Source organism: Erythrolamprus reginae, chromosome 1 (genome assembly GCF_031021105.1).
Source record: "Erythrolamprus reginae isolate rEryReg1 chromosome 1, rEryReg1.hap1, whole genome shotgun sequence".
Classification (NCBI taxonomy): domain Eukaryota; kingdom Metazoa; phylum Chordata; class Lepidosauria; order Squamata; family Dipsadidae; genus Erythrolamprus; species Erythrolamprus reginae.
The window spans coordinates 329937687-330081865 of record NC_091950.1 but is presented as its reverse complement, the minus strand read 5'-3'; the positions used below and the strand labels follow the sequence as shown (position 1 = coordinate 330081865).

The 144179-nt window shown below is 39.7% G+C and overlaps 1 protein-coding gene across 1 annotated transcript; it reads left to right on the top strand.

Moving 5' to 3' along the window:
• The first annotated feature begins 51137 nt into the window (after nt 1-51137).
• On the top strand, nt 51138-136991 carry LOC139152992 (uncharacterized). Its single transcript, XM_070726521.1, is given in 10 exon segments — nt 51138-51307; nt 57979-58010; nt 59892-60074; nt 62549-62801; nt 89398-90163; nt 90166-90795; nt 114942-115070; nt 116118-116218; nt 135666-135780; nt 136794-136991. Coding segments are annotated over 10 exon segments (2577 nt in total).
• The last annotated feature ends 7188 nt before the right edge of the window (nt 136992-144179 follow it).

Genomic DNA, 144179 nt, shown 5'->3' with positions numbered 1-144179 from the left:
TCCATCCAAAAATCTGAAAAAAAGATGTTGGTGCCCACAGATTGGCAATGACTGAACCGGATCCATCCTGACATTACCAGCGGGTTGCTAGCAGTTCAGGCAATCTGGTCCAAAACGGGAGGAGCCCACCCCTGCTATAGAGAGGACTCTTCAGGCATTTGGCGATTGTAAAAGTGGATGGGAATTGAGGATGCACGTTCCAGAATCAGCAAATGCAATTTAAACTTTCCATATCAATGAGGTGAAAAAAAATATTACAATGGCATTTCCCAGAACATAAATGCCATTGACTACTGAGATCTTTTCTACTGGTATTGGAATAAAAGGGTTGTTATTGTCATGCGATGAAAGCTTCATATAACCAAGCAAAGTTCTCATATATAGAGCTACACTGAAACTGCACAATCTTCTGATTAAAGTTATGTATTGGACAACAAACAAAGAAATCCTGAAATGATATGATAAGGGAAGGATTTAAATGTTGACATTTTCTACCCTTGTAAATAACTGTTATCATATTCTCTGCAATCCTAATTTCACAATTGATTTAAATTACAGAAAATGTCATTTGGCTACTTTAATCAGAAAGAAAAAACAAAATTCATCCTAGCAACTCCCCCCCTCCAAAAACCCCCACCTCCACCCGCTATTGTGGCCTTTTCATAAATAGACAAAAAAGAAAAAAAAAAGGAAACACATTTCATTTTTAAGGCCTAATATGTTCATAGAGAAAAGACACAGAAAGTCACGTAAACATCTTTCTTTTAATGACCCTGTAATCAGTGAAGGGCTACCAAACTTTTTACTACCACACTGTGGGCATGGCTTATGCAGGATGTCCTGCATTTTCTTTCATCTTTCACTGCAAATTGGGTGCTCTGGGGTGAAACTCCATTTTTGCTACCCCATTGCATTCCACCCTGCCTGGGCAGCAGCCCACCCCTGCCTGTAATCCTTTACATAGTGGTGGAGTCACCAAATGGAGCTGAACATTTACTGGCCAGAAAAAGTAATAATACATTTATACCTGTCAAATAATAGATACAAGTCACCTGTGAGTGACAGATTCACCAATATGAACTGAATAAGCAGAATATCCAAGGAACATAACACAATACTATACAGGAGAAATTGTAAAGTTGATACAAAAAGTAGCAAAGAAAAGATCCTTCCTTCCTTCCTTCCCTCCCTCCCTCCCTCCCTCCCTCCCTCCCTCCCTCCCTCTATTTTTCTCTCTCTCATCTAACTCTATCTATCTATCTATCTATCTATCTATCTATCTATCTATCTATCTATCTATCTATCTATCTATCTATCTATCTGTGAAAACGGGTGCCTGAGTGGTTGTAAATTTGATTACCATATTCAATTATGTGGTGGAAATATTTCCCATCAGTTCTGTGGAGGGAAATAAAAGCACTCCTGTAGTCATCTTACCAATGGAGGCAAAGGCAGTTTTGTAAAATGGGATAGGGACGTGTAAAGAAGAGAGGAAAGTGATCAAAGCAATTGATGGAGTAACAGAAGACTCTCTATCTATCTATCTATCTATCTATCTATCTATCTATCTATCTATCTATCTATCTATCTATCTATCTCTATCCATCCATCCATCCATCCATCTTTTCTTTCTCTCATTTATATTGTATCCATAAAATCTACGTCTGTCTGTCTGTCTGTCTGTCTGTCTGTCTGTCTGTCTGTCTGTCTGTCTGTCTGTCTCTCTCTCTCTCTCTCTCTCTCTCTATCTATCTATCTATCTATCTATCTATCTATCTATCTATCTCATCTAATCTATCTGTGTAAGCAAGACCAAATGAATTCAATTCAGATTAACAAAATAGAAAAGCAATAATGTACATTATGAGCAAAAGTTTGGCAATGACATGAAAAGTTCCCTGTTGCCCAGTGCTATATACGAGACCATGTAACTCCCTTCCAAAGATAAAAGGTGTTACATTACCCAAGATGCACCAGCAATTTAAAAGGTAATACTGTAACTCATATAAGTGCTATAAAAAGGCATTTAAAGCCTAATGATATAATCCATAATAGTAGCACTTAGATCTGAAAGGTGGGAGATTTAAATCAAACAAAAGGAAGCACTTCCCCCCATCCCACAGAGCACATAATTAAGCCATGACCTCAAGACAAAATGATGGCAACCAACTGTGATAGCTTTAAAGGGAAATTAGACTAATTCAGGGGAGAAAGTGCTATTGATGAGTGCTAGTCATGACATCTATATATTACCTCTTTTGGCAGATGCAGCATATTGGGGAAGGCAAATTGGAAGGTGTGACTGTCTTTATATCCTGCATATGGATTTTTGTCTGCTTCTGATGAGTCCCAATAAACCAGCATAATGGACAAGATCGTATTTTGCCTTTATATAGAAGCTTCTTCTTATGTTCCTATTCTCCTACAAACAGTACTGACAATTTATTTTCTATGAAATCAAATACAGAAAAGCAAAGGTATAATAGGAAAGATAACTGCTATCTGGTCTGGAAAAAAGGAATCCCAGTGTTCCCAAAGAATTCTTGACCCATTCAGCCAATTTCAAAATAATTTTTTTAAAGCAAAAATGTGCAGAACTCTTATGTTAACCCCCCCCCCCAAAAAAACCCCCCCAGCAACATTGGAAGTGAACTCTGATGCATAGCCCTACCATCAAAAACAAACGGCACCATGAAGAAAGAGGAAGAAAAATCCTAATTCATCCAATGTTACCTTTCAGAATTAAATATATGAACACGGGTATATGAATAATTATTGCATCTTGAATAGGAATAAAATACATCTTACCCGGGCAGCATTGCACATCTGCTCTCTAGGTATCAACTGTGATAGACATTTGCAGAGATCTTAATGGTGCATCTTCAATCTGGAGTTAGCCAATCTTCCAAAAGTGGACAACCTTGATTAAAGTGGATCATTCTGGTTGCAGTGTTTGATAGGACTAATAGAGACCCTTGGAATCTTGAAGCAGCCACATGTTTTGAAAGCTCAATATAGCCACTGAAATCCTTTCCTGGTCTTACGAGCATGTGTGAACCTCCATCCGAATCTCTTCACTGGGCAATCTTAGTATCTGATCTTCCCAAACACAGAGTTTTCTTCTATAGAAATTTATCATTATGAAAGAAAGATCTGTATTACGGCATTTCTCTATTGCCAGTTTCCCCACTGTTATTACATACCGAGTTAAACCTACCGTTATTATCTGCATACTTGTTATATTGACAGATGAATTCTGCAGGACATGGTTTAGACTACTATAAGGTTGAAGAAGTGGCTCTGAATATAGAGTTTGATGTTAATGGCCTTTTGCAATGTAACAGTAAACCCAATTTCCTTTCCGCGTATCAGGAGGCCCAAAGACTTCTGATTATATTAGAAATTTCTCATTTTGGGCTCTTCCCGGAGTTATAATAATAGCTCGTGACATCTAATAGGTCGCTTCATTGAAATACTTGCCAGTCGCACATTTACCCTAAGTGTATTCCTGCTCCATTTTCACTTCAGTGGAGGCCCATGCTGGAGAGAGAGTCTGTGCTTCCCATTGTAAAATGTCACTGTAGCTGTTTGCTTTTCATTTACTACCATCAGCAGAGACTAGCCAGGCAGGTTTTCAAATCCCCTCTAAAACAAGAGCCTCTTTCCTAAATCATGGCGGGAAATTACATTTGCTGTGTTTGTTTCCTAGGTGTCAGGAAAAGATGGCAATTTCCCATGTAGTTCTCTTTATACTCTTCCGATTAAGTAAATTCATTCTTCATTACTGGGAGGGTAAATAGATTTGCGTCACCTAATTGTACAGGAGAGCATCGTGCGCCAGGAAGGGCAGAGCAGCTCATAAACAGACTTTGCTGTTTCCAATAAATACTGGAATTTATGCTGAAGCAAAAGGGGCATAATTCACCCTGACAACTGAGACAAGTAATCTAGTATGTGCACTTATTGACAAAACTGACTGCTTAAAAAAAAAAATCAACAAAAATTGAGTTTCCATGGCAACTGCCACACTATATAAGCCTAACGCAATGGCAAACCGGGGAAATGTGCTTCATCTGGAAGGAATCATTTGAAGGAGTGTGTTCAGTTGGGTCAGTTTTGTTTTAAAGTTAGAGCATGTAGACACGCATGTGTTGGTGTAAAAATATGATCCAATAGACCCTGTGTGATACTCGAGATGGACTCCTAATTTTGCTCTTGGAGAATTGTTTGGTTCCTTTGATTTGTAGGAAATTAGGGGCAGCTCGACAGCAGGAAGCAGGAAAGCCAAAGTATCTGGGATAATAATGCAGGAGATCAGAGTTGAAGTTGGTGATGGCAAGACTAGCAACGTGATAGAAGCTTCCAAAAAAAATCATCCAGTGGAAAACACTGTGTGTGTATTTGTGCAGTTGCGAGTATCTTCATTGCATCCTACTTTGAAGGGCAGTATTTATTTATTTATTCATTAATTGATTCATTCATTCAATTTTTATGCCGCCCTTAGACTCAGGGCGGCTTACAACATGTTAGCAATAGCACTTTTTTAACAGAGCCAGCCTATTACCCCCACAATCTGGGTCCTCATTTTACCCACCTCGGAAGGATGGAAGGCTGAGTCAAACTTGAGCCGGTGATGAGATTTGAACTGTTGACCTTCAGATCTATAGTCAGCTTCAGTTGCCTGCAGTTCAGCATTCTACCTGCTGCGCCACCCCGGCTCGTATGTTGGTCATGTGTCTCAAATATGTGTAAAACAACCTTCTGGAGGTTGAGATATAGTCAATACATTCTCAGCTGCATTTATAAAACTGTGGATAGCAGAGAACAAGATTAACCGAATTGCCGTCATCCTCACAATAGTTCTAACGAGAGAGACAAGGAGAAGGCAGAGAGGGAAAAAGAATTCTGGGAGAAAACATTGACAATGATATCACTATTGACATGCTATTTACCAATTTAGGAGCCAAATAAAAAGAGCCTACTTTTAAAACAATAATGAAATGCAGTATACCCTGTAAAGTTATCAGGAAGAAGAAGAAGAAGAAGAAGAAGAAGAAGAAGAAGAAGAAGAAGAAGAAGAAGAAGAAGAAGAAGAAGAAGAAGAAGTAGTAGTAGTAGTAGTAGTAGTAGTAGTAGTAGTAGTAGTAGTAATGGCAGACTAATCTCATTGATTTCTTTGACTATGTCACAAAGGTATTGGATGAAGGTGGTGCCACAGATATTGCCTATCTGGACTTCAGCAAAGCCTTTGATATGGTTCCACATAAAGAGCTGATAGATAAATTTGTGAAGATTGGATTTAATCCCTGGATAGTTCAGTGAATTTGCAGCTGGCTGAAGCATAGACATCAGAGAGTTATTGTTAATGGCGAGTATTCTGAGCAGAGACAGGTTACAAGCGGTGTGCCACAAGGGTCTGTTCTGGGTCCTATTCTTTTTAATATGTTTGTGAGTGACATAGGGGAAGGTTTGGTAGGGAAGGTTTGCCTATTGGCCAATGACTCTAAAGTGTGCAATAGGGTTGATATTCCTGGAGGCATCTGTAATATGGTAAATGATTTAGCTTTACTAGATAAATGGTCAAAGCAATGGAAACAGCAGTATAATGTTTCCAAATGTAAAATAATGCACTTGGGGAAAAGGAAGCCTGAATCTGAGTATTGTATTGACAGTTCTGTGTCAGCAAAAACTTCAGAAGAGAAGGATGTAGGGGTAGTGATTTCTGACAGTCTCAAAATGGGTGAGCAGTGTGGTATAGGAAAAGTAAGTAGGATACTTGGCTGCATAGCTAGAGGTATAACAAGCAGGAAGAGGGAGATTGTGATCCCCCTATGTAGAGTGCTGGTGAGACCATATTTGGAATACTGTGTTCAGTTCTGGAGACCTCACCTACAAAAAGATATTGACAAAATTGAACGGGTCCAAAGACGAGCTACAAGAATGGTGGAAGGTCTTAAGCATAAAATGTATCAGGAAAGACTGAATGAACTCAATCTGTATAGTCTGGAGGACAGAAGGAAAAGGGGGACATGATCGAAACATTTAAATATGTTAAAGGTTAAATAAGGTTTAGGAGGGAAGTGTTTTTAATAGGAAAGTGAACACAAGAACAAGGGGACACAATCTGAAGTTAGTTGGGGGAAAGATCAAAAGCAACATGAGAAAATATTATTTTACTGAAAGAGTAGTAGATCCTTGGAACAAACTTCCAGCAGACGTGGTTGGTAAATCCACAGTAACTGAATTTAAACATGCCTGGGATAAACATATCCATCATAAGATAAAATACAGAAAATAGTATAAGGGCAGACTAGATGGAGATTTTTCTGCCATCAGTCTTCTATGTTAAGAAGAAGAAGAAGAAGAAGAAGAAGAAGAAGAAGAGGAGGAGGAGGAGGAGGAGGAAGAGGAGGAGGAAGAGGAGGAGGAAGAGGAGGAGGAAGAGGAGGAGGAAGAGGAAGCAGCAAAACCGGTTTTCTCTTTTCCTAAATATTCAGTGTGAGATTTATGCTAGCATAGCACATAGTGAGCAATGTACTACAGCAGCAATAACAGAAACAGGAAGGTTTGAGGAGAGGGGCATGGTCAGATGCCGCGGTGACATGGAGCTCTCCTGCGCTCCATGGATGATCCTTGAATCCTCGTTACCCAGGGATCCTGGATCCTCTGACAGATTTAATATAGCACAACCTTTTTCTGAATTGCTGCCACTGTAGCTACTAGAATCCAGGTCCAGATATCAGGTATACCACTGGCTGTCACACTTATTGGTATATACACTTAGTGATATATAAGTCTAAATGCTATTGCTATCTCAATTCTTGGACATTATTTCTGAAGCTGAGAATTCCTCACCATTTACAGGGTAGAACAATGCAGTATTGTAGCTATTGTTTAAATGAAATAGTAAGCATTTCCTAGCAGCAGAACATAACTCTGCTGATGCCCTTGGCTTTTATAACAGGATCTACCAAAAGAGTTAATGTATGTTTGCAAGGGATTAGCCCCCTCGAATGATTCATTACATCAGAAAAGATCTCAAATTATTTAACCTAACCCTCCATTTCAGGCAGGGGATACTGATACACTTCAGACAGATAGCAGTCCTTTAAACATATTTTTAATGTCCTTTTTTAGAATGAGAATCCCGGTAAGTAGCAGTTTAAGGAAATGGGTATGTTTATTTGGCAGAAGAAAAGACTGAAGGAATTATGATAGGCATCTCCTCATGTCTAAAGGGTTGCCGTATAACATGCATTGCTTCCTGTTGCATCATAGAACAGCTCAGTGGTAGGAAATTCAGGTTAGAAATTAAGGAAGAATTTCATGATAATGAAAGCTGCCAGTGGAACTGTGGTCTCATGTTCCTGTTCATGGAATGTTATTCTGTTTTGAATGCTAAAGCTGTTGTTATGAAATAAACTTAAAAATAAAAACTCTACAAATTCTAAACAATAGGAATTTTGATAATTTCCTAAGAATGTTTGGAGAAATTAGAGAGCAATCCTAAAATGAATAGATGGAGGAATTAGTGGATGGAAAGAGGAAGGAAGGAAGGAAGGAATGTAGATATGTAAAATCTGACAAAATACATGAACTGAGGGTATCGTTTTCTTCATACATTTAAAAGGCCCTTAGGTTCTGAAATAAGGTGCTGCTCGTCTGTTGAAGATTGTGCTCCTTTTAATATATTAAATTATGTATGCATCACTGTAGTTCCAGTTTTCATATTAAAGAAGTTCCCCTAGGCCAAAACCTCTCCAAGTTCCTAAAGCTGTCTAAGTTTTCTTTCCTACTTTTGAAAAAAAAAAGAGAAGAGTTTTGAAATTTTCAGTATTGGCCTGCTACTTTCAAAACTTAAGCAGATCAAAACATTTTCTAGTACAGTATTTAGCATAGAGAAATACACTGTTATATTTAAATATAAAATATTAAATAATATTGGGTTGATAGAGAAAATCAGAATTTCAGCTTTTGTAAAAATTTTGAATAAAGCTGCAATATATATTTATAACCACTTCTGAGCTTGAAGTAATATCTTATGGTCTGGTTGAAGAAGGTATATTAAGTATGCTCACTGCCTTGAATTATTTATAAAAGTAATAATGGCAGGAAAAAAAATTATGATTTTGAGGGGATTTATAGTATTTTCCATGCTTTTGGATAAACTATAAAAGGAAAACTGCTTGAGACAAAGTGTTTATTGATAAAAAGTAAATTCTGCGTAGGCAAGATATTGAAAACTATTGGATCCATATGAAATTCTGGTAAAAAGAAATGACGTTTTATTTCAAAAGCTTAGATAAAAGGGAGACTTGAAAAGGTACCTATTGAAGATCCAATGAGAAGTATTATCTCTGTAAATCATATACAAATAACTTTTCATTGATTGCAAGGTAGCAAACCGTATAATCACCCAAAGAGGATGCAATTCTTATCTGTTCTTCAGAATATATTAATTGTCACTAGTGAAAAGTGTATGTGAGTGTCTTGTGTATTATTTTTCAATCATCTCTCTGGTGATTTACACTATCTCACATTTGTTACAGAATCCCAAGAGCTGACCAAGAACCTCTACCAAGGTGCTTTTTCAAAAGGGGTGAGGGAGGGGAACAACAAATGATTGATTGCTTGCTTGCTTGATTGATTGATTGAAAGAGATTCACTTTAAGGGCTGTTTTATAAAATACAAGAATAAGAAGGTGGCTCACAACAATAAGAAAATAAAGGAAACCAAGAGAAGCGAGCTACTTAATCTGCCATCTCCAGCCCATCAATCCATACAATCCTTTGATCCCAATTTTACCATATTTCAACACATGACATAGTTGAGGGGAAAGCCAGTCCTGTATTGGCTTTCTGAAAAGCCCAATGGATGGGGCCCTACCAAATCCCATGAAGAAATATGTTTCATAGGAAGAAGCTGCTTTCCTTTCCTGCTTTCCTTTCCTTTCCTTTCCTTTCCTTTCCTTTCCTTTCCTTTCCTTTCCTTTCCTTTCCTTTCCTTTCCATTCCATTCCATTCCATTCCATTCCATTCCATTCCATTCCATTCCATTCCATTCCATTTATTTATTTATTTATTTATTTATTTATTTATTATTTTATTTATTGGATTTGTATGCCGCCGCTCTCCACAGACTCAGGGCGGCTAACAACAACAATAAAAACAATATATAACAAAATCCAATACTAAAAACAGTTAAAAGCCCATTATATAAAAACCAATCATACATGCAGACATACCATGCATAAAATTGTAAAGGCCTAGGGGGAAAGTATATCTCAGGTCTCCCATGCCTGGGGGCAGAGGTGGGTGTTAAGCAACTTTCGAAAGGCAAGGATGGTGGGGGCAATTCTAATCTCTAGGGGGAGTTGGTTCCAGAGGGCCGGGGCCGCCACAGAGAAGGCTCTTCCTCTGGGTCCCGCCAAGCGACATTGTTTGGTTGACAGGACCCGGAGAAGACCCACTCTGTGGGACCTGACTGGTCGCTGGGATTTGTGCAGCAGAAGGCGGTCCCTGAGGTAATCCTTTCCTTTCCTTCTCTTTCCTTTCCTTTCCTTTCCTCTCCTATCCTCTCCTCCCTTCCCCTCCCTCTCTTCCACTCCCCTCCCCTCTCTTTTCCTTTTTTCCCTTCCCTTTCCTTCTTTTGCTTTCCTTTCCTTTCCTTCTTTCCCTTCTTTTTCTTTTCCTGCACCTGGTGGAGGAAGCTGAGTAGTCCTACCACAACTACCACAACTCCGGAATATGGGACTAGCCCATGGTGGGGCTGGAAATTGCTAAAGGAAGTAGCACGTGCAATGTGCAACTTTGGAGATGGTGAAACATGCAAATAGGTGTGCAACCCTCACTGGCAGGAATGAAATAATGAAATAATGGTGCTATTGTGAACCCCAGCAGGGTTTGATGTCAGTGGGCCCCTGCTGCCCTGACAGCAATCTCCCGACTGCCTTGGTCCCCGCCCCCCCAGCAACAGATGGTTAATTGCGCTGGAAGACACCCGCGGGCCGGATAAATGGCCTCAGTGGGCCGCATCCATCCCACGGGCCGTAGTTTGGGGACCGCTGTTCTAGATAGTCCCCAGGGGCTGCCCCTTGTAAAGTGATCCACATTAGTCCAACCAGGAAATGACCAAAGTGTGAGTGACTGTGAATTGGTGCAATTGGCATACAAGATCCATTTGGGCAAAAGACCCTAAGCCATGATTGCCAGTTGCTCCTAGAACAGGAGCTGTGAGTCCAGGAGAACTGCCAAGTTGTGTACCAGCTCGATCTGGAGAAGTGTTATAATTTCAAGAGTGAAGGAAATTTGCACACCCTATTACTTTAAAACAACAGCATTCAAAAGTAACCTTAAAAGTGTGGGGTGGAGAAGTAAACAGAAGCCTATTTCTAAGCCAAACAAAACAGCAAGAAAACTCAAGTAGCTGAGTTGAAAATGAAAGTAACTTTGTGAGAAAAAAAGTGTAGAATAAAATAGAAAATAGTAAGAAGAAAACATTGTTTTAGAAATATTTTATGTAAGTTGACATAGTTATGGTCATTGAGAAATCTTGGAAAATATAAAAGGAATCTTTTTGCAAAGTAATTTGATATTTGCTAAACTTTCTTCTAAAGGTTTTTTAGAAGAACAAATTCTGAAAACAAAAATTCAGTAAAACTGGCTTAACTTTCTGAATAGTAGAAAGTCTAGAAAATACATGAACCTTGCAACATCTCTTTGCTAAGTCAGCATAATTTATGCCAGTCAATTAACAGCATCTTGCTTAAGCATTTCCTTGCCGTGAAACCAGCTGTGTGAGAAGATACCAAATATCACCACTGAAGCAACAATAGATCAATTTTATGTTTCTTTGGTTTAAATATCTTTGGCAGCTAAAGGGCCTGGCATGGCTCACTAGCTCGCAGTTTAAATAATTATATGGTCTTAATAAGTATTAGCTACTCAATTTTTTTTATTATCTAAAATCATCATGTCTTTTCTCTCTGTCCCCAAATGGAGTAACAAAACTCCTATATTTGAAAATGCTGAATTTAACTGTGTTATTCCCAAACTAAGAATCCTTTGGTATTTGAGAGAAATGAGCTGTCCCTTTCTCTATGGAGGTGGCTATGAGCAGGATTTATAGTGAAAATCTCCCAAGAACAGATAACCAAAAAAGGTGACATAGTGGATGACATAGTGGATGTGGATTAAGAAGACTTTGGATTCGTAGACATCTTGTTGATGTCATAGTGCTATTTGATGCAAGGAGCAGGTCCACAAACCTGCACTGAATCCCTTTGTTGGGGGGCCCCACAAGGGGCTAAAGTCATGCTTTAAAGGTGATGAAGAGTGAAAGTGGGCTGCAGGTCATGGAGTGTGGCGGCTCTCCTGCTTGATCTAGAGTTATTTCCCTCTCATCTGATGACAAATGCCCGATCGGCGGCTTAAACCGCTGGCCGAAATTGCCCCCGGAGCCGGGGGACACTGCCTCGAGCTCTACGGAGCTCCGAACTTCCGGTTTCCGGAAAAACCATAAGTTCAGCTTTTGGCAGCATACCAAGGTGGCGTGCTGCATGCAGGGCCTGGGGGGAGGTACTGGATTGCCCTATTTAAGAGCAGTCCGAGCAGGACCTCCTCCTTGCCCTGCTGGATTCCGAAGCGAACACCCGCCCGCCCTCCACTATCAACAGTGTGTCTGAATGAGGTCACTTCAGGGCCGAATAGGAATTTTTTGCAGCTTCCCCTTTAGAGGCGGCCGTTTTTTCACCTATTCCACGCTACGGATGGAATGGTTAGGGGGTGCGGCGCTATATAGATATCTGTAATTAGGTTTCCCTCTGGTCACTGGGGTTGGCAGGTTAGGGGCGGAAATGGGCAGTAGGAGCAACTGCGCATGCTCCTTTGGGCGTCTTTTAAAAGGATGATGGACCACCTCTCTCCATGAACTACAGGTTGTTACAATTTCGGGGATTGGAGAGAGGATGCCCATGGGACTCACCAGATCCAATTTCCCTTGGGGATTGGAGGGTGAGCTCCTCCCACAGGCCGGGCATGGCTCGGATCCAGGTGAAGGTGGCTACCTTCACCTAGTTCAGCAAGGAGTTATACCCAATGTTGCCCAGGAAGGTTCTGGCAGGAATTTCCGCCCCATTAGTTTTTGGCCTCTGCAGGTCCTTTGTTTATAGTTGAATTTGAATATTTAAATTTACGTATTTAAAGTTACGTTATTTAAATTTATGCTAATTTAATAAAGTGACCCTATATTTAACCCATACACTGTCTCAGCATCTTTACTCCGCTTCCGGGACAAATGAGATAGGTAGTCATAATGACTGCCATGAAGCTAGGGTGGTTGAAGAAACAAAGAATGTGCTGGAGCAGTGTGGATGAACATTGACTAGAATTGGGTGAGGTGATTCTTTTTTTAAAAAAGCCTAAAACTTACCCTAAATAAAATAAATTCTTAAAAAGAGAACTCTTTGAAAAGCTTGTGAACTATTACAGAAAGAAAAATCACACATCCTGAAAGAAAAGATTCCAAAAGGAGAGTGTAAAACCTTTAAAAACAAAGAAAGATTAGATTTCTAATTTTTTTTGGCAAGAAAGTATTTTAAAATACTGGAATTACTTGTCTGAATTTTGATTGTTTGAATCAATAGCAACAGAACCTGTCAGAGTTTGTGCAACATTAAAAGCTAAGGTGAAGGTGCCACCTATTGGTGAATGGAATAGACATTATACTCCTATAACCCTGGGAAAGATACTGATAAGACAGAAGGGAAAGTGGAAATAAATAACACCTGAAGGACTGCTGTGCTATTTGCTGCTCTATACTTATCTGTTTCTTAATTACTGGAGCTGTAATGGTAAGAACATGGAAGACATCTAAATAAAGTACAGGAGTTATGAATAAACTTATAGAGTGGACTTAAGGAGACGTTGGAAATCTTCCTGAATTACCTAAAAAGAACTAATTGACTAACTGTGGAACATAAAGAATTATAATTACTGTATTTCCTGAGGAGCAATGTCAGGTTTCCAGATCAACTTTCTGAGGTCAAAGATAATTGAGACTCTGGAGCAGTGATAGACTATTGACAGACAATGGAGCAATATTTGGACTTATCAAAAGAAGACAAGATGTTTCAACAAGGGAAAATAAGTGGGTTGCAAAAAGAAATGATGTTGATGTTTCAAAGCATTTATGATATTATGATAAGGAATCACATGGAGATAAAGGATCTAGTGAATAACATAGATTGGGAGGGATAATGAACAGTGATAAAAAAAGCCCAGGAAATAGAGAAGATAATAAAAAGGTCAGGGGAAAAGTAGAAGAGACAAATGGATAAATAAAATAATAAGATAAACTCTTTTTAGGTAATTCAGGAAGATTTCTAAATGTCTCCTTAAGGAGAAGGCAATAAAGACTTACAAACCATTCAGGGAAAATATACTTCTCAAAAAATAAAGGGAACACTTAAATAACAGAATATAACTCCAAGTAAATCAAACTTCTCTGAAATCAAACTGTCTACTTAGGAAGCAACACTGATTCACAATCAATTTCATTTTGTTGTCAGCACATTCAACTTTGTATAGTATTTAAGTATTTAATGAGACTATTTCATTCATTCAGATCTAGGATTTGTTATTTGAGGGTTCCCTTTATTTTTTGAGCAGTGTACATACTAAAAGACCAAAAAATGGTACTGGATAAACAGAAAGATCTTCTTGAAAATAAATTAGAGACTTGGGCAGACTCTGAAAGCTTGGCAGCAAAAGATAATAGAGATGAAAAAAAAATACTTAGGTTGAACAGGAAAGATGTAGATAGAGATAAAGACCCAAGGAAGGAGTTTTTGAGGCAAGGAAAAATGAGTAAGAATTGAAATATTATAACAAGAGATGATGGATGTTTTGTAACCCAAAATTAGTTTTACTAAGAGCTAGAACAGAGGCTGAAAAAAGAAATAGGGGGTATATTATTATACATATTTTATATAATATACTAAAAGTAATAGCTATATGTAAGGATTAATGTTGAAAGATTGTGATAATATGTATCTTTTAATGATATAGTTATCATCACTAGAAGGATGGACAAAATGCTCTAATGTTCTAACTGTCAGGAAATTTCTCCCTACTTTTAGGTTGGTTCTCTCCTTAATTTGTTTCCATCCACTGTTTCTTGTCTTGCCTTCTGGTGCTTTGGAAATTAGGTCGACCCACCTCCTTCCTTGTGGCAGCCCCTTAAATATTTGAATCTACAACTTCTTACTAAGAATTGAGTTTGTTTTAATATTTATTAATCAGATTTATATGCCGCCCGTCTCCGAGGACTTGTGGCAGCTATTGTTGTTTCCTGTGTTAATTATTTTAATACAGATTCATTTTACATTGTACAGAGCACTGCACACCAAGACAACTAGACACAAGAACAGCTTTTTTCCAAACGCCATCACTCTACTAAACAAATAATTCCCTCAACACTGTCAGACTTTCTACTAAATCTGCACTTCTATTCTTCTAGTTTTTCTCATCATTCCTATCACCCATTTCCTCCCATGTTGACTGTATGACTGTAACTTGTTGCTTATATCCTAAGATTTTTATTAATATTGTTTCTTCATTGCTTATTTGACCCCTCTGACAATCATTAAGTGTCGTACCACATGATTCTTGACAAATGTATATTTTATTTTATGTACGCTGAGAGCATATGCACCAAGACAAATTCCTTGTGTGTCCAATCACACTTGGCCAATAAAATTCTATTCTATTCTATTCTATTCAAATGGATCATAAAGAACTTTGGGTACTTTAGTAAGATCTCTATTTCACAACTTCTGACACTGACAAAGCAGTCATCCTCACAAAAATCCATAAGAACATATAACTTTCTGTGAACATTTGTACTTTGGTGTGCACTCCTTCTTAGGTTCATGTATTTTGCCAACAAAATTGTACTGAATTCTTGGTGCAAAACAGATATGTGCTGACCACACAATTTCTGCTGCAACATATGTGGAACAACACATACAATCTAGCCGCAAAAGCCATGTTTATAGTAGGAGAGATCTTTGACTTGATCTATATAGAGATATAGAAAGAGATTACAAATATTGGTATTCTGATGCTTCTCTTCATTGCAGCAGTGTGAATAAATCATAATTTCTTTACAATCAGCAGGTACTAATTAACATTAATTCTATATTAGAATAGGATTCTAATGTAGTAATATACATCATGAGCAGATAAATGCCACAAGGACTCCTATGATGATGAAAAAGCTAAAAATTGCAAGAAAATAATAATGGCTTGTCATGGTTGTATAAAAAAACACGTCAAGAATCAGTGGAGTTCTATTTATTAGCTTTCTATATTTCTTTTTCTTAACAGTTGCAATTTCCTAGTTCAGCTAGATCTTAGTGAATCAGCCATTTATCAGCAGGCATTCACACAATACATAATAATATACTGCGTTGAAACAACCTGAATAGTGTGGATGAAGATTCTTCTGTATAGATCTGCTTCTGATGTACTAACCGAAACATTTAGTTTCAGAAATTGGAGCTAAAATGTTTTTTCCTGTTTTGGGGAAACATGCTTGGGAAAAAAACATTTCCCATCTCCCGCATCCATACTATTTTGTTTATATACCAAATAATACATTTTGTGGTGGGATAATCATAGCTAATTGTTGAATAAACACAATTGCTTCTCTTTTTACCTGCACCTCACGTACCTGCTTTGCAGACATTTAAAGGAAGTCAGTGATGAATGTGAGTAAAAGATATGGAAAGTTTCATTATTTTTTTTGTGCCTGCTTCTATCAAAGAAAACAAGCCACCGCAAAAACCAAACAAGATATTTTATCTTTGGATTGAAAAAGCAATACCTCAGGAGGATTAGTCAATTGCCATCCAAGTGACTTCTTGTGCAGTGATTAAAAAAGCAGCCATTTATCTTTTCAAACAGTGATCTCATTTACTTCTGTGTGGAGTTGCTCAAAACCTTGCAGAAAAGCACAGGATTCTCAACAGTTAAATCAGTCACTTGTCCCAAAGAGAAACTTGGAAACCCTAACAAAAGACCACCAAGAAACAAGGTTGGTAAATCCACAGTAACTGAATTTAAACATGCCTGGGATAAACATCCATCCATCCTAAGATAAAATACAAGAAATAGTATAAGGGCAGAACATGAGGTCTTTTTCTGCCATCAATCTTCTATGTTTCTAAGAAACAACAACACCAACACTGAGCTATCAGTGTTATCAACGACCTAGATGAGGGAATAGAAGGAGAATTAATTAAATTCGCAGATGACACCAAACTGGCAGGAGTGGCCAACACCCCAGAGGATAGACACAGAATTCAGAAAGATCTAGACAGACTTGTACAGTGGACCGAAATGAACAAAATGAAGTTCAATGTAGAGAAGAGTAAAATCCTGCACCTAGGCAAAAAACCCTCAAAACATGCATTCAAATTAGGCGAAACCACACTCACCATGAGTGACTGTGAAAGGGATCTTGGAGTCTTAGTGGATAACCAGCTAAACATGGGCCAGCAATGTGCAGCAGCGGCTAAAAAAGCCAACACAATCCTAAGCTGCATGAACAGGGGGATACACTCCAAGACCAGAGAGGTAATAATACCACTCTATAAGGCCCTGGTCAGACCGCACTTGGAGTATTGCATCCAGTTCTGGTCATCACACTTCAAAAAAGATATAGAGACTCTAGAGAGGGTGCAGAAAAGAGCAACTAAAATGATAAGGGGACTAGAGACCAGGTCATATGAGGAAAGGTTGCTGGAACTGGGCATGTATAGTCTAGTAAAAAGAAGGGCTAGGGGGGACATGATAGCTGTATACAGGTACTTAAGGGGTTGCCACGGAGAGGAGGGGGACACAATGTTTTCCAGGGCACCAGAGGGCCGGACGAGGAACAACGGTTAGAAACTGACCAAGGAAAGATTCAACCTGGAGATAAGAAAGAATTTCCTGATGGTGAGAGCGATCAACCAGTGGAACGGCCTGCCAGCGGAGGTTGTGGACTCCCCAACTTTAGACATTTTCAAGAGGAGATTGGACTGCCATTTGGCTGGGGTGCTGTAGGATTTCCTGCTCAGGCAGGGGGTTGAACTTGATGACCTGTAAGGTCCCTTTCAAGTCTAATAATAAATAAAGGAGAACATAGTACACTTAGAAAGCTTCATAAGATTCTAGACCAGCATGGCTGCCTGAGGAATTCTGGGAATTGAAGTTCACAGGCTTAAGTTGTCCAAGATTGGACAGTTCTGGTCTAGACAATTTCCTATTCATATTCTGAACAAAGTAGAGAGAGTGGAGCAGCACAATGTTGATCAAAGAACTCCAAATTCCTGTCTTAATGTGAGAGAGATATCCATTAGATAGACTCTCAATAATTTAGAAGTACAGTGCAAAATACAGGCAGGAATAAATGGGAAATAGTGTGTATTTATTTTAGTTTCAAAAAAGTTTAAAGTTCAAACTTTAAATAGGTTGGGTGCTAGATTACTGTATTTTTTTTCTCATAATGAAAGGAATGGAGGAGCCATTTGAAAGTAGTAAGAATGGTAGCAGTCCAAGTTTGGGATTTATTATTTTATTTAATTCAAATAAATAAATAATTTATTTGCCCCCCATTTCATTATTATTCCTCCAACCCTAGAAGAGATGACACTGAGAAATGAAGAATGGCCCAAGAAGTCACTCAGCTAAAAGATTCCCCACCCCCAGATTGTGTATTTGCTATGGGGGTAGTTACAGTGGTACCCCAAATCAATTGTGTTTTGTTTCCATGATATTGACTTAATTTGCATTTACTGGTACTTGTTTTAAACAATGAAGATCGGCTTCAGCACAGTGGAATAATAATTAAAGGAGGAAGAAATAATATTTTTAATAATATTTCCCGCCATAATCTACCACATTCTGGACCAGTGATTTTTTTTAGGGTTAGCCCCAATATAGAGTAATTTTGTTTGTTTGTTTGATTGATTTATATACTGCCATCTTACTATCCAAAGCTTTATAGCAATCAAGTTATTAATTTATTTGATTTCCATAACTGCCCATCTCAACAACTGACTCTGGACAGCATACATCATAAAACATAAAAACTATTGTTAACTATTAAAGCAATAGAGCCGTGGTGGTGCAGTGGCTAGAATGCCGTACCCTAGGTTGACTTTGCTCACTATCAGGAGTTCAATCCTTACAGGCTCATTGTTGACTCAGCTGTCCATCCTTTTGAGACTGGTAAAAAAAGAACCCAGATTATTGAGGACAATATACTGACTCTATAAATCTGCTTTGAGAGGGTTATAAAGCACTATGGGGTGGTATATAAATCTAAACAGCTGTTGTTCCTAATTAAAATAGTATAAAATGTATAGCAATAGCATTTAGACTTTAGATTTATATACTGCTTCATAGTGCTTTTACAGCCCTCTCTAAGTGGTTTACAGAATCAGCATATTGCCCCAAACTATCTGGTTCCTCATTTTACCCACTTTGGAAGGATGGAAGGCTGAGTCAACTTTGAGCCAATGATGAGATTTGAACTGCTGAACTATATCCAACAGTTAGCTGAAATAGCTTGCAGTGCTACACTCTAACCACTGTGCCACACGATAAAAGGAAAACCCAAAAGTTTTTATAAACAGAAAAACAGAAGCAGCTCCCTTTTTAAATGTCAAAGGGATTTTCTGATACACACAAGGCACAGGTTAAACGCAGTCCAATTGCTCACCCAATAACTGGGAAATTGAGTCCAATTCTAAAGTCCAGAGAGTCCACACACACAATCCTGAACAGCAAAAACCACGATCTTGACGAAACAATGAATCAGATAAACTGCCATGAGGCTAAAACATCAGGCTGCACTTTTATCTGTTGCACTAATTACAACAGCCCCACCCAACCACAGGTGGGCTCATTTTCTCTTGTAATAATCCTTCAGTTGTTGTCTCCTATGCATCACTCTACGCATGTGTGCATGTGTCATTAATTCTTGTTCAGAATCCAGGGATGATACAGATGATTGATCTCCTCCTGGGCTGTCTGCCAAACTCCCCTATTCCCTGTCACTCACACTTCCTTGGTCAGAGGAGACTTCGTTGGCAGATTCTACTGGGAGCAAAACAGGCCTGTGGTATGTGGATGTCTCCCCCACCTCCACCTCCAGATTCCTTGGGGCAGGAGCTGGGCCAGAGCTAACCACAACACCAACACTTTGAATTGCACCCCAAATCCATTAGCTATCAATACAATTCATGAAAAGGTCATGTGTCAAATAGCTGACTCCAGGGGTGGGTTCTAACTTACCTCATTGCTGGCTTGTGTGGTCAATGTGTGCATGCGCAGTGCTGAAAACCAAGCTTCTGGGCCTGGGCAGAAGCAAGAAAAATCAGTTTCTGCACATGCACCAAAGCCAAAAATAAGTAGTCACTAGAGCCAGTTCAGAGGCGTGGCCAACCAGCAATCGCTCTCAGTTCAGCGGGTGGGGGAAAATTCCCGCTACCAGTTCTGAAGAACCAGTCTGAACCAGGAGCAACCCACTTCTGCCTGACACCCTTTACCCCCTGTAAAACTACATTCTGCACTGGTTGAAGCTTCTGAATGGTTTTCAGGGGCAGCTCCATGTAGAGCAGATTGCAAGAGTTGATGAAAAATCATGAGAGCATGAGTGACTGAGCAAAGGCTCCCAATCTCAGGATTGTCTTGAAGTGATTAGGGCATATGTGAATATCTTGAAGGACAATCTGATCAAGGAAGGAGTGTCCTTTGTCACTGATGCAACTTGATCTTTGAGTAAGATCTATAAGACTAAGAGGGTCTCTTAGCCTTAATTTCTGTTCTTCTTCTTCTGGAGCCATATCCATCATTGGATGTTGGCCATTATGTTGGCAATCCTATTTTTATAAATAGCCACATGAAAACATGCTGTTGAGTTTTGTCCAAACCAGTCTTTTAAATTTTGAAGCCATGATGTTCTTCTTCTGCAAGGACCTTGTTTGCCTTTCCTTGGAGGATTAAATGAAGTATGCCATATTTTATCTTATTTGGCTGGTCTGGAGACAAAAACCTATCTCCCTATTTCCACCACCCCTTCAATATAGTTCCACTCTCATATGTGTTTGTGTGTGTGTGTGTGTAAAATTTCTGTTTTTAGCATATAATATTCTGTTATGTTTATGAAGCAGTTTTTCCAGTATGGTGTAACAGAATTTAGCTTCCTTTTGCCATCTGCTTGTTAAAGATAGGGTTCTTCATTCATGTTAATTCAGCAGTTTTATAAAACAATTGTGATACTTCTGTAATGACATCAAATTACCAATTTTAATACAAGTGGGAAAATTATTTTCAGTAACACTGAGTAGATTATATACCAGTATCAGGGATATAGAAAATCATAATGTAGTGTAAAATGAACCAAATTCTGTTATATGGTAAAGAATTACTTAGTACTTTTTTTAGTATAAAGATTATCCTGTGTATTTAATAAGGAAAAATGCCCAAAGATTGTGGGCCATTTTAGTGACTTTTATAAGACAAATTCCTGCCACATATGCACAGTTCTTGTAATAATAATTATTCACTTGGATAACATGTAAACATTATAGCATATTTAATTTTAGTAATAGCACTGTGATAAAAGCATGGAGCAGTTACTGCAGATAGTAGCCTAATAAAAAAGCCATCTTGAGGTTGTAGGGTCATGCAGTATGGAATCTGAGATAACAAATTGCAAATTTCTCTTCTCTTCTCTTCTATTCTATTCTCTTTTCTTCTCTCTTTCTCACTCACATATGTTAAACATTGCAGGTCTCAGAATGATTTCAGGCTAAGTTGTTCTGAACCCATCCTGCAACATATGTCAGATGGTTTGGCTAGAATGTCCATATGATTGTCTTCCAACGTGGGCAACACTGTCAAGCCCTTCAAATAATCATGAGGGTTCCCAGCTTGAACACACTTTGGCCAGCGCTGGCAGAAAAAGATAAGGGAAGTCTTCTCCCATTGTAGAATCTGGAAGCAACTGAAGCCACATGAATTGTTTCATAAAGGCAAAGCAGATGGCCTTTTCCAATCAATGAATCATGCTGCCTCCATTGCCCAAACCACAATGCAAAAGCAAATCTACCTTTTTACAGACCTCCTAAAACATCCTTGTAGAAATGGAGAGTGATTTTGTTCAGTTTGAATTTATATATGAGATCACAAATGTAGTGTATAGCACTATCCATACTTTTCTGAATGTCATAATATTTTTTTTAACAAAACAAACTCTCCAAGTTTAGTTCATCAGAAGACTCACAAATATTTCCATGAACTTTTATTTCCAAAGATGTAGAAGTGATTTTAGCATGATGTCCTTCAATTATCCAGAATAGCTTGCAGCTCTGAGATTCTTAGTGGTGTGCCATTCAAATGCTAACTTGATTGGCCAAGGACTGCTAGATTCTGCCATTTTCTATAACACTGACAAAAATATGGCTCAAAATATGTGTGAACGAAAATTGTTTGTACAACTAGTAGAAGTTTCCACTGACTACCTTCCAAAAGAGATTTTCAGACTTTCTAATTTCAGATCAATGTTTTGCCATAGAGCTACTGAAAGAAGTGGAATGTGAACAAAAAAGAGTAGCTAAAGTCCTGGCTTAAATTAAACCCTTATTTGTCAACAAGTTATGATGGCTTAATTTAAAGGTGTTTGAAATGTGCCAGATGGCAGTAGTGGCACCTTGGCAGTAGAAGCATTTGGAACAATGAACATGGACATTTACTGAGATACCAAAGCTTACATCTGCCTTTCTCTCTTCATACAGTCATAAAATTATAGTATCAACATTTTGAAAGTGTTGGACTTTTGAAGCAGAACAAATTGAATTGTGCAGGTGATAAATTCAGAATTAGAGGTCCTGCTTGGACTCATATACAGTGTGAATCTGTGTGTAAGAGGAATTCTGTCCTTTGATATCATATTAACAAATGTTGATTATGCTTACATAATTTATTGTGCTGAATCATTCCCATAATACAGATAGCAGAAAGTCCATCACTCTGTAATACATTATGTTGATTGGTTTTCTTGGCAGATGTGAGGGAACATCATTGCTCATTACAGAGTGGGTTTAATAGCTTTCCTCTGAATTACATAGACTATATTCTCTTAATCTGTACACACAGAGGGTACTTAAATTCAAAATCTCTGAATTATTGTTTAATTGTTAACATTTTTCATGCCACTGTTTGCTCTGACATTGAATTATGAGCCCCTTAAAAATCCTTCAAGAGAAATACTGTAACAGACATAAAGGTCATAGCAAGTACAGTCAATGCAATCAGAATCTTTCTTTTGACATCTAATCTAGAGCCAACTACAAAAGCTATTTGTGATTATACACTTTCATGGTACAATAACTTTCTAAGTATTTAAGTTGTAGGAGGAGGTTATTTCATATATATGTACATACAGAGAGACATAGACACAGAGGTACTTCCACACACACCATGAGTTCTTAGGTTTGTTTAAAAACCAATCTCTTTAGTGAAATCTTTCTGTGTCGAATCGATTGATTGAATGGGATCCAGGTATGGCAGCCCAGAAAAGATAGTCCACCATTCACTGAGCCACTTATACCATGATGTGCGTATTATCATGTGTTCTGTTGGGCTCTCTGATAGGAGCCTCCCGAAAATTCGAGAATACAAATTTCAGACACATACACGTTTGAAAATTCAAACAATGTTCTTTATCATAAAAGTCAAAATAAACTAAGCACTCTTTTTGTATTGCAAAGAGCACTCTTCCCAAAACAACCAGGTAGTCTGTACAATTTCCCTTAAGCAGTCATTAAGTACTTAGCCCACAGCTGGGGAGAAACTTCACACCCCTTCTTCTTCCAACGAAGGGAGACACACACACATGCTGCTCTGCTTTGATTTCAAAGGCGTGAAAAAGCAACAAAGTCCAGCACACAAGATTCCTGATGAAACTGCAATAGATATTCTTCCACAATGGCCAAATCCACATGCTGCTATTTATAGCAGCAGCCCTAATTACTGGAGCCCCACCCAAACACAGGTGGCCTCCCTTATTTCCTGTAATATGTTCTTACTTGGTCTCTTCTATGTATAATTCTGTGCTTGCGTGGATCCAAAATGTCATCATCTGAAGCTATAGAAGATAAGGAAGATTGACTGCCTTGGCTGTGTGCCAAGCCCTCCTCTGCTGAGTCACTCCCACCTTCTTCTTCGTCCGAGGAAACTAAACTCTGATCTGATTTGGTCGGCAATAACACAGGCCTGTGACATGTTGAATTTTCGCCTGCATCCACCTCCCCATTCCCTGGGGCAGAAGCTGGGGCAGAGCCAACCACAACACCATGTGGGGAAACCAAACAGTGAAACTACTTTCATAGCTCCAATACGTGTTTGGATTTTTAATTTGATGGGGGATGTCTAATCAAGTTCTCACTATATAATGGAATGTTGAAAACACCACATTTGTGTGCTGCTACTCTAAAACTATACATATACAATAATTGTCTGGTAAATGGTTTATTTTCTTCCCTCTCATTGATAGGAGACATATATTTAGGATGAGTGTTTTGTTCTTCTTTGGGGGTAATGTGCCCACAAAAAGATGCAATCTTCTGTGCACAGAGTACTTCCTCAAGCCGCAAGTAATAATAATAAAAAAAGCAACTGTACAAAGGTTATGTATTGCAAATTGCAAAGAGTGAAGCAATCATATGTAACAGCCAAGACCCATAAGAAAACAAGAGTAAGAGAAAGCAATAGGTGGTTATTTCAATCTTAAGCTTGCATTCTCAAAAAAGATGTTTTCTTTTATTTCATGAGAGAACATAGCAAGCAGTATGGCGGGTGGGTGGGGGTGGAGAGCATTGACTCTTAACCTTATAATTACAGTGAATGCAAGAGTAGTTAGAGAATGTGCGGCATAATAGCCAGCCAGTTTGGAGTATCCATAGGTTAACACTGCAAAACAAAATGCATAAAGTACTATACATAGACAAATGAAATTCCTACAGAATCTGTACTGTACATTAAAGATTTACCTAGAACAAATAGAGTGGATAGAAAGTTGCTGTAACTGAAACCAGAACTTTTCTTCTTAGGAGTGATGGTTAAACAATGGGGGAAGGGGAGAGGGATGCTTTTTTGTTTTTATATATGATAACCTCAGTGCCATTATTGTATGCGTAAAAAGGGAAAGATTTACATCAGAGGAATTGGTGGCGGTAAAATTTCCTGAAATCACAAAATTAACCTGTTTGATAAGTGAAGAGACAATATTTATGTTTATTGATGACTAGAAATACCTTATGGAATTTGTTTGTATAAGTATTTATCATATTGATATAGCCAATTATTTAGCAAGCACATAGATGTGCTAAGGGGCCTAGGGGAAGAGCCTTCTCTGTGGGGGCTCCATGTCAGGAATTAAAAAGCCCGAGGTAATCTCTTAATGCAGAAAGTAGGCTTCAGTTAAGAATGCTGAGTCATTCTGAGGCAGTTGAGTGTGCAGGAACCTAGTAATTATGTGAAAAGTATTTAACTAGGCAAGAGCTCTTTGCTCTCTCTTTCTGTCTGTTCGCTGTTAGCTGTGTGCTGTTGCTGTTCATGAATAGTGTGCTCTGAAGAAGCTGTATTACTGTATAAGTTGGTTCCTGTGAGGTATTGAACTAAGGTAGTTGTAGCAAGGTACTAGTAAGATACTAGTTTATTGTATGTATAGTATAGACAGTGGTAGTACTAGTAGTATAATGAAGTAAATATATTTTTCCACAGCTTCCTGCTGCTGCTGTGTTTCATTGAAGACTTCAACTCCATTTCTACTGGTCTGTGTCTGGCTGGTTGGGTTGGTGGGCTGGCTGGACTGGTTTGCTGCTTGGGCACAAATTGGCTAATTTCCGCAAATGCAGCTCTGACACTCCGGCCCTCTGGAATCAACTCCCCCCAGAGATTCGCACCACCCCCATCCTCCTCGCCTTCTGCAAGAATCTTAAGATTCATCTATGCTGCCATGCTTGGGACTATTAGAGCTCAGCCCACTGGCCGATTAATGAAATGTATGTTTTTTGTGTGAATGGTAATGATTGATTTTAATATTATTGGGGTTTTTAGAGTAACTAGTTTTAATTTAATTGGATTAGGAGGCTCACATTGTTTCTTTTATATGTTGTAAGCTGCCCCAAGCCCTCAGAAAGGGGCAGCATATAAATCCAATAAAGAAATAATAAATAAAACAGAAAAAATGAATTTATGATCTATTGTTTTGACAGGAAAGAGGAAAATTGTGGTGTCAATTTAGGAAAAGTGGCAAATGTACAATTGCACTTTAGAAAGTTAGCACCCACTCCTCTTCCCGAAGAATGAAATACCATATTTTTCAGACTATAAGATGCACTGGTGTATAAGATACATCAAGATTTCAAACAGGTAAGTAAGAGTTTTTGTCCACCCTGGTCCCCAGGAGCACTCTGCAAGCCTACAAACCTCTCTGTGCACCCCCCCTTTCCCCCCCAAAAAATGGGCACTAGTTTTTCACCTGCTTTTGTGTAAAATGGGGCATATAGAGGATTTGAGAAGCCTATGACTTCCTTTTTCTTTTTTCCTTCTTGTTTTATTTTGGTTTCTGGCAATTTTTACTTTTGTTTTTAAAACTGTAAACAAAATTATATTGAAAAAATTAAAATTGAAATAAAATCTATATAAAAATCTAAATTAAAAGGTACTTTTGATAGGTTGTTGAGAAAAAAGAAAATAAAATTCTTTTTTCAAAGAGCTATATTTTCCCTGGCAGGAAGACAGAAACTTCTTTTATTTTTGAAATGCTATTTTTCTTGCTTTGTCCTCTACACTTTACATTAACTGCTGTTGCCCTATTTCAGTTCACAAAGAAAACAGAACTCACACACACACAAAATCTATCACTCTGAAAATCTGCCAACTTCTAGAAGTAGTTGCAAAGTCTTTATTTTCTCTCTTCACTCTAGTTACCTTGGAAAGGGAGGACCTATTCTTATAACCTATATTTAATTCCCAAGTATACTCAAAAATATTTGGTGAAAGGCTTTGTCAAAAACCTTTTGAAGAGTTGAAATACACAATGCTAGCTAGATTAGATCTACTACTATGACTGTAACTTGTTGCTTATATCCTAAGATTTTTATTAATATTGCTTCTTCATTGCTTATTTGACCCCTATGACAATCATTAAGTGTCGCACCACATGATTCTTGACAAATGTATATTTTATTTTATGTACGCTGAGAGCATATGCACCAAGACTAATTCCTTGTGTGTCCAATCACACTTGGCCAATAAAAATTCTATTCTATTCTATTCTACCCCATCTGTCCCCACTTTCAAGAGACAACCGTTTGTCTTCCATTTTTCTCACCTTTTCCAGACGAAGCAGGTAACAAACTCGAGGGGTGAAGATTGGAGTCACTATCAGCAGCCACCCCTGAATCTATGGAGGGCCAGAGTAACAAGCTTCTCAATCCCACTTGCAACCCCTCTTAACAGGTAGGAGGAAATCATATGGCCTGGGCAATAAAGCAGTATCACATTTGGTTAGATTTATCAGCCATAGACCCAGTGATGGACTCCTACGGGTACAGTCAGGTACGCAGAACTGGTAGAAAAAGTGTGGTCGGGTACACAGAACCAAAAGAAAAATTTAGATTTTTTTTTCTTTTCCCCCCTTCTGGGCTCTGGATATGTTTTTCCTATTGCAGTAAATGAGGTTGAATGTGTATAATTTCAGAAGAGCTGTGCATGCGTGTTTCTGTGTGTGTATACACACACATACAGTTTATATAGTAAATTATGTATATTTTTGTGTTCCTGTGGGTAATATGTATGTACACATATGGCATATATACATAGAATTAATGTATGTTCAGTAATAGCAAATTGATAGGGAAATTGTATCTCTTTGAGGCGAAGAAAGGACAGGCACCCTAACCGAAACCCTTGACGTGAATGATGTCAAATTGGTCACATGACCTTTAAGCCACCTCCAGTCATATGATTGTCAAGCCACTCCTACCTGGTCACATGGCCAGCAAGCCACTCCTGCAAAACAAGCCACACCCATAGTGTAGTAGTAAAATTTTTTGCAGCCCTTCACTGCATAGGGTCTATGGTTCCTGCTGGTTAGTCCTACAAAACCCACCAGTATGCCTCTCCTATGTTTTACAGTGAAGCTAGTGGTGACTTGCTCTTCCTTTCCTCAGTTTTTGCTGCAGCTATTGTTATCAACTGCATTGTTTTTCTCTTCCTTCATTGGCTGAATGCTCCTATGCATTCAGACTTCCAGTGAAAGAAGTAGGGACTGGACCAGCCATAGCAAGTGGAGCAGACACAAAACAGTGATAGAAACAGTAGACTTGGTGGCTCAGTGGCTAAGATCATAAAGGTTAGCAAGTTCGGCGGTTCGAATCCCTAGTACAGGTCTCCTGCGTGAGCAGGGGTTGGAGTAGATGATCTCCAAGGTCCCTGACAACTCTGTTACTGTTACCTATTACCATGTTTGGAAGAGCATAGGGGGGAGGAACAGGTAGGGGAGAGCAATGTTTAGGGGAACTTCGCATTTTTGCAACCTCTTTGTAAGGCTTGTTTGACTTTGATTTCATTGGAATTGCTTTTTATTTTTATTTATTTATTATTATTATTATTATTATTATTATTATTATTATTATTATTAATTAGACTTGTATGCCACCCATCTCCGAAAACTCAGGGCAACTCACAGGATAAATATGACATTTTTTTTATCATGACATGTGACTGTTTGCTCTTATTATTATTTGCCATATTTCGTGCAGGTCTCTTTTGCAAGCCTGCTTCATTCCATGTATCAGAATGACCCTTGTTCTGGTAATGCAATGACTTTTTGCAAGTCATTCGGTTGTTTTATTATTTTGCAAATGGAATTTAAATAAACTTGCAAGTTCAGGTGAACGATATATTCTGCTTGGTTGGCAGTTGGGTTCATGCACTAATCCACAGTTTCTAATTTTCAGGCTCTATTAGCTCATGCAATCCATACCGTAATATATTCAAAACAGATTAACTGAAAAGGAATAAGAAGCACACACACCAAATAGATTGAAATGACTCATGAAATCAAATGATCCTGGCAAGAATGAGTTTATTGGAAGAGCATATCGGTAGAAATAAGTAAGGGGCTTAAGTTAGGCATTATCGTTATATTATACCAGTGTATTATCATTTTGCATTGACACCCCCCCCCAATGTATTTCTGATTCCAATATCACATTTTATTAGCCTATAAAAGCAGATCACAGTTTGATACAGGGGCGGATTTCTACTACTGCTGCTACCAGTGTGTTGTGCGCACATTTTCGGTTGTGTTGCATGTGTGTGTGCGCTATGTGCTATACACGTGCTCTCCAGCATGTTTTTGCTTCTGCGCATGTGAAGGAAGCGAAAACGCACTGAAATCTTGTGAGGGAACATGCATGTGTGTGAGATTTCAGTTATTGTTTGCTTCTGCGCATGTGCAGAAACAAAAAACTGGCAAAATCTCGTGCATGCGTCCCTTCACAAGATTTTGTTTCTGTGCATGTGTATGATGCAAAAAATATGAAAAAATATGGCGGTGCCCATAGGATGCCATTAGAGGGGTCGCACACAAATTGCGCAATCTGCCGCGACTGGTGCGCAGTCTGCTACCGTACTGGTAACAACCCACAATTTGATACTATAATATCTGAAGAAACACTTCTTCCCATTTACAGTGGTACCTCATGATACGAACCCCTCGCCATACGAACAACCCGAGATACGAACCCAGGGTTTGGAAATTTTTTGCCTCTTCTTACGAACTTTTTCTGTCTTACGAACCTGCCACCACCACCGAGAAGCCCCGCTGCCCGGCTGTTGCTTTTTGAAACAGCCAGGGGGCTTCTCAGTGTCCTCCTGAACCCGAACGCCAAACCTGAACTTCTGGGTTTGGCGTTCGGGAGGCCGCCGAGAAGCCCCCTGGCTGTTTCAAAAGGTGACAGCCGGGCGGCGGGGCATCTCGGCGGCCACCTGAACCCGAACTTTTGCCGAACTTCTGGGTTCAGCATTGGGAGAACGCTGAGAAGCGCCCGGCTGTTTCAAAAGATGACAGCCGGGCGGCGGCTTTTGTGTGTTTTTTTTTCATTGCATGCATTAATTGATTTTACATTGTTTTCTATGGGAAACAATGTTTCGTCTTACGAACTTTTCGCCTTACGAACCTCCCCCGGGAACCAATTAGGTTCATAAGACGAGGTATTACTGTATTTCCAAATCCCAAAGTAATCTGTTAGGACCTCTCACTGGTGATCTCAATGTTCACCTCTAAGTCCAGAATGGTCTCTCTGAATCATGACTAGTCTTCCATTCTTCTTCCCCTTCCTCTCCCCTCCCCCTTTTTTTTCTCCAGATCAATCTTAGAGGAATAAGGTTATTCTAATACAGAATCTAATTACTCTTCAGATTCTAGTCTATAAGCATGCCCCCCCCCCAAAAAAAATCTTATAGGATTGTCAATATAATATAATAACAAAAAGATGGGTTCCTCAGTTGGACAGTTTATCGCTCCCTTTTTCTCTCTCTGGGTAATAATAAAATAGTTTTCTCAAATTAATGCTTCAATGAACCACTGCTAAATACAATGAGATTTCTATAATGTTTAATCAAAATGCCAAACATTTTTGTGTGCATGTGGAACTACCATAAGAGTCCATTCTTTCAAATTAGAGCCATTGCTTTGAATATGCCTTCTCAGTCATGGAAGAATAGAATAGAATAGAATGATTGGACACATAAAGAATTTGTTTTTGGTGCATATGCTCTCAGTGTACATAAAATAAAATATGCATTTGTCAGGAATCATGAAGTAGAACACACAAGGATTGTCATAGGGTTCAAATAAGCAGTCAGGATCAATCAATATTAATCTAAATAATAAAGATACAAGTTACAGTCATACAGTCATAAGTGGGAGGAGATGGGTGATAGGAATGATGAGAAAAACTAGTAGTAATAGTAATGCAGCCTCAGTGAATAGTTTGACAGTGGTGAGAGAATTATTTGTTTAGCAGAGTGATGGCGTTTGGGAATAAACTGTTCTTGTGTCTAGTTGTCTTGGTGCACAGTGCTCTATTGTGAGGTTTTGAGGTTAGTAGTTGAAACAATTTATGTTCAGGATGGAAGGGATCCATAAATATTTTCACAACCCCCATGTTATGACTCGTGCAGTATACAGGTCCTCAATGGAAGGCAGGTTGGCAGCAATTGTTTTTTCTGCAGTTCTGATTATCCTCTGAAGTTTTGTCTATCTTGTTGGGTTGCAGAACCAAACCAGACAGTTATAGAGGTGCAGATGACATACTCAATTATTCCTTTGTGGAACTGTATCAGCAGCTCCGTGGGCAGTTTTAGCTTCCTGAATTGACACAGAAAGAACATTCTTTATTGTGCTTTTTTGATGACATTTTTTATGTTAGGTGACCATTTTAGGTCTTGAGATATGATAGAACCTAGAAAGTTGAAGGTGTGGATGGGCCTGACCCCATTGACTTTCAAGAGAGCAATGTAGGTTTTACTCTTAGGCACACTGGGGCCAGCCTGTTGATGGTGTCATTAACAGATGCATACAGGTTTTATACAGGTCTCAATGTATTTGCTTCTTGTGTTAAATGATTTTTTAAAATTGTAGTATTATTTTTATTCTTGTATGCCACCCCAAACTCCTTCCAGTGGCCAGATATGATGGTTTAAAAGCAAAGATTATCTTCTGGACATGAAACAACCTACCCATATCTCCATATAGACATTTTGTCTGAAGATATGCAGAAATTTTTCAGCTCTTAAGGAGCCTATATCATAACCTTTAGCAAAGAGTTTTCAATTTTTTTAAACATATTTTGGAGAAACAAAGGATAGCTTTATCTGTAATATGGGAGAAGGCCTCTTCATGATCTGAATCTATACAATCTAAGAATTGCGACTTTTCTCTTTAATTAAATTTATTAGATTGTTATGGCTGCCCATGCGAGAAGAATAACAGAATAGCAGAGTTGATTGTGACCTTGGAGGCCTTCTAATCCTTCCGAGGTCAGTAAAATGAGGACCTAGATTGTTGGGGGCAATATACTTACTCTCTGTAAACCATTTAGAGAGGGCTGTAAAGCACTATGAAGAGGTATATAAGTCTAAATGCTATTACTATTGCTAATTCTGGCAGGAAACCTTGGAGCACAGGTCACCAACCTATGGTCAGTGGATCACTGGTGGTTTGCAAGTAAATTTTGATGGTCCATGGAGAAATTGTGGCCCCTGGTCCAGATATGGCCAAGAGCAATTAATCCAGTCCAGGAAGAAGAAAGGAAAGGAAAGAAAAATGAAGGGAAAGTAAAGGAAAAGAAAGGAGGGAGGAAAGGAAAAGAACTATAGCTGCAGCTCTGGAATATGGGACTGACTTTCCAAATAACATCAGCAAGCCATAGTCAAATAAGTTTCAATTATTTTATAATAATTACATTACTTTTAATAATTTTGTTACAATTAAACAACCTTTAAAGATTTTGTTATGATTAAATAAGCACTTATCATTTTGTTCTGTTAAATAGGTACATTTCATATTTATAAAATGAAAGTCCTCTGATTTTTATTTTATAAATGTATTTATATTAGTAGTCTGTGGGACTTAAAATTAGAAATTTGGTGGTCCGTGGGACTTAAAAGCATGAACTTGGTGGTCCCTCCCTTAGGTCCAAAAGGTGGGGACCACTGTCCTAGAGTATTTCAGACAAATAGCTGTTCAATCTCTTCTTTAAAATCTTCCAGCGCCGACAACTTCTGAAGGCAAGCCGAATTAATTCCATAGATTAATTGTTCTCACTGTCGGGTAATTTCTCCTTATTTCTAGGTTGGATCTCTCCTTGATAAGTTTCCATCTGTTACTTCTTGCTTTCTTCAGCTGCTTTGGAGAGTCGCCCATATTGCAACACTGCTATTATGTTACCCTTAGTCCTTCTCTTTATTAGATTAAACATATCCAATTCCTGCAACCAGTCTTCATCCGTTTTAGCCTTTGATCTCCTAATCATCTTTGTTGCTCTTCTCTGCACTCTTTCTAGAATCTCAACATTTTCTTCATATTGTATCATTCAAAGCTGAATGCAATATTCTCCAACACTCTGGGAAACCTTATATAGTACAGGATGGTGACCTGTATAGGGCAACATTTAGACCTATTATAAGTCTGACTATAACAATGACAGAGTGGGGATTACATAAGCCTTGCAAAGAAAAATAAAAAAGGACTTTGTAAACACCTTCTCCAAGGGACACTTATGTTAGGGTGCAAAATCTCAATGGTATCAAATTGTCTTAGAAGCTCTAGCAATCTGTAGGTGAGTTGTAAACAAATGGAAGCCATTTCCTCTGAGATGTCAAAATTCAAAATCCTGTTTTCAGTTTTTGAATGGCTATACAACAACTTTTTATCACTAACTGGAGACAGTTCTGTCAGCTAAGAGAGGGTATTTTTACTATATATTTTGGGATAAATCAGTGGGTAATAGAGTTCAAAACAGAAGTCAAGCAGCGCACATAATATTTCTCACCATGTCCTTTTCAGAATCCTGGATAGGGGCACTATGATTTCAGTGAATGGCAAATGGGGAATAAAGTATCAGTTTAGGTTGACGGGCATTAATACCCTGGAATTATTTGAAATAGCCATGGTAACAAGCTCCGCAGGAGTGTTCAGTTTCTCATATTTCCATAGAAACAGAATTTTAAAAATGTAAATTACCTTTAATTTAGTTCTGTTACTTTTCAACGACAATAACACAATGACATTTTTCTCAGCTAAATACACCATATTATATCATGGCTTCAGAACTGTCTAAAACTTATTCAGAAATATTGAGTGTTAAGTTGGGAGAATTACGACTCAGAAGACAGACTTCACAACAACTGTTTTTGGGCAACTCTCTGTACAACCAGCAAGTTGCAGGCTGACATCTAGCCCTTTTATAGGGAGCTGTCAGATGCTTTAACCAATACCGTTTGAGCATTCTCCCATTCAAATGCTGGACCCGGGTGAAACCATATTCAATTGTCAATACATAACATTGAGCATGCTTCCATGATGCCGACTGTGCTATTATTTTTAAGGATAAGTTGAATAAATAGCCTAAAGGATTTATTTATTTATTTATTTATTTATTTATTTATTTATTTATTTATTTATTTATTTATTTATTTATTTATTTATTTATTTATTGATTGATTGATTGATTGATTGATTGATTGATTGATTGATTGATTGATTGAATTTGTATGCCGCCCCTCTCCGTAGACTCAGGACGGCTAACAACAGTAATAAAAACAGCATATAAAAATCCAATATTAAAACAGTTAAAACCCTTATTATAAAACCATACATACATACAGACATACCATGCATAAAATTGTAAAGGCCTAGGGGGAAAGAGTATCTCAGTTCCCCCATGCCTGGCGGCAGAGGTGGGTTTTAAGAAGGTTACGAAAGGCAAGGAGGGTGGGGGCAATTCTACTCTCTGGGGGGAGTTGGTTCCAGAGGGCTGGGGCTGCCACAGAGAAGGCTCTTCCCCTGGGTCCCGCCAAGCGACATTGTTTAGTTGACGGGACCCGGAGAAGACCCAGTCTGTGGGACCTAACAGGTCACTGGGATTCGTGCAGCAGAAGGATGATAATAGGATGATAATAGATATGACCAGCAAATAGGAAAATGATTTCTTTTGTTTTGTTTTTATATTGCAAACATTTCAGAACTGGCAATTATTTTCCTTTCAAACTTTCTTTGTAATAAGAGGTGGGATTGGGAAAGTGAAGACAATTGTGACGAGAAGATTCCCCAGGTCTCAGTGTAATAAGTAGTAAGACTGTGCGAATGTTTGAAAGAACAATTCATTTTTGATAAGGTTCGTCTTTGGTTTGCAAAACTACACAATAGATTAGGTTAGATTACTAGAGTTGAAAGGGACCTTGTAGGTCATCTAGTCTAACCTCCCACTCAAGCAGGAGTCCTGCACCATTTCAGACAACAGGACACAAGGTTTGTGCTATCCTACTGAGTTCAGAAAGTAGATGCTAATTTACTTCAAACCATCATAAACAGAGAAGTCTTAAGAGAGAAAAAATTGATCATAGGGTTTAAATGCTGATTCTAAGTTTAGATGCTATTGTCTGTTTCCAAAAGATCTTAAAACTGTTTTTCAATAAAATTATCAAGGGAAATTTGAAAAAAAATTGGAAATCTATCAAACATAAAATAGAAATGAAAGAACAGCAAGCCAGAAAAAAAAATCTTGCAAACAGAAAAAGAATAAATATAAAGAATCCAGCAAGGCATTCAGACTTAAATAGCCATGTCAATTTCCATGCCGAAATTGCCAATTAAATATTTGCACTTGGTGCCAAAATGATCATATGATTAAAGCCAAGTAATTCTCCTTGAGAAGAACATTTTATTCAGAGGATGTTATAATAATCAAGGCTGATTGTAATTCAGTGATTGCATTTGGGGCTAAGTGAAATTTTTGATAAATCTTCAAATGGGAAGAACAAATCTGCAGTAGCTTAAGTTAGACATTAATAGTGCAAGGATAAAGTAGTACTTGCATTTGTGTCTTTTCTTTAGCAAACATTCATGCTGGTGTTCCCGTATGTGCTTACATTGTGTTTAACTGCAAGGATGGTTAACTTTCCTAACAACTTGATTACAGTACTAGAAATGGAATAGGAGGAAAGTCTGCACCAACAGATATTTAAGATAACTTTAAATAATAATAAATTGATCCATGGAGGGTAGTTAAAACAATCCAGGTGAGACAACTATGTGATAAGTCACTGCTCACCTCTTGCTTACCTGTGCCTTGTGGAGTGTAGAACATCTGGCTTTATGTGTTGATGCCTGCAAGCTTTCCTTTTAGATGAAGGTTGTGTGCATAGGACAGCAGTACACTGTGCTATTGTGCTCATGAGAGTCATTACTGGAATGCAGCACTTCGAACCCATGGATATTCCTGATCAGATGCTATTTTCTTCATACATTAGCATCAGCATGTGCAAGGTGGCTGAGGACCTTTTGACATGGTTTAATATAGTAAAGCAAGCCTTTGTCTCAATGACATAGCCACCCAAGTCCATGTTAAAACACAGAATTTTATTCTGTCCAATTATTTGAACCATGTTCCGTTATTAAGCAAATGACTGAATATAACACGGTGGGTTTTTTAAAAAAAATTCGCCACATTGTTGAATTTTTGAATAAGAATCCCAGCTAAATATTTCTGCAAAGCACTGGGATAATATATCTGACCTATGTCCATCTTGATTCATGCTTGGCAAAAGAGTTATGTTCTGGATAAATTCCTTCAGCATTTTAGGGTCTAGTTATATACAGTAGCAATGCAACACAATAATAATAAGAATATAACATGTACATATTTCATTGTAAAGGAAACAAATGAAGCCAAGTTTGGAGAAGTATGTATTTAATCATGAAATGTGCAACATTTGGCTGTAGTGAATTAGTCATTTGTCTTCTTAATGCAGCGTCTCCAGAGATGGGGAAAACAGTAGACACATTTACTGCTTTGTGTCCACAGGTCCTCAAGAGACCTTTGGATAAATTCAGAAGGGGGAAGACAAAGCCCAGCTTCATGGATCTTGGCATGCATCTTTGTCAGTCTGCTCTTGATGGAAACAATTGCCATGTCTGTGTGGAATGACATACCTTTGGGTTTGCCAGGCAAAAGAATGAAGCACAGAAAGCATGATTTGTCGTATGGCTTCAACAGATAAGTAATCTGTTGTAATTCTCATCCAATTTAAAGCCATTATCATACAAGCTGTAGCTTCTCCTCTGTGCACTTGACAGGGTGTGCCATGCCAGAGTAGCTCATATGCCAGGTAAGAACGAGGAAATAATTGCCAGATTTCAATAGCTAAATGTTTCTAAAGAAGCTTGAATTAAATCAAAGTGAATCATTTAATGAACTCTTTTCTCTTATTAACAAAAACCTGTATCAATCAAAGCAGGCCATTGCTAAAAATATCATTAATATTTGAAGCTCTTTAGATAAGAAGTCATCAGCCATATAAATCTTTTTCATCTGTCGAGCACAAAGTTGGATTATCTCTATTATATTTTATTCTATTCTCTGCCAGAGTATAATTAAATTACTTTCATTCATCACGACATTACCAACTAATTCTGGCTTAAATTAAGCAAATATAGCCTCACATTTCTTGGGGATCTTTTGTAGTTAGGATTGGCAACGAACTGCAATTTTGTTTCAATTTTCTGACATTTTATTATTAGATAAACCCTTGGATCAAATGATCTTTGCTTACTTATGCTTGCAGGTTCATTATTTAGCATACTGAAAAAGCACATTAACTATGAGAATTTTCTTACATTTATATCATTTTTTTCTTTTTGAATACAATAGGTGACTTATAAATTTAATACTAGTTAAATACTCCCTTCTCTAACGTGTTTGCTTTTCTTCCTGTCCATCAAATGACAACTCTCATCTTGAATCTGTATACTCTGCATATTGCAGCATCCTTCCCTGTTAGTACTGCAAGCTGCTTCTGCTGACTGCTTGCTGTAGTTCACCAGTTCAAATCTTACCAGGCTCAAGGTTGACTCAGCCTTCCATCCTTCCAAGGTGGGTAAAATGAGGACCCAGATTGTTGGGGGCAATATGCTGACTCTGTAAACCGCTTAGAGAGGGCTGTAAAGCACTGTGAAGCGGTATATAAATCTAAGTGCTAAGTGCTAAGTGCTAAGGTTATGATGACATATTGAGAAGCTGTAGAGCTAACATCATGGTCCTGCCTGAGATGGACCCAGCATCAGATATGAGGGTGTATTTAGACAGGTATGCTGGAAAAGGTAATTTGATTTGTATTAAGCAAGCTGAACTGATTTGCTCTTTCTGAGCTATTAGACAAATAGCCACTGCAGTGTGTGTGCTTGCTTTTTGCCATTCAGTTCTTGCTTGAAGTACTTGCACAGAATGTGCACACATTAGCAAGGGCTCCCTACAATGATATGACCAGTAAGGAAAAGAGGTGTACAAAACATGTACGTTAAGGTTAATTGTGTGTAAATATTATTTTTTCTTGCATAGTTTTAAATTCAAAGACTGAAATAGCAATTTAATACAAATGACTTGTGACGGTGTACAATATATACAGAACAAAAATGGACCAAATGTAGACAGATTAGCAATTACATCATAGCAGTGGGACCACCAGAATTGGGCTGCAGTGATTCAGATTATGACTGGTTGGTGGGAAATTTTTAATTCAGAAAATGTTAACCCTTTGCTGCCATGAAGTGACTGTCCCCATTTGTTCCATTCATATTTATCTATCTATTTATTTATTTGTATTTAGTATTGGAGTTGGAAGGGACCTTGTAGGTCATCTAGTCCAACCCCTTGCTCAAACAGGAGACCTTACACAACCCCAGACAAATGGTAGTCTAATCTCCTCTTGAAAGTCTCAAGTGTTGGAGCGTTCCCAGGCAAGCCATTCCACTGGTGGATTGCTCTCACTATTAGAAAGTTCCTCCTTATTTCCAGGTTGAATCTCTCTTTGGTCAGCTTCCATCCTTGTCTGGCTTTATTTAGATGTGCATAGATTTCTTTATTCCTATTTATTCCAGTTTGCTTACATTTACCTATTATAATATGCCTGTGTTTAAAAACAATAATGTGACTTAATAAATGAAATGCATCAGTATTACTTTCCTATCTACAACCCAAAGCACTGCATTTATAAAAGATTTATAAAAGATACTATATGTGAATAATGCTGTCCATTTCTCCCACCAGCCAGATGTTCAGATTCTTGGCAAGAAAGAAAAAAGCTGGTCTTCTTATTACTATTAATATCAAGAAACCGTGCAATGTAATCTCTACTAAGTACCAAATTAATTCACTGGCATAGACCAAAACCCTGATTTTGCCCTGCTAAAAACACAGGTCAACCTAGAGGTCTCACTAGAGGTAAAATGAGGTTGAAGATTTCCCCTGTCCAGTGGCGATTGACTCAAGGGGCAGTGCTCATCTCCCATTCTCAGGTTGCATTGTTTGAGAGACATTTCCATCATCATGTAGCCAACATGAAACTACAGAATGCAGTTACCTTCTTACTGAAGTGATACCTATTTGCATGCTTTCAAATTGTTAGATTGGCAAGAGATGGGGCGAGTAACAGGTGCAATTTCACTTCTGCACATGCTCAGAAAGTGGAATCAGCCCGAAATATAGCTGAGGAACCAATCAGCTGTGCTTTGGATGAAAAAATAAAGGTCAGTATTAATCTGGGGGCAGGTGGGAGGGATTTTTTTCAAAGCAGAGAACAAGGAGAAGCCATCCAAACACAGGAAAAATCAGAAAAATTTCAGAAAAAAAGATGGTGGCACACATAAACAACCAGATCCATGACACCAACATTACATCACCAGTGGGTTGCTAATGGTTCAGGTGATCTGGTCTGAACTGGGAGGAACACCCCCCCCCCCCCCGATATGTACAGGAATAAATGGTTTCATACTAGCCTGATCGCTGGCAACCTGTTCAGTACTTGATTGCCCACCCTTGCTGTAAATTAGTGGCCTTGGCTGGGGATGGGTTCTAACTTACCTCACTGGTAGTTCGTTTCCTTCCAGGCCAGTTTCTGAGAAACCCACCTTTGGTCCTGGCTATAATATTCTGAACAAGAGAGTGAAGAAATCAGTAATTTCATAAAGAAGCTTTCTTGAGAGAATAAAATAGCTTAGATAAAATATTAAAAGAAAAGATTAACGATACCAAAGCACAAGCTAGTAATATATACAGAATGTTATCGCAAGCGGAAGAGGGAGTAATAAAAGGCTTGACAAGATGCTGGCAAAATGATTTACAAATAGACGAAAGTGAAATGAAAGAAATAGTAGAAAATATATATAAGATTAAGAATACAAGAGTTAAAGAGATGAGAAGAAAATTTTTACATAAATGGTATTATACACCGGCACAACTTGCACAGGGGAAAGGGAAAGGTAATTATTGACATGGTTGCCAAAGGAAACGAATTTTCATGCATATGGTCTGGGAATGTGTTGAAGTTCAGAAATTTTGGAAGGAAGTGCAGAGCGAAATAAATAAAATGTTAAACATTAATTGGATAATTACAAAAGAAATAGCGATATTAATTAAACAAAGAGAACTAAGAGATTTTAAAGAAATAAAAACTGCAGCATTGGAAAGCGCTCAAGCGGTAGTGGTATTGGGTTGGAAAGAGTCTATAAAATGGACATTACAGAACTGGTATTGGTACATGGTTGATCACATTCATTTTGAAATCATGGAAATAAGATTAAACAAGTTTGATGAAAATAAATTGGAGAAGCTGATGGTACGATGAAATAAAGTGAAAGATTATATGTTGAGTAGAATTTGTGACGAAAATGTGAAAAATAAACTCCAATCACTCTTTGAATAGTAAACAAATGCAAATTAGAGCTAAGGGGGAAAAAAAGAACATAATCTAATAAATATTTGAACCCCCCGCAATTGGTGGTTGTGGTGATGGTTATTGTCAGTCGGGTGATGGGCACATGCACTTTTCACTGTTTTATGTTTGTTTTATGTAACCTTATGTGCAAAACCAATAAAATATATTGTTTTTAAAAAGAAATCAGTAATTTCATTGCAATTCTGGTGATGCATTATTTCAGTAAACACAAAAGAACAAATAGTACCTCCATTTAGTAAGTTCTTTTTAAAAATATCTTATCTGTTCTATTTTTTTTTTCAAAAGTTTGCTGCTTTTCTTACTTGTTACTGACTTGTCTGGGTGAAATCCATAAATGAACAAGGCTCTGTTAAATAAAAGTTATTGAACTGTAAAGAAGAAACGACAAAACTTTTCAATATTGCTACTCTGAATTTGAAAAGCAAGCAGCACGGTGATGTTGAATGCCAGCAGCGACAGCAAAAGCTATTTCTTATTCCACATTTTACTCAAGGGATCACATTAGCAATCACTTCCAAAGCATTAAAGTAATTTTAGTTAAAATGAATTTTGCCCATCTGATTAGGTAACTTTAATAATATTGGGAACATGTTCCCAAATGAGAATTATTGAATTAAGGATAGCACGGGATGCAAACTACTTTTTAAAAACTGAAACAGAAGAACAATTAAATTAATAATTTAAACAATACTACTCCAAATGGAACCTGTTTTCTATTATGTTTTTAGAGCATTGAAACAAATTGTCAGCAATTATATGCTAGACATTAGAAAAGGGAACACAAGCTAATTCTCTATTTACCAATTCTGCTTTGACCACTCAGCATCTTTAATTGGCAGCAGGGGATATTGTTGGAATTAAGGGCATGCTATTAATATTCATGGGATAAATGGAAATGGCATGAATGACACAGTTGGTCCACCTGACGCTAGAGAGGCAGGAGGGGAGGGGGCACCTATCTCTGGGGTGGCAGAAGGTCAGAACATTCTGGTGCTGCTGGGGAGGGGCAGATATGGCGGAAGCCACAGAGCTATCCATTCCAGGGGAAGGAGGGATCGCTGCTTAATAGCGATTCCTTGTTCCGGTTCCGTGAGCTCAACCCAGGGTGCTGGTGATGAGTGTAATTCTGGCCCTGGGCTCAGGCTGCTGCTACTCAATGCCAGGTCGGTGGTAAATAAAGCTCTCCTCATCTGGGATTTGATCCTGGATGAGGAGGCTAACCTGGCATGTGTGACTGAGACCTGGCTGGGCCCAGAGGGAGGAGTTCCTCTCTCTGAAATTTGCCCAGCTGGGTTTCAGGTATGGCATCAGCCTTGACCCCAGGGAAGTGGGGGGAGGAGTGGCTATTATAGCCAGGGAGAGCCTTTGCCTGTGTAGGCTCATTGCTCCAGAGATTGCGGGCTGTGAGTCCCTCCTAGTGAAGTTGGACTTAGGGGTTCAGGTGGGCTTGTTACTCATGTACCTGCCTCCCAGCTGCATGTCAACAGCCCTGCCTGTGCTGCTCAAGGAGGTAGCTGGGCTGGTGGTAGGATTCCCCAGACTTATTGTTTTGGGGGACTTTAACCTGCCATCACTCGGCGAAACCTCTGGGTTAGCACAGGAGTTCATGGCCACCATGACAGCCATGGACCTGACTCAAGTAGTACAGGGTCCGACTCATGAGGGGGGGCACGCACCCGACATGGTATTCCTCTCTGGGCAATTGAGTAATGGTCTGAGACTAAGGGGCTTAGAAGTGTTGCCTTTGTCATGGTCAGACCATTTTCTATTGCGGCTTGACTTTCTGGCTCCAATCCTATTGAAAATGTCCTTGTGTCCATTATTTCATGTCGGTCCTTTTCAGTTAAATGCAAGAAGAATCAAGGTTGTGGCATTAATGGTAACAATTTGACAGCCTGCTTAAAACAACTGTGACCAAATAAACAATTCATCACTTTAAGACGAAATTCCCTTCTGATAACTGTGTGGTTTCTGAGATGTTTCGGAAATGGTTGTCATTCATTATTTGTTCTTCAACGTTTTCCCATTTCAAACTGAACATGATTTACCAGTTAAGCAAATTTGTTGGTGGTGCCCAGGCAGTAATGTAAAGAGTCATTCTTTTGATCATGATAGAAGACCCGGAAGTGATTACTCAAATGAGGAAAACAAGAAACCATCCAGTTGCCTAGAGGGTCAAGGCTAGCGGTTGACATTCATTTATTTGTCCTTCAAGATTTTCCCATTTCAACCTCAGCTTCAAGTTGAACATGATTCAATCCTGCTTTTTTTATCTCATAAGTAAAAATTCCAGGGAAAGCAACTTCAATTGAAGAATGATGTATGGCCAAGAAGCAATTTGCTATGAAGTAATATTTTTCCTATTTTGTAGGCAGTTAACTGAACAATGTACAGTGGTACCTCAAGATACGAACCCCTCGTCTTACGAACAACCTGAGATACGAACCTGGGTTTCAGAAAATTTTTGCCTCTTCTTATGAACTTTTTTCGTCTTACGAACGCCAAACCCGAACTTCCGGGTTCGGCATTCGGGAGGCTGCTGGGAAGCTCCCCGGCTGTTTTAAAAGGTGAGAGCCAGGCTGCGGGGCTTCCCAGCAGCCTCCCGAACCCAGAACCCGGAAGTTTGGCAACTTTTCTTTTTAGCGCTAGGGAGGAGCAGAAGAGCTGGCTTGCCTCCCCAGTGCTAAAAAGAAAAGTTGACAGCCAGCGCTGCGACTGACGGAATGCTGAGCCTTCCATTCTCTCCCTCTTCTCACCCCTTTGCCTCCCTGTGTTCCTAGGAAAAGTGCTGGTGAGGAGCAGAAGGGCTGTCTTGCCTCAATCCCCAGCACTTCCCCTGGGAACACAGGGAGGCGAAGGGGCAAGGGGGGGGAGAGAGAACGGGAGGCTCAGCATTCCGTCAGTCGCAGCGCTGGCTGGCAACTTTTCTTTTTAGCGCTGGGGAGGACCAGAAGAGCTGGCTTGCCTCCCCAGTGCTAAAAAGAAAAGTTGCCAGCCAGCGCTGCGACTGACGGAGTCCTGAGCCTCCCGTTCTCTCCCTCTCCTCACCCCTTCGCCTCCCTGTCTTCCTAAGAGAAGTGCTGGGGATTGAGGCAAGACAGCCCTTCTGCTCCTCACCAGCACTTCTCCTAGGAACCCAGGGAGGCGAAGGGGCGAGGAGAGGGAGAGAACGGGAGGCTCAGGACTCCATCAGTCGCAGCGCTGGCTGGCAACTTTTCTTTTTAGCACTGGGAAGCCCCGCCGCCCGGCTGTCACCATTTAAAACAGCGGGAGGGCTTCTCAGAGGCCTCCCAAACACCGAACCCGGAAGTTTGTGTTTGGCGTTCGGGTTCAGGCGGACGCTGGGAAGCTCCCCGGCTGTTTTAAAAGGTGACAGCCGGGCGGTGGCGTTTTTTTGCGCCTTTTTCCCCCGTTGCACAGATTAATGGATTTTACATTGTTTCCTATGGGAAACATTGTTTCATCTTACGAACTTTTCGTCTTACGAACCTCCTCCTGGAACCAATTAGGTTCGTAAGACGAGGTATGACTGTATTTCTCTAGGAGACATATTGCATGTAGTATTACAATTGGACAAAATGAACAGAGGAGTTTATTGGACAGTTCCCCTTTTTTGTTCTAAAGTCATTGAGAAAAAAACTTTCTTAGAGTAAATTTACTACAAAATAAGTACAACTCTTCGCTCGAGAGAAATAAATATTTCTGTGCCATAATTCCCACTTTTCTTTTATTCTCTTTTTCCCCAGCATTCAGATAGTGCCATTGATATCCCACTCAATTTAATATTTCATGTCTAATATTTATGCGTTTTCAGAATGAATACTGTCGATTATGGTTCTAAAGATATTCTGTTTTTAAAATTATACCTTCCTTTTTAAACATTCAGTCTAATTTCTTCTATTAATTCTAGGAAAGGACAACATATGATAAAAATGTGTCAGGACAGGTTGAAATTCAAAACGTTTCCCTACTAGTTCCTTGGCCATTGCTTAATGGATGTGGCAGGGGAAAGATACTGCAAAATCTCCATTTTCTCCCCACTCCTGGGGGAAGGATGTTACAAATCTCCATTCCTAACCCAATTCCTAATACCTGGTGGTATTTGCCAGTTCTCCGAACTACTTAAAATCTTTAATTGGCAGCAGGAGATTTCTGCAACTGGTTCTCCAGAACCTGTAAGAACTGTACTACTGTATTTCACCCCTCATCAGGACCACTCTGTTACTTTTGTCAACTCTCTTTCCACCATAAGCTCCAAGTGTTGAGTGCATTTCCAAAAGAAGAAGAGACTGGCTAAGTTCATGGTAGTAACCTGTGATTGGAAGGTCATGTAGGGCTCCTGAATATCTGGCAGTTCCTACATACGTATTCCTATTGCAAGTTTAACTAGGATAGGGGTCAGCAACCCAGAGGGATGAAAGAGCATGTGGCTCTTTCATCCCTCTGCTGTGGCTCCCTGTCTCTGGTTGGCTCCATGATTGATAGGACTTTCAGTTAGGACAGGTAAAAAGAATGCTGCACTAGGAGGAGACACTATGGTGGGGGAACCAACTTCCCATCAGCAGAACAAAAAGGATAATGTGCTAGCAGGAGACTCTCTGGTGGAGAACTGGACATCCAATCAACAGAGGAAAAAGGATGCTGCACTAGAAGGAAACTATGATGGGGAAACTAGACTTCCGGTCGATTCCAGAATTGAATGGGAGGCTTCTGGAGCTTTGTGGCTCTTTGGGTGTTTAATCAAAACCAGGAAGATACAAATTTTCTTTGTAAATGGTACTTTTGTTAGGAAAATAGCACAATAAATGTCTTCCCAACAAAATGGTTTCATGTTTCTGATTTCTAGATACTATTTTCCAACTGTGTTTCTTAATTTGCATTTCATACTTACCCATTACAGTATCCTGTATAATTCATCTGTGGTCTCCATAATTTATTTATAACTCTATAGTTGTTAGCTTATATATATATATTTAAACTGTTTTGTAACCTGGTCCATGGAACTGGAGACTTTTTTTTTGGTCCAGCTGTCCCTATACCACAATAACATGCATAGCTTGCTCCCTGAAGATAACTACTACATTTAAACCTCAATGGAGATTAGTCAGATGCTGTTATATACACACCAAAATACAAGTTTAAACAAAAGAGAGAGGAAACTTAGCAAAAGTGCTAGGAATATTTATAGGATTGAAGCCAGGGCTGGTTTGAGAGGACTTTTGACATGTTGTCATCCTAACATCCTCACAATCTTTCCCTGCAAACTTTCCCTGCAGACACATGGATGGTCATGGCACTTCTCCCAGTTTTCTCTTCCTTTGAGCTGGCGTGTGATATAATGAGTTGATATATTTCATGATGCAGATGCAAAATAGAGCATTCTGTTGTCCAGTCAAATAAAGATTTATTTATTATTATTTGCTTTATTTATTACTGCAGCTTGTATGCTGCCCAACTCCTAACGAACTCTGGGCGGCTAACAGCAATATGGAACAATAAAACAGCAATATAAACAAATAAAACAGTTATAAAACCATTAACTTAAAACATTCATCCATTCAAGAGTATGAAAAACCAACAATAAAAGCAGCAACACAATTATAAAATGTTATCCATATGGTCGGGATAAGACTACCTAGATATGGCTACCAGCCCTATAAAATACATCTATACAAGATCTCAATTTTAGTTCATTTTGAAAAATCAGAGCCTTGATTATAATGAGAAGCAAGTGAAAAAAACTACATAGATGAAATCAAAGAATATTTTTCTTTGTCCTTCTTCCCACACTGGCTGCAATTGTGCAAGTCTGTTCAAGCAGCTGTTGACTTCTAAAAGCTATCAACCATTTATTCTTTCCCTGATCTAAAAATAGATTATTTTCTATGTATTCCTTTCTCTCTTGTGATGAGAATGGCTTCAACATTATGTTTTCATCAGCTGCCTCCCTCCCCACTCCTTTGTAAAGATGAAGAATAAATGAAGATACGACAAGATTAAAAAATGCAAGCCAAACCAAGGCACAGGCTGATGGAATGATACAAATTCATACATATTTCTTCTAACAGCTAATGCATGTAAGAATATATAAGGATATGAACAGATTATACATATAGAACAGTTGAATTAGATGTTAATGCAAATATATACATTGATGGATTCAATTCAACAAGAAGTTTTAATATTAAAGCATTAGCGTACTTTTTAACAAGGATGACATGTGTAATACTGGTAGCGATTTTGAATTTGTACCATTTTATTTTTATGTCTAGCCAAATACTAAGACTTCTGTTAAGTAAGCAGAGAAATATTACAAAATAGAATGTTAATATACAGAGTGAGCAGATGGCATCCATCGATGGGATGATGAAGAAGAAAGATTTAACCTGAACATTTATTGAGTTCATATAGAAATTATATAAAACAATAAAACAAAATATAAATGCAATGTAGTTTAATGAAAACATATGATACAGTTCAATAACCCTCTTAATTGACTTCTTGAAAATTTGGTTATAAGTTCAGTTGCTCTTCAAGTATAAATTTCAGGTAGAAGAAGTTACCCTGTTAATGCTAATGAAAATATAAAAAATATCAGAGATCAAGAAATTGATTGCATAATTTCCTGAAGAATACAATTGAATACAATTCCATCAAATATACATACAATGAAATGAACTACCCTTAACTAAACTACTTGTCAGTTCAATGCAGTTCACCAAAAGTCACAGTCAGGTCTGCTGCAATATTATCCTTTTCTGCTTGACCTTTGATGGCTTTGTTCTCTCAGAGCTCAATGAAGCAATTTGGAGGATTCAGTCCAGGGGTTGGTTCGGACTAATCCAGACTGGTTTGCCCAGCAGGTGACGTCACAATGATGTCACTAATCCGGTTTGGTCAGTGCTGGTCCATGCGCACTGCTATCTTTTTTTAAAAAAATGATTTTTTTATTTTTAAAATTCTCTCTCTCTCTCTCTCCCCCTACCTATCTCCCTACCTCTCTATCTACCTCCCTACCTCCCTACCTCTCTATCTACCTCCCTACCTCCCTACCTCTCTATCTACCTCCCTACCTCCCTACCTCCCTACCTCCCTACCTCCCCATCTACCCATCTACCCATCTACCTATCTACCTATCTACCTATCTACCTATCTACCTATCTACCTATCTACCTATCTACCTATCTACCTACCTCTCTATCTACCTCCCTACCTCTCTATCTACCTCCCTACCTCCTTACCTCCCTGCCTCCCTGCCTCCCTGCCTCCCTGCCTCCCTGCCTCCCTGCCTCCCTGCCTCCCTGCCTCCCTGCCTCCCTGCCTATCTGCCTATCTGCCTATCTGCCTATCTGCCTATCTGCCTATCTGCCTATCTGCCTATCTGCCTATCTGCCTATCTGCCTATCTGCCTATCTGCCTGCCTGCCTGCCTATCTATCTATCTTTCTATCTATCTATCTATCTATCTATCTATCTATCTATCTATCTATCTATCTATCTATCTATCTATCTATCTATCTATCTATCTATCTCCCTCCCTATCTCTCTCTTTCCCTAACTCCCTCCCTCCCTGCCAGCCTGCCTACCTACCTACCTACCTACCTACCTACCTACCTATCTATCTATCTATCTATCTATCTATCTATCTATCTATCTATCATCTATCTATCTAATTCTGAGCAAATGCCGAAGCCAAGTTTCCAGCACTGTGGATGTGGTCACTATCTTGTTTTTGGCTTTAGAAAAAATTCTGATGTTTCAGCATTGCATATGCACACAAGTACAAAGCACTCATGCACCCATACAGCGCACCCACATGGTGTACTTACACAGCACATCCACACGGCACACCCATGTAGTGTGGGAGGGAGCGAATTGGCAATGAGTTAAGTTAGAATTCACCCCTGATTCAGTCCCTGGACACACTCCAAGGGTTGGAATGAACATGTATTTTTTGTCATATAGGTTGTAGCAAGCGCAGAAGTAGTGCAATACTATATAATTGTTTCATAAATCTTGTTCCTTTATTTGAAATCAAGTAATTATATGCATGTGCCCATAGCTGAGCAGGACTAAAGACTGCAGAGTTATATACAGTTATACAATTGGTGGAAATGGCTGCTTCAGAAGGGAAAATCCAACTACACTGTACATCTTCCAACACTTTCATCCCTTTACCTGCCTAAAGCCAATTGAAATCCTGGACATTAAGAGCAGATGTTGTTAAATATTATTGGAATAGAACACATGGGGTATGGTAGCGCAGGAGAACTTTAACTGCTGAATAGTTTTCCTCACTGTAATTTATAAAACAAAATAGAATTTGGATGAAGAAATAATGTCAAAGGAGTATGTTTGTAGGTGTGGGTGTGAGAGAGAGGGAGAGAGGGAGGGAGGGGGGAGAGAGAAAAAAGATAGAAAAGAAGGAAGGAAGGAAGGAAGAGAGAGAGAGAGAGAGAGAGAGAGAGAGAGAGAGAGAGAGAGAGAGAGAGATGCTGTTTCATGTTATTCAGTTGTCACATACAAAGATAAGAAATAGCATAGAATTAGTCTTTGATGCAGCAATTTTAAGATGTGTGAACTTCAACTCCTAGAATTCCCCAGCCAGCATGAAAACAGTTGATGAGTGACTTCAGGTCTTGTATTCTGTGCTTTCATTATTCTTTATCATTAAATTGAATTTATTACAGTCCTATAAATAAAAGAATACTGTTCTCCCACTCAGAGGCATAACACATGAGAATATTGAAAAGATTCTGATCACATTTTCTCTAAATTGCTGTTGAGCTGAAGATATCTGTGCATAATACCTTTTTTCTAAGCATAACAAAACATATTAAGGAGAACTCAATTCTTAGTATCCATTAAAATTGTTTTGCTTACAGTCATCACTAAATCCAGCCATCTTCAACAGGCTGGTCACACAGTTTTAATTTTCATAGCTCTATTTGCCAAAGGGTGTGCAGTCTCTCAAGTACGTAATTCAATCAAATCTTATTCATAAAATGACAGACAGTATTGTCCTTGTGCTTTGAAAATCAGTATAAGATATTAGTTACTGCCAATGTGGTTTGAGATAAAATTAATCTTAAATGTTAAATATAATAAGAATGATTCATCTTTGAAATTATATGGGAAATAACTGCTCAAAATGATATTTACTTACTTACAATTAACTAACCTTCTGTGTTCCAACTACGTACATTGAGCTGCAATTTGCATTTTTCCTGATACAACATAACTTTTGAAATACTGAAATGAAAGGCAGACACCTGTCCAATATGTTTTCTAAAAAAATAACCATGAAATTTCATTACATCAATTTCAAGCATTAAGGTTCCAATTATTTATCACTGATAAATTATTGAATGCATCAAAACGGGACATATGCAAGTAATTTAATACCCACAATCTGTACAATTAACTAGTATTTATATTACGTTAAAATCTAGGGTTGGTAATATATGATGCTGCCTAAATATAAAAATATGGGGTATTTTCAGCAGTTAGCTGTTTCACGAACTTGACAACGAACATTTATGAATTTACTCTGTGGAATGTTATCGTGACTTTATGCTTGAAGTAATATCTGTTCTGCTGTCTTTCAAGAATATATACATGTGCACAAAATAAGCTAATACTTTTATGGTTCACATCAGTGGTGGGTTGTTGCCAGTTTGGACCGGTTCTTAGAACCGGTAGCAGAAATTTACTGCCGCTCACCAAACCGGTAGCAATGATCGGCAATCCACACTGCCGAACTGGTCCTCTGATTGCCACGGCTTGCAAAAAAACCCCTCTGTGCATGCACAAAAGCTTCAGCGCATGCACAGAGAATCATTTCCAAGCCTGTTGCATGATGTGATAGGGGCAAAACATGCACTTCTGTCACAAATGGTAGGAAAGGTAAGTAGAACCTACCCCGGGTTCACGTGTTCACCTGCTGAAAACACTTTCAGGAATATGTAAGTTCAAATGTTACATCTCTTAAAGTAACTGCATCTCTAGTCTATGGAGCATTTTATAAGCATCTCAGCTGGCTGCAAGAAACATTTGTCTCCCATGTTCAGGGGAATTGGATTTTTGTCTTTTTATTACAAGAGAAACATATTTCCTGAATTTAACCTGCCACAGAATAATAGATTTATAGCCTTGAATTTTTATTTTTGCTTTTACACATATCAAAAATTATCTATGCAAAATAAAGTTTAACTTATTTAATGAAGTTGAGTATCTTTATTACATAGTTTATTGTAGCAAATAGAGCTGTTCTATTCATTTTAATATCCTGACATTATAAATGTGCATTCTAAACAACAATAACATTTGTGATTTGTCTGCTTTCTGGAAATAGGATAAATATGTATACTTTATTTTCTTTTATATAATTGTACAGTTATTACAATTTGATAATAACTGTAATCCTCTGAAGGAATTAAGGCTATTTCATTGCAAAACTCACTGAGTTGCAGTTGAAGTAACAACACACATTCATTAATAATGAAGACTAGATATTTTCAAGTATATCTTCACAGTCTTTGGGATTTCTTTCTTTCTATTTTTCTGCAATGAACACTGAAATTTCTCAAAAAACTGGTGTCTCCACCTAATTTCATATTATATGCTTTTCTTCATTCCCTAATCATTATTATTAAGTCACTAATCCTCAGAATGGATGTGTGAAATATTCAGAATATCCCAATTCAATCATTCTCTGTTGTTTTGCATGTGGAGCAAAATCTTCCTTTTCAAGATGATATTAATTCTAGAGAAAATGTAACATTTAGAATAAATTATGGCTTGTCTCCGTCTTTTTCAGAATACATTTTTGCAATGTTTTGCCTTTGTGATTTTCTTTTTCTTGTAAACATTTTAAAGATATTGACATTTAGGTGAGATGGGTGGTATAGAAATTTAATAAATAAATGAATGCTTTGTACTTGTGCACATTTGCAATGCCTAAAAATGAATGAATTGAATTTACATATTTTAATCTATCTGGTTAAAAGCATATATTACTAGAAGATCAGAATGTTTTTTACAATAGATTAAACAATTGCTGACAAGAAAAATGATTCATTCCATAACATGCTATCAGATTAATATTGAAACTATCATTTTTTTAAATCAAACTTTACAAGACGTCCATCTACCATACAGAAACCGTTTCAACCCTTTCTCCTCCTTGACCTATTTTCAACATGAATAGACTTTCCTTACTGTAATTATATTCTTTAAAAAGGTTTTGTACTTTTTTTCTTATGCATCAATTCTATGGAAATAGAATATAAGTATAATTTCACTCTCCACTAATCCAATTCTTCCAGTTGGACCAACCATTTTTCCTGATTGAAGGGTGGTAGGAAGAAAAATGAGGATCTCAGTAACAGGTAATGATGCATTAATGTTTCTAATATTGACATAATAATGTATCTAACATAGCTGTTCCAGAAACAGTAGGGCTAAAGAAAAATAACAGGAACTGGGGTAGGAATGTCTCCAGTCTCCAACCTGCCCTTTGTGGGAAAGATTATAGAGAAAGCGATGGTGTTCCAGCTCCTATTTTCATTGGATGATACAGATTATCTAGACCACTTTCAATTGGGTGTCAGACCTGGCTACAGCATGGAAACTGTTTTGGTCACTGTGATGGATGATTTCTGGTGAGCCAGAGATGCAAATCATCCATCTATCTTGGTGCTACTTGACCTCTCAGCTGCTTTTGATACCATTAACCATGATATCTTTCTTCAACGACTAAGAAGTTGGGAGTGGGAGGCACTGTGATGAATGTCAAGCTTTGACAGCGTTAAGAACCCATTATCCTTCTTGTCTAAGAAATACCAATGTAGACAAGAACAGGAGAGAAAGGCAGTTATTTGGGACTCCATATCCCTGGGATTAGGAGTTCTGCAAAACTCTGAAGAAGCTTTAAATCCAGGGGAACACAACATTGTTTTGCTGTTTTATTATAAGATCCTGGGATCTCCACAAGCTCTGAAATGTCTACATTATGATTGTCTAACATTATAAATCTCCCCCCCAAAAAAGGGATAAAAGGCCCATTAAGGATCATTTAGTGACAGTAGTATGTTGCCTCACTATCCTTGAATGTTGCTTTGACTAAAGATAGATGTTGGGTTAATATGAGTAGTCCTCGACTTACAACCATTCATTTAATACCACTTGAAGTTACAACAGCACTGAAAAAAATGACTTACCTCTGTTTTTCATACTTATGATCAATGCAGCATCCACATAGTCAGATGATCATAATTCAGTTCCTTAGCAACTGGCTCACATTTATGATGTGGGGGCGGGTAAAATATTTACTGACCCCTCACATCCTGGACACAAATTGTTTCAACTCCTACCCTCAAAACGTCGCTACAGAGTACTGCACACCAAGACAACTAGACACAAGAACAGTTTTTTCCCGAACGCCATCACTCTACTAAACAAATAATTCCCTCAAAACTGTCAGACTTTCTACTAAATCTGCACTTCTATTCTACTAGTTTTTCTCATCATTCCTATCACCCTTTTCCTCCCATGTTGACTGTATGACTGTAACTTGTTGCTTATATCCGAAGATTTTTATTAATATTGCTTCTTCATTGCTTATTTGACCCCTATGACAATCATTAAGTGTTGTATCACATGATTCTTGACAAATGTATATTTTATTTTATGTATGTTGAGAGCATATGCACCAAGACAAATTCCTTGTGTGTCCAATCACACTTGGCCAATAAAAATTCTATTCTATTCTATTCTATTCTTTGCAAACTTCTGACAAGCAAAGTCAATAGGGAGGCCAGATTCACTTTAAGTTTACTAACGTAACAGTAGTTAACCTTAACTTAATGGCAGTGATTCAATTAACAGCTGTGGCAGGAAAGCATGTAAAATGGGGCAAAACTCAATTAGCAACAGTCTCCCTTAGCAAAAACAAATGGTGGGCTCAATTGTGATCATAAATTTAAGTCTACCTGTCTTTTTAAAAAGAGTTTGTGAGATCTGAAGCTTCCTATGGTGAGCTGTCCAAGGTACTGAAACTAGAGTGTCTGTCCCCTCCCCACCAGAGCCCAGACCTGCTTCATGCCTTTTCTACTCTTGATGGTAATTCTTAGCTTACTTTAGAGTTTTCAGCTGACCCAAAACAATGTGAGCCTGAGATATCGGACAATTTCGGTCAAATCATTCTTGAACAGGAACAACACCTTCAATACCTAAAAAATGTTTGTAATCTGTTCTGCGGGTGCACTGGATATTTTGAAATTACCTGTATTTGAGAACCAGAAATGTATCATATTAAGCTTTATCTCACACAGGTTTGCAGCCACAAGAAACACTGCTGCATTTTTAGATGTTTCGTTATTATTATATAAATACCTAAAGATGGTGTAGGAAGAATTCTAATTCCACTTTCAGATCTTTGTTTCATGTCATATAAAAATAAGTTACATAATAACTGTGTCTAATCCCCTCTAATGAGACCATCCAAATTTCCAGAAAGGAAATTTAAGTTATATCTACCACATCATAGTTGTCCTTAATGTTTCCAGCTACGTCTGTCAAGAAAGAATAAAAGAGAAAGAGAAAGACAAGATCAAGACAAAGAGGAGTTTTAGTAATAATTAAGCACTTACTCTGGGAGTGACAGGAAACTGACACATCCAACATCACGTTTCCTTACATGTTGGATTTTTAGTTTTAAAAATAATCTTGCAGCTATATTTAGTTGGGATTTTTCTGAGAAAATCATATTGTAAATTTTCTTTTCTTTTTTCTTTTAAAAAAGAGGGAATTTAGAAAGAAAGAGAGAGAGAGAAATATGTCAACTATGTAGCTGACATTTCGTTCAGATACGACCTCAAGTTTTAGTTGCATGTAAGGTGTAAGTTTCTCCTCGTTTTTATTTATTCGTAACAATCTTGTTGGTTGGATTAGTATGTACCTATAGTTCTTAAATGTTGTTTATATTTTGTCTATGTAGTTGATATTTTGGGGTTTGGTTTGTAGGGTTTAGTAATTGTCTTCAGGATATCTCAGTCAATGCCTTTTGCGAATTAAGCTGTAAGTTATTTTCCTTTCGTGTTGACATTGGGTGAGGTTGTTGTTCAATTTTCTTTTCTTTTTAAGACACTGAATTTATTAAAACTTTGAAAATCTATTATATAAGTTCTGCTCACCTAAAAGATAACATTTATAGCAATAGCAGTAGCATTTAGACTTAGATACCATTTCATAGTGCTTTTACAATCCTCTCTGAGCGGTTTACAGAATCAGCATATTGTCCCCAACAATCTGGATCCTCACTTTACCCATCTCGGAAGGATGGGAGGCTGAGTCAACCTTGAGCTGGTGGTGAGATTTGAACTGCTGAACTACAGGTAACAGTAAGCTGAAGTAGCCTGCACTGCTGCACTCTAACCACTGCACCTCCCTGGCTCTGTGGTAGTTACTTGATTATGTTGAAGGAAATATACCCGAATCAGAAGCCAGTAATTATCCTTGTGTATTTTAGACAGAACATTCAGAGGGGTTTGTTGAGATCTCAGAATATCCCAACAAACACAATGGAGTTTTAACACATTACAATTGTGAATTGATTAGATCAGGGCTGACAAACTCACAGCCCACCGGCCACAGGCATCACAAACTGGCCAAACCCACATGAAACTGCTGTGACAATGCGAGTGGATTAGGCAGTTGTAATCTGTCTCACTTGCAGCCTGCATCTGTATAACCAATTTAGCGCTCTCTCTCTTTTCCCTTCACCTTTCCACTTTTAGCTCACCTCCAATCTAAACCCTTCATCAATCTAGTATTGACACCCTATTCATTTGATGACGTGATCTGCACTTCACAAAAATTCCTGCTTTTCAATACAACGGGTTGGTTGGAAAAGATGCAATCATATTTGGTCATCTTAGACTAACGTCTATTTTAACACATTATCTGAAAAATTACAGTAACTGAACCCCACAATCAAACCTACTTTGCAGCACTTCCTAATCTGCAGTTCTTGTCTCTCTTTAAAATTGTTGACGTGGTGAAATAAGGGATTAATTAAAAACAAATATTTGAGTTAAAAATAGTTTAACTTGCACTAAAAAGAAGGGTTTCTTGTTTTTCAGCTGCCAGTGCCTATATATTAACATCTTTTGTAATATGAATGCCCGAATGAGTCCAATTACTGATTACTTCCTCTTTAGAACTCTGTGAATCTTTGTAGGGATGCTTTCCCTTCAAGAAATTTTGAATAAAACACTGATTTGAAGCAGCTTTCTGAAACATTTACTCTGCTCATTTTAGCAGACTGAAGACTGAAATGAAGCAATTCTGTTTCAGATTGCTCTGCTTCATGCCTTGGGAAAAGTCTAAAAGGAAGGTCTGTTTAGTGACTGCCTCAGAAGCAGAATGAGAGGAATCCTCTTTCCCAAAGTTGTGTGGTGATAGCAAATATTGGGCTTAGGCAGTCTACACCTTCTGGCCAAGGTTTCTTCACAAAATAAATGTTGTAAGGGTAAAACAAGAGGATTTCACTGTATATTCTGCTGTGAGCTCCTAAAGAGTAGAAGGGATATATATGTGTGGGATCTTCGATGTTCCCTGACCTTAGTTGTTTTCTTGCAAACATTTTTTGACCAAATTAGGCAACATCATCAGTTCTAATGAAGCAAGAGACCCTATACCATTCCAGACAACTGGCTGTCCAGTCTCTTAAAAGCTTTTCATAAAAAGTCTTTTCTTAAAATCTGTACATTATTTTAGATCAGTCTTTGAGCCAGAAAAATAGGAACTTATATTATTATATGACTTTTAGATTCTACTAAAGTTGATATTGTTTATAATATTTAAAAAGCTGAATAACAACAATAACAACAACAACAATAATAATAATAATTATTATTATTTAAAAATAAAACTTAATTCCCTTTGTGAAGGCTGACTTTTTTTGTTCCATGCAGCTGGAGGCAGAGATTTCAGAAAGCTCCCACAGGACTTGAATACAGGATATGGGTTTTTTTATAATGACTATTTAAGTCAATGTGACTGTTCATAGAAGGCATATAACTGAGTTTGCACCATCAGGAAATGCCCTATCTTCAGTTGCCATGACACTACTTCCTGAGTTACAAAAATCTTGAAGTAGTAAAGAAAAATGAATAGTAGAATAATTTGGAATATACCCAAATTATACACACAAACACACACACAAAGACATACAATAAAATAAAAAATAGTGTTTAAATTTTGGAAAAGAAAATGGATCCCCTTGGAAAGAGAAATGACTTGTGAATGAATAACTGTAAACACAGCTTGAAAGCACAACCTTTTTGTCAAAAATATAAATTACAGTTGTTGCTACCCTTCTAAAAAGCTTATTGTGCTTTACAATCAAGACCTTACAGCAGAATGGCATGTGTTAGTTTGTACCATGTCAGAAAAGGAACAGAAAGTTGGGCTGTGTCTATCAATAGGCAGCAGACACAGGCAAGAGACTGGGGACCTCTGCCATAAGGCTCCTGGAGGATGTATTAGCAATAGCAATAGCATTTAGACTTATATACCACTTCACAGTGCTTCTGCAGTCCTCTCTAAGTTTACAGAATCAGCATATTGCCCCCAACAATCTGGGTCCTCATATTACCCACCTTGGAAGGATGGAAGGCTGAGTCAATATTGAGTCAGTGGTGAGATTTGAACTGCTGAACTATAGCTAGCAGTGATTGCTATATACAAGTGGATTGCTTGCCGTGTGAGTCACTTGGTAGCAAACCTCAGCTTTGCCAGGCTATCACTTTTCTATTATTTGTTTTACAGCTGCTGAGGGTGGTTTTTTTCCCCTTTTAGTTAGGTTGCTCATAGCAGCCTCTTCTTGTCTTTTGGAATAGAATAGAATAGAATAGAATTCTTTATTGGCCAAGTTAAGGAATTTGTCATTGATGAACATGTTCTCAGTGTACATGAAAAGAAAAGATACATTTGTCAAGAATCATAAGATACAACTCTTAATGATTGTCATAGGGTTCAAATAAGCAACCAGGAAACAATATTAATATAAATCGTAAGACTACAAGCAACGAGTCTTCAGAGAGGGGTCTTCTGAGTCTTCGGAGAGGGGCGGCATACAAATTTAATAAATAATAATAATAAGTTCGAGTCATTCTGTCATAAGTGGGAGGAGATGGATGATAGCAATGATGAGAAGACAAATAGTAATAGTAATGCAGCCTTTGTTAATAATTTGACAGTGGTGAGGGAATTATTTGTTTAGCAGAGTGATGGCATTTGGGGAAAAAAACTGTTTTTGTGTCTAGTTGTTTTGGTGTGCAGTACTCTATAGCGTCATTTTGAGGGCAGCAGTTGGAACAATTTATGTCCAGGATGTGAGGGGTCACTAAATATTTTCACAGCCCTCTTTTTGACTAATGCAGTATACAGCTCCTCAATGGAAGGCAAGTTGGCAATAATGTTTTTTCTGCAGTTGTGAAGGGCCTTTCTATGTGAACCTCCTTCCACAAGGGTTGCTGGAACTTCAAGTTTAGCAGCATCTGAAAAGTTAGTTTCTCTTGAGGTGTTGATTTTGTTTCCTCAGATCAAAGATATTTGTTTCCTTGAATTTCAGAGCACCATTCAGCCCAACAAATATATCTGAGTTAAACATATTTTCAAATGACTAATTCAAATCAATGCCCCTTAATAGTTCTTTAATGTTGACTGGCTCACAAAGTTTTTCTTAGCATACCCTCCTTTTAAAGTTCTGTGAATTAACAACCATAGGAAGCAATCAAGCTTTAATACTTGAAGTAGTGGTGATTGGGAATCACTTATATTTCACTTCAAATCAAATCAAATCTGAAGAAAGCAACAATCAAATAAAAAATCACATGTTCTAACATTTGCAAGTTCTGGATCACAAGTTGCTGGACGTCAGCATGTCAAATGATACAAACTCATTAAAAGTGGACATTTATAACATCCCTAATTACATCAAAAATAGAGATTGTATGTAACCATTTGATCTAATTTTGATACAGGGCAGTAATGCACTCAAAACATTTTGTAGTGTAATAAGGCTAATCACCTTCATTAAGGGGAAAAAGTAGTAGCTTTCTTTAGGTCCTATTTATCCATCCCAACTCTAATTCAAGAATATGATTTCCTATCTGAATTTTAGAACCTGAGCCATTTTTACTCTTGGTTAATTATTTATCTCAGACTATTTTAGTTATCACCAACAATTCTTTCAAGATGCTGTGAGAATGCTCTGGTTTTCTCTGCTTCATCTTTCCTTTAAGCTGTCTTGCATTTTCTGTTAAAGGTTTACCTTTAAGCTAAATAAAAAAATTATGGGTAATGCACGGCTGACGGTTTTAGCGCCAGCCGAAATTACCTGCGGGGCCGGGAGACGCAGCCGGCAGATCTTCTAAGTCCGGACTTCCGGGTTCTCTTGAACCCGGAAATTCGGCTGTTGGCAGCACACCAGGGCGGCACGCTGCCTGTTGGGATTTGTGGGAGGTCTTGGATCGCCCTATTTAAGGACGATCTGGACAAGACCTCCCCCTTGCCTGGGCTCTGCATGCGAACAACCTGTCGCTGGTTGTTCGCTTCTTGTACTGCGCACGTGGCGGGGCCTGTTACCGGGCCTCGCCCAGGTTTGGCGAATTCGAGGCATCGGCCTCGGATTCAATTTATTATTTCTTTCTTACATTTTGGTGGCAGAGGCTTGGGTCTCTGCTTGCTTTAGCCAGGCAGGGGTTGTGCAAGGGTTTGGCTTGCCAGCCATTCGGGAGGGGAGGGATTCGACACCCCCCCGCATGACCCCCCCTCGTGTGACCCCCCCTCGCATACCCCCCTCACCATTTCACACGCACATACCCCCTTTTTACTTGGGGGAGAGTAGGGTTGCCACTCTCCATTATAGGGGGTGGGAGTTTTGCCACGTGGTGGGGATTAATTAGGCCTCGCCTGGGTCGGTGGGCCTTCTGGGAGCGGAGGCCTAGGCCTCTGCTTCTTTCATGGGGCCAAGGGACAGGGGTTTTTCTAAGGGGGGTTTTATTTTATTTTATCTTGTTTTCATCTTCTTTGGAATAGGATCTGATTTTAGTATTTTCCTTTGATCCGGGATAGAGACATAACATCATAGAGCTGAGACCTCATGGTCCATCTGGTCTGCCCTTCTACTATTTCCTGTATTTTAATTTACAATGGATATATGTTATCCCGGGCATGTTTAAATTCGTTGCTGGTTTTTGCCAACCACGTCTGCTAGAAGTTTGTTCCAAGGATCTATTACTCTTTTAGTGAACACATTTTCCCATGTTGCCTTTGTTTTCTCCCCCAACTGACTGCTGATAGGGTCCCCCCCTTTTTTCTTGTGTTCACTTTCCTATTACAAACACTTGAACCCTGTTTACTCCTTCACATATGTAAATGTTTTTTTCATGTCCCCCCTTTGGCTGCTGTCTTCTAGACTATACAGATTGGGTTCATTCAGTCTTTCCTGATACGTTTATATTTAGGTCCTTCCACCATTCTGGTGCCCATCTTCGGACCCTTTCCATTTTATCATATTTTGTGGTGAGGTCCCCTGAACTGAACACAGTACTCCAACAGTGGTCTCACCAGCGCTCTATATAAGGGGATCACATTCTCCCTCTTCCTGCTTGTTATATCTCTAGCATGCAGCCAAGCGTCCTACTTGCTTTTCCTACCGCCCGACCACACTGCTCACCCATTTTGGTGAGGGGCTAGGGGCCCCCCCCTTTCCCCCCCACTGGGTGGGTGTGGTTACGGGCCCTTGGGGGCTTGGTAAAGCCAACCCTTTAAGGGTTTCGGCTATGATCGTCAGGGTAGGCCCCCAGTGTTTCTACAAGGATTTTTAGGTTTGGGGTTTTTGGCTAACTTAGCTTTCTCGACAGGGTTAGTCAGGGTTTTTTCCCCCTTCAGGGGCCTCCACGCCCTCCCCTCTGGGTGGCCGGGAGGTTTTGGGCCTTTTTGGGCCTACCTTTTTGTATATTCTGATTTTCGTTTTCAAGGCTCCCATAGGCTTGGCCCCCAGGAGGAGCCTCTTCACAGGGTTCCCTGGGTCCTCACCCTCGGAGGGCCAGGGCCCCCACGGGGAGAGCCAGGGGGGAGGTAGCCCTCCCCCCTCTGGATCGCTCCCTCCATACAACCAGGCTGCTTTTGGGCCCCAGCCAATCATATCTGCTCAATCCTTTTTTCCCCTTTTAGATCGCCTGGACTGCATGGATGCCCGCTGGGAAGCCGCCTTTGGGGCACGTGGCGGATGCAGGCCCTCAGCGGCGTTGGGGGCCCCTCCAAGCACCAAAGAAGTCCAGGATCCGGCTCTGGACCAGAGCGGCCCTGCGTCAAGGCAGCCCAATGCGACGGCCGGGGCCCCATTGGATGGCAGGGGTGAGTCAGTTGCTTATGCACTCACACCAATTTTACAGGGGTTACCCACCTTCACCCCCCCGGTGGGGCCAGCTGGTCTGACCCCCCCTTTGGGGCCCAGAAAGCAACAGGGTGCTCCCAAGTTGGGGCACTACTGTCCAACCAGCGTGGTCCCGACCGGGGCACCATTGGTGTGCACGGTTACATCAGCAAGGGGGGAGCCAGGACGGTGGTTCCCCTACACAAGGGGAACCCAGTCGGCTCCGGCAGTAGTGGGGGGGTCGGTGGCTGTGCCGAGTGTTGCCCCCCTTACGGCCGCTTTTTCTGCAGCGGGGATAGCCAGTAACAGCGTGGCCACCGCATCTGACCCCATGGCGTCGGCCATGGGGGTGGCCCCCTTCTTGGCCTTCCATCCACTCCCCTAGGGTATTATCTCCACCCCTCGATCAGGGATATGCTATGGCGAGGTGAATATATGGACCTCTATACACTGTTGAATAGGGAAGTGCCCAAGATGGAGGGGGACGAGGAGGCCCACATGAGTGGACCACAAAGGTTAGGTCCGAGGGTTTCAGGTCCTGGCTTTACGCCTTCCTGACCTATGCCTCCATAATAGTCAGAATGCCTGGCAACATTGGTTGAGGCATTCCGATTGAGGGTGGCCTATGATCCTACCCTGCTTGGGATGGGAGGCGCCCGACCTATGTTTCCAGGCGACCCGGCGGAGCGGGACTGGACAACGGACCGATAGCAGTCATCTCCTAGCCGGCTGCACCCCGCATTGTGGCGGGGCTGGGTGTTCGAGCCGCCCAAATTTGTTTTGAGTTCGGTGCAAGGGCTCTTGTGGACGCTCCTCCTGTAAATTTTGGCACGCTTGTGCGGTGTGTGAGGGCTCCCACGCCACACACATGTGTACACCCCCCAATTGGATAGGAACAGAGATAGGACTAAATAGGCCATTCCCGCAGCTAATGGGTCCCAGCCCGGTCAAACTTGGCCATTTGACCAGGCGCCTGCAGGGATATCGCCCGCCTGAGCGGGTGGACACTAGCCCTCAGGGTTTTAAGGATGGTTTTCGGATTCCTATCAGGGTACGGGAAGGCTTTTCTTTCTGAAAACCTTCGCTCCATTGGGGGAAATGAGGAACTAGGTAGGTGAGGATTCCAGCGCCAGGGTAGGCAGAAGGGCCATCATCCAGTGTTCTTTTTGGGTGTAGAACTAGGTTCTTCCACGCAATCTTGTAGACTGCCGGAGGAGAAGTTAGGAAGATGTGGCTCAGATTTGAGGAGGTGTCGGGCCTTACGAAGGTAACCTTCAAACAACTCCAGGAGCTTACAGGGCTGCTTAATTTCGCATGCCGGGTAATGGCTCCCGGTAGGGCGTTTTTATGCAGACTGTATTCTTTACTGCAGGGACTGAGCTCGCCCCATCGTCATGTGCGGCTCAACACTGGGTCCAGGGAAGACTTGCAAGTTGCAGACATTCATGGCCTGTTTTTTAATGTGGCTTCCTTCTGGCGGCAAGATTTGCTTTTCCAAGCAGACTTGCAATTGCACCCCGGCGTCTTGGACCCCTTGGCTTCGGGGTGATGCCAGGAGATAGGTGGTGCTAGTCATCTGGCCAGCCAACTGGGGGTAAGGAGTTTGGGGACTTTGGACTAGTAAGGGCTACGGGCAGGTTTGGCCCATACCAATTGACCAGTTGTTGGAGCACGGTGTGCTGTTACACCACCGTGGTCTGAGTTTTCAGATGATCAAGGGTAGGTTAGCGGGCCTGGCGTTCATCGCCAAGGCTCAGGGGTTCTCTGACACCTGTAGTGATTTCCGAGTCGGATGGAGGATGGAGGGATGGGCCTGGGAATGGCCGCCTTGGGCGGCCGACACCCAACAACCTTTGTCCATAGTGCAGCCAACCGTGGGTCAGGCTGTGTACTTCGCAAAGCAAAGCCAGCCTTTTTCACGCGACAGCTATAATGCTTTTCTTTGGGGCAGTCAGAATAAGTGAGGTTGGCCACCTCGATTAGGGACGCCACCTTGCGCATGCTCCAGGGGAGCGATGTGCTTCCGCAGGACATAGGGGTATCCATCCGCCTGCGCCAATCCAAACGGACTAGCACGGTTGCGGCATAGTATCAGGTTAGCCCCAACGGTCGACTAGGCAGTATGCCCAGTAGCTGCTTCGGCCGCCTTCCGCGCCACTGTGGTGAAGGCTCTAGATTTCTTTTGTCATGATATTGGGCCCCCGGGGCCCCCGTTTACTAGCTATCAGTTCTGGGCATTCACGTCACGTGCCCCAGAACAAATCGGTGCGGATCCTTCCTGGTTTGGCGCACACTCTTTTTGTATTGGTACCGCAGCTGCGGCTGCAACGGCTAGTTTGGCGGATCACCACATCATGACCATCGGCCACTGGAGGGCTGCGGCCTTCTGTCTTATTTGAGGCCCCCCCTAGGGTCCCCGTTATTGGCTGTTTTAATTGTCTGTTTTGTCTTTCAGCTGTATCTGGTTCCCTGCCCATGGCGTGGCTCCATGGCCACAGTTTGTTTTTGGGCCGAATGTTTTGCTGCGACGCGACTAGCGGATTGCAACTGTCTCTGGGCTGGAAGATGGATGTCGCCTGGAGGGGTTGCAGGGGCCTGCGCTTGGTGGGCTCCTCCCCCGTGTTTTGGCCGGTGTCGTCCGAGGAGCCCCCGAGTGTTGGTATCCACCTCGGGGGCAATGACCTTGTTTTTCTGGTGGCTTGGCACAAGTATCCAAGCCCGTGATGACTTGGGGCCATCGCTGCTGCGTATCCAGACACACGTTGTGTGGTTTGGATTTCCCCCAGATTGGCTGGGGGACGCTGTATTCCCTACAGCTGGGAACAGGGCTAGGTTAAGGGTCACCCTAGGCCGCCGGGAAGGTTGTAGGGAGTTTGGGAGGGGTGTAGTTAAACATCCCTTACTAAATTTTGGGAGCCCCGGCTCTACCGGGCCGACGGCGTTCACCTCTCAGATGGGGGGAATGCCATTTTCCTGTCGGACCTGCAGAGGTGCCTCCAGGAATTACTTTAGGAGGCTGGGTGGGGGTCGGGGGGCCAAGATTGAGATCTGACCCCCCTCCGTGGCAGGTTAGGGGCGGAAATGGGCAATTAGAAGCAACTGCGCATGCTCCTTTCGGGCATTCTTAAAGGGTGATGGACCGCCTCTCTCCAGGAACTAGAGGTTGAAACAACGTCAGGGATTGGAGAGAGGATGTCCATGGGAATCACCGGATCCAATTCCCACGGGGATTGGAGGGTGGACTCCTCCCACACGACGAAGGGGCGTTGCCTGGACCCAGGTGAAGATGGTACCTTCACCTGGGTCAGCAGGGAGTTTTTGCCCAATGTTGCCAAGGAATGTTATGGTAGGAATTTCCGCCCCGTTAGTTTTGGCCTCTGCAGGTCCTTAGTTCGTTCTGAATTTAAATATTGAAATTGGCGTATGCAAATTTATTTAAATTTATTTAAATTTATGTTAATTCAATAAATGACCCATTTTTAATCGACAACATGTCTCAGCGTCATTACTCGGCTTCCGGGGGTAATATCACATTCTGAGTCTCAGAGGGGTTCTGAAAGATCGGAAGCTTTTGTTAGCAAATTGAAAGCAACATTGTGCAGCAAGCTCTGCCATTTTGGTACAGACATGTAACTTCACAACATAGAGAAGGCTTGAAATTTTTGATGCAGCTGTACAATGTTGCTTTCATTGCCCTCATTGATCCCCTTCCCTTCCAAAACTATGGTATGGGGACCAAGATTGTTGGGGGCAATATACTGACTGTAAACCACTTAGAGAGGACTGTAAAACGCTGTGAAGCAGTATGTAGTGTGAGTCTAAGTGCTATTGCTATGGGTATGTGTTTGTGTGTGTGTGTGTGTGTGTGTGTGTGTGTGTGTGTATGTATGTATGTATGTATGTATGTATGTATACATGTATATGTATATAATATACTATGTATATGTGTGTATTATACACAGACACCCACACTTGGCCAATAAAGAATTCTATTCTATTCTATTCCATTCCATTCCACTCCACTCCACTCTACTCTACTCCATTCTATTCTACCCTACTCTACTCTACTCTATTCTGTTCTAGAATGATTTCTTGACATGAGAGAAGAGGAGAGAAATTTGTTATTGAAGGGATTTATAGAGCTTTTTGGGGCTTGTAGAACACTTATAAAATTGATAGAATCTATTTATCACCATTGGGTAGCATAAGTCCTAAAAGAGCCAAAACATACAGATAGTCCTCAATTTATGACCACAATTGAGCCCTGAGTTTCTATTGTTAAGAGAGACATTTGTTCAGTGAGATTTGTCCCATTTTTCTATCTTTCTTGCCATAGCTGTTAAGTGAGCCTCCGCAGTTGATAAGTTGGTAGTAATGCAGTTGTTAATTGAACTTGGTTTCCCCATTTGCAAACTGGTCAGAAGTTTGCAAAAGGTGATCACATGACCCTGGGAAGTTGCAACCATCATAACTATGAACATGTTGTCAACCATCATGACCGTGGGGATGCTGCAATGGTGGTAAGTGTGAAAAATGATCATAAGTCACATTTTCAGTTCTGTTGTAATGTTGGTTACAGAATGAACTGTTGTAAGTCTAGGATTACCTGTAATTCAAAACCTTGCTTTTCCAAATTCTTCCCAAAGCCCATCCTCACCAAAAAAATGTGATGTGGAACCATGTACTGTGACCGTTCAATTCCAATCTACTCGACACCACTCCCAGCAAACACTGGATACACATTTTCATTACCAAAGGATTCCAAATTTTCATTCTCCACATTCTGAAAAATTGGAAGGATTCAATACAAAATCCCAGTTCTTAATTCTCTGTATCTTGCACATTTCTATCGAAGATCAAAAAAATACACTTGGGTGGAAATTTCACAATTCTCACATTTTTCTCACACAGTCTTTCTTTGAATTTATTTCTGCATTTTATTCAGAATTTGGCCAGTCTTTATTTCTAGTTGTTTTTAGAACTAATTAAGCAGCAACTGTGTTAAGACTTGGAATAAATTTATGTTCCACAGTATTTGTCAGTAAGTGGAGGAGAAAGGAGGGGGCGGAGTAATTTTAACACAAAAAATGATTTAGTTTCAGAGGTTTTGATCAAATTAAGGGAAGAATCAAATTAGCTGCCAACTGGCTGATGAATTACAGGGAAGAAGGTGCTGTGCTTGCACCAACTGCTCTTTACATGCAAATGCTACAGAGAGGAAATAGGAGAGCCGTGCATAATCCTTAACAGCTGGAAATCAGTATTTTTATTTTTGTTCTGTTTTGTGACTGTTATGCTTTCTTCCCCTCCTACCTTGCTCCAGGAAACCAGCTAGAATGTTGTTTGTAAGTGAGTGTTATGTCTCAGTTTAGTCACCCTCCTACAGAAAGGCAGTCTGCCTGTTTGTCTGGCTGCCTACTGTGAAGCAGTAATTGAGGGTGGAGAAGTTATCTTAGACAACTAACAAAAATCTTTACAGATGACACCCTCTACATATTCCTGTTTCTCCTTCCCACATGTTTGATGTGCATAGGCACACACACACACACACATACACACAAAGATCCATTTCTGTTACTTTTTTGTTGCAATTTCAATGGGCATAGGTTTAATTTCTCATTGGCTTCATCAGGTCAGCTTTGGCATCCCTAAGGTCATTCTATGTCCAGATTGTGACATATATAAAGTAGGTTCAGAAGTCCATTCCACCCCATTCCATTTCCAGCTTAATCAATGATTTTGGTTAAACACTCACATGCCCACCAATTACTTTTTTTAATCAGAAAGCACTTTTTGTTTTTGCATTGATGCTGCTCTAAGATATTACCGTTTCTAATGAAATACATTTTAACCCCCAATAATTTACCCTTAGATTATCTATGGTTGACCTATCCAGATTCCTAAGAGGTCAGTAAGGGGCGAGTACAAGTGCACTAGAGTGCCTTCCGTCCCCTGTCCTATTGCTCTCCTATATCTCCTATACCTTTCTTCTATTCCTATATCTCTTCTTTTATTCTTTCATTGATATGTTTTATTCCTATAACTTCTCTTCTATTCTTTCTTAGATATATTTTACTATGAGTATCTCCTCTATAACCTTCACCATATATTTTACTATGTGTGTGTGTGTGTATATATATATATATATACATGTCAATCCTTCTAATAATTATGATTTTAGAATTTTATATTTGGAAATCAGCCTTAAACAAAACACTTCATAAAAAATCTCCATGTCATTCCTTCTAATAACTATGATTACACCAACCAATCAGATCACTGAAACATTATCACCCAATCTATTTGCTACATTCAAAACAAATCTCCACCCCCACACTATATACTAGGAAGAAATGTCAGTTGCTAACATTCCATTTACAACAACACAAAGATTGGAACCTCAGCCTGAAGATGGTGAATGTGATTTCGCCGAAACGTCGCATAGACATGCAAAACATTACACAGGGCAAAACCCGAACTCAGAACAATCTACATATATATATATATATATATGATGCAGCTTTACAATGCAGAAGCTTCCCAGATCGAATCCCAGTAAAGAAAGGGTGTGGCTAGCTGATGAGGCCTAATAAGGCCGAAATGGATCTATACTAGTCTCCCTTAATTTTAAAATTCCAGCTAAAAAACATTTAACACACACACACACACACACACACATATATATATATATATATATTTTTTTTTTTTCTTAAGTCGGATCACCCTGGTATATTTAAGGAACGTCACAGCTCCTTTTTGCCTCTAGGCCCAACCCAGGACCACTACAAGGCAGTTAATATATTTATAGCCGACAACTATATTCTGTATGTGTTAAAATGTTTTCAGCTGGAATTTTAAAATTAAGGGAGACTAGGATGGTCCCATTTTGGCCTTATTAGGCCTCATCAGCTAGCCACACCCCTTTCTTTTACTGGGATTCGATCTGGTGAACTCTGCATTGTAAAGCAGAGAACTAGCAGTTAGAGCTATTCGATCTGAATCCTTCCAGCTCTGTACCAGGGAGGGGCTATATGTTTTTCTTAAGTCGGATCACCCTGGTATATTTAAGGAACGTCACAGCTCCTTTTTGCCTCTAGGCCCAACCCAGGACCACTACAAGGCAGTTAATATATTTATAGCCGACAACTATATTCTGTATGTGTTAAAATGTTTTCAGCTGGAATTTTAAAATTAAGGGAGACTAGGATGGTCCCATTTCGGCCTTATTAGGCCTCATCAGCTAGCCACACCCCTTTCTTTTACTGGGATTCGATCTGGTGAACTCTGCATTGTAAAGCAGAGAACTAGCAGTTAGAGCTATTTGATCTGAATCCTTCCAGCTCTGTACCAGGGAGGGGCTATATGTTTTTCTTAAGTCGGATCACCCTGGTATATTTAAGGAACGTCACAGCTCCTTTTTGCCTCTAGGCCCAACCCAGGACCACTACAAGGCAGTTAATATATTTATAGCCGACAACTATATTCTGTATGTGTTAAAATGTTTTCAGCTGGAATTTTAAAATTAAGGGAGACTAGGATGGTCCCATTTCGGCCTTATTAGGCCTCATCAGCTAGCCACACCCCTTTCTTTTACTGGGATTCAATCTGGTGAACTCTGCATTGTAAAGCAGAGAACTAGCAGTTAGAGCTATTCGATCTGAATCCTTCCAGCTCTGTACCAGGGAGGGGCTATATGTTTTTCTTAAGTCGGATCACCCTGGTATATTTAAGGAACGTCACAGCTCCTTTTTGCCTCTAGGCCCAACCCAGGACCACTACAAGGCAGTTAATATATTTATAGCCGACAACTATATTCTGTATGTGTTAAAATGTTTTCAGCTGGAATTTTAAAATTAAGGGAGACTAGGATGGTCCCATTTCGGCCTTATTAGGCCTCATCAGCTAGCCACACCCCTTTCTTTTACTGGGATTCGATCTGGTGAACTCTGCATTGTAAAGCAGAGAACTAGCAGTTAGAGCTATTCGATCTGAATCCTTCCAGCTCTGTACCAGGGAGGGGCTATATGTTTTTCTTAAGTCGGATCACCCTGGTATATTTATATATATATATATATATATATATATATATATATATATATATATATATATATATATACACACCCACCCACTAAAACCCTCATTGTGTATTAGACAAAATAAATAAATAAATAAAATAAAAATGTATTTGGGATGTGGTTTGTGGCAAGAGCTACATAAAAGTAATTCAACAAAAAAGAAAAAGGCATAAAGGCAAAACATAAGCCAAAACAGCATACTAATTGAGTTTTGACCTGAATTCAGCTATGAGACATGAGAATATCACATTGTTTAAAAACACTGACTGCCTCTACGGCCCTTGAAAATCTCTCATTTTTTTTCCTTTTTACTCTGTAATCCCTTTATTTGGAGTAGAGTTGGCTGCCTGGATGAAGCAGAGTATTTACTAGCTGAATGTCCTTCCTAATGACTATGAGGAGTTTGCAGCAGATATTTTCTCTTTGTGTCCTGAGACAGAAACATATACAGTGCCTGGGATTAAACTATCAAACTTTTGAGTGGGAGACAAGTGTCTTTATCTCTAAACCATTGCATCACTCTTGAAAATCTCTCATTTTAAAAACTCCTAAATTGCTGAGGCCCTACCTTCATCAGTTTAGCAATATGTCTATACTAAATGATATCTGGTGAAATCAGAGGAAGTTTGCCACACATCTGCCACAGAACCTGATAAGTATTTCCTAATTTATCAACAAGATGGCACTTTCCCCTTACTTTGGTACAAAATGTACTTTTCTGCCCTTCATGATTCATACATTTGGGAAAAAAAAATATGACTGAGGCTCATTTTAGTGAGTAATCACCGATGGCGAACAGCTCTACGATCAGGAAATACTTGGTGCTCCCTGAACTGGGCTGTTCACTTACAGATGTTTTACTACCCATCTAGGTAATGTCAAGAGTGTGAGTGACACCATAAAAAATTGCTAAAATGTTTAAGGACAAGACTATGAAATGTTGAAAATGTCAGCATATACCAGGATTCTTTTAGCATATGTGGTGGACATGTACAGAAGCAAAAATTCTTTGGATTGAAAAAACGATTAAACAAAGTTAGAATTAAAACCAAGAGACCAAAACTGAATGCAGTATTCCAAGTGTGGCTTTACCAATGCATTATAAAGTGAGAATATTTGGGGCTGGGGTGAGTGTTATGTCTGGAATATTCTGTTGCCTGGCAAAAGTTAAAGTTATGCAGTTGTTAAGCAAAATAGAGTGTATGCAATAGAAGTTGTTCACCTGTTTCCTATTGGCTGCTGTGGCTTGGCGCCAAAATTGTATCGCTGTCAAGCATCTCCTGTTGCCGGGCTGGAAAGTATAAATAGAGAGAGCCACCGGTGTTACACGCTCTTCTCTAACTCGCGTATGGGCTGTCACTGTATCTGCGTCTAGTTAGATTCCTATTGAAATAAAGAATACAAAATAGCTACCGCGTTCGAAGTTATTTTAGTGAGGTTTATTTGAAGGACCATCTTTTGCCAGTTACATCTGTGACCAGAACAGGGAAGCAAGGGATATTACAGGTCCATTTTAAGAAGGTTCACACAGTGGGACCAAGGAGAAAAGCCTCCTCCACAATAGCTCCTCCTTCTGCAATTTTATCCTCGAGGAAATAAAGTTGGCCACAAGGTTTAACATGCTTTGAAAAGCCCGGGGAATCTCAAGGTGATATAGAGACCATGAAATGGTTTGTTTGTTATCACCAGGAGGTCAGGGTCTATTGGGTTTTGCATGGGAGTTTTATTTCTGTAAACTGCCCAGAATCACCATCAGTGTGTTGTGCAATCACATAAATATAATCCAGAGATCTTCAAACTTGGCAACTTTAAGACTTGTGGACTTCAACTCCCAGAATTCTCCAGTCTGGCTAGAGAATTCTGGGAGTTGAAGTCTACATGTATTAAAGTTGCCAAGTTTGGGGACTCCTGTCAATCAATAAAATAAATTCTTAATAAATAAAATTGTTAATAAAATAAATATTTTTAGTAGTTGCCTGTCCGTAAAACAGTGTTTGCCGTCATCACCCAACCCCCAAATATAATGGTTGTTTTCATAAACAGAAAGAAAGTCTGGGCATTTGGAAGAATTTCCAACAGTTCTGATCACAAAAAGCTGCATTAGAAAGCCAGGGAAATATTTTCTATTCAGGAAAGCTTTTAGCTGCTGAACCAGAGCCAGCTCTTATTGACTCCTGGTTTGATTTGTGTTTGTTTGGGTATTATAGTTTGTTACAATTGCTCTTTTAATTGGTTTATTGATTGTATATACCCGCTTTTTAAATATTCAACTTGAAAGATGCTGGGGAATGGTTGGCAGGATTTTAACTCGTCTGTGCATTTCAATATCAACACAAATGTAAATTACAAATATTTACAAAATGGCACAGTTAGGGGTGGAAACTATGTGCCTCCGACATATGTACAACTCTACTTCCCATAGCATTCATTAGAGCAGTGGGAAATTTCAATTTCCTAACAATAAAACATAGAGTGAGTGAGATGCAATAGAAGGGGAAAAATATCCTATATTGACCAACTGCACAGTTATCATGCAGAGTAGGCATGGCCTCCAATATATAAATAGACTGATAAATAGATAGATAGATAGATAGATAGATAGATAGATAGATAGATAGATAGATAATTAAATAGATACCACATTTTCAGAGTATATGACACACCTTTTTACCCCCAAAATAGGTTGAAAACTTGGATGCACCTTATACACGGAATGTAGCCTCTCCAGCCACCCCCACCCTTTGGCCTCTGTCTCCCAGCAATTTACCTCCTTGCAGCAAACAGACCAGAGCCTGTTAAGCCAAACAACTCATTATCAGCTTCCTGACCCTCAGCTGATTTGGCCAGTCACTGCTAAACTGAAAGTGAAACTAGCTGCAAGGAGGCAAATTGCTAGGGGAGAGACGCAGATTTTTATTTTCTGCTGAACTGGATGCAAGGAGGTAAATCAATAATGATAAATATCTGTAGAATGTTCAAATTATTAGACTTATTTTTAAAGACTGCTTTATTATTGTTCTAGAAAACATAATGAAGAAGCTTTTTGAAATAAATGCTTGATCTGAAGAGGCCCAGTGGTATTGTATGTTCTTTTAAATAGCAGAGAATAATTGTACCTCCAGAAAGCCACATCAATTTTAAAGAGCTGTAAAAATACAATCTGAAATGTAACACTGTCCTGTTTAGTATTAAGATATGGCAGCTGAATTAAACCTTGACTTAGCCGTGTTTGGAGTAGGGGTATTTAAATAATTGGGACGAGTTAGTGTGACTACATTTAAGAAAGTTTTCTGGCATTAATATGCACAGAAATACACAGCAAGCAGTGTATATCATCTCCACTGTTTGCTGGGAGGCAGAGGCAGAATTTTTTTCCTTTGTTTTCCTTCCCCAAAACTAAGGTACATCTTATACTCCAGTGTGTCTTATACTGTGAAAAATATGGTACATAGTCCTGGACGAACATGGTTAAAAAAAATATTTGGCACTGAAGGGAATGAGAGCTAATGTAATGTAATATACTACCTTCTTAACCAGGGACCTCCAAACTTGACAACTTTAAGATTTACTGGCTTCCACATCCAGAATTCCCCAGGCAGCATGACTGACTGAAGAATTCTGGGAATTGAAGTCCACAAGGCTAAAAGTTGCCAAGTTTGGAGACTCCTGTTTTTAACCATGCCATCTTAGAGGAGGAATCATTTCATTTCCCAAATGTTGATTCTACCCCATCCCCATTCAACTATTTCACTTTTTACATATGACTTATTGAAATACAGTGTAAAATTCCCTGGATCATGTTGTGGTAGTGACATGTTGAAAACCACAACTGAAGGATTGCAAGCTGGGGAAGGGAAAAACCCCAGAGTTGCTTGAAATGAAATATTAAAAGTGAAGCATCAAACAAAGCATAGAGAATTAGTTGCACAATCTATTAATATGATTTGGGGAGGGGTGTTGCTTTTTCCCATTCTTCTTGAGTTACAATAGACAGTGCAGATATGTTTGTTTGAGTTACACTATTGCCCTTTCTGCAATTATAAGAAATAAGGTAAAGTTTACAATCAACAAATTGCTTCTGACAGTACACTCTCGCGCATTCAACTTAAATTGAAGCCAGCAGTTCTTGTTTCTTTCAAAGGTTTTTTTCTATTGATAAGGCTTTTTGTTTTTAAGGATTTTATTTTTTATTAAATTTATATATCACATTAAAAATCGATCGTAATTTAAACAATTGCAGTGCTTTTAAAGTGTGGTGAAATTTTATTTTAAAAGATGAGGCCAGGAAAACAAATGTGTTTTTCTCCACGGCTCTTCTTTTGGAATGCAATATGAAAGACAATATTTCTTTTGTGTATGATGTTTGTTCATTTTAAGACAATGTACAATGTAAGGTTAGTTTAAAGAAATATGAAATAGATTTCACATGTACTCTCTTTTTAATTGTATATATCTTCAATAATTCTTTTCATTAAAAAAAAGGCACTGAGCTTATCAGTTGGAGAGCTGACAATCTGGATTCGAAAACCTGAGTTACATGCAACATGGGTAAGGTCCCATTACTTGCCCCAGCTCCTGCCCTAGCAATTTGAAAGCATACAAATGCAAGTAAATTAATAGGTACCACTTTGGTGGGAAGTAACATAATTCCATGCACTTTTGACATATAGCCGTGCTGGCCATATGTTGTGGTTCAGCCTGAGGCAGATCAAAGACTAGCTGCGTCTCTGCTGGCTCCATGCCCGGAGGAGGCTGACAGTGAAGAGGAGGGGGCTGAGCAGTCGGATGGGGGAGGGTCCAGTCAGGAATGTGACGAGGAAGAACAGCATGAGAGCCCCGGGGAGGGGCTTTCCCCAGCCAGTAGCTTGGAGTCATTAGGTGATGAGGCACAAGCTGTCATTGACATGCGACAGAGATGTTTAGATCAAAGGAAGGATCAACTGAGGAAATATTATCAGCATTGAATAAGGAACACCAGGGCTTGGGTGTGGTCCTCATTAGCAGGGAAGGGTTTATAAGGCAGGCAAGCTATTGAAGCCATGTGGAGTGTTATCAGTTTGGAGTTCCTGTAACCTGCATTGTTTCTCGGCGTCTCTGTTCCTGGCTTGTGGCCCAGCAGTCTTGAAGAACCGTGGGAGGTCTATGACTGTTATCTACAGCCTCGTCTTGGCAGCAAGAATCCTATATTGATGTATGGACAATTACCTTCATGTATATATTTGGAGTTCCAGTGTTTTCCTGCTTTGTAAGGACATTTTCCGTTAGCTTCGTTTTCCTTGAACATTATAAAACTGTATTTGAATTTTACCGGTGTGTCTGGCTTATCTTTTTGGGTTGGTTATAGCTTCCGGAGTGACCCAGACAGAACACCAGATAACCACATAAATTGTCTTCAGACAACACTGGATCCCTTGGCCAAGAAATAGAAATGAACACCTCCCCTATGGAGTCAAACATTACTAACATTACTTTACTTTCTGTGTAAGATTTTGTGGACTATTAATGAGCTTTGCAAAGATGATAAACTGGAAGCGAGAAATTTTCCACTGGTTCCTCTCTTATATTCTGCCCTACTGTCATCTTGAGGAAAGCTGTTCCCAGTAAAGACAGTATCAATATTTCATGCCTTCTTTTCTATTTACTTTTATAAATGTCAGACTATCCCCCGGATTCCTGCAATTTCTAGTACTCGTTATAACTATACGTGCAGTTTGTTTTACTTAGCCTTAGAGGATGACTTTTCTTGGTCCCATTTTTTTTTCTTTTCCTCAGCTGCATTCACCTTAAGCGACATTTAATCCAGCGTTTTTTTTCTTTCAATACTATCACAGTAATGCTTGTAATATAATGGCAAAAAATATGACCAGAAACACACAAATAAAATCTCATGATTTTCTTGATCAGAAAGATTCCCTGTGTGCTGCTGAAATAACAGAGGGCAAAAGTAAATAACATCCATCTAAAATAAAAAAGAATATGGAATAGTATTGAAAAATGATTATTATATTGCAATTCTTCCAAGGGCAAGAAAGAAATCCCAAATATTAATAGGACATATTGCTGATTTTGCTATGTAGATGGGATCAGATCTGTTTAACACATTTAAACGTGCATTTGCAAAGTTATTTCATTCAGATTTCTGGAGAGTTGAATGACTGAACGTACACTCAATTCAGAAAAAAGACATTCTATTGTTGTGGCTCAAACCTGGCTCAGCTAAAGCAATCAATCCACTTTAAAGTTTCATTTAGCATGCAATCAATAAATAGTTAAGCAGCTCTGATCAAAAGCAGAACTACAACTAATTTAACTTTGGCCTAGATCGTGATGGTGAACTTATGACATACGTGCCAAAAGTGACACGCGGAGCCATATCAGAAAGCATGTGAGGCTTGCCATATGTCAGCTCCATGTGTGCACTAGCCAGCTGATTTTCAGCCTTGTGGAAGGCTGTTTCACCCTCCAAAGGCTTCATGGAAGCTTCCCTGAAGGCTTTGGAGTGTGAAAAACAACACAACGGGCAAACCGGAAGTTCATTTTTCTGAACTTCCAGTTTGCCCATTTGGCAATTTTTTCACCGTCCCAGGCTTTAGTGAGGCCCAGTGCATGTGTGGAAATGGGAGGATTGTATGCATGCACAGGGGCAGCATGGGGAAATATTCATGTGTGTGGGGAGGGAATTGGTGTAGGCACATGCACGCATGCTAGCACATGCAAACACACACTTTTGGCACGCGAACCAAAAAAGGTTCGCTATCACTGGTCTAGATCGTAAACACAAGATGAAGGAAAAAGGCAGACTTTGGGGACTGGGTAAACCCAACTATGCAAACATGTTATTATATATTTTTCCTTGCATTGTCATCATGCCAGTCATATTATCTTTGAGATATGGTCAGTGAATAGAAGCACTGGCCCACAGGTTTCTAACTGAATTTTCTCTCTGTCACTATGATGTTCAATTCAGCTTCCTCTGAATGTTTTCCTACAAGAGTATTTAAAACACAGTTGTTAATATGCTTGAATATGGGGAGGCATCTCACAGGCTTGTAATGAATAGAGTTGTCATGTCACACAGAGGTACATTTACCCCACAGTATGCCTGTGCCAAAGATAATGGATTGATTTGGAGATAACCAACCAACAATCTGATTTGGAATCCAATGGCATTTAAAGCTTTTCTCAAAAGATAAGCATTCTTAAATCTCCTATAGGACTGTTACATTCCAGTGTCAAGTCATAAGGATTTGCTGTGTTCATATCTGACAAGAGAATTATTATTCATTTCATTAACAAGATTTTTCTGTATTCTCAGACTGTTTTAACTTTTACGATCTGGTCTTGGGCGATAATAAAATGTTTGTTCATTCAATTTGGAAAGTTGATTTGATTCAGAGATTTCAGCCAATATATTTATACTCTATTCCTTAACCGATTTCAAACCCCCCCTCCCCATAGTTCTGGTGACTGGAGTGCAAAAAAATGAATTATTTCAGGATTGTAGCAAAGAAGGGCATGAATAATTTTGCATGCATAATCTTCTTTGTAGCTGGAGAAATCTTGTGCTCAGGATGTAGATTGTGTGTGTGTGAGAGAGAGAGAATGAGAAAGAGAGAGAGAGAGAGAGAGAGAGTAAGAAGGAAGGAAGGAAGGAAGGAAGGAAGGAAGGAAGGAAGGAAGGAAGGAAAGAGCATTAATGAATGAGCAAGTAGGTTCCAAAATTACATTCATTTCCAAGAATGCTTCTGAATCTCTCTAAGCTTTTATAGAAAATAAAAATGATGGATATCTGCAAAAGCAGCCCAGGATGAGTTTGGAAAGAAATGCTCACCTTCCACTCAAACCAAGTACAATGGATGATTTAGAAACATGAAATATAAATAAATAGCAGTGAATGTCGGATAAGTTGATCCATTTAAATTAGCAGATATCTTGTGAATGAGGAAGCTCCTCAGGGTCACTAGTAACTCTTCTCTACTATGTCCAATAGCAAGCAAGGAGTAAATAAATTACTTCTGAATCTTTGTCTTAGTAGATTAAACACAAGAGTTAGTAATACTGTATTGGATTTTTTCCTCTGTTGCATTTTTAACCTTTTAAAAAAATATTCAGTTGTCTCATAGATCATGATATTTTTCATATCTGCATTAAATTTGTTAATTACTAGCATAAAGTTAAGGTTAAACAACTTGTCTGGGTTCAAATCCAAAATATTTCAGTTAATCAGAGGTGGATTCGGATTGGTTCGCCTGAACCAGTAGCGACCCTCTAGTGATGGCATGATGATGTCAAAGTACCGGTTTGATTGGTGCTGGTCCATAGGTGACATGTTTTAAAAAACAAATAATTTTTTAAAATGTTTTTCTGGGTTTTTGGCACTGTGCATGCATCACTATCTTGTTTTTGCCTTTAAAAAAAAAATTAAACAAAAAAATTGCCATTATGCATACGGGCACTGGCAAAGCCAGAAGCGAACCAGCAGTGAGGTAAGTTAGAACGCATCCCTGCAAATGATGTGTGATTATTGATAGAGAATAAGGATCTGTGGACTTTCAAAGGGGTATTTTATTTGAAATGGCCATTTTGGTTCTCTCCATGCAAGGAAGCTTTTTTGGTGAAATGAATTTGTGGAGTAAGAAAGAGCAGCCCTATCTTGGGGCAAATTTATTCCTGTAGGCTCTTTTATCTTCTGATGTGGTATAACAGAACTCCAAGAGATGAAACATGTCTTCCAGTGGAATAATACAGACAGCAGAGAGAATAAGGTTTCATGGTGTATTTGAAAAGGAACATTTAAAACAAGCATACTACAATGCTTATAATGTTGCAAGATATGATCAGAATCAGTTATTTCTTCACACGTTTTTGTATTTGTTAGTTTTAAAAGTAGGCATAGTGGGATAAGCCACAAACTCTTCAAAATGTCACAGTCCTTATTTATTTTGATTTTCTCCTGTAATTATAATAGCAAGAGTCTACACATACTGTAGCATTATAGGCTGCATAGAAAGAACAACACAATAATAACAATGATAGCAAAAGCAGGTGTTTGCCTATGTAAAGTGGTCTTGCTTTAGCTTTGTGAGACACTGCCACTGTAAATGGCTCTGGGGTCCCCTATCCTCAATTTGCCTACTTTGCCTATTTTGGCCACTTGGGGGACTGGTTTTGGGGTATTCCACTTCTAATATTTCCAGGAAATATTGTTGGGACCTGCCACAAAACCTCTTTTGGCTATTGCAAATATAGTACTCAGCAATTTTAAGAAGGAGCTTTGCTCAAGACTTCACAGAGATCCGCACACTCTACAAACCTATAAATTATCCCATTTAAGGACAAGATATTGGTTTAGACATGGAATGTTCAGCATAATGCCAAGTGAACTGGAAACCATCACAGTTCCTTCCCAATTTCCAGTGTCATTTATATTCCAGTTATCTGCCTGGGCACAAATTGCTTCTTTCATATTTGGAAGGAATATACCTGCCTAGAAAAAGCACCAAGGATAACGGAAAGCATCTTTCAGGAATGGCAATTAGATTTAGATAATGGTCTGGGAAACTGCTTATGTTTCCCATTGGTGAATGAGAAAATTACCCCAACATCATTTGCAAGAGCATTCATATATTACTACAATTCTAAATGTGCTTACAAGACCCAAAGGCTGTGCATCACTAATTTAGATTATTCATTGATTTTACATTTATAATAAATGTGAGGGGTGTTTTTAGATCTTACAATGGAAATTTGGTTGTCAGTAGTATCTTTGATTGGTTGGTTGGCTGATTGATTGATTGATTGTACCATTTGATGGTTCTTGATTCTAAGGGAAGATTGAATTAATTTGCTTGTTACAAATGATACGATATTCAGAGGACTGAAATATTGGGCTGATGGCCTTTTAATGACTGACTTTAGCACTGATAAGTAAACATGGGATATTTGCCCTTTCAAGGCAATGAAGGATGGGATAAGTCAAGTTATTTTGTAAAACACAAGGAAACCTATTATATGGAAGCCAAATGCAAATAAAGAAAATAAACTGAGATGGAATTTCAGCACTAGTTTAAAGTACAGACTGCTCATCTTATAGATTTAGGGTATTTTTTTAATGTTAAACTAACCTGTATACTTGAAAATGTGAACATTATTATCAAGGCTCTTTTGACTGGCCAAGTGTCTTGCAACTTGAGCAATTCTTATTACAATTCTTATTTGTATATAAAAATGTAATTGGAATTTTGGGCATCAACAATACTCATCCAATTTGGCTTTCTAATCTAATTAGTTTTTGTCATCCCTTGAAAAATCCATGATTCATATTATTTAAAATTTAAATGAACCAGCTTTTCTAAATCACACCTTGTTCCCCTGAGGCATAGGTAAACTTTTTTGGAAAGCGATTGATATTCACCAAGTTCTTACCTTTTGCAATTAATCAAGAAGACTTCAGCTTAAGATATTATCTCTTTTCACAACTGACTAACAGAGATTCTGAACATTTCATTTGGTCTTTAAGAAGTGCCATGCAGACAAAAGATGTTCAAAGCAACAGAGAGCCAGCTTGAAACAATTTGGAATTGCTGCTGATGGAGTATTGATTTAGAGAATTTGCTGAATTATTGTTAGCGCTGAGAACACCAAATCAGGATGGAGGCTAATTCAAAGCTAAATTAATGGGATGTGTAATGTTTTAGATGAAGTAATGGCTTATGAAGCGTTGTGATAACTTTACAGTTACACTTTTCATTCTTAAATGTGCTTTTGTGTCAGGTGCACTTCCATTCAAAGTCCTGGAAAGAAACCCCCCAACTCCATGTTGATAGAGATAAGTACTTTTACTACATAAGAACTGATAGCAACTAAAGGAAAGCAAGTTCTCAGGCAAAAGGCACGTAAATTCATATACAACGAATCTCAAAACCCTCCAGCATAGTCTCCCTGGGCAATTCATCCAATACCCATGTCCCAAGATGCCAAGTGGGTACCCTGTTCATTTGGGCTTCCACATCTGCTACATGAAGAGCCGGGGTGGCACAGTGGTTAGAGTGCAGCACTGCAGGTTACCAACCAGTCAACAAGTTAGGTCCCACAGAGTTGGCTTTCTCCAGGTTCCGTCAACTAGACAATGCCGGTTGGTGGGGTCTAGGGGAAGAGCCTTCTCTATGGGGGCCCCGGCACTCTGGAATCAACTCCCCCTGGAGATCTGTACTGCCCCCACCTCCCTTGCCTTCTGCAAGAGTCTTAAGACTCACTTATGTCGCAAGGCTTGGGGCCATTAGATTCTTGCCCCCTGGGCGATGAATGGACTGACAGAAATTGATTGAATGGGAATGACTGGTTTTTTACGGTTTTTAGTTTTAGATTTTAGATTTAATTAATTGGATCCAAAATGTTATGTATTGTTTTATTATATGTTGTGAGCCATCCCAAGTCCTCGGAGAGGGGCATCGTAAAAGTCTAATAAATAAATAAATAATAATGAGGACCCAGATTGTTGGGGCAACATGCTGATTATGTAAACCTCTTAGAGAGGACTATCAAAGCACTATGAAGTGGTATATAAATCTAAATGCTATTGCTAATTTATTTTATTATTTATTTATTTATTTATTTGTTTATTCAATTTTTATGCTGCCCTAAAAGAAAGGAAAAGTTTGTCAACAATCATAAGGTACAACACTTAATGATAGTCCGGGTACAAATAAGCAATCAAATCATATTAGGAACCAGTCAATATAAATCATAAGTATACAAGCAACAACGTTATCGTCATACAGTCATTTGTGGGATTAGATGGGTGATGGGAATGATGAGAAAATTGATAGTAATGCAGACTTAGTAAATAGTATTTTCATACTTTATTACCTAAAGTAATGTGATAGCTATATCTTGGCTCAAAAATAGCCTTGGGATTAAATGTGGGCCTTGTAAAATAATGATGATGATGATGATGATGATGATGATGATGATGATCTCTGCCACCTTGCCATGGCAGTGGGATCTGTATAATCCAATGATGTTGAGAGTTATTCTGGGAATATAGTATTGCAATGATCACATGAGCCATAAAGATCACACTTGAAGGCCAGGACTAAACATGCTACAAGCCATATGCAATGGTGAATATTTCATTTTTGTCAGCCATTCAATCATGTCTAACCCTCATCCAATCTATAGATTAGCACTCTCCATGCCCCTCTATCTTCCACTGGTTCCTTCAGAACTGCCATGGTGATTCCAGTGTCAGACTTTATACTGTCCAGCAATCAGGTTCCAGGATGATCCTTTCTGCATTTTCCAGCATGGAGACTTTTCTGGTGAGTCAGCTTGCATGACTTGGCTAAACTATGATAGCTTTTATTTGGCAATCCTGGCTTTGAGTGATATTTTTGGTACACATCAGTCTAGGCCAGGGGTCGACAACCTTAAACACTCAAAGAGCCATTTGGACCCATATCCCACAGAAAATAAAACACTGGTAGCCACAAAAACCTTTTGACATCTAAAATGAAGATAACACTGCATATATTATTTTTTACCTTTGTGCAAACCTATAGTGTGTTGCATTTATGTAATCAATGAACTGCTACAGAGAAAACAAATTTTTATTTCTCTATGCAACAAAAACATTTTGAACTCTGAATAAAAAAGATAGGTCGAAAAGCTCAATAAATCGCATGCTGGCGAGTGCCGCACATTGGTGCTCAGTGTCCTCTGCTAGGTAACCAAGGCAAGGAACTGCAGGGCAATTGGCAGGCAAACCAAAATCAAAATCCTTATCTACATCTAGAAGCAGAATGATTACAAAGTGCTATTTTGAAACCAATCCCTCAGTAAGAAGATTTCAAAAATAGAATGTGCCAGATTTGGAAAGAAAGTAATTTAGATGCAATTGTTACTAAACAAAAGATTATGGACTAAGAAAAATTCATATTTAACATCAAAGACTTTATAGATGCTGAATAAGAAGCACTAGAATGTGTGTCCAAGAGGCAATTGGAAAAATCTGAACAGCATCAAATGTATGATAGAAGTGCTCTTGATGTGTAAATAGAAAAGAAGACTCAAGATTTGCAAGGTAATTCCCTTATACATGAAAATGAACTAATTTGTACACACGAGCAGTCCAGAATATCTGAAAGGCAAAAAAACAATTGCTTGGGAAATAATTAAAAGGTATTAGAATGTATAGGAAGAATAAATTAAATAAATTGGTTGCCGATCAGTTTCCAGTCACAATTCAAAGTGTTGGTTATGACCTATAAAGCCCTTCATGGCATCGGACCAGAATATCTCCGGGACTGCCTTCTGCCGCACGAATCCCAGCGACCGGTTAGGTCTTACAGAGTTGGCCTTCTCTGGGTCCCGTAGACTCAACAATGTCGTCTGGCGGGACCCAGGGGAAGAGCCTTCTCTGTGGTGGCCCTGACCCTCTGGAACCAGCTCCCCCCAGAGATTAGGATTGCCCCCACCCTCCTTGCCTTTCGTAAACTTCTTAAAATCCACCTCTGCCATCAGGCATGGGGGAATTGAGACATCTCCCCCTGGCCTTTATAATTTATGCATGGTATGTTTGTGTGTATGTCTGCTTTTTAAATCAGGGGCTTTTAGAGACTTTTTAATATTAGATTTGTGATACATTGTTCGTATTATTGTTGTGAGCTGCCCCGAGTCTGCAGAGAGGGGCGGTATACAAATCAAATCAAATCAAATCAAATCAAATCAAATCAAATCAAATCAAATCAAATCAAATCAAATCAAATCAAATCAAATCAAATCAAATTTATCTATCTATCACCTATCTATCTATCTATCTATCTATCTATCTATCTATCTATCTATCTATCTATCTATCTATCTATCACCTATCTATCTATCTATCTATCTACAGCAAAGAAATGAGAGAATTTTATCAGACATACTTCTAGACATAAACAAAGCATTGGAACCTATTTCAATATCAATGAATGGTGAAACAAGCCAGCTAATATATTGTGATGCTTATGTTATCAGCAGGGGACGTGGACATGAAAATTAGAGGAATAAAAAGAATTGACAAAAGGTGACCCTGAATGGAAAATTTGCTTAGAATTCAAAGGGGAAAAGAGATTGGGATGTTCTGAGTCCACACCTGAAGTTCAAGAATTAAAAGAGAGAATTGCATATCAGGAATAACATTCAAGATAAAAGAAATTTACAACCACCATCAAAATGAACATTTTTGTTTTTCAATCTTCCACAAATTTTGCAATTCTGAACAAGTACTGTAGGATTATCTATGAGACTTCTTCCACAGGAGAGAACAAATGGGCCCAATGGATTTATGCTACAAAAATAAATTTAAGGGGAAAACCATGAATGAACAGAAGAAACGGTTAAGAAATAATTGGATAAAATAAGAATTGCAGGGATACATGGACTTTGGTTTAAATATCTTAGCAGGTTATTATTATTATTTATTAGATTTGTATGCCGCCCTTCTCCGAAAATTCAGGGCGGCTCACAGAATAAATATAGAAACAAAGCATACAAAACAAATCTAAAACATTAATAAAACTACAGCTAAAAACCCTATATATTACTCAATCAGATAATCCTAGGTTACATACATAGTTAGCCAGGCAGCTAAATGTTTCACTAAAAAATAGAAAAGGAAAAAAATGGAGCCTGGAAGCCAAAAGGAAGAACTTCGTAAACAATGAAACACAAAACAAAGGGAGGCATAATTAAACTTAGGAAGAATTTTGGAACAGCTTATTTCAGTCCAGATATAGCAACTCTTTTGGGTACCTTTTACATAAATAGATGCTACTTTAAAAGTCCTTGGGTAAGATTCAGATAAAGCAGAATACTGCCCAATAGTGACTATGACTCATGATAAAAAACAGCAGGGAATAGCTTTTTGGTAGAGTTCCCTCCCCTCCCAAATTGAGCCTTGGTAAAATATTCATTTTTATTGTTGCTATTCTCCTTAGGCAGGACAATTTTAGCCTTCCCCATCTTAAAATAGCTGCCATTAAGTTTTTCAAGTCTGTGAACAGTTATTTTTAAATAAGTCTTTAGTGTTTTTTTCTCCTCGGAATTTGCTTAAAACATTAATAAGATTGTTGTTAATCTTTTCAACAGTAGCATTAAACCCTATGCTGCAGAAAGTACTTTTCTCCTCTCCTCTTCTCCTCTTCTCCTCTTCTCCCCTTCCTTCCTTCCTTCCTTCCTTCCTTCCTTCCTTCCTTCCTTCCTTCCTTCCTTCCTTGAGTTCATATGCTGCCCAACTCCCAAGGGAGTAAAACATAGAAGGTAATATTAGAACCCCTTTAAAAAAAACCTTTAAAAATTTAAAACCAGCAATTAAAACAATTAAAACAGTTAAAAACCATGCATATCATTAATGGCCTGATCCCCATGGTGTGCTATCAGATCAACGACTCCAAAACTGTTGGAAAAGCCAGGTCTTTATAGCTTTCTGGAAGGCCGGTAGGCTGGGGGTAGTCCAGATCTCAGGAGGTAGATAGTTCCAAGGAGTTGGAGCAGCCACAGATAAGGCCCTCTCCCACAGCCAACACTGTTTAGCTGATGGGACCCAGAGATGACCGACTTTGTGGCCCTTATTGATTGTTGGAAGCTATGTGGAAAGAGGCATTTTTTGGGGTGAATGTAATCTCCAAAACTTCTTGTTAATCCATATCTGATAATTAAACCGTTCTTGCAATGGAGCAGCCTTGAAGTTGGGGTAGAGATAGCATGTATGCAGGAGTGGGAATTAAGAAGGAGGAACTCAATGTAAGGCAGCAGGCCAAAAACCAGGAGACTTAGATCCTGTAGAAGAGAATATTTTTTGTAACTCAGGGTTAAACTGTGGAATCTCTGAGCTTGGTGGTTTTCTTGCAGATGTTTCATTACCACGAGGTGTACGGATGATATTACCTAGTTTGGTAATGAAACGTTTGCAAGAAAACTGTCAAGCTCAGAGAGCACCAAGGACCCCACAACCAAGAGATTGTGAGCTCTAGTCCTCCCTTAGGTATGAAAGATGATTGGATGACTTTGGGTCAAACAATCTCTCTGTGCCCCACCCACCTCACAGGTTATTAATGTGGAGGAAATAGGAAGAGGAAAGAATATTAAGTAAGTTGTACACAGTGAATTTATAAAAATAATAAACATCAATAAAAATCATATGAAGAAATAATGCAGCCTATTCTGTCAATCCACAGCAAAAATAGCACAAGCCACATCTTATAATATTTATTAAAGAAAGAATGGGGGAAGGGAGAACAATGAAGGCAGAAAAACCCCCCAGCACTAGCAATATATACTGTACTTAGGAAATCTGTTTACTCACTATAAATTATTCTCTTGTCCCATTTTCCTTGCTAATGACACTAATACCACACAAATAAAGAAGAAAGTGTGTTCATGTCTTTCATCTTTCATTATTCTACTTCTCATGGCTTTTTGTTCTTCATCAGTGCTCTGTATCCATCTAAGAAAATTTGAACTGCTGTTCATATTCTTTGGAGTCATGAATATGAAAATCCCACTCCCATGTTGTTAAAGGCTTTCTCCAGACTGATTTTTTAAAAAAAGACTGATAGCTGTTTTCTGTTTTTTCTAATTTGTGTGTCCATTACTATTAGAAATGTATATGAGTTTCTCTCTGATGTATCTGTTTGGTACCAATCCAGTCTGACCAATATCAAATATTGCTGTAAAAAGCTTGTAATCTATGTACAATAAAAGTAGACTAGTTCAAATTTGTTTTAAGGGATGATAATAATAATAATAATAATAATTATTATTATTATTTATTTTTATTTATTTAATTTTGTCCAATACACAATAATACACAATGAAGGTAATAGAGGACACCTTCAAGGAAAAAAAAGAAAAGAAAATTAGAGAAGGAATAGAAGAGAGAGTATAGGATAAGATAAATCAAAGAGAGAATAGAAGAAAGATAAAGGGATAGAAGAGAAGATAACCAGACTCCTGGACAAATTAATAATAATAATAATAATAATAATAATAATAATAATAATAATAATAATAATAATAATAATAATGCACCATCATGCACTACACTCCCGCAGTGACATTGACAGGCTGTATTTACCAAGGAAAATAGGCAGCAGAGGACTTTTGCAAGTAAAGCAGACAGTGGAAGAAGAGAAGCATGCACTAGCTGACTATGTGAAGGGGAGCAAAGAGTCAGCATTGTTGGAGGTCAACAATAGGAAGCTTCTCAAGGTGACCAGTACAGAAAAACTGTAACTCAATGTCGTATGGACAGTTGGCAGAACGAAGCATTACATGGCCAGTTCTTGGAGAAGATTGAAGGCAAAGTGGATAAGGAGAAGACCTGGTCATGGCTTACAAGTGGAACACTCAAAAAGGAGACAGAAGGACTAATACTGGCGGCACAAGAACAGGCCATTAGAACAAATGCTGTCAAAGCCAGAATTGAAAAATCAACAGACGATCCAAAGTGCAGACTCTGTAAAGAAACAGATGAAACAATCGATCACATACTCAGCTGCTGCAAAAAGATCACATAGACTGACTACAAGCATAGACATGATGCTGTGGCACAGATGATCCACTGGAACTTGTGCCAGAACTATCATTTACCAGTGGCAAAGAACTGGTGGGATCATAAGCCCGAAAAAGTGGTCGAAAATGAGCAAGCAAAACTACTGTGGGACTTCCGACTTCAGACTGACCGAATTCTGAAGCATAACACACCAGACATTGTGATCGTGGAGAAAAAGAAAGTATGGATCATCGACATCGCAATCCCAGGAGACAGAAGAATTGAGGAGAAGCAGCTAGAGAAATTAGTGAAATACGAAGATCCAAAAATCAAGCTGCAACGACTCTGGCATAAGCCTTTGAAAGTGGTCCCAGTGGTACTTGGCACACTGGGCGCAGTACCAAAGGATCTCAGCGGACATTTGAAAATCATTGGAATTGACAAAATCTCCATCTGTCAATTGCAAAAGGCCACTTTAGTGGGATCAGCAAATATAATTCGCCGCTACATCATGCAGTCCTAGGTGCTTGGGAGGCGCCTGACTGGTGATGAAATAGGAAATCCAGCATAGTGATCTCGTTTGCTGTGTTGTACTGACATAATAATAATAATTTATTAGATTTGTATGCCGTCCCTCTCCGCAGACTCGGGGCGGCTCACAACAGTAATAAAACAATGTACAATGTGACAAATTTTTCCGGTTCCGGTTGAGTAGCAGGAGGGAGGGAAGAGACTGCTGCTCCGCTGGACTATGGCATTAAGATCAAATATAGGGAAATTTTTCAGTTAATTTTGAAAAACAACAGATAGTTCAGAAGGATTAGACTCCCCCGTTTCGGAGGATCGTGTTACCTTGTATCTCGGCAGTGCTTTTCTCTTTATTTCCTGCTGTGAGAAAGCTGGGAGCCCCGATCAGCTGGGGCTCGGAAAATGGCGATCGTGACCGAGCTGATTTGATTCTGCCCTGAATCCACACTTTTTAAGAGCATTCTGCAGTGGGGTGAGCTGTATTGTTGCAATTACATTGAGGCTCAACCCGGGGGCTGGCAGAGATAAGAAGAGTGGGGGTTGCCGCCCAGCATTGACTCATACTGACACGGACAGAGGTGGAAAAGGAGAGGTGGAGAGGGACTGAGAAGGAGCGAGCGAGCGTGCGAATGTTCAGGGCAAGCATGCTGGGCCGACTGTGCACGGGCCGAGGAGGAAAGTAGATGGAGGAAAACGTCCCCCACAACAGCAGGACATTCCCAAAAACAACGTGATCTACCGGACAGATGCTGGACGTCGAGTGGTTACATGGTGGGCACGCTTGACGTCGGAGGGCTTTGCGGTGGACATACTCGGTGCTGGAGTGCCTGGAAGAAGGAGGGTCTGCCATTATAGTGAACAAGGAGATTGTGAGAAAGAAACTGCCAGATTGAAATTGACAGTATGAAAACCTTGTGGCTGCTGGATGCTATAACTGAAGACCAGGAGATACAGAGATACCTCTCAAATAACAGCAGAGGTACTGGTAGACATTTGGAGCGACCCATGAGAGACCAGGGGTGTCGTGGAGGTGAGAAAGCTGATAACAACGACAGTGGCAAAGAGAAAACCTGGGAGGACAGAGGACAGAGTTTATACTCAGGACTGTTTGTCCTACTAATAACATCATACATCCCTCGGACTCACCTTTTTAGACTGGATGATATCTATATGAACTTGGCTTAATTGATTAATTAACTGACCAGTTGAAATATCTTCTACCTATATATTTATTTTTATTACTTATATTTATCTATATTTTTAATAATTAATATTTTAATAATATGAACTATTAGTTTTATATTAACTCTTTTTAATTAAATTATTGTGGGGATTTTTAAGTGGATGGGAGGATGGTAGTGATGGCATGAATGAATGGGACTATTTTAGTAATTATTGGAATGAATGGAATACTGTGAATGAAAATGAATGGGAGGGGAGTGATAGATGGAATGGAGTGGGTGGGAGGGATTATAATATGTATGGAATGAATGAATATGACATGAATGGAATTTTTGGCACACCTGACGCTGGAGGGGCAGGAGGGGAGGGGACACTTATCTCTGGGGTGGCAGAGGGTCAAAATATCCCAGTCTTGCTGGGGAGAGGCAGGTATGGCGGAAGCCATGGAGCTAGCCGTTCCAGGGGAAGGAGGAATCGCTGCTTAGTAGCGATCCCTTCTTCAGGCTCCATGAGCTTAACTCAAAGCACTGGTGATGAGTGTAATTCTGGCCCTGGGCTCAAGTTGTTGCTACTCAATGCCAGGTCGGTGATAAATAAAGCTCTCCTCATCCGGGATCTGATCCTGGATGAGGAGGCCGACCTGGCTTGTGTGACCGAAACCTGGCTGGGCCCGGAGGGAGGAGTTCCTCTCTCTGAAATTTGCCCAGCTGGGTTTCGGGTATGGCACCAACCTCGACCCCAGGGAAGGGGGGGAGGAGTGGCTATTATAGCCAGGGAGAGTCTTGGCCTGCGTAGGCTCATTGCTCCAGAGGTTGCGGGTTGCGAGTCCCTCCTGGTGAAGTTGGACTTAGGGGTTCAGGTGGGCTTGTTACTCACGTACCTGCCTCCCAGCTGCGTGTCAACAGCCCTGCCTGTGCTGCTCGAGGAGGTGGCCGGGCTGGCGGTGGAGTTCCCCGGACTTATCGTCCTGGGGGACTTCAATCTGCCGTCGCTCGGCGGTTCCTCTGGACTGGCACAGGAGTTCATGGCCACCATGACAGCCATGGACCTGACTCAAGTAGTTCAGGGTCCGACTCACGAGGGTGGGCACGCACCTGATATGATATTCCTCTCTGAGCAACTGAGTAATGATCTGAGATTAAGGGGCTTAGAAGTGCTGCCTTTGTCGTGGTCAGATCATTTCCTACTGCGGCTTAACTTCCTGGCTCCAATCCTTCCCCGCAGGGAGGCGGAACCAATTAGGAGGTTCCGCCCCAGACGCCTGATGGATCCAGAAGGCTTCCAGATGGCGCTTGGGGTTATTCCAGATACACTTGTCCACAGTTCGGCAGAGTCTCTTGCTGAGGCCTGGAACAAGGCTGCAGGGGAGGCTCTTGACCGGATTGCGCCGTTGCGACCTCTCCGCGGCACTAGACCCCGTAGAGCTCCATGGTTCAATGAGGAGCTCCGGGTGTTGAAGCGCCAGAAGAGACGTCTGGAGAAGCGATGGAGGAAGAGTAAGTCCGAATCCAATCGAACACTTGTAAGAGCTCATATTAAGACTTACAAAGTGGCGCTCAAGGCGGCAAGATGCGCGTATCATGCCGCCTTGATTGCATCAGCGGAATCCCGCCCGGCTGCTCTGTTTAGGGTAACCCGCTCCCTTCTTAATCAGAGGGGAGTTGGGGAGCCCTTGCAGAGTAGTGCCGAGGATTTTAACATGTTTTTCGCTGATAAAATCGCCCGGATCCGAGCAGACCTCGACTCCAATTGTGAAACAGATTCGACTGACAATGAGTCAGTCGAGGTGACTGGGGCTAAACGTCTTTGTCCATCTGTCTGGGAGGAGTTTGACTTGGTGACACCTGATGAAGTGGACAAGGCCATTGGAGCTGTGAGTTCCGCCACCTGTTTACTGGATCCGTGTCCCTCTTGGCTGGTTTCGGCCAGTCGAGGGGTGACACGGAGCTGGGTCCAGGAGATTGTCAACGCCTCCTTGGGGAGGGGGTCCTTTCCGCCACTTTATAAGGAGGCGGTTGTGCGCCCCCTCCTCAAGAAGCCTTCCCTGGACCCAGCCGTGCTTAATAACTACCGTCCAGTCTCCAACCTTCCCTTCATGGGGAAGGTTGTCGAGAAGGTGGTGGCACTTCAACTCCAGCGGTCCTTGGATGAAGCCGATTATCTAGGTCCTCAGCAGTCTGGATTCAGGCCTGGCTACAGCACGGAAACTGCTTTGGTCGCATTGATGGATGATCTCTGGCGGGCCCGGGACAGGGGCTTGTCCTCTGTCCTGGTGCTCCTTGACCTCTCAGCGGCTTTCGATACCATCGACCATGGTATCCTTCTGCGCCGGCTGGAGGGGTTGGGAGTGGGAGGCACTGTTCTTCAGTGGTTCTCCTCCTACCTCTCCGGTCGGTCGCAGTCGGTGTTAGTGGGGGGTCAGAGGTCGACCCCGAGGTTTCTCCCTTGTGGGGTGCCTCAGGGGTCGGTCCTCTCCCCCCTGCTATTTAATATCTACATGAAACCGCTGGGTGAGATCATCCAAGGGCATGGGGTGAGGTATCATCAATATGCCGATGATACCCAGTTGTACATCTCCACCCCACGTCCAGTCAACGAAGCAGTGGAAGTGATGTGCCGGTGCCTGGAGGCTGTTAGGGCCTGGATGGGTGTCAACAAACTCAAACTCAACCCAGACAAGACGGAGTGGCTGTGGGTTTTGCCTCCCAAGGACAATTCTATCTGTCCGTCCATTACCCTGGGGGGGGGGAATTATTGACCCCCTCAGAGAGGGTCCGCAACTTGGGAGTCCTCCTCAATCCACAGCTCACATTAGAAAAACACCTTTCAGCTGTGGCGAGGGGGGCGTTTGCCCAGGTTCGCCTGGTGCGCCAGTTGCGGCCCTATTTGGATCGGGAGTCATTGCTCACAGTCACTCATGCCCTCATCACCTCGAGGCTCGACTACTGTAACGCTCTCTACATGGGGCTACCTTTGAAAAGTGTTCGGAAACTTCAGATCGTGCAGAATGCAGCTGCGAGAGCAATTATGGGCTTCTCCAAGTATGCCCATATCACTCCAACACTCCGCAGTCTGCATTGGCTGCCGATCAGTTTCCGGTCACAATTCAAAGTGTTGGTTATGACCTATAAAGCCCTTCATGGCACCGGACCAGAATATCTTCGGGACCGCCTCCTGCCGCACGAATCCCAGCGACCGGTTAGGTCCCACAGAGTTGGCCTTCTCCGGGTCCCATCGACTAAACAATGTCGTCTGGCGGGACCCAGGGGAAGAGCCTTCTCTGTGGGGGCCCCGACCCTCTGGAACCAGCTCCCCCCTGAGATTAGGATTGCCCCCACCCTCCCTGCCTTTCGTAAACTCCTTAAGACCCACCTTTGCCGTCAGGCATGGGGGAACTGAAACACCTCCCCCTTGCCCATGTTGTTTTGTTGATTGATTGACTGTGTGCCTGTTTTTTATATATACTGTTTTTTATGAGATTATTAATTTCAATTGGAACTGGATGGGTGGGCATTGGATTTGGTATTGTGTACTGTACTGTTTTTTATTATTGTTGTGAGCCGCCCCGAGTTTGCGGAGAGGGGCGGCATATAAATCCAATAAACCTAAACCTAAACCTAAATCTAAGGTTTAAAAGAAAACATATTAAAAACCCAACATTTAAGAACCATGCAACACAAGCATACCATACATAAAACTATATTCTGATCATATGAACTGAACCTCACCCTGCAGAGGAAATTATGATAGAGGTGGGAAAAAAAGGTTATGAGGAATAAGCAATAAGGAAAATACAAGAGGGGGGAAGGGATTTATAGGCACCTAGCACAAGAGTTGATTTGAAAGATGGTTAAAAGAGGCCATTTATGTTAATATTGAGCATCCCTTTCTCAACAGAGGGAAGGTGGGAATATTACCTATCTCCTGTCTAGAAGGCAGCCCTTTGAGAACTTCCAAGAAGATTCCACTTCCATTTGCACTTTGATACAAGTGACCTTGAGGGCACAGTTAACCCTCTAAGTGGCCAGAAGATCTATTGCTAACAATAGATGATTGGGTTGTGTGTGTGTGTGGATAGGATCCCTCCAGCCCATCCTGTCAGAACTAATTTTTCCATTGTCCCCATCATCCTGCCAGAACTGATGAAGCATCTTGGATGAGAAGTGAAAGGTCTTCTTTTTTCTCTTCAATGGAAAAAAAAGTAGTCCAGTTGTCTTTGAGATTAGCACAAAAGTTTATTTAGATTAGCCAACAATTGTTTCTAATGATAATTCATCATAATATGCAACTCTCTCAGAATTCTGTTTCACATAAAGCTTCAAAAGCATACAGACACTACATTTTTCATCTACAATTTTTAAAAAATCTAACTTCAAAGGTAAAAGATGATCAATTTGATTTCCTTCCCGTCAGATAATCAATGTTTTCAAAATATCTTAAATTGTGATTGGATTAGCGTTTTTCTTTTGATAATATTTAACCCTCTTAGCAAAACATTAGCTGCAAACCCTGACCCTACTTCAAATTAAAATAAATAGTGACAAAATACCAAGGTTAGAGAGTTTGAGAAAGAATTTTTCCAGACACCAACCCACTAGGATTATGGTTGATTGCCCATGTGACTTGTCAGCCTACTATTAGATCAAGTTGTGCTTGCTTTCTGAATTCTATTTTGCTCTTCAGAGAAATGTGTTTGAAGAAAAAGCTCTCTTAGGCACCTTAAGAGCCATCTACTAGGTATGTTTACTGAAGAGTAAGCTGTTCAATGAAATTGGCTTCTAGATAATCTTAAGTGATCCTATTAGCTGGAAGCATCAGAACTATAAAATCTATTCTAATCACATAGACCCATTTCTGGCAACATCCTTCAAGGAGATCAGCCAGCCCTGAAACATACTTCTCTTCTCTGTTAACGTTGTAGCATTGACAAAGCATCAAATATAAAAGATGTGTCTGAATTTCTGGAAAAGTAAGGTTCTACCAAAAAAGAAAAGTTTATTAAGAACTTAAATTTAAGCCTGGTTCATTAAAAAAACAATAATGATGAATCCCCAAAAGAGGCAATTCAATTGTAGAAAATAAGGAAAATGATGTATGCAGGAATTGTTGCCTATGCCTAGGCAAAAGGGTTTGAAGCATTTGTAAAGCCCAGAATGAGATCCACTCAGAGGCAATACAGTATGACATCTTTTTAATTCACTGGAAGAAGAGGAAGAGAAAGAGACGCTGCACAAGTAGACATAATAACAATAATACCTAGACTTATATACTGCTTCAGAGTGCGTCTCAGCACTCTATAAGAGGTTTACAGAGTCAGCATGTTGCCCCCAACAATCTGGGTCCACCTTTTACCAACCATGGAAGGATAGAAGATTGAGTCAACCTTGACCTACTCAGAATCAAACTCCTGAAGTGAGCAGTGAATTAGCCTGCAGTACCGTATTATAACCACTGTGCTACCACGTCTCTGCAGATTTTATTATTGTAGCTGGTCTCAATAAAATTAGCTTTAGCTTTCCTGTGGAATTGATTTTCTGGTCTGGTTTCCCCAGTGAGGTTGGCACTAAAGATGTGATAGAACTATCATCATAGGAATGGAAGTGTCTGGCTATTCATTCCTCGTTCATTTGTGTGCATAGCACCCATGCTACATAGGTCAAAAGTGTACAACACTTCCTTGTCACATAACCAAGGGCAGATTTCAGTTCAAGGCCTCTATTCCGATGACTAACATTCTGAAAGGTGTTGTTGTTATCATGCTCAGTTTTGAAATTGTAAGGCCAGCTAACTTTAGCAGAAACCAAAATGAATTAAAATTAACCTCAATATTTCCACTGCATTCTGCCATTTACTGGTGATAACTTTATTAAAGCAAATGGCAGAAAGAAATTAATTTGAGTCTAATAATCTCAAAGCAGAGTCAAAGGTGGGAGAAGAATCTGGAGCAAGACCAATCAGCTGAATGAGGAAAGACATCCCCAGTTTGCAACATGGTCAGTACATATATACACTGATGAAATTACGGTAGGTAGGAAGTAGCGTGCTGAGTTTCTCTAGATAAAGACGAGAAAATGAGGCAGCACCTGTTTATAAGCTCTCTGCTTCCTCCACACCTCTGCCAATGAGGCAAGTTTAGAGGCATGATCCTGAATTGGTGGCCTTCTCTTGGGGCAAAAGCTTTGTTTGTGTTGTGGTTAGCTCTGGCCCAGCTCCTGCCCCAAGGACTATGGATGTGGGGGAGACATCCACATGCTGCAGGCCTGTTTTTCCCCCGGTGGAATCTGCTGATGAAGGCTCCTCTGACCAAGAAGACATGAGTGACAGGGAGGAGGAGAGTGTGGCAGACAGCTCAGAAGGAGATCAATTATCTAGCTCCTCCTTGGATTCAGAACAAGAGTTAATGATACAGCCACGCATGAGGAGAGCGATGCATAGGCAACAACAACTGAGAGATTATTTTAAAAGAAAATGAGGCCACATGTGGTTGGGTGGGACTGTGGTAATTAGTGAGGCTGCTATAAATAGTAGCCTGTGGGTTTGGCCATTGTGGAGGATTATATGATCGTTGTGTTTCGTGACTGCTTTACTGACTTTGACCTTTTGTGTGCTGATTTTTCCCCGCTTTGAAACTAAACCAGGGAAAGAAGAAGGACTGTGAATTGCCTCACCGCTGCAAGCTAAGTATCACAGAACTGATAAGGGACTTGTACAAATTACCAGTTTGTTTGGAGACAGGTGCTCTTTGCTATACCAAAAGAGGGCTTGGTTTTACCCTGCTGTTCTGTTCGGGTCGTATGTGACCCGAAGCCAAGTTTGAGTCCCTGTAAAAAATTTTCCCTGCATATCTGAAACTTGAAATTTCATGTAGGTTCATCATTTCAGGGGTTCTCTCTATGAGAATTTTTTTGGGGGGGTGGGGGGCTTAGTTTTTGCTGGGCAAAAAAAGTTACAAATCTTATGTTCCCGGGTCACCCTGACCCGGACCGAAAACTCTTCATTTGCAGTGCTTATGTTTGGTCTTTTTGAAAGCTTTTTTCACTTGGAAAGTAGTCTGAACATTTCTGCACACAATGATATGAAAATTGAAATGAAAAAAGGAAATCTTATTGGTTTATTTTGCGGATATAATGCACGCCCCCCCCATTTTTGTGAAAAAATTTTCAATTTATGGATAGTTTTGCTTGCAAAGTGCATTCTATTTTACTAAAGTTGGTGTGGGATTGGTAGCTTGAACATTTCTGAATATAAGAAAAATATAAAGGAACTGAAAAAAATGATTCTTATTGGTTTTTTAACATCAGAAATAAGACCTCCCCCCCCCTTGGCTGCTTGCAACCATTTTCACTTTTTATTTTTTTATGCTCCAAATCCGAAATATTCTTTAAAATCTTAGGCATTCATTTACTCAATTTAACAATGCTGATCATCAAAAAATATTTTTGGGGTGGTGGCTAATTGTTTTCTGGGTAAAAAAAAATCATAACTTTGAATCTGTTTCTGTTCGTATGTGACCGGACCAAAAATATTTTTTTTAGGTACTTGAATTTGATCTTTTTGAAAACTTTTTCAACTGGAAAACTAGATTGAACATTTATGAACATAATGATATGAAAATTGAACTGGAAAAATTGAGACTTATATTTTTATTTTGATCAAAAAGCCCCTCCCCCCATCCTTTTTTAATTTCGTGTCAATTTCTATTTTTTAAGGCTACAAATCCCTAAGGAATTTTCCCCCAAAAGGGTTGATATACTAAATTGAACATTTCTGAATATAAGAAAAATATAAATGAACTGAAAAAAATGGTTCTTATTGGTTTATTTTTGCCACAAAAGGGCCACCCCCCCTCGGCCTTGCTGTGTGCCATTATTGTCACTGTTTATACATATTTGTCTAGAAATATTTGGAATATCCTTTTGAAAATCAACCACATTGTAGCCAGAGAACTAATTTTATGAAACAAATCCATTTTACTAAAAAAAAGTATGTAAGTTTGAAATTAACAGCATAATTTTTATATAAATTGAAATAATTGAGGCATACTTTATGTGCAAAATAAACCAATATGCATCAATTTTTCCAGTTCAATTTTCATATCATTATGTTCAGAAATGTTCAAGCTACCAATCCCACACCAACTTTAGTAAAATAGAATGTATTTTGCTAGCAAAACTATCCATAAAGTGAAGACTATTTAAAAAAAACGGGGGGGGCGTGCATTTCATCAACAAAATAAACCAATATGCATCAATTTTTCCAGTTCAATTTTCATATCATTATGTTCAGAAATGTTCAAGCTACCAATCCCATACCAACTTTAGTAAAATAGAATGCATTTTGCAAGCAAAACTATCCATAAATTGAAAAAAATTTCACAAAAACAGGGGGGGCGTGCATTATATCCGCAAAATAAACCAATAAGATTTACTTTTTTCATTTCAATTTTCATATCATTGTGTGCAGAAATGTTCAGACTACTTTCCAAGTGAAAAAAGCTTTCAAAAAGACCAAACATAAGCACTGCAAATGAAGAGTTTTCGGTCCGGGTCAGGGTGACCCGGGAACATAAGATTTGTTACTTTTCTTAAACAGAACAGCAGGGTTAAGTGAATTTTCATTATAAAGAACATAGTTTTGAATTTTCAAACGTGTGTTTGTCTGAAATTTGTACCTGTGAATTTTTGGGAGGAGTTTACCAGAGACCCCGACAGAACAGTTTGTCCAGTGAAACTTAAATGTATGTTTGTTATTGTTTGGTTCAGGAGCAAATAGCATTGTCCTGGCAAGAAGTAAAGTGCTGGTTTAAATATTAAATCTTATTTAACATTTGCTGAAAACCATTTGGCTTTTCTGCTAACAACACGGCATCATTTTCATATATGAGTACATATATATATATTCACAATCCAAGCCATCACATTTCTAAAATCAGCACTACACATGCTTTATCCTTTAATCCAAAAATATATTATGCAACCAAGGGACATTATACATATCTGCCTTTTTCTTTGCTCAACGTTGAATCATTCTATATGCTTTATTTCCATCATGTTGCATCTTTATCACATTCAGCAATCAACCTTCCTATCCATTTTTGTATAAATATGCCATCATTCAACACACATATTTTATTATATGCTTCTTTATATCAGGAAATGTACCATAAACGTAAACCTGCTGAAGAGCAAAAATCTGGCCTGTACAAACCCCCTGCTCAGCATATTACTTCCAAGATCTTGTTCATTGTTGCCTCTTGTCACTTTTCAAACAGAATTTATGCCAAATACCTTGATAAGCCCCTGTTGTTTTTGTATTCAGTTGAGTTTTTGCAATGCTCTCATTCAGAAATATACCTGTTTGGTCATAACCTCTCTCATCTATTACTTGAAATGCTTTTGGATTGAAACAGAGAGCTTTTATTCTAAAATGAGCTTTAAAAGCAAGAGAAATGTCAATTTATTAAGAGACATATTTTCCTTTAGGACATCTGCAGCACTTAGGTCCATGAGCCAAGTTGGAATGCTAATGTGCTTCTTTTAAAAGATGTTAATTAAGGAGAAATTCTATTTCAATTTTTTATGGTGTAACATATTATTTATGCAAAGAGCTGTATTGGAACATCATGGCACATGAACTTTCCTCTCTGTTTTACACGGGAAATAATTTTTTCAGGTATTTGCAGCACTTGTTATCTGCTACTACACATGCAATCAAACCTCAGATCTCTTTGACCTCTCTCCATAGAGTGAATGAAGGGCATTTCATTCTATGTAATAATGGTGATGTCACATTATATTTTATTTCAGTCCTGTTTCTAACATATTACTATTTATTACGATTAATAATAATTAAACATTAGCAACAACCACAGCAAAAAATGCAATAATAATAATAATAATAATAATAATAATAATAATAATAATAATAATAATGCAAGCCAGGCATTTTTGTTCAACACATGTATTGGGATGGGATGTGGTTAATCATTAGCTTTCCAAATTGTTGAGTGCTAATTAGAAGAGAAAACTCAATGGAAAAGACCTTGATATTGGGAAGTGGTTTGCCCTTGCCTCCTTCCTAGGGGTGAGAGAGAGAGAAAGTGACTGGTCCAAAGCATTTAGCTGGCTTAAGACCCAAGTCAGGACTAAGACTTGTGATCTCCCCCATTTCTAGCATGTGTTTTTCAGCACTACACCAAATTAGCTCTCTTGAACTTACAGCAAACCTAGTGGTAGAAATACTTGGCTTGAACAGCAGTAAGAAAATCTGAGTTGTATTTTTGAATTCTCACAAAGACCTGACCAATATAAGAACAATAAATTGTTCTAAATCTGCATTGTGTATGGTTAAAATAATTTCTCCAGACTGCTGCCCTCCTTCCAGTATTTTGGAGAAGGGCGGCATACAAGTCTAATAAATAATAATAATAATAATAATAATAATAATAATAATAACGACGATGATGATAATATTAATAATAATAATAATAATAATAATAATAATAATAATAATAATAATAATAATTTCATGATTCATCTGCAGATATGTCCTTTTTCTGGCTGACTGGCTGTCAGAAACAAGACCAGAAAATGAGGATTAGAAAAAGGAAGGAAGGAAGGAAAGATGGAAAAAAGGAAGGACGGAAATCTCAGGGGAGTAATTCTCTTAGTAGTCTAATTTTCCCAACTATAGCATGTCTGTGGCTGTTTTATTGTGGGCTTGGGAGGCTGAGAGAGAAATAGTTCGGAAAATGTATTTTTCTAAGCAGTAAATTGGTACGGGGAAGGGGAAGCTTAAAGGTAAAATCTATTTTAAAAAACAGGAAAAGAAATAACTCTATTTAATGTTTTTGTGTGTGTACTTAGCAATGCTAGCTGTGCCAGTACACATACAGAGAGAACTAGTTTGAAAAATTAATTCCCACAGATAAATAAGCCCTTATTTGGGAGAAGTGCATTTTTTTGCAGGAGAGAGATGCTTGCTTAAACTCAAAAGGGAAATGATGTGAAAAGCAAGTCAATGGGAGGGGGGATATATCTCTTCATCTAACTAAAACCACCCACCTCACGTGATCTTGATTCTATCCCTCTCTTTATGCAGATACTCTTTATCCAGGTATATCTGTAGGTATAAATAAATATCTTTTCCAAAACCTTCTGAGAGCTATCCTACTGAGTGCTACTCTGTGCCATATTTCTTGATTGCTGGTTGCTTTATTATTGATAGTCAATCCTAAACTAATATATTGTGTGTTGTTTTCCCTTTAAATCTTAAGACAAATTGTTTGGATTTTTTAAAAAGATCAGATTCCACATACTAGAAACCTCCTCCCATCCCTGCCCCAGAGAGAGAAAAAAAGAGTATTTGGTCTGTTTCCTTTTGAAATGCAAATGAGTGCAACAGATCCTTAAACAAACTGGGTTATTAAATCAGAAATGTATTTTTGCCTGCATTGCCACTCAGCAATCATCTGACTGTCTGTAAAATGCTGAGGGATGTAAATAAAAGAAAAGGTTGGCTTGGAAGAACTTGCCAAAAGCACTTGAACAGAGTCCTGCATATTCAGCACTTCACAAATTATCCAGTGCAGGCAAAAAGAAACAGGATGGGCCATAAAGTTTAAGGGTCCCTAGTGGACCATGTTTGTTTTGGGCACTTAATTATGACAGGAAATGTTAATGATTGTTCAATAGATTTGGAAATGAAGGCGGTAATAGCCATTTTGGGGTTCTGGATGATAACATGTTGCATAGGTATCAAAAAATGGGTATTACTAGCTGAACAAAAAGACTGCAGATACTGTATATACTGTTTTCTTAGAAAACAATTAAGGGCTGAAAATTAAAATAGGGATAGGCAGAAATAATAATCAGATTGGCCCTAACTGATAAAGAAAAGGAAGCAGGTGCTCTGGAGCGATGCAACAGCTGGAACCACGAATGTCTGCATATTAAAAAAAGAATCAATGTGGTGGCCTGAGTGCAAGGGTGGATTCTAACTTACTTTGCTGCCGCTTTGTCTCCTCCCATGCCTCATGGCTGCAGCTCATGGGCACATGCATGCTATGCACATGGGTGCATGCACAGTGCATTTTTTTTTTAAATCCCAAAACAAGATGATGAGCAAATACACAGTGCCAGGAACTTGGCTTCTGTGCATGTTCAGAAGGAAAAATTTTTTTAAAAAAAAAATTAAAAAGATTAAAAAAGATGGCGGCAGCATCTTTTTTAACCAGGCTGGTGACATCATCATGGCCGGGTGAGGGTGAGTCTTTGCGACCAGCTCTCCGACGACCGATAAGCATGAACAAACCAGGAGCATTTCACCCCTGCTGCTAGGTGCATGGACTCCTATATTAAATCCAGGGAAATATGTTTCCAAAAGTCAGTTTGATAGCAACAATCAGCCAATAAAAGCGCTGCTCCTTGACATATGAAAAAGGGGTACATGGAGGAACCTGATTACAAGATTGTGGCTGCTATCTTAACTTTCTGACCTGTTTGATTCCCCTGTTTGATCATGATTTATTCACTGTTGATTAATGAAAATACTCAAGAAAAATATTAAAGTGATTTTTTTTAATGCACAAGGTTTCTTTTGCATGCATGGTTTTGCTTCACTCCAGTGCAACCACCATGGCTGGGGTGAGAGGAGTAGTGAACTAATAGTAGTTGGGGAAGGGTGAATTAAAAAGAGAGATTATATTTCCTACATATTCTTCTTCTGTTCATTGATGCTACACATGCATTCCTAAAACAACAAATTTTGGGTATCATTCAACTAATTTAAGTTGGCCAATCCTGCTTTTTCTGAGCTGAGAAATCATTCAATTTAATCATCATTCAATTTTGTTCTATTAATAGTCTTAAGAACATAAGAAATTATGAAGAGCCATGCTGAATCAGGCCAAAGCCCATCAAGTCCATGGGGATCTTGAACAGAAGGAGAAGGCAAAACCCTCCCTTTTCCTTGATCCCCAACAAATGGTACCCAAAGGAATCCTGCCTGCCTCAACCAACATAGAGGCAGCACTTGGACATCCGTTTCAATAACCATTGATACACTTGGCATCCATGAATCTGTCTAATCCTGCCTTGAAGCTATCCAGGCTGACAGCTGTCACGACCTCTTCTGGAAGTGAATTCCATAAACCAATAACCCTCTGGGTGAAGAAATATTTCCCTTTATTTGTCCTCACTTTCTTACCTATGAGCTTTAGGGAGTGCCCCCTCGTCGTAGTATTGTATGATAGAGAAATTTTTTTTTCTCTATCCACCTTTTCTATCCCATGCAATGATTTTATAAATTTTGATCAAGTCATCTCTTAAACACTGTCTTTCAAGGCTGAAGAGACCAAGGTGTTTCTCATAAGGGAGGTGCTCCATTTCCTTGATCATACTTGTTACCCTTTTTGTACCTTTTCCAGTTCCATTATATCCTTCTTGAGGTGCAGTGACCAGAACTGTACATAGTACTCCAAGTGTGGTCTCACCATCGATTTGTACAGAGGCAGTACAACACTTGCCGACCTATTTTCAATTCGTTTCCTAATCATGCCAAGCATAGAATTTGTGCTTTTTTTTTTTTTACTGCTGCTGCACACTGGGTTGACATCTTCATTGAGCTGTCCACCAAAACCTCAACCCTTTCTTGGGTTGTCTCAGAAAGCTTGGTCTTGTATAATTTAGATCACATGTACATCCATACACTGAGAAGATGGCAATAGAAAAATTCTCCTTTTCATTATTTAAAAAAGAAATCCCTTTCAGGTCATCACTGTCATTACCAACACCATTCTCATCCACATCAGCAGCAACAGAAATTGCAATAAATGTGTATCAGAAGAAGTCTATTATTTTAACCCAAATAATACATGCCAGTTTATTCACCTGCTCATTCTTTCCATGTCATAAAGACTTTGATAGAATTAAGTGAACCATGATTAAAGTACACTCTGGAAGCATCTGGTCTTTGGTTTCAGATGAATGCATTTCATGTCAGTATCGGTTTGCTTGTATGTAATGAATTCCATGGATTGACTCAAGTTACTTACAGAGCTTTGCAGACGAAGATGCAACCCTGGCTGAAAGATCCCCTGTCCTTCACAAGTACAGATTTCAGGTGAAAACTCAAATATCATTTGAAGCATGGCAGTGCAGGAGAAGGGACTTTCTTTAATTTTATGGGCTTTAGAACAATAACAACACGTTACTGTTTTAGAATCAGCCTCTCAACCCAAGTCCTAGTCTGTCTTCTGATGAAATAAAAACTGTGATTTGATTATCTTGTACAAGAGTCTGTTGTAATTGAAAAAAATATATTGTAAAAATAGAAAAATAATAGAATTGTAAGGACTTTCTATGCCTCAGAGGGTTATATAATCCAGCCAACCCCCCAAAGGTAACTTCATCAATGAATCAACTCATCTTTTTTCTTGATAAAGAAAAATACAGTTGAATGATTTTATAATAAGCTGATGCTTTCAGTGCAAGTGCCCTAAGATAAAAGTTTTTGCTCCATCCATGAAAATGCACTATATAATAAGAAGCTTCAGAGTTATTCTTTGTTTTCTTTCATTTTTTTTCAGTATTTATCAACCACCCCCATTCCAAAGGACCCTGTACGATGTACGGGATCCAGCAAAAATATGAAAATAAAAAAGCTCAATTAGAACATGCTCTAATTCTATCGCTGAACCAGAACAATATCTAACAAAGATAAGCCTAGAAAGCAAAGGTGAACCTAAATAACTTTTATTATTTACCAATCTGACTGTAAAATAGGTACTTACAGTCAGCAAGGATCAAAAGTATGTTGAATTGCTCTGAATACAGCATCAGAGCAAGATGAGGGTGCATATGGAAACTGTGGAAACAATATGAGAGCCAGTTTGATTTGGTGGTTGAGACACCAGATGTCAGGCCAGCCTTTGAATTCACACCAGACTAGAAAATGGAAGACTGTGAATTCTAATCCTGCCTTAGCTATGAAAGCCAGCTGGGTGATTTGGGGTCAGTTAATCTTTGTCAACCCAACTCGCCTTGTTGTTGGGATGGGGACAATAGGAGGAGGAAAAGGTGTTGCTTGTTTGTTGCCTTGAGTTATTTATTAAAAAACAGTAAAGATGGGATATAAATCAATCAATTAATAAATATTTAATAGGCTGGAGTTATTACAGAAGAGATCTTGACATATTATCTTGACATCTTTTTTTTACCAGTCTGAAGTAACTGGGGTATTGTTCAACAATGCTTAGGTTGCAAGTTTACAATTAATGCTAAGTAGGAAGGAATAGGAATGGATGGATAGTTTTATATTTACAGTATTTGATTTCAGTACAATTTATCTTACCAATAAGAAGAATAAATCAATCCAATGAAATAATCCCAATAAAGTTTCATGTCTTTTAGAACTGGAATTAATGCTAAGTAGGAAGGAACAGGCATGGATGGATAGTTTTAGATTTTTTTGATTTCAGTACAATTTATCTTACCAATAAGAAGAATAAATCAATCCAATGAAATAATCCCAATAAAGTTTCATGTCTTTTAGAACTGGAATTAATGCTAAGTAGGAAGGAACAGGCATGGATGGATAGTTTTAGATTTTTTTGATTTCAGTACAATTTATCTTACCAATAAGAAGAATAAATCAATCCAATGAAATAATCCCAATAAAGTTTCATGTCTTTTAGAACTGGAATTAATGCTAAGTAGGAAGGAACAGGCATGGATGGATAGTTTTAGATTTTTTTGATTTCAGTACAATTTATCTTACCAATAAAGCGTTCCTTTAGAAAAAGGTTGGTTTTTTTTGCAATGCTATATTTTGCCTGTAGGCTACTTTGACAAATTTGTGTCAGTAACCTGACCTATGCATAAGCTTCATGAAAAGGCTGAGAAATAAAATTAGCCATTCCTTCAACAATTACAAAGAAATTAACTAAAAGTTATCAAGAAAAAGCTGTCTGGTATGAAGAAAGTACATGTTTCGACAACTAGAATCAGGAACTGTCTTGAAATGCTGAGTTCTTGCTGGTCCAAGGATTTGTTTCAGGGAAGACAAAGATCAAGTGCTAAAAAGTTTGTGATTGTTCAAGATTCACAAAAGAGTTCCACATCACAGTGCGCCAAAGGAATACTGTGATTTTTGGCAAGCAATTTATTGTATACTTAGAGCTGATCATTACCTGAAATAATCACATACTGTCAGAGGCCATGTGGAAAAGATTGGGTTAGTGTGAAAATGTTTCAAATGATGAACTCCAACCAGGAGGTAAATTGTTTCCCTAAATTATGACTTTCCAGTAGGGATTAGAAAGAATTCAGTTATATATCTAGCTGGGAGAAAATACCGGTGTTTTGTTCCCTGCAGGTCTTTGGCAGGTTGAACGCTAATAGGAAAGAAGTCCAACATGTATTTGGCTTCCCTCAGGGGGAAAACAATAATAAAAAAGAGGCATATTCCCTTTAGTTTCTGAAATATACCAAGTAGTCAAAAGATCTAATTCATCTTTCTTTGATATTTAAAGAAAAAGCTTGGCATGCTTAAATTGGCACTAGAACCTTGTCAGACTGGGCGTTTCCTCCCAGATTCTTCCTGTCATGTCATGTGATTAAATAACACTGGATTATTGCATGGGGCCATTCCTTGAACTGAAGAGGAAATGCTTGGTCTTCTTTTTTAAAATAACTAAAAAAGTGAGTCTTTGTTCGTTCGTTCATTCATTCATTCATTCATTTGACTTCTATGCCGCCCAATCCTGAAGGACTCCAGGCACCTTACAAAATAATATAAAAACAATACAAAAAGACACAAAAATAAAAGAAGTTGGATATAATTTTAAAACAAACCCCATAATAAAACCCATTGTATAAAAAACAATCACAATCATATGCATACACACCATTCATAGAGTTTGGCCATGAAAGGTGTACAAATTCTTGGCCCCCAGGCCTGCCGGCAAAGCCAAGTCTTTGTGGCCTTGTGGAAGGCCAGTAGGGTGGGAGCAATAGGGTTAGGGTTAGGGTTAGGGTTGGGGGGCAGTTGGTTCCATATTCATATTGGAAATTATACAATCTCTGTCTGATACAGTAGCTATTTCTCTAGATTTTTTTTCTTAAATCTTCTATAAATCTTGCCCTAAAGCTGAGAGATAAATCATATAGATATAGTCATTCATTCATTCATATTTTCTAGTGGAGTATTAGAATACTGAGATATCTCTTATTGAAATAGAGAGAAATGAAATATGTACTCCTTAGTACTTCCTGAGCTTGGTTGTTTTGTTTTGTTATCAAACAAACAAGGTAGAATAACAGAATAACAGAATTGGCAGAGACCTTGGAGGTCTTCTAATCCACCCCTCTGTTTAGGCAGAAAGCCCTATACCCGTGATGGCGAACCCATGGCACACGTGCCTAAAGTAGCATGTGAAGTCATGTCAGCCAGTAGTTGAAGCCTTGCCTGTTTGTCTTCTGGGTTTCTAGCAGTGATGGGCTCCTACGGGTACAGTCAGGTACCCAGTACCGGTAGCAAAATTTTGGTCAGGTACACAGTACCAGTAGCAAAATTTTATTTTATTTTTATTTTTTTTCCTTATGGGCTCTGGGTATGTTTTTCCCATCTCAGTAAATGAGTTTGAATATGTATAATTTTAGAAGAGCTATATGTGCATGTGTGTACATACACTTTATATAGTAGATAATCAGAGGTGGGGGAGACTTTTTACAAACTTCAAACTTCACAGCTTCAAGACTTATGGACTTCAAATCCCAGAATGCTTCAGTCATGGAAGCTCAGAAATGGAAGTTGAAGTCCACAAGCCTTAAACTTGCCAGGTTTGAAGACCCTTGCACCCCTAACCCCGGGGTCTTCAAACTTGACAGCTTCAAGACTTGCGAACTTCAACTCCCAGAATTCTTCCACCAGTCCTGCTAGCTCAGAAATTGAAGTTGAAGTCCACAAGCCTTAAACTTGCCAGGTTTGAAACTCTTGCATCCCTAACCCAGGAGTCTTCAAACTTGACAACTTCAAGACTTGTGAACATCAACTCCTAGAAGTCATCCACCAGCCATACTAGCTCAGAAATGGAAGTTGAAGTCCACAAGCCTTAAACGTACCATTTTTGAAGACCCTTGCACCCCTAACCCAGGAGTCTTCAAACCTGACAACTTCACGGCTAGTGGACTTCAACTCCCAGAATTACTCTGCTGCTGGGATCCACCTCCGAGAATTATTCACTGCATTGCCAGATCAAAAAGGCCTGGCTCTGTGTCTCTGAAGGGCTAAAGCAGCTCACCCTTATCCCGTTCTCCCAGCTTCAGCCGAAAACCTGACTGCGGCACTTCTCTGTCGCCCACCACCCCATGCACCTTTCACCCTAAACGACTCTCAATCTCCCTCCACCACCACCTCTGTTGCCTTTTCTTTTCCTAGGCTGGCCTCTGTCCCTACAATGACAACTGCCCCGTTCATTTGTAAAGCCCATCCTTGCCTGCTGCAGGTACTCTTTTCTCCTTCCCATTGCTTCACACACACTTTCCTTTGCTGCCATCCCCACCCCGGTGCCCTCTTCCATCTCTTCTATCAAGGCCACGGAGCTAAGCCAAGCTTTTGCCTGCAGCGGCATTTGAATTTGCTACAGCAAATGAGGTTGATTTACTGAGAGTTATAAGTGCCAAGCTGCTACGCTGTTCTCCTCGGCGGCTGGGAGGGGGAAGCAAAGGTGGGCATGACTAACCTACCAAGGGAGAGAGGCACCAAGGAGAGCAGCATGGCAGCTCGGCACTTGCAACTCTTTTTGAGACATTTGAGGTTGCTACAGCAAATGAGGTTGATTGAAGACCGGGGAAAAGAGTTGCAAGTGCCGAGCTGCTGTGCTGCTTTCCTCGGCACCTCTCTCCCTTGGTAGGTTAGTCACACACCCCTTTCCTTCCTCCTCCGGGCCACTGAGGAGAGCAGCCTGCGGCAGGGTGATTAGGGTGATGGTCAGCAGCAGCCTTCCCGTAGTCTGGTGATAGCAGCTTCTCATGCAGTTTGGTAGCGGTGCCTGGTGCCAGCCACCAAACCACGTGGAAAGTCACCACCACTGGATTATGGGAGGACTGCTGCTGACCGCCACACAACTGCATTCGGTGTATAAGACGCACCCAGTTTTTGGTGCACTTTTTTGAGGTTAAAAGGTACATCTTATACACCGAAAAATACTGTATCTCCAATCAAGCAGTGCACAATGACATAATCAACTCAAACAAATAATCAAGCAATGAACAGCACTCTTATTAAAGATCTACAAAGGGAAAGAAACTACACCTATACCAATACTGAAAGGTAGGGTACTGTATAAACAAACTCAGAGCAAACCTCACACATTTACAAGCACTGCTGATGTGATTTAATCTGATAATGAAACATCTGCAAGAAAACAACTCAGTTTTAGAGCGCACCAAGACTCCACATTTCATCATCAGGCTACAGTTATTTTCTTTTATTAGAAATGAAAGAGATATATCCATGCTTCTTTTTTTGAAGCTGTCCTCCCCTCTGCTGTATTCCATATCATTTTTCAAGATAAAATTAGTTATTTTCATTTGTTAGTGATTTCTGGGGGAATCTTCTCTGAAAATGAAAATGCATGCTCACTGGATGCTCCTAAATTATAATCCTGTACTTGTTGAGTTTACATCTAAATATGCCAGGAGAAAATACTAATGTTCTACCTCCTCATCAACAATAGGCAGGCTGTAAATTTTAGTTGGTTGCATTTCAGTGTAAAACTACAAGTGATTTTTATGTCAAAGCTTGAAACGATGTTGTTCTCGTACTTTAAATATAATACTACGATCAGGAAAAAAATATAAAAAGTATAAAACGGAAAGACTGTTGTTTTCATTATGCTATTCTGTGATTTAACAACCAATGCTTCAGGATAGATTGTCAGTGCACATGTAGTTGAACACAAAACACAGTACCTTCATTCTGACTTCGGTCTTTACAATTTTATTGGGCGGTTTCTCTAGGTTCAGAGCAGCTCTATCCTCCTACTGCTAACAAGAGCCATATACAAAGAAATATATTAGGTAGGTATTTGCATACAACAACCATGTAGACTTCTTGGATTTATAAATGTATTTTTTTACATTTTATAAAGTGCTGAAAATTTGCTTTCTGAACCCAGCGAAACCATTCTTTTACCAATAGGTAGAATTTCTAGATCCAAGATGGCGCCGACAAAGGCTGTCTCGGTGAAATGCTCTCAAATGCTTATTTGTACCCTATGATAATCATTAAGTGTTGTACCTTGTGAATCTTGAGAAATGTATCTTTTCTTTTATGTACACTGAGAGCATATGCACCAAAGACAAGTTCCTTGTGTGTCCAATCACACTTGGCCAATGAAGAATTCTATTCTATTCTATCCCTATCCCTATCCCTATCCCTATCCCTATCCCTATCCCTATCCCTATCCCTATCCCTATCCCTAACCCTAACCCTAACCTTAACTCTAACCCTATTCTACTAAGTCTTATTAGATGAGATATTTTTTAACATGACAGAGAAAGTCTCCTCAGCTGTATTTTCCAATCTGTCTAATAGTAAATATTTATTTTTTAAAAAGATCACTTTCCTGAAAAATAATAATGAATACTGACAAAAGATACATAACCAAATATCTACTGGTGGGTTTTCTGCTAATGTAAGCCTGCTTGAAAAGAGATTCTGCCCCTTTTTGTGAACCCTTGGGTTGCTTCTTCTCTTCATTCTTCTAGCATTTAGCCCAACATTTCAGTCCACTGAACCAATTAAAATTCACGGTCTATTGACTATCATCCTTCATCAAGGTGATGCTGCATGTTCAATATATCAGACATTTTTCCAATTCCAGCATGATACGCAAAAAATAAAAGACTAGTCTTCCATCTTTATGATAGCATAGTAGATTATAATTTAATTGGTTTTCCAACTGAAGCTTTTTTTTCTTCATATGCATTATATATTCTTTATTTTCAAAATGCTTATTTTGGGGAGTTTCAGGCAGCTGGTTTAATTTCTAACATCTGTGTCTTAGATCACCATAGATTTAAAAAGTTGCAGATAAAAGGTATTTTCATGTCGATTTGCATTTGAATTCAGATTTAAGTCTTTTAGTTGCAAAGGCATTTTTTGCACCCATCTGCATGAAGAAATGTGGTATTTTCTTCAAAAGCCAGAGCATTTGTGTTTCTGTTGCTTCATCTTCAAAGGTTGACAACACATCATATTTAAAAATCATCAATGATAACACAGCTGCAATGGTAATTGGCAGTTCCACCATCATGAAGGAATTATATTTTGATCAGTAGAGTTAATGGTATAAGTGACTGTTAGAATATTCATTTCTGGGAGAGCCAATGGTAACAAAATCAGCCAATGAATAGACATAGCAACTAAGTCAGCCAATGAGAGCTAAATACTGAGTCTATGCAGAGAATCAAAACTGAAGCTAGAAGGTTGGGTGTGGCTCATAGCATAGTTACTGCATGGTAACTATGTGTTCTTGTCTCTCTCTGAACTCTGATCTAGAAGATGCTTGTGTTTTGCTTTTAACTGCTACTATGTTGAAGAAGAACTCTACTTGTGGTATTGTAAATACATATATCTTATTATGTTTATAAAGAAGTTAATAAATCCAGCTAAATCAGTTATCTGTGTTTCTGGTTTTGATTTATGCAATGAACTCTGATAGTTACCACCATGAAGTAACTATGCTATGAGCTACACTATGAGAATAGATATGGGTATTAAGTGCTCATAAAAGGAAATAGAGAAGAATTCATCTTGTTACATTTGTGAGCTGAGTATACTGAGACCCATCACAAAAAGTGGCAATGATAAATCTTTGTTGATTTCCCCCAAAAGGTAACTAAAGATGAGCCTAATTAATATTTGGATGGAAAACTACCATAAATTGTAGGCTGTCAACTGAATTAGGAAGGTGTTAAAAGCTTCCTGGAAAAAGGCAATACAGTAATACCTCGTCTTACGAACTTAATTGGTTCCGGAAGTAGGTTCGTAAGGTGAAAAGTTTATAAGACGAAATGTGCAAAGGAAAAGAAATCGCAAAATGGTGCAGCTGTCACCTTTTAAAACAGCCGGGGGGCTTCTCGGCATTCTCCTGAACCCGAACCCGACCTCCAGGAAGGACGTCTTTCCAGCCTCCAGATTGGCCTAAAACGCCGCTGCCGATCGTAAAAACGGCACTCTGTTGGGTGCCGCCGCCCGGCGGTAACCTTCTGAAACAGCCGGCGCTTCTCGGCGGCCTCCAGAACCCGAACCCGAACCTGAACTTCCAGGTTCGGCATTCGGGAGAATGCCGAGAAGCCCCCCGACTTTTTCAGAAGGTGACAGCTGGGTGGCAGCACTTCTTGGCAGCCTCCCAAACCCGAACCCGAAAAGTTCGGGTTCAGGTTCGGGAGAATGCTGAGAAGCCCCCCAGCTGTTTTAAAATGTGACAGCCGGGTGGCGGCACCCAGCGGAGCGCCATTTTGCGATCTGTGGTGGGTTCATAAGCTGAAAAAAGTTCGTAAGAAGAGGCAAAAAAATTCCGAACCCTGGGTTCGTATCACGAGGGGTTCGTATCACGAGGTACCGCTGTACATCCCATGTTATTAGAACCCGTGTCAAGAAAACTGCATGGATATATCCTGTAATCAACAGGAACTGAATTTGACTAATGGGGAAATTCTTAAAGATGGGGGGGGGGAATTAGAAATGTTTGTTTTATTCAGCTGTTGATATTACAATGCACATTACTGTAAGTTCTGAACACTTTTATTAGAAAAGTACAAAAGAAGGAGGAAGAGGAAGAGGAAGCAGACATGTCTCTCAATAGCACCACTGAGATCCTGTATATGCTAAAAGTAGATAGAGATTGAGATGGATATTTTGAAGGGAGAAGACTATTATGTAAGTATTTATTAATCTTTTACTTAGGTTTTCCTCTTAATCAGCTCAAATGATTTCCCTCGCTTTCCTAATGAAAGAAAACTGAAGTTGGACGTTTTATTAGACACATCATCTGTGTCCACCAAATTGTCTCTTTCATGGTAGAGAAAAGCGAAGGGATCGCCTTGTGTCCTACTTTTTTTAAAAAAAACCTTTCCTTCTGCTGTCATGATATGCACAAAGGCATTAAGACTGTTTTTCATGTCAATTTTCCTCCTTGGTTTTGTCCCACTTTTGTCTTGTTCTTTGTCAATTATTTGCTTTTGATGTTTTCTGCTGTTGAATAAATAAACATAAAGTTAGAGTTTTGTTACTTGAACAAAGGAGTGGGCTCATTCTGATCTGGTTACTGACTAGGTTACTATCAGTTACTGACTAGGACTTGGCTGTGTGCCAGTTAAGTTGTATTCAGTTGACATTACAATACACATTATTGTAAGTTCTGATCACTTATCACAGAAAAGCAGGGGGGGGGGGGAGGAAGATGAGATAAACTTGTCTCCCAACAGCATCACACTGAGTTCCTGGATATACTAGAAATAAATAGAGATTGATATGGATGTTTTGAAGAGAGAAGACTATTATGTAAATATTTATTCATTTTTTACTTAGGTAAAAGATATGTACAAGATTACCCACCTACTATTGTTTTCCAATACATTTGCACTGAAGATACTTTGCCCAAAGGGGCTCACTGAGTGACCAATGCAATATATAAATCAGTGGTAAATCAGTGGTAAATATTTTTTACTACTGGTTCTGTGGGCGTAGCTTGGTGGTGTGGTGTGTGGCTTGGTGGGCGTGGCTTAGTGGGTATGGCAGGGAAAGCAATCCCCATTCCCCCCTACTCCTGGGGGAAGAATATTGCAAAATCCCTGTTGCCTCCTCACTTCTGGGGAAAGGGTATTGCAAAATCTCTATTCCTACCCCACTCTAGGGCCAGTCAGAATGGTATTTGCAGGTTCTCCAAACTACTCAAAATTTCCGCTACTGGTTGTCCTAACTGCTCAAAATTTTCACTATTGGATCTCCAGAACCTGTCAGAACCTGGTGGATTTCACCCCTGATATAAATAGGATATTGGATGAGCTTATAATCAGTCTTCTAGAACTGAACTTTTGCCACCTAGTCACTTATAAATTCCGCTACAAGAATGGGGGTATATTTTGGCATCTCAAATATACTTTTTAGGGATTTCAAGCTACAGCTATGATACAAGGCACAGGGAATTCAAAATACACAGGCGAAGAATATTTTTTAGCGGCAGCTTTGAATGAAATCTGTACCCTGAATTGCTAGGTTAAAAAAATGTGTCTCTTCCATTTGTCCTGGTAATGTTTACAGTACTTTGCCACTGCCAAAATAGAAAGGCATTTGACATACATTTCTGTTCAGGTCTTTTGTATCAACAAAAGGATATAAACTGCCTCTCATTCAACAAATAATAAATGCTCATGCTGCACTTTGGGAGCATCTCATGACTTCAGGTAATAGTTTTTAGATCTTCTATGAATGAAATTGCTCACTGTTTGCAACCCAAAGAATTAGTTTGTTATCTGAATAGGCTGGTTCCAACCATCATGAAAGATTTTCAAATATATGCAGCATGTTTTTAATCCTCTTTTTTCTTTCTTTTTCTTCTTGGTAACCAAGTGGTTTCTCAAGCCTACTATTTTACAGTAGAATAAATCCAGCAAATGATATACACAATAGTATATATATTATATTGATTTAAGATTTTATTGTCTCTGGATTTCAGCTGCTTTCTTTGTTTCTTGCCTAAGTATTCTCTTTTTATTTCTAATTTTACTCAGTCTTGAAAGATCATAGTCATTGGGGCTTCTGGGTAATTCACATCCTGTGCTGAGTAGATTTATGGGCATCTGTTTACTACTACTACTACTACTATTATTATTATTATTATTATTATTATTATTATTATTATTATTATTCTGATTTGCATATTGGAAACCAGCCAGTGTTGTGTTTTCAAGCTTTGGATTAAAGTAAAGGTACTAGGTGTATATATGTGTGGAATGGAAAATGATGGATAAACTGAGAACGAAGTGATCAAAAATCAAAATCCTTTCTTGCTACAGTTGTTAAGTTTTTGTTAGTTTTGAAATAATGTACATCGTGACCCATGGACAACATTCCTCCTAGTCTTTCTGTCCTCTACTATCCCCTAGAGTCCATTTAAATCTCACACCTGTTTCAGTGATGCCATCCAGTCACCTCATTCTCTGTCATCCCCTTCTTCTTTTGCCTTCAATTGTTCCCAGCATTAGGCTCTTCTCCGGTGAGTCCTTCCTTCTCATTTGGTGGCCAAAGCATTTGAGTTTCATCTTCAGGATCTGGCCTTCTAAAAAGCAGTCAGGTTTGATCTCCTCTAGGATTGACTGGTTTGATCACTTTGTAGTCCAAGGGACTCACAAGACTCTTCTCCAGCACCATGGTTCAAAGGCCTCAATCATTTGGTACTCAGCCTTTCTTATGATCCAACTTTCACAGCCATACATTTCAAACAGTTGTTAAGTGAATCACTGTAAATTGATAAGTTAGTAACACTGTTGTTAAGTGAACCTGGCTCCCCATTGGCTTTGCTTGTCAAAAGGTCACAAAAGATAATCACATGGCCCTAGGACACTACAACTGTCATAAATATGAACCAGTTGCCAACCATCTGAATTTTAACCACCTGATCATGCGGATGCTACAAAGGTCATTGTTGTGATTCAGCCTGAGGCTGCTCAGGGACCAGCTGTGTCTCTGCTGGCTCCATGCCCGGAGGAGGATGACAGCGCAGAGGAGGGGGCTGAACAGTCGGACGGGGGAGAGGAGAGTCAGGAATGGGATGAAGGAGAACAGCATGAGAACCCCGGGGGGGCTCTCCCCAGCCAGTAGCTTGGAGTCATTAGGTGATGACGCACAAGCTGTCATTGACATGAGACAGAGACGTTCACAGCAACGAAAGGAGCAGTTAAAGAAATATTTTCACCATTGAATTAGAAACAGCTGGGTTTGGGTGTGGTCCTCATCAGCAGGATTTAAAAGGCAGGCAAGGCCTTGAAGCCATGTGGAGTGTTATCAATTGGAGTTGCGGTGACCTGTTTTGATTCTCAACGTCTCTGATCTTGTGGCCTCGCAGTCTGGAAGACTCGTGGGAGGCATCTGTTTGCTATCTACAGCTTCGTCTTGGCAGCAAGAATCTGGTATTGCTTCATGGACTATTCCCTTCGTGTATATATTTGAAGTTCCAGCGTTTTTCCTGTTTGTAAGGACATTTTCTGTTACCTGTGTTTTCCTTGAATTATATAAACTGCCTTTGCCTTTTACCAGTGTGTCTGACTTCTCTTTTTGGGTTGGTATTGGCTTCTGGAGTGACCCAGACAGAACAGGTCATAAGTATGAAAAATGGTCATAAGTCACTTTTTCAGTGCTGTTGCAACTTTGAATGGTCACTAAATGAACAGATCTTACAGGTAGTCCTCAACTTATGACTGGATTCCGATTGGTGGGTTAATGTAAAATCTCCCTATGATTCAGTTTTGAACCTCTGACATTGTCTCCCCTGTTCGTGTGATTGAATTTGGGGCACTTCGTAATTGGCCCACACTTACAGTACACCAGTCATGTATCTGCAATTTATCACAGTTTTATCAGAAACTGGTATTTATTTTTAATTATCCTGCAAAAAAAGCCCATAGTAAACAATTGACTTAATCACAACAGCATTTGCTTAATGGTCACCATAAAAAGGTTATACAATTGGATCAGATCCCTATAGTCCTGTGTTGTACTACCCTCGTGACTTATGACCATAATTGCTGGGCCCAATAATTATTATTATTATTATTATTATTATTATTATTATTATTATTATTATTATTTATTAGATTTGTATGCCGCCCCTCTCCGTATTATGGTAATAACACAAGGACTATCTTTATATACATTTCCCAGGCCTGACTTTAGGCATAATGTTGCACATGGAGATAGCAATAGCACTTCATAGCACTTTTCATAGCACTTTCTCTAAGCAGTGTTACAGAGTCAGCATATTGGCCCCAACAATTTGCCTCCTCATTTTACCAATCTTGAAAGGAAGGAAGTTAATCTTGAGCAAGTCAGGATCAAACTGCTGGCATTGGGCAGAGTTAGCCTGCAATACTTCATTCTAACCACCGTGGCTCTTATCAAGAGGTTCTTTGTATCTCTTGGGTGACATTTTTATAACCATATTTGCCTTAACTCTGTTACTTAAGCAATACATCAAATTCTTTTACAGAAACTAGAGTTATGATGGTGAACTTATGGCATGCATGCCACAGGTGGCACATGGAGCCATATCAGCTCCAGCACACATGCACGCACTGGCCAGCTGATTTTTGGCCTTGGAAAAGGTCGTTTTGGCCTCCGGATGCTTCAGGAAAACTTTCCTAAAGCCCCAGAGGCAAAGAAAATGGACCAACAGACAAACCAGAAGTTTAGAAAAATGCACTTCTGGTTTGCCTTTCTGCTGGCTTTTTTTTTTTTTTTTGCAGTCCGGAGGGTTCACAGAAGCTTCCTTCAAGCCATGGAGTGCAAACAAGAGCAAATGGCAAACTGGAAGTATGTTTTCCCGAACATCTAGTTTGCCCATTTCAGCATTTTTCCCTGCATACCAGGCTTCAGTAAGGCTTCTGTGAATGCGTGGGGACAGGACGGTGTGTATGTGCATGTGTCGGGAGGGAGGGAAGGACTGTGGGCACGTGCACGTATGCTAGAATACACACACCCTTTTGGCACATGAACCAAAAAAGGTTCACCATCACCAGTGAAGGGCTACCGGTTTTTTTACTACCACACTGTGGGCGTGGCTTATACAGGGCGGCCTGCATTTTCTTTCAACATCTTTCATGCAAATTGGGTGCTCTGGAGTGGAGCTCCATTTTTGCTACCCCATTGCGTCCCCCCTCCCCCTCTCTGGGCAGCAGCCCATCCCTGACCATCACTAAACTAGAGATTATTCTCAGTGGGAAAGCTGCAAAATAAAACAGAGGTTAAAGTCAACAGAATTCTGACCAACTGCACCAAAGAAGTCATTTTGCATTTTGCATCTTGGGCACTGTTTGTTTGTTTGTTTGTTTGTTTGTTTGTTTGTTTGTTTGTTTGTTTGTTTGTTTATTTATTTGTTTATTTATTTCTTTATTTATTTAGCTAGCTAGCTAGCTAGTTAGTCAAACAATTACCGTATATTATTAGAGTGGTAATTTGTACAAATAAAACATTAGATAAGTAATGATAAAAAAGTAACAAAAGAAGACAATAGGATAGGGACGGTAGGCACAGAGGTGCGCTTTTGCATGCCCCTTACAGACCTCTTAGAAAGGGGGAGAGGTCAATTGTAGATAGTCTAAGGTTAAAGGTTTGGGGGTTAGGAGTAGAAACCACAGAATCAGGTAGTGCATTCCAGGCATTGATTACTCTGTTGCTGAAGTCGTATTTTTTGCAGTCAAATTTGGAGCGGTTGACATTTAGTTTAAATCGATTTCGCGCTCGTGTGTTGTTGCGGTTGAAGGTGAAGTAGTCATTAACAGGTAGGACATTTTGGTATATGTACTTTCCCTCATCTTTACTCAGCCACACATTCTTTTGAGAACTAATTTTCTTTCTTTAAAGAGCAAATGTCTCCTTTGCAGGTATTAAATTTGCTCAGAACAATTTTGCCATTCCCTTAGCTACCAGACAAGCCTCTTATATCAACAATTTCTTATCCTGAGGTGGTGGTAAAGGATTTGACACGATTTTCTTCGAGCTTTCCACGTGGAATAACTACTAGGTACAGCTAAAATAGCAACTTAAAGGTTTTATATCTCTTTTCGAGAATTCCTGTAAGCTTCAATTCAGCGAGACTCTGAACTTAGCGGCGGCCCCTGCCTTGCGAGAAAGGCATTTTTGTCCTTAAAATACTCATTCTTTTGTCCTCATTGTTTCACTCAAATGAAAGTTATACTTTGGCAATAACCGGACAGGCAGCTTGTTGACCCGTGGTTTGCTTGTCTTGCAAAGGCTAAAATATTTTGTAAACCTAAACATCAGTGGTGCTCGTTTTAAAAGTTTATGTCACTTCAAAAGGAATCAAAATGGCATTGGTTGGTAATCTGAGGTCCTGCGATTGAATGAAATCCTTGACTTATTTTTCAAAAGCTTTTAGTACGCAAACAATTCAGCTTCAGGCAATGGCTATTGATCCCGGCCTGGCGTTATTGAGAGAGAAATGGAAAGAGAAATACAGAAATAGAAGGTCCTAGAAAGAGAAGAAGACCATCGAAAAGGATAGAAGAAGTAAGTAGAGGCCAAATAGCTGATTCCACATTGGGCTCTAGGGCGGTACATTTAATTAAGCTCCTGATATGCATTCTTTACTTATCCATCCCTATAGTGGAGTGGAGTGGTTAGGATTAAGAGTAGGACTGGAAAGATTGCTCAGCGATAAAGCTCACAGGGTGTCATTAGGCTACTCACTACTGGCTACCTACCCTACTTAACCCAAATGCTGTAAGAATAAAATGGCTGGTGCAGAATTTTGATCTGTTTGGAGGGAAAGTGGGGGAGAAAATGTTTAATGCATGCAAGAACACTGTGGACCCCTGAAGGCTAGCCTAGCTCTTGATCTTTGCAGTGACATTCTTCTTTGCTCTTCTTCATTAGCATGCCCAGTACAAGGAGTTAGCACACATGCAGAAGGGAAAGGAGAGCTCCTTGCCTGCGTATGCGTAGGCCTGGTCCTTGGGGGGTGCTTTTTCCATCCGCAGGGTCTTACAGATGTAGAAAGGAATTCCCCATTTCAAGATGCAGAAGAAGAAAAACTTATTTATTTAGGGAATTGAGCTGTATTGCATATAATTGTGGGCCCTGGTGGAATTTAAACAAACAGACAAACAAACAAACAAATTTATTGGACATCCTTGTTTCCATAGGATAACTCTGGGTGGCTTGCAACCATACATTGGGGGGAACTAACTGCTGAGAAAGTTGAAGGGGAATTAACCCTGCTGTTCTGTTCGGGTCGTATGCGACCCGAAGCCAAGTTTGAGTCCCTGTAAAAAATTTTCCCTGCATATCTGAAACTTGAAATTTCATGACTTTTCATCATTTCAGGGGTTCTCTCTATGAGAATTTTTTTTGGGGGGTGGGGGGCTTAGTTTTTGCTGGGCAAAAAAAGTTACAAATCTTCTGTTCCCGGGTCACCCTGACCGAAAACTCTTCATTTGCAGTGCTTATGTTTGGTCTTTTTGAAAGCTTTTTTCACTTGGAAAGTAGTCTGAACATTTCTGCACACAATGATATGAAAATTGAAATGAAAAAAGTAAATCTTATTGGTTTATTTTGCGGATATAATGCACGCCCCCCCCCCCCGTTTTTGTGAAAAAAATTTCAATTTATGGATAGTTTTGCTTGCAAAATGCATTCTATTTTACTAAAGTTGGTGTGGGATTGGTAGCTTGAACATTTCTGAATATAAGAAAAATAGAAAGGAACTGAAGAAAATGGTTCTTATTGGTTTATTTTTGCCACAAAAGGGCCACCCCCCACCCCCCGGCCTTGCTATGTGCCATTATTGTCACTGTTTATACATATTTGTCTAGAAATATTTGGAATATCCTTTTGAAAATCAACCACATTGTAGCCAGAGAACTAATTTTATGAAACAAATCCATTTTACTAAAAAAAAGTATGTAAGTTTGAAATTAACAGCATGATTTTTATATAAATTGAAATAATTGAACACGGGGGGAGGCATACATTTATGTGCATCAATATGCATCAATTTTTCTAGTTCAATTTTCATATCATTATGTTCAGAAATGTTCAAGCTACCAATCCCACACCAACTTTAGTAAAATAGAATGTATTTTGCTAGCAAAACTATCCATAAGTGAAGACTATTTTAAAAAAACGGGGGGCGTGCATTTCATCAACAAAATAAACCAATATGCATCAATTTTTCCAGTTCAATTTTCATATCATTATGTTCAGAAATGTTCAAGCTACCAATCCCATACCAACTTTAGTAAAATAGAATGTATTTTGCAGGCATAATTATCAATAAACCTAAAGAAAATTCACAAAAACGGGGGAGAGAGGCATATTTATGTGCAAAATAAACCAATAAGGATTAATTTCTTCAGTTCAATTTTCATATCATTGTGTGCAGAAATGTTCAGACTACTTTCCAAGTGAAAAAAGTATTCAAATTGACCAAACATAAGCACTGCAAATGAAGAGTTTTCGGTCCGGGTCAGGGTGACCCGGGAAAGAAGATTTGTTACTTTTCTTAAACAGAACAGCAGGGTTAAAAGGGAATGTATGGTCCAACCAAAAGAAGAAGAAACACTCTGTCCCTCTCTGTGTTTCATAGGAATGTTTCCAGAATAAAAACGTTATGCTGCAAAAAATACCTAATCTAAAAACATTACTGATGAATATTCAGTGGCTGTGCAAAGGCATTATAACAAATATGTAAGCCATAATTTATTTTTTAACCATTTGTTTTACATTGATTAGACCAATGAATGAAATGTATGTTTGATTGTTTGAATGGGAATGATTGATTTTTAAGGTACTTGAGTTATAGATTAGTTAGTTTAAAATTAATTTAGGATATTTTTAATTGTTTTTTATATGTTGCAAGCTGCCCCGAGACTTTGGAGAGCGGTGACATATAAATCGAACATAACCTTTCCCTGGTACAAGCTGACACAGGAGATGATTCTGTAGTCTAATGGTTAAGGCCTCTGCCTTACAAAGCAGAGGCCCCGGGCATAGTTCCCTCTAAGCTGAGCAGTGAGCAATCGCTCACTTAAAAATCATCATCAACTCAGAGTTTTTCAAACCTGCCCAGAAGCTGAGAAGGAAAGAGTGAGAGGAGAGAGAGAGGAAGAGAGGAAGAGAGGAAGAGAGAGAAACAGATAGAAAAAAGAGAGGAAGGAAAAGAGAAAGAAAAAGAATGGGAGTAAGGAAGAGAGAAAGAAAATCAAAATCTAGTTTGAAACTAGCTCACTGTTATAGACACACAGTACAGTATTTTATTTTGAAATTCTCTGAGGCAAAACAGGGTAGGTTGTTTGTTTGTTTGTTTGTTTGTTTGTTTATTTATTTATTTATTCATTCATTCATTCATTTATTTATTTATTTATTTATTTATTTATTTATTTATTTATTTATTTAATATTTCTGTGCCTCCCAGTCCCGAAGGGACTGCCGCTCAGACACTATACTTTTCCGCCCACCCCCCCAAAAAATTAGAGGGAACACTGGCCCCGGGTTCAAATCCCAGTAAGGGTGTGGCTACTTTGGGAAGGCAAATAAGCCTTAAATAGATCTATAGTAGTCTCCCTTCCTTTTCATTATCAGCAAAAAATATGTTACACACACACACACACACACACGTAATGCATGTATGCATGTATGCATGTATGTATGCATGTATATAACACAAGTGTTGAAAAGGCATTCAATTTCAAGCATTTACAGTATATTGTACAAGAAGGAGTTAAGGATAAGCATATTTATTAATCCTGAGTTAAGATTGTGCCTTTATTTCCTACCAGTTGAAACATTATCTGCTATTATAGATAATTATCTCCTTTACAGAAATAATGCAGATAATCTCCTGAATCTGGGCATTATTTTCTGAGCAGCAGTAGCAGCAGTCATGATGGAAGACAGAATATTTTCAAGGATGCTTCCTCGCTTTTCACTAAGCCTGATCAGCCATCCGTTTGAAGGTTGCTTCCTAGCAGAGTTGAACACTACAGCATTAATAGTAGGAAGCCATCAGAAATAAAGTGCCAACCACATCAGTCACCTCTCATTATTTATTCCTCTTTTTTTTTTTGGAGTCAGGACAAAATGTCTACTTGGGATCTGCATCAATGGCAAAGTAATCCTTCAGTGCTACTTACTGTTTGAGAGTTCAAGTCTGTTCATTTGTTAGGCTCCAAGCCCAGATGCTGAGCTCCTTCACACTCTTTGATCTTGTCAAATTGCTTGGGGAAGGATTGTAGAACAGAAAGGGAGGATGTGCTAGTTCAATATGGAGCGCATGATGCTTCCTGCATATAGAGCATCATTACAGCACCTGGAAAATACCTGACTTATGGCAGGAAATAGACACTGAAAGATGCCTTAAGGAAGCTTACCTCACCTGGGTAGTATATATTGGCCTGAATAGAAATCATAGAGAAAAGAGGAATACCGCTAGCAAAAAATAGGTGAGGTATCCATTTGCAATGGGATGCACATTTTATGCAGACCCTATGAGACAATGTGCTCCCTTTAAATAGCTTAGCATCTAGCACTTTTCAAATACCAAAATGAGATGTCACAGGGGAGAGGCAAGAGCTGTTCTCTTGTATAGGATGTAGTTTAATGGATTTAAGTGTCAGGAAAGTTAAGTCTAGTTAAGTGTTAAGGGGAAAAATCCTAACTGTAAAGAGCATTTTGATAATGGAACCAATTACCTTTAGAAGTTTGTAGCTGCCTTTCATTGGATGCATTGCCCCACCCTCCAAAAAATATTAGAGACATGTTCTAATTTGGATTCATACAGTAAGGAAGAGGTTAAGCTCAATGATTTAAATAGCTCCTTTCAAACTGAGAATTCTAGGCCAGTATTATCTATTCAAATTAGCAGTTGTGGTCCAAACTGTGAGCAAAAGTTGTTCATGTCATTTCTATCTGATCTTTTGTACTAGGCATGCTGAGACGAATCTGGCATCTTTTTTAATGCAAATAATCTGTCCTATCACCGAGCTCTCATCTTTCCATCAGCACAAAGCATCATGGTTATTGTTCCTTTTAACTGGAATGTGATTAACCCAGCTTTAAATGTAAATGTTCTGGTTTAAATGGTTTTTGTTGGTTTAATGATTAGAACGCAGCATTTGCCCAGACTCCAACATATCTTATCCTCATTTTAATATTGCTGCCTAAGTAATATGGATGAACTGATTTACATGAATAAATGATTTGTGCAACAAGCATGCCCTTCACTTGTGCGTGTTAGCCAGAGTACCGAGATGATGTTAAACCTTTCTGCATCTTGGATGGTTCTCTCGTGAGTGCTGCAAGTATGACTCCCTTCAAAAGCTATCAAGCTTATTGCTTTCCACTTGTTGCTATTCATGCCCAGCTGAGCATCAGCAAGAAAGAAAGAAAGAAAGAAAGAAAGAAAGAAAGAAAGAAAGAAAGAAAGAAAGAGGGAAATCAATAGTATTCAATAAATGTCACCTAACTGAATTATAGCAATAAACAATTTGTTTGAACACTCTAATCATACAAATAGTCTGTTTTACTAACCCAGAGTGTGTTTATGTTTAGCCCTGGGCTTTACTGTGGCTAAAATAACTCACTCTCAGTGATCTAACTCTCCCGTATCATACAGACTAGGGACAGCAAGTACTTTTTAAGGGAGAATCTTGGCTTCCTTAGCAATATCCATTCCTTGAGATCATAGGGGGAAGGAGGCAGAAAGAGTTGGACATCATTAATGCCTCCATGGTGGTATCAGCCCCTCCCATTAAATTTTGTTTTGTATTTGAAGAAGATATTATGGGTTCTATATCCAAGGTAAGGACATTTTCAGGTCCAGGAGATGACCCTTCTTGATTATACAGCTTATACTCAGAGATATATTGTCTTGGAGAGCAATAAAGATCTTCATTTCCCATGGGAGATTGAGGCTGGTGTGTGATTGCTCTCATTTGAAAAAAATTGGGGTGTTTTCTATCTCCTGGGATGATGGGTACTTACCATGTTTATATTTTATTATTCTGTTACTGTAAGGTTTATTTTAATCTAAATTGCTAATATGGGGAGTATAAGCTGCTGAAATTTCGGTCACTTGCCATAAAACTAAAACCTAAATAAATAAATCCTACAAGGAGGAAGAGGGAGAAAAGAATAAAGGTATTTCCTAAATATGAATACCCGGCTAATTACTCAGAGTGAAAGATGATATGGAAGTTACAAGAATAAAGTCATTTCTGACCCTTTTCAAATCACTTAAAAATAAGTGACGGGAAAGAACCTTTAGGGTAATAGGCGATAGTATAAAATTATATGGATATTTAACCGCACCATTTTACTGTGTTGTAATTAAGCCAAAGCACCTTGCAATTATTCCCCCATTTAGGTTAATAGATTCAATAATAAGGCAAAGTCAAAGAATAATATTTTATCATTTTTAACCATAAGTCTGTGTCCAGCATATCTCTTTGAATATACAGTGATACTTTGTCTTACAAACTTAATTGGTTCTGGGATGAGGTTCTTAAGGTGAAAAGTTTGTAAGACGAAACAATGTTTCCCATAGGAATCAATGGAAAAGCAATTAATGCGTGCAAGCACAAAATTTGCCCCTTTTGCCAGCCGAAGCGCCCGTTTTTGCACTGCTGGGATTTCCAAGAGGCTCCCCTCCATGGGAAACCACACCTCCAGACTTCCGTGTTTTTGCGATGCTGCAGGGGAATCCCAGCATCACAAAAATGAGCGCTTCACTGGCAACGGAAGTCGGAGGTGGGGTTTCCCAGCGAAGGAAGCATCAGTGAAATCGCAGCATTGCAAAAACACTGAAGTCCTCGAAACCCCACCTCCGGACCTCTGTGTTTTTGCGATGCTGCAATTTCACTGAGGCTCCCCTCACTGGAGGAGAGCCTCAGGGGAATCCCAGCAGCGCAAAAATGGGTGCTTCACTGGCAACGGAAGTCCGGAGGTGGGGCATCCCAGTGGCCGTGGTGGGTTTGTAAGGTGAAAATAGTTTGTAAGAAGAGGCAAAAAAATCTTAAACCCTGGGTTTGTATCTCAAAAAGTTTGTATGACGAGGCATTTGTAAGACAAGGTATCAATGTATATATGTGTGTGTATATACATATACATTTACATACATGCATATATAGAGAGACAGAGAGATAAAGATAGATAGATAGATAGATAGATAGATAGATAGATAGATAGATAGATATAGATATACAATAAATATAGGTACAGTGATACCTTGTCTTACAAACTTAATTGGTTCTGGGACAAGGTTCTTAAGGTGAAAAGTTTGTAAGACGAAACAATGTTTCCCATAGGAATCAATGGAAAAGCGATTAATGCATGCAAGCCCAAAATTCACCCCTTTTGCCAGCTGAAGCGTCCATTTTTGGACTGCTGGGATTCCCCTGAGGCTCCCCTCCATGGGAAACCCCACCTCCAGACTTCTGTGTTTTTGTGATGCTGCAGGGGAATCCCAGCATTGCAAAAACGAGTGCTTCTCTGGCAATGGAAGTCCGGAGGTGGGATTTCCCAGTGAGGGGAGTCTCAGTGAAATCGCAGCATCTCAAAAACACCGAAGTCCTCGAAACCCCACCTCCAGACCACTGTGTTTTTGCAATGCTGCGATTTCACTGGGACTCCCCTCGCTGGAAAACCCCACCTCCGGATTTCCGTTGCCAGCAAAGCGCCTGTTTTTGCACTGATGGGATTCCCCTGCTGGGATTCCCTTGCAGCATCACAAAAACACGGAAGTCCGGAGGTGGGGTTTTCCATGGAGGGGAGCCTCAGGGGAATCCCAGCAGCGCAAAAACGGGTGCTTCGCTGGCAACTGAAGTCCGGAGGCGGGGCATCCCAGCGGAGGTGGTGAGTGTGTAAGGTGAAAATAGTTTGTAAGAAGAGGCAAACAAATCTTAAACCCCGGGTTTGTATCTCGAAAAGTTTGTATGATGAGGCGTTTGTAAGACGAGGTATCACTGTATAGCTATAGCTATAGATATAGATACAGATACAGATATAGATATATGGATGGATGTGTGGGTGGGTGGCTGTGAATATGGATATGGATGTATACATATGTCTGGTAGGATATGTATAAATATTGTACATGTATATATAGGTATATGTATGCACAACACAGAGACACAAAATTAGGATTTCAGACTCCTAAAAACAATCAGAATGCAATAATTTGTCTCAATTCCTTTCCCAGCAGAAATGTAATTACTTCTTTACTCATTGTCTTTACTTATACAGAAGCATTGACTAAAATAATTTAGTGATTCTGAAAATATGATTTTCATAGATTTGTAGGTATGTTTCAAGTCTGCTGTGAAAATAATAGAAGAAAATACTAAATGTTTTTTCTGGAATAAGCCATGACCAAGTGAATACTGTTTTCTCCACATTTTGGAGTAGCTGTATTGAAAACCTTGGTTAAGTGGAAGGTAAATGTTCTAAAATGTGTCTTCAACAATTATTGTGATTGGAGTTTGCAATATAAGCAACTGGAGAAGGATATAGCTCAGGGATAGAGTATATACTGTGCCTTCAATATAGAGTTCTGTCTAGAAAGGATGTCAAATAAATCCATTATGCATTTATTCCCAATACAAAAAGCGCAATCTGATAAAATGTAATCTATTGTTACACAAAATGATATATGATACAGGTTGCCCCAAGCACTCAGAATGTTTTGTTCTCAAAATCTCTCTCTCTCTTTTTCTCTCTCTTCCTCCCTCCCTTTCCCCCCTTCCTTTCCCTTCCCCTCTATATGAAGCATTTCATATAAATATATTAAAGACATATTCCAGTATCTAAAAGGTTGCGACAAAGAAAAGGGAGTCAAGCCAGAGGTGGGGTTCTACCATTCTAACTGGTTCTCTAGAACCGGTTGTTAACTTTCTAAGACCTTTAGAGAACCAATTGTTAGAAGAAATCTCCTTTCCCCTCTCCCCACTTTACATTGTTCATGCTATAAGGAATTACAATTTTCTGTAATCTTTATTGCCCTGCTTACAGAAACTGCTTCCCTGTTAACCTTTATTACATTCTTGGCAGTATGCCTAGACTGTCTCCTGAGGTGTTTTTTCTTCCTTTGCTTGACTTTCTTAAAGGGGAAGGATTCTTTTAAGCTTTTTACACTGCTGTTGGGAGGAAATACTCCCTTGTTTGAGTTCTTCCAGCCCAGAGCTGCCCGAAAGAAGCTTTTAATGACAAGGAACCAAGATGAGTGACATTTAGAAAGGCTTCTTGGCTAGCTAGAAAGATTGACATTCAAACGTGAGTTTACATACCCTTTCTGACTTTTGATCAAAAACTGGTTTTGGTGAAGTGAATGTTTAATCCTGTTTTTATTGATGGGATGATTTTCCCTATTCAGCTTTGTTTAGAAGGAAAAATGTTAATCTCTGTTCCTGAAATGAAGAAGCTTCAGAAATCTAGCTATTTCCTCTGTGTATTTGTTCTGGTAACTGGTTTAACAAGCAACAGCTACTGTGTTTGTTCCTTTGTTTAATTCTAGTTAGACTTATCTCAAGTTTTTTTCTGTTTGGCGGAGGGGGTCTTCCTTCACTGCTTTAGTGGTTCTTGGCACTGTCCTTTTGAGGTGTACTTCCAAGAGGCAGGATGAAAGCTTGGCACTGATTTTTTTTTACTGCCTTTATGAGGGATGATTTCCTTAGGATATCTTATGAGGTGAGTGAGACCAGTCTTTAAGTGGTGCAAATGAATGTAAAGATTGCTTCTCCTGGAGAGCTTTCTTTCCAGGAGAGCTTAAATGACCTTATAAAGGGTTTCACTTTATAAGCAAGAGTTGCCTGATGATAGTTATCATTGCATATGTAACTCCAACTTGCAAGTATTTATAATCTAATGATTGGTATTTAGGGCAACTTTTTGCAAGAAAAGAAGCTTTTTGTACGATAAACCTTGACTTACAACAGTTCATTTAGTGACCATTTAAAGTTACAGTGGCACTGAAAAAGGTGACTTATGACCACCTCACATACTTATGACCATTGCAGTCTCCCCATGGTCACAAGAGGCCAGGAGAGGAGAAGCACTCCTCAACATAATTGATATCAAGTTAATCACGCCCACCCAGTCACATGACCACCTGGCCATGCTGTGTGCATATAGGGACTACTCAGAGGGCTGAAAAAGTGAATTTTCACTGGTACTCACACTTACAATTGTCTTCACATTCTACTTTTTGCACCCTATCTTGTCACTGTGATGAAGAGAAGGACCACAGTTGTGAAATGAGTGTTATGGTTATTAAGAAGGCTGCAATGGGCATAAATGTGAGGACGGTTGTAAATGTGCAGACCGGTCATAAATAATTCACTTTCCTTCAGCCCTCTGAGTAGTTCCTATGCACATAACCATGTCTACCCAGTCACCTGTCATACTCAATCACATGACCATCAAGCCACGCCCCCAAATAAGCCACAACCATAGAACCTGTTGTTAAACAAATTGAATCCTACCACTGAGTCAAGCTATTCTCCAAGGCACCTGAGGGCAGGACTAAAAGCAATGGATGGAAACTAATCAAGGAGAGCAGCAACCTGGAACTAAGGAGACATTTTCTAGAAGTTGGAACAATTAATTCAGTGTAGCAACTTGCCTTCAGAGGTTGTGAATGATCGAACACTAGAAGTTTTTAAGAAGGGATTGGACAACAATTTGTCTGAAATGGTTTAGGCTCTCCTGCTTTAGCAGGGGGTTGGATTAGAAGCTCTCCAAGATCTCTTCCAACTCTATTATTCTGTTATTCTGTGTACAGAATAAAATAGGGAAATGGCCATTATGTTAGGATAAGTGAACTTTTTTCCTTAGTATTTAAAAATAGAAATTAGAACAATGCTACACCTTGATGTGTTTCATCAAGGTACAGCAGTGTTCTAATTTCTATTAAAGTATTCCTACATCGGCCAAAACAACTCTAAATTGGATCATCTATCCCTCTTTCCAGGTAGCACTGGAAAGGAGTCCCTTGGAAAATCCTAGAGTTGTTGTTAGTCTAAACAACATGGACCAGTGAAATTATTTCATATCAAACTGCTCCTCATAACTCACATTTCAACCAGAGCTCTAAAACAGAGATTAACAGTCACACCCACTAATTTATAACCTTATTCAAACCAATGATTTTGTGTTGGATGTGTAAACTGCATGGATATCTGCTAACTCCATAAATATTAGCACCAATGATTAATGAGAATACTATGGATGAATATGATTTTAATATCAGAACTGCTATCAGTGATGTCCTCAAGTGAGTAGAAATGTTATTTTCAAATTCTGTTTTTTTATAGTACTAATGGTCTATAGGTTCTAATATACTCTTGGGGATTGTTGCAAATAATACTTGTGGTACTTGATCAATTAAAACTGCTTATTAGATATAACAAGTCATATCAGATTTATATATAGAAAATAAGAAACTTCTAAATTAGTCCCCAAATGTACAGTTCCTGATTCACTTTCTCCAATCTTTATAGTTGGATTATTTAGATAGAGATATGTAGCTAGAGATATATAGATAGATGATAGATAGTTAGATCAGAGGTCCCCAACCTTTTTTGCACCAGGGACCGGCTTTCAGCTAGACCAGTTTTCCATGGCCCGGTGGGGGGGGGAGCTAGCTGTCAGCGGCGCCGTAAAAGGGGCGATCAAGAGAGGAATGGGTGAATGAATGGACGGAGGGTGGGAAGGAAGGAAGGAAAGAGGGAAGGTACAGGAACAGAAGAAGGGTGCAAAGAAGCAAAGAAAGGTGTGAAAGGGGAGAGTAAGAGAGGAAGGAGTGAAAGAAGGGAATGAGGGAGGAAAGAAGGGAGGAAGGAAAAGGAAAGCAAGAAATGGAGGGAGGAAAGGAAGGGAGGAAAGGAAGGAAGGAAGGAAGAAAGAAGGAAAGAGGGAAGGGACAGGAACAGAGGAAGGAAGCAAGGAAACTTATGAAAGGGGAGAGTAAGAGAGGAAGGACTGGAGGGAGGGAGGGAAGAAGGTAGGAAGGAGAAAGAAAAGAAATAGAGGAAGGAAAGGTAAAAGAGAGAAAGAAAAAGAGCAAGAAAGAAAGAAAGAAAGAGAAAGAAAGAAAGAAAGAAAGAAAGAAAGAAAGGCAACTTCAAAGAAAGGCTCACTGAGCATCTCTCACTCTCTCTCTCTTTCTATCCCTCTTTCTTTCTTTCTCTTCCTTTCTCTCTCTCCTCTTCCTTTATCTCCTCTTTCTCTCCCCCCTCTCTCCCCCTTTCCCTCTCTCTTTCTCTCTCCCTCTCTTGCTATCTCTCCCCCCTTTCCCTCTCTTTCTCCCTCTCTTTCTCTCTCTCCCCCCTCTCTCTTTCTCTCTCTCTCCCCCTCTTTCTCTCTCTTCTTCTCACTTTCTCTCTCTTGTTTTCTTTCTGTCTCTTTTGCTTTCTCTCTCTCTCACTCTTTCTCTCTTGTTTTGTTTCTCACGCTCTTTCTCTCTCTTGTTCTCTCTCTCTTGCTATCTCTTTCTCTCCCCCCCTTTCTCTCACTCTCTCTTTCTCACTTTCTCTCTATCTTGCTGTCTGTTGCTTTCACTCACTCTCGTTCTCTCTCCGTTCTTCTCAGCGGTGACGCGCGCACGCCCTGCCCGCCTCACATTTGCCGAGAGGACTTTCGCCCCGGGCTCTCAGCAACGGGGTTTGCATGAGAGGTGGGGCCGGCGGAAGGTGATATTCAATGTCGGGGGCGCACGGGCGGTTTTGCGCGCGCTCCCTATCTCCCTGCTAGCCCACTCGGAATACGTATTCAAAATAAGAAAAGCCTTTGCCGGCGAAGGCTTTTCTTATTTTGAATACAGTATTCCGAGTGGGCTAGCAGGGAGATAGGGAGCGCGCGCAAAACCGCCCGTGCGCCCCCCGACATTGAATATCACCTTCCGCCGGCCCCGCCTCTCATGCAGCCCCCTTGCTGAGAGCCCGGGGCGAAAGTCCTCTCGGCAAATGTGAGGCGGGCAGGGCGTGCGTTCCGGGTGCGGGAGGAGCTGCGGTGAAAGGCAGGAGGTGGCAGAGGAGCAGAGGGGGCAAATCGGGCGGGCGGTGGGCAGCGCGGAAAGGCCGAGGGGGCCCTGGCGCCGCGGACCGGCTGAAAACCCCCAACAGCCCGGTCCCGGTCCGCGGACCGGCGGTTGGAGACCCCTGAGTTAGATAATTAGATAGTTAATTTAGTTAGTTAGTTAGTTAGTTAGTTAGTTAGGTAGGTAGGTAGGTAGATAGATGATAGATGATAGATAGATAGATAGATAGATAGATAGATAGATAGATAGATAGATAGATAGATAGAGATGATAGATGATGATAGACAGACAGATAATAGAGATAGATAAACATATCCATAGTGTAATTTGTCTAGTAAATGAAGGTGACTGTCTAAGGTGACTGTCTCCTCTCTGCCTGATGGATTGAGTCACCTGATTCCAATGCTCTGAAGTCATTGATTTCTCATATTACTTTTGTCACTATGACCTTCAGCAAAGGGAGGACAGTTTTTGTTTTCTTCATCCTTCTTAACCTTTTTGTTTAATTACTTGTTTTCCAGGCAGCTTTCTAAATCTCTCCTAATTAGAGATGAATGATAAGGAAGTGAACTGATGACTTCAGCAGAAGATCAAAGTACAGAAGGTGAGATCCTACCCCAAGGTGGCACAACTTCTCCTGCCATCAGCAAAACCTACTGGCTGAAACAGAAGCGCGAGACCTTTAGCATTTTGAAAATGTAGGAGAGTGTATAGGATGTACCATCTAAGCTTGATACAGGTTAACCTTCTGGAAAGCAGTGAAGAGAGTTAGAATTTTAAACACACCAGTCTAATCTAAAGTTCTTAAAAGGATAACAGCTGCACATTTTCCTTCATTGGGCAGTGCAAGTCTTAGATTAAAAAGACATGTGTCAAAACGTGCTTTTTTCAGGAGAAATGTTCATATTTGGAAACAGTGCATAAAATATATTGTAAATTGGAAGTTCAGTATATTGTTAAAAAAATGCACAGTTGTTAGGGTCTGATGTTTGCTGATGTGCCCTTGTTTAGTTACGAAGGTTGAGAGATGTTGGTGAGTGAGTGTGGCACATGTAACCAATCCTTTTTCAGCATGCCCACAAGATCATATGCTGCAACATCCTACCGGTCAATGACTACTTCAGCTTCAACCGCAACAACACAAGAGCACGCAACAGATTTAAACTTAATACTAACTGCTCCAAACTTGACTGTAAAAAATATGACTTCATCAATCGAGTTGTCGAAGCGTGGAACTCATTATTGGACTCAATAGGGTCAACCCCTAACCCCCAACATTTCTCCCTTAGACTATCCACGATTGACTCTCCAGGTTCCTAAGAGACCAGTAAGGGGCGTACATAAGTGCACTAGTGTGCATTTCATCCCCTGTCCAATTGTCTTTCCTCTATCTCATATATCATATATATTTTCTTCCTTTCATATATCTTCTCCTCTATTTTTACATTTACCTTTATATATATTACTTCATGTCTATTCTCTTTCTATGTATTTGTGCATTGGACAAATGAATAAATAAAATAAATAAAATAAACATGTGCAGTGCTTGACTTCAGGATGTCTTCCAGAAGTACCATTACTAAACAGGTAAACATGAAAAAGGCAAACTGGGGTTCGGAAGCTATCATATTTGAAATCAACAGGGAGGTTGAGAAGAGAAGGACCAAGGGAGACATGATAGCATTGCTCCAATATCTGAGGGGCTGCCATGGAGAGGAGGAGGTCAGGCTGTTTTCCAAAGCACCAGAAACAAGGAACAATGGATGGAAGCTGACAGATTCAACTTGGAAATAAGGAGGAAGTTTCTGATGGTGAGAGCAATCAACCAGAGGGACAGCTTGCCTGTGAAGGTTGTGAGAACTCTTACACTTGAGACTTTCAAAAGGAGATTGCTATTGGGGGGTTGGACTAGATGACCAACAAGGTATCTTCCAGCTCTGATAATAATCTAATCTAATCTAACCTAACACAACTAAAGAGTACTGATAAACTGAATTGCAGAGGAAATGTCATGCAGACTCTTAAAATGAAATAGTTAGTGGTAAGAGTGGGGAAATCCCAAAGGGAAGGAAGACACATTCTTTACCAGAAGAGTCAACCACAGTTGTTGTTGAAAGATTCTGGGACTGGATGAATCTCTCCCTGGTTTTCCAACAAAGAAAACCATCTAACAAATCTGGCATGTAGAATCTCAACTAGGGACCAGTAGGCAGAAGTTGCTTTAAAATCAATTGCTAGCCAAAAGCTAACACATGATGTAGAAGCCCAGCTGGGACTATTCTCTAGTCTTGATTAGTTGCCTCTTTTCTCTAAATTACTAGTGAACTTGTTTGAGGACCTGGATTGTGTGGGCAATAAACTGGCTCTGTTAAAAAGTACTATTGCTAACATGTTGTAAACCGCCCTGAGTCTAAGGAGAAGGGCAGCATAAAAAAATAAAATAAAATCGAATAAATAAGATTTGCTTACATCTCGGGTTGCAATGAAAACTGAATTTAAAAAGATGAGTGAAAAAGAAAACAAAGGAGGCTCATCAGTGTACTAGATGGAGCAAAACAAGGTTTTTTAAAAAGGTTTATCTTCCCAGGTAGGTAAACTTCAAAAAAGAAGGGAGATAAAACAGGCTTTAAAATTTTTGTAGGTTTTCCAAAGCAAACAAAGAGTGGAACATTGCATATAACAGTTTTACATATTAATCGATTATTCACGAATTCATTTTTTTAACCTGATAATAGAGCTGCTTGGATCTATAGTCTGTCTTGTGACATAAGCAGTTCTTATTCATCTCCAAACCCTGTCCTTTTGGCTCTACTTCTAGAAATATATATAACCACAATCTTAAGCAATATCTCCAGAGGGCCCAAGAATGGAGAGGTTGAGAGTCAAATTGCACCATCACAGTATTATTAGGAGGTCGAAAATGCTGTAGAAGTGATCTCAGGAAATGGTTGCTCAAGTTAAAAAAAATAATAATTGAATTTGAAACCCTTGCCCCGATTTTACATATTTTGATCTATGAGCTTATTCTTTCATAATACTCAAACTTGCATTTGGTTTGCATTCAAGCAAGAAAGGTATAAGGTAAAAGTAAATATTCCTCTCACACATACAGGGGGCAAAACAATGGAAACAGCTTGAAAATCCAGATTTGGAATCCAGATTTATGAAGCTCCCTTCGAACAGTTTTTGTGGAAACTGGGTTCTGTACATGTCTATTGAGCTCTGCAGTGATTTTAGGAGCTGTTGTCTTGCGATCCACTCTAACAATTCGCTTTAGAGTCCTACGGTCTTTCTCAGACACCTTTGACTTTCAACCAGACCTGTGCTTGGCTGAGGACATTTTCCCTTCTCTTTCAAAAGCAGTCATTACTTTTGAGACATTACCTCTTGAAACGTCAAACATTCGGGCACTTTCTGTTACACTAGCACCTGCCATTCGAGCACCAACAATTTGGCCTCTTTGAAAGTCTGAGAGGTCTGCCATTTCTAGAAGGTTATAACCAATTTCCTTAAATTTCTGTTAAAAAAAAAAGTAGTTTAAAAAAACATATCAAATAACAGAATTAAAAAAACATTAAAATATGTCAAGTTTTGATTGATTTGAACATGTTCAAAAATTATGATGCCAAAAACTCAAGTGTTTCAGTTTTTTGTCCATCCCCTGTATGTGGTAGTCATTGCCAACTCTAGGGGTTGCTGCTCATCTCTGTTACAAAGAGCAAACACTGTCCGAAGATGTCTCAGTGGTCATGTGGCCAGCATGACTAAATGCCAAAGGTGCACGAAATGCTGTTCTCTCCCCACCAAAGGTGATTCCTATTTTTCTACTTGAATTTTTACATGCTTTTGAACTACAAGGTTGGCAGAAGCTGGGACAAGTAACAGGAGATCAATCTGTTATGCAATGCTAAGGATTTGCATCGCCGAACTGCTGTCCTTTCTGATCGATACGCTCAGTGTCTTAGCCACTGAGCCACCGTGTCCCTCTAAGAAAGTTATAGATGCAACTAATTTTTGTTTGGAGCTTTATCTAGGGTGAATAATGGGAAGACAGAGATCTATTTTTCCCTATTTTTCCAGAACCAGAAACAAGTCAGGGCAGGCTCCCATTGAAGCTAGCACAAGGTTGATTGACTAACTCTGCAGCCAAGTGTGTGTGTGTGTGTGTGTGTGTGTGTGTGTTTGTGTTTGTATTTGTGTGTTGTGGGCCCACTGGCTGCCTTAAACATCCTAAAGATGAAAAGCCAGGCTTAAACTAAAACAATTAACAAATAAACAAAGAACATCTTGTATTTTCCCAAAAACTGAGCAGATGGCATTTAAAACTTTATCCCCTGTTTTATTACAAGGTTGCAATCTGCGTTCAGTCAAGTCTGTGCTGTGATTTTAACCAATGCAGCCTTCTGAAGTTGAAAAAAAAGATATTTTGACTCTTCTCTGGAAGCTCAAGGGACAAACCATTGCCATCTACGTATCATTCATGTCATGGTTGTCCCAAAGGTGCATTTTAAAGAGGCAACAGGACTTTCTGGTTTCTCTTTGAAGATGTTTCGCTTCTCATCCAAGAAGCTTCTTCAGTTCTTTGCCATCTACAGTTTCCCATAACAATCCTTTCATAAATTGTCTTAACTCTGGTGTTCTGTTCGGGTCTGTGAAACCCGAAATCAAAGTTTTCCCTGCAAATCTGAAACTTGAAATTTCATGACTTTGCATCATTTCAGGGGTTCTCTCTATGAGGATTTTTTTGAGTGGGTGGGGGGATTCTTTCTTGCTGAAAAAAAGGTCAGTAAAATTTTATTCCCGGGTTACTCTGACCTGGACCGAAAATTCTTCATTTGAAGTGCTTATGTTTGGTCAATTTGAAAATGTTTTTCACTGGAAGGTGAACATGTCTGCACACAATGATATGAAAATTGAACTAAACAAAATGATGCTTATTGGGGTTTTTTAACCAGAAATAAGGCCTGCCCCCGGCTGCTTGCAACCATTTTCACTTTACATTTTTTTGAGTATAAGCCTATTTCAGTATAAGCATGGAGGCCCTTTTATAAGCAAAATAAACCAATAAGCATCATTTATTTCAGTTCAAATTTCATTTCATTGTGTGCAGAAATGTTCAAACTAGTTTCCAAGTGAAAAAAGCTTTCAAAAAGATCAAATATAAGTACCTAAAATGAACAATTTTCAGTCCGGGTCAAATAGACCTGGAACAGAAGATTAGTGAGTTTTTTTGAACAGAACAGCAGGGTTAAAAACAAAGTGGGGGAGGGGGAGAGAGAAACTGGGTCCAAATAATCCAGAAATCCTGTTTGGCTAAACCTGTATCTCCTCACATCAGTGAAAACATCTGAAGGAGGGCACCAACTGGCTCCCATTCTTGTAAACACAGAATTATTAATAGTGTGAAGGAATAACCCACTCAGCCATTCCCATAGATTTGATGTGTGGCCAAAGTTTATTTTTCACCATGATGATTCTGCATAGGGATTAAGATAACATCGATAAAGCCCACGAAGCAAAGAGAAACCAGATCCGGTGGTTCCCAAATGTGTGAATTAATCCAGAATTTCCGAAGGTCCTGAGATATTTGAGATAGTGTCTGAGCTTAGATGCAAAGCCTTCATTCTCGATTTGTCTTGCATACACAACTTGGCACAAAGTGAGGGGCTGAGGAAGTTATAACACAGCGTGAGCAAGATGGCTCTGTGGGTATTTGCTGAATTTCTCAAAGAAGTGGAGTAGAAAGAGCTGAAGCTATTTGGGAAGTGACCTGGAAATGCATTAAATCTGGTAGGCAGAAATGAGAGAGAATGAAAGAGATAGAGCCCCTAATACCACACTCAGGGGAAAAAAAAGCTTTCTAATTACCTAAGCTGTGTCAGTGGAAATTTTATTCCTGAAGGAAATGGAAGAGCAAGGGTTCAAAAATGATGCACCTAACAATGCAGACTGACTTGTCATAAAATTAATTTCCATGAATTAAAGGGAGTTAAGGATCTTTTGCAATAGATCTTGGGGGTAAAAAGCAACATTGCCCCAGTCTAAGCTTTTGAAAAATCAAGTGGAGATTGCCCTTTCTTTGACACCAGAAATCTCTGCCTTTAAGTCTAAGGGACTGTCTGTCTTGCTAAGTAACAGAGCTACGCTTCCAATTTAATTCTCTGGAGACAGCAGATGTGTAAAGGGAACTCTGCCTGCATGAATACATCAGAAGAATGGGGGAGTCGGGAGTCATAGAAGGATGATCCAATCTCCTTTAATGTCTTGAGTTTCAGCTTCACAAGCTCCCACAGTGGGTTGTTTGCTCATCTTCTGCGTAAGTTAAGCATGTCAGCTGGGTTTCCTAAAAAACCAAATATATGGGCAAGGCAGCACCACTGAGTATTCACAGACCATAAGCTTCAAGTTTGTCTTGGGGCAGCAAAGACAACATCTGTTCCAGAGACAAGCCAGTGCAGCTGCTAAAAGCAACCTGGCAGCAACCCCTGGAGGCATCTGTTGACCTCCATCAGAAGAATGCCTCTAGTCAGATGAAGGTATTGCCTTGCCTCCTATATCACAGGAAAATCTGCCCTGAAAGCAAGGGAGGCATTTTTATTGTCTGTCCAACAGAAATGGCCCATGCCTACTTATCTAAGCCAATGACTGAAAAATTAATTCACTCTCTCTCCTCACTCTGCTATGTGTGGGAGAAGGATTAAATCCTCTATAACCATGATGGCAAACCATGTATGCCAGATGTGGCATGCCGAGCATTTTCTGTGGGCATGCACACAGTCACTTCGTCTCTGCTCGGCAAAAGAAAGAAGCTTCTTTTCCTGAAGAGATATCTGTGTTGGGATACCCTGCCTCCCCGCCAGCCAGCTGTACTTCTTCAGACACTTAGCTTGGAACCTGTTAGCTCTACCTCACCCTCCACCTCAGCGAGTGGCACACAAAAGTTCAGCCTGGCTCCTCTACAGACAGAGTTTTTAGGGGGGGGGCATCCAGCACGTGGGCTAGCTTCAATGCATTCATTCTTGGCTTTGAGGTTCCTAGCTAAAATGGGCAGCAGGGCTAGGTTTGTCCTGCTGTGCCAATTTGAAAGACAAAATAGGAAAAGGGGGAGGAGAGAAACAGTCCCATTGTCAAGCTGTGCATGAGTCGGAGAGGGGCAAAAATTCCAACTTTAGCCTTCTGATGCAGCATGGGGCTTTGCGAGAAGGCTGGAAGGAAGTACCATTGAACCGCTCTCATTCCCAGTCATCAGTCTAGCTTGACACAGCAGCAACACAGCTCACATTGCCCTTTCCAAGCCTACTGTCAGTGAAGCTAGGCAGTGGTGAGGACTGGCTCTTTTGCTTAGCTTTGTCCAGGTGTTGGAGGGGGGAAATGGAGGGCAGTCTGGGGCAAACTAGAAGGGAAAGCTGGCTATGAGAGGAAAAGAAGCCGAGTGAGCCAAACCCAGATGCTTCCCGAGTTTCCAAAGCAGCAACCTGAGGGAGAAGAGTGTGGCATTCCTGCATGATGCCATTTCTGTGTACTAACTGTTGTATATACTTTTGGTCAGTTGGAGGATGGCGAAGAGTTTGCTGACTCTGATACAGATAGTGTTTACGAATTATTGGCAGGTCCTGGGTTACAGGTGTCAGAACATGTGGGAGGCCAGCCACAGGACGTTGCTATGAGTCCAGACTCCAGTGAAGAAGAAACAGATGATAGATGGTTAAATCGGAATTTCAGGAGGGTGCAGAGGCGCAGGGAATAAATGTTAGGGAAGAGATATTAAGGGGAGGAATGGGTTAATTACTAAAGTGATTTATTCGTCACGTCCAGGTGCCAGCGGGGAAGAAGGGCGGAGTTTTCAATGTTGTAAATCCATCAGGGACGTGTGCCTATATGGGCTATGAAGTAAGCTAGCTTATTCTCTGCTATTTAACAGTTGTTTTATTGCTTTGAACTACGCTGCCTAGACATAAATCCTGCATTCAGTAAGTGTTATTTTCAATTTAACCAAAGTTCTAACCAGAATCCAGAACACTAATGTTGCTGTTCTCTTCTTTGCATGGGATCCCACAGCACAGGGGTAGGCAAAGTTGGCTCTTCTATGACATGTGGACTTCAACTCTCAGAATTCCTGAGTTAGCATGATTGGCATGATCTCTATAGTACTTGCTTAGTACTTATTTAGCATGATCTACAGTACTTACTTAGCATGATTTCTACAGTACTTGGGTATGACCACACATACTGTGTTCAGTTCTGGGGCCCCAATTTAAAAAGGGCCATTGATAAACCAGAGCAAGTTAAAAGGAGAGTTACAAGGAGTGATGGACTACCAAATTTTTTACTACCACACTGTGGGTGTGGCTTATGCAGTTTCTTTCAACATCTTTCATTGCAAATTGGGTGCTCTGGGGTGGAGCTCCAAATTTTGCTACCCGAACTGTGTTCCTGACCGTTCCTGTAGGAGCTCATCACTGGTTACAAGGATGGTGAGTGGTGTGGAAACCATGTCCTATGAGGAATGATTAAAGGATCTAGGGATGTTTAGTCTGCAAAGGAGAAGACTGAGAGGAGACTTGATAACTGTCTACAAATATCTGAAGGGCTGTCACAGAGCAGAGGGAACAGCATTGTTCTCATTAGCACATGGAAGGACTAGAAACAATGGAATGAAACTGCAAGGTAGTAGATTTAGATTAGATATCAGAAAAAAAAACTTTCTAACGGTAAGGGTGATAAACTGGTGGAACAGTTTGCCACAGGAGGTGGTGAGCTCGCCTTCACTGGAGGTCTTCAAACAGAGACTGGACAGTCATCTTTTGGGGATGGTTTAGTGAATCCTGCATTGAGTAGGGGGCTGGACCCGATGACCCTGGAGGTCCCTTCCAATTCTGTGATTCTGTGATTCTGTGATTCTGTGATTCTGTGATTCTGTGATTCTATGATTCTATGATTCTATGATTCTATGATTCTATGATTCTATGATTCTATGATTCTATGATTCTATGATTCTATGATTCTATGATTCTATGATTCTATGATTCTATGATTCTATGATTCTATGATTCTATGATTCTATGATTCTATGATTCTATGATTCTATGATTCTATGATTCTATGATTCTATGATTTCTGGAAGTTGAAGTCCACAAGTCATAGAAGAGCCAATTTTCCCCACCCCTGTGCCCAGCAGGAAATAGCAGCATTAGCACATAGAAATGGCAGCCCATAGGATCACCACCCCCTCCTCTGTTTCCATTCCCATTGTGGGGGATCCCATGCAAGGAAGGGAATAGCAACATTAGCACACAGAAACAGCAGCACTCAGGAATACCACCCCTTCTCCCTCAGGTTGCTGCTTTTAGGATTTGGGGACTTGGGAAACATTTGGGTCCAGTTCACCAGGCACCACCCACATGACTGATGTAGAATTGGCCATGGCCAATCAGTCATATGACCACCACTCCAGCCATGCCCACAAGGTCATTGGGAAGTACAGGTTGACACTTTGTGATAAATAAGTTGGTTTTGGGTTGTAGTTTGGGCACTCGTTGCCTAAAAGGTTCTGCATCACTGCCCTATAGGAATGAGTTTCAATGGCAGGCTACCCCCGAAGCTTATTTTAGACTCTTTGGTTTCAGGCTCTTACGTTTAATAGCAATGCCAATCATTCTTGACTTTGCATCTTGTATTCCATTATTCCTTTCAGGAAGATTTTCCACACTAAGAACACAATGCAAACACATGGATATTGGTCATTTTTTAAAGTGTTCTTTAAAAAAAACTACCTGCAAATGGAATAGAATAATGCAGTCTAGAGCAGGGATGGGCAATTAATTTTCCCAAAGAAAAACATGAGAATCTATAACTGTTGTGGGGGTCCAAACCAATAGTGTTGTGAAGGTGTGTAAGCATGCACACCTGCAGATAGCAGTCACCTTTGAAATAAAAGTGATCTATGTGGGCCAGAAAATTTATTGATTTATCAGGACTACATATATTGGTCAGGACTACATTTATGGCCATAGACTCTTGCAAACATAAATATGTTTCCGCTCCCTCACTTCATCTTCATGGATAAAATTGTATTAAATTACTTTCTTGGTATTGACTCAAGCTCTGCTTTGGTAATAACTCTTCTTTTTGTCCTTCAAAGCCATTTCCTTTCCCTTCTATAATAGTCCAGAGAACTGTCTCTGTTTTTGTGCACATATTAAAAAAATTCACATTAAAAAGAAATCATGCAACTTTTTATCAAAAGGCAATACTTCATCAACAAAAAATTCCAGAGCTACAATGGATAATTATCCTAGTTGATCCCAAATGGAGTTTCTTGTGAAGCCTTTTGTTGTTTTGGTTGGTTGGTTGCTGCCTTCAAGTCAGTTTTGATTCCTTGCAAATTTCAGAACTAGTCTAGAGGTGGTATTCAGCAGGTTCTGGCCAGTTCTGGAGAACCGGTAGTGGAAATTTTAAGTAGTTCAAGGAACTGGTAAATACCGCCTCTGACTGGCCCAGCCTCTATTCTCTGCCTCCTGAGGAGAAAATGGGGACTTTCCAATAACCTTCTCCTGGAGTGGAGAGGGAATGAAGATTTTCCAGTATCCTTCTCCTGCCATGGTCACCAAGCCATGGCCACCAAGCCACACAACATCTACCAAGCCACGGCCACAGAAACTGTAGTAAAAAAAAAAGAATCCCACCACTGCCCACCCCATCTATTCTCTGCATCCAGAGTCCCACCTGATTGGGAAGAAATAGATTTTGCAGTAATCTTCCCCTGGAGTAGGGAAGGAATGGAGATGTTACAGAATCCTTCTCCCGGAATGGGATGGAAATGGATATTTTACAGTATCCTTTATCTAGCCATGTCCACCGAACCAGTAGTAATTTTTTCTTTAATCCCACCATTGGACTAGTCCCTGTGGTTTTCTTGGCAAGATTTGTCCTTACCCACTTCCTAGAGCTGAGAAAAAGTGATTCGCTAGTTTGCTTTGTGTCTAGGGTTGGTAGTACCTGTGGTCTCCTGATTTCTAGTCCAATACCTTTTGATTCTCTATGGCATAGTGTTCTTCTTTGTCTATTCCAGCCCTAATGCTTTATGTATATAAAGCAGCAGATAGAGATAAAAAGTGTTCCCTCTTGTATTTTGCAACATGAAGGACACTAATCAAGAAGAGAAGCAACCTGAAATTAAAGAGAAATTTCCTAACAGTGAGAACAATTAACCATTGGAATGGCTTGCCTTTAGAAGTTGTGGGTGCTTCCAAATCATGGAGGTTTTTAAGAAAAGACTGGACAGTTACTTGTCTGAAAAGGTATAGAATCTTCCGCTTAATCGGGGGTTGGACTAGAGGACCTCAAAGGTCTCTTCCAAATTTATTCTGATTGATTAATTCAGCATATTCACTGGGAATTTCTGGGTGCTGCTGATTGAATCAGTTTGTGGACAGGCTTCCTTGGCAGATGATGGGAGCAAATAGCCACTGCAACATAAATAGCTGTACTTGAAAATACCTGGGAGGTAAAGTCTAACATTTCTTTATGTGCCTCCTGACCCCAATAACTGAAAAGCAAAATTGTACCAATTTTCTTATTTCTTCATCTGCTTAGATGTTGTTCCTTGCAAAATGAACCATCTGGAGTTATTTGTCTTTATACAACTGTTTATGTTTCCTCTTCGCTATAATCTACTTGCCATCAACCAGTGAACCTCATTATAAGATTTTCATACATTCCCTCTAATAAAAGGACACAATTTTATATGCTCCTGTTTAGGAAAATGGCTTATGCAGCTCTGCGTGATTCCACCTAAGTGCCCTTTTTGAAGCCTGATAATGTTTTTGGGGTGCAATGCTATTGAAAAACATCCATGGGTGGTTGGTAATAAACATAAGGGCCAGATTATGTAATTCTCTACTTAATGGGGGGTGGGGAGGTAGAGCTAGGATTTTAGGTAGGGGAAAAAAAGAACAGAGAATGACCAGGAGTTATCAAATAATAATTGATAGGAATGGGATCATCTATTTTTTCTATTATTTATTTCTTTTCAAAAATTGAGCAAGTAGATGGTGTTACAAGAAGTGTTACCAGAAATGAAGCTACCTACAAACAAAGATAGGTTAATGGCTTAAGCCTACTAAATAATCCTCTCTGTTTATTATTGTTTGTTTCTGTTGCTCACTGATCCTTCCCATAGCTGTTCCTATGGAAAACTCTGGCAGATCATGTGAAAAGAGGGATGGGAAAATCCGTTACTTTACAGAGGCTGTTGTTCTTGTAGTTCCAACATCGCTTATTATTTGCAATACAGCTAGAGGGAAGTCTATTGCTTTGAGAGTTTTACATTCCTCTTCCTAGACTTGGAATGCCAAAGTCTACTGCAGCAAAGAAAAGATTCCAGACTGATTTGTTTATGGAGATGTAATCTTGGTACAGTGATACCTTGTCTTACGAACCCCTCATCATATGAACTTTTCGAGATACGAACCCGGGGTTTAAGATTATTTTGCCTCTTCTTCCGAACTATTTTCACCTTATGAACCCACCGCCGCCACTGGGATGCCCCGCCTCCAAACTTCTGTTGCCTGGTTAAGGCTCCCCTCATTGGGAAATCCCACCCCCGGACCTTCTGTTGCCAGCGAAGCGGCCGTTTTCACACTGGTGGGATTCCCCTGAGGCTCCCCTCCATGGGAAAACTCCACCTCCGGACTTATGTGTTTTTGCAATGCTGCAGGGGAATCCCAGCATCACAAAAATGGGTGCTTCACTGGCAAGGTGGGGTCTCCCAGTGAGGGAAGCCTCAGCAAAATAGCAGCATCACAAATGGATTAAGTTCGTAAGACAAGGTGTCACTGTATTGACTTAATTTTGGTGACTTTTTCTTAACTCTCAGATGTTTTTCAGGAAGACAGACTGGGCATGCAGGAGCAGGGATAAATTTCTACTTCATTTGCATGGTCGGAAACTAACCAAGGAGAGAATCCTACAACTAGGGAGAAATTTCCAAATGGTGAGAACAATCAACCGGTGGAATAGCTTGTCTTGAGAAGTTGTGGCTGCTCCATCACTGGAGGCTTTCAAAAAGAGACTGGAATACCATTTGTCTGAAATGGTATAGGGCAATGATGGCAAACCTTTTTCCCCTTGGGTGCCGAGAGTGTGAGCACACTATCGCACATTCATAAGTGCCCACACTCATAATTCAATGCCAGGGCAGGGTGAGAACAGCTTCCCTGCCTTCCAGAGGCCCTCTGAAGGCTGGAAATAGCCTGTTTCCCAACTTCTGGTGGCCCTGGTAGGCTTGTGTTTCACCCTACCCAGGCTCCAAAGGCTTCCCTAGAGCGCTCTCCCCCATCCCCCCAGAAGTTCTCTGGAAGCCAAAAACACCTCCCAAGAGCCTCTGTGTGAGTCAAAAATCAGCTGGTCAGCATATACATGCATGTTGGAACTGAGCTAGGGCAACAGCTTGCATGCCAGCAGATATGACTCCATGTGCCACCTCTGGCACCCGTGCCATAAGTTCGCCATCACTGGTATAGGCTCTCCTGCTCAAGCAGTGGATTGGATGAGAAGATATCTGAGGTTCCTCCCAACTCTATTATTCTATGTTCCATGTGCCATTTACCCAATGTCTACAATTAAATGTGGTAGAGCTCAATTTATACTTAAAAGCCCATGTGCCATTTACCCAATGTCTACAATTAAATGTGGTAGAGCTCAATTTATACTCAAAGCATGTTTGTAAATCAGCAGATATTGGGCTATTTTCTAACACCATCCAGCAGAAAAATGTTTACGTTTACCTATGAGCATCTTTGTATAAGTGAGATGCCATGAATAAACCTTCAATAACATCCAGATGTGTTAGTCACTGTCCACCGAGTGTGTTTAAATTACAATTCAGAACAACAACATCTAGTCTCAAGGTTCAGGACTCAGTTTCTTAACATTTTGACAAGCTGCCTCTGACTTTCGTTCTTTCTTCTTCTTTTTGTTCAATGCCCCAAGATAGCAAAACAAATGAAAGAATAAGTGTTCATCAATTAACAGGCCACACAAGGTTATCTTTTATTTCCAATAGCCATGTGTTTAGTATGCTGTGCAATAAAAACAATTATTTTGGGGATCTTTGATCACATACCTTGCACTCCATCTGCACACCAGTCACCTGTTGGGAATACATTAGACCAGGGATGGCGAACCTTTTAGGGACAGAGTGCCCAAACTGCAACCCCAAACCCACTTATTTATGGAAAAGTATCAACCTATTCTTCCTAATGACCTGTGGATTCATGGATGCCAAGTGTCTCAGTGGTTATTGAAATTATTCTCTTGGGTACCATTTATTGGGGGAGGGTGTCAAGGGAAAGGGAGGGTTTTGCCTCCTATTTTTGCTCAAGATCCCCATGTACAATTGATGGGCCACTGTGTGACACAGAATGCTGGACTCGATGGGCTTTGGCCCAATTCAGCATGGCTCTTCTTATGTTCTTATGGGTGTGGCTGGGATGGTGGTCATGTTACGGAGTGGCCAACTCTACACCAGTCATTTGAGTGGTGCCTGCATGGGTGGAAAGAAAGAAAGATCTAAGCTACCTACCTCCTTCGCTCCCTCCCTCCCCCCTATCTCTGTGTATGTGTGTATGTGTCTGAGAGAGAGAGAGAGAGAGAGATTGGACCGAATCTTTCTCTCCCTCTCTCTCTCTCCCCCCTCTCACACAGACGTTAGATCGGATCACTCCTTCCCCTTCCATCCCTGCTTTAGGGAGGCTTAGAAAGTCTGCCAGACCTGGAACGCTGCAGATGCTGCTCATTCACCCCTTTATCTGGCCTCCCTCTTCTGCAATCTCCTTGTTGCTCACTCACATTCTCCCTCCCCAGTCTAGCTTGATGCAGATGGCAACACTACTCACATTGCCGCTTGCAAGTCCGTTGTTGGTGAAGCTGGGTA